This window comes from Mauremys mutica, chromosome 1 (assembly GCF_020497125.1).
Source record: "Mauremys mutica isolate MM-2020 ecotype Southern chromosome 1, ASM2049712v1, whole genome shotgun sequence".
Lineage (NCBI taxonomy): Eukaryota > Metazoa > Chordata > Testudines > Geoemydidae > Mauremys > Mauremys mutica.
In genome coordinates this window covers 206,406,731-206,524,717 of record NC_059072.1, presented here as the reverse complement: position 1 = coordinate 206,524,717, position 117,987 = coordinate 206,406,731, and the positions used below count along the sequence as shown (strand labels likewise).

At 42.3% G+C, this 117,987-nt stretch overlaps 1 protein-coding gene and 1 long non-coding RNA gene across 2 annotated transcripts; one reads left to right on the top strand and one right to left on the bottom strand.

Annotated features, from left to right (window-relative positions):
* Positions 1 to 33,786: 33,786 nt before the first annotated feature.
* On the bottom strand, positions 33,787 to 103,085 carry ABCG1 (ATP binding cassette subfamily G member 1). The gene is made up of 15 exons (XM_045002549.1): positions 102,948 to 103,085; positions 99,903 to 100,146; positions 52,718 to 52,835; positions 51,026 to 51,158; positions 49,070 to 49,120; positions 46,144 to 46,289; positions 44,884 to 45,007; positions 42,148 to 42,262; positions 41,368 to 41,516; positions 41,096 to 41,197; positions 39,458 to 39,626; positions 38,661 to 38,761; positions 37,957 to 38,115; positions 37,051 to 37,169; positions 33,787 to 35,600 (listed from the first exon to the last, which is right to left on the bottom strand). Exons 1-15 carry the CDS (start codon positions 102,987 to 102,989, stop codon positions 35,372 to 35,374), a joined length of 2,001 nt encoding a protein of 666 aa, XP_044858484.1. The 5' UTR covers positions 102,990 to 103,085; the 3' UTR covers positions 33,787 to 35,371.
* LOC123362190 lies at positions 91,477 to 107,135 on the top strand. Its single transcript, XR_006576364.1, has 3 exons — positions 91,477 to 91,647; positions 106,160 to 106,271; positions 106,894 to 107,135. It is a non-coding gene; the product is annotated as an uncharacterized LOC123362190 (long non-coding RNA).
* The last annotated feature ends 10,852 nt before the right edge of the window (positions 107,136 to 117,987 follow it).

Genomic DNA, 117,987 nt, shown 5'->3' with positions numbered 1-117,987 from the left:
CTGACACAAGGAAAAAGGGAAAGCAGTAGAACAGAGACCCTGGACTTCAGAAAAGCAGACTTCGACTCCCTCAGGGAACTGATGGGCAAGGTCCCCTGGGAGAATAACATGACGGGGAAAGGAGTCGAGGAAAGCTGGCTGTATTTCAAAGAAACCTTATTGAGGTTGCAGGAACAAACCATCCCAATGTGTAGGAAGAAAAGTAAATATGGCAGGCGACCAGCTTGGCTTAACAGTGAAATCCTTGCTTGTCTTAAACACAAAAGAACCGCTTACAAGAAGTGGAAGATTGGACAAATAACCAGGGAGGAGTATAAACGTATTGTTCAGGCATGCAGGAGTGAAATCAGGAAGGCCAAATCACACTTGGAGTTGCAGCTAGCCGGAGACGTTAGGAGTAACAAGAAGGGTTTCTTTAGGTATGTTAGCAACAGGAAGAAAGTCAAGGAAAGTGTGGGCCCCTTGCTGAATGAGGGAGGGAACCTAGTGACAGAGGATGTGGAGAAAGCTAGTGTACTCAATGCTTTTTTTGCCTCTGTCTTCACAGACAAGGTCAGCTCCCAGACAGCTGCACTCTGCAGCACGGTATGGGGAGGAGGTGACCAGCTCTCTGTGGAGAAAGAAGTAGTTCGGGGCTATTTAGGAAAGCTGGACGAGCACAAGTCCATGGGGCCGGATGCGCTGCATCCGAGGGTGCTAAAGGAGTTGGCCGATGAGATTGCAGAGCCATTGGCCATTATCTTTGAAAGGGACCTAGACAAATTAGAGGATTGGGCCAAAAGAAATATGATGAGGTTCAACAAGGACAAGTGCAGAGTCCTGCACTTAGGATGGAAGAATCCCATGCACTGCTACAGACTAGGGACCGAATGGCTGGGCAGCAGTTCTGCAGAAAAGGACCTAGGGGTTACAGTGGACGAAAAGCTGAATATGAGTCAACCCTTGTTGCCAAGAAGGCTAATGGCATTTTGGGTTGTATAAGTAGGGGCAATTCCAGCAGATCGAGGGATGTGATCATTCCCCTCTACTCAGCACTGGTGAGGCCTCATTTGGAGTACTGTGTCCAGTTTTGGGCCCCACACTACAAGAAGGATGTGGATAAATTGGAGAGAGTCCAGCGGAGGGCAACAAAAATGATTAGGGGGCTGGAGCACATGACTTATGAGGAGAGGCTGAGGGAACTGGGATTGTTTAGTCTGCAGAAGAGAAGAACGAGGGGGGATTTGATAGCTGCTTTCAACTACCTGAAAGGGGGTTCCAAAGAGGATGGATCTAGACTGTTCTCAGTGGTAGAAGATGACAGAACAAGGAGTAATGGTCTCAAGTTGCAGAGGGGGAGGTTTAGGCTGGATATTAGGAAAAACTTTTTCACTAGTAGGGTGGTGAAGAACTGGAATGGGTTACCTAGGGAGGTAGTGGAATCTCCTTCCTTAGAGGTTTTTAAGGTCAGGCTTGACAAAGCCCTGGCTGGGATGATTTAGTTGGGTTTGGTCCTGCTTTGAGCAGGGGGTTGGACTAGATGACCTCCTGAGGTCCCTTCCAACCCTGAGATTCTATGATTCTATGAATTACATTCAGAGTTACATTGACTCCACACACTGACTTGAAACACAAGGTTATCTGTTTACCCCAGCTTCCTCTGAGCTATGTATTGTTCTCTGTTAGCTAGCCCCCATAGCCCAAGCTGAGCTGTGGACTCCGGGCCTATATGAAAAGTTCTCAGGAGAAACTGTAGTTAAGATCTTACATCCATAGCGAATGGATTCTGACCCTTCAAAGCTGATGCTGCATCACTGACCACCAAGTTAAATGAAAGAACTGCATGGGACAAAAAAAGCTCGAGGGTTTAACTCTCGGATCCATGTCTGCACTCCTCTGTTCTTTCCTCTCACGTTGGCACCATTATCGTAGCCCTGACCTCTCATGTCAGCTATCACAATTCCCGTATCTTCCAGCTTTTTAAGAAGCACATTTGTCATACCAGCTCCTGTAGTATCATCAATGTCAATAAATTCTAGAAAATGCTCTATGACAGTCACCATTGCAGGGACATTTTCACTAGGTTCTGTTGTTGTTACAAAATGCACCATTAAAGTCATTTGTTCTGTATGGTTGATGTCAGATGTGCAGTCCAGAATAACAGAGTAATATCTTGCTGACTTCAGATCTCCCACAATATTCTGCTTGACTTTTGTTGCCAGTAACTGTATGATCTCTTTTTGAACTGTTTTTCCAAGGTAGTGGTGTGTGTACTGTGACAAAGTTCCTCTTCTACCTTGGTGGGTCCTGCGCTTCTTGGCGGATTTGCTCACCTCAGTGATCTTCCCCTCTGGTGGAACCCCCAGTCTGGGTCAACTCCTCCTGTGTCTGATCAGGAGTTGGGAGGTTTGGGGGGAACCTGGGCCCACCCTCTACTCCGGGGTCCAGCCCAGGGCCCTGTGGATTGCAGCTGTCTAAAGTGCCTCTTGTAACAGCTGCATGACAGCTACAACTCCCTGGGCTACTTCCCCATGGCCTCCTCCAAACACCTTTTTATCCTCACCACTGGACCTTCCTGCTGGTGTCTGATAATGCTTGATTGTATGATAATTCCTCAATCCTCCAGCAGCACACCCTCTCAGTCTCAGCTCCTTGTGCCTCTTGCTCCCAGCTCCTCACGCCTCTTGCTCCCAGCTCCTCACATGCACTTCTCTCCTCTGGCTCCTCTTCCCCTGACTGGAGTGAGCTCCCTTTTTAAATCAGGTGCCCTGATTAGCCTGCCTTGATTGGCTGCAGGTGTTCTAATCAGTATAGCTATCTCCACTGCCTTCTAGAAAGATCTTAATTGGCCCCAGGTGCCTTGATTAACCTGGAACAACTGCCATTTGATTACCACGGTGCTAGGGATCTGTTTAGCCTGGGGCTAACATACCTGTTCCTCAGTACTTTGCTGTAGCCATCTGGCCTTGCCCCATCACAGTACATTTCTTGGGTGATGACTCTTCTCAGATGCTCCTGGAGTACACCATCAAACGCAGCCATCAGCTCCACAATTTTAAGGAAGTTTCCATGGTTTTATTGTTACAGCTGATCTGAAATGCCACACAGTGCTAACTTTTGGGTAGCAAGCATTCTCACAATGGCAATGAGCCTTTTCAGAACATTTTGCCAGTAAAGAGACTCTGACACAATCTTCTCTTGATGCTGATCACCTATGGTGGCCTTTAACCTTAGTCTCATCTCAAGCTCTTTCCACATATGGAATGCTCTTTGGTGATTTGCTGTCTTTCCATGGCATAACAGATTTCTAGCCAGATTTTTCCAGTCCTTTGTTCCTGAACCCAATGTGGCTGGAACATTAGACTGGAAGAGTTTGTAACAAAAACAATATGCAGCATTCTGGGTTTTTGAGTACATAAGCCATGGCCTCTCCACTTTGTCACCATTGGGGATTTCACGCCAGTAATGTGTTGGATGGACACTTCTATTTTCATTGTCTTTGGGGAACATGAAGTTTTTCCACTTGCTGTGGCCCATGCAGTACAAGAAAGTCCCTCAGGCTACTGCTCAAGTGGGTCCACAGTCCTGGATCATCTAGACTTAAGGAACTAAACTCAGCAGCAGCTGTTTCTTGCGCCTCCACCACACTCTTCTCTGATCTACACTTCAGGAATGTGCATGGTTACATTCATTTGAGATGGAGATATGAATGGTGCAGTAGCTGCCAGGTCACCTGCACTCTGACTAACTGGAAGATCAGGCATCTCCTCACCACTCACATCCTCACTGGGGCTGGAAGGCTCACCGTGATCATTTGTGTCTATGTATCTCAGGAGAGCTCCTTCCTGCTTAGATAGAAAAGCTTCCTTTGCTTTCTTCTGTTTTCTGAATGCTGCCCCATTTTTCTTCTTTCACTCATGACTGCTGTTCTGTGCCAGTTATAGTGACTCTCAACACTCAGTTGAAGGGACAAATAAGCAGGCTGATAGCAGGGCCTGAGTGATGGAAGATATCAGTGTCTTAAGGGCCTAACTGGCTCCTACTACTTCAGTTTACTGCCTGTTTTCCTCAAGTGGGTTCAGGGAAGCAGCAGGAAACAGGAAGCTCCCTGAGAAGCTGGTGTTAATCAGTCCAGGCTCCTGGGGTGCTAGAGAGGTAAATAAGAGGCTCCTCCGCCTCTCTCTCCCTGCAGCTCCTGCTGCTTTCTGTTATTCCCTCTCACCTTTTCTCCTGCCTGCCTGTTTTGTCTCTTGTGCCCTCCTTCCTCCAGCACAGCACTCCATCATCTCTGAGAGCAGAGAGAATACATATGCACCAGCAGCAGACACAATTTTCTACACTCTGGATCCTAGGGGTGCCCCCCACTCCAGTCTAACACTTGAGGCAGCCGCCTCAGTTCTCCTCATGGTAAGGCCAGCCCTGTCTGTAGCTGTGAACTTTACCAGCCTGGCATCCTCAAGCTCAGTCACAGAACTAACTTACATTGAGCAGTGGGTTAGGCGCTGATAGCTATAAATTGTGGCAGATTAATCAGTTATTAGACACAATTCCCTCCCTACTTTATATAAGGAACATGAACGCTAAGAAGGGGCAGATTCAGACCAGTAAGGAATTGCTGTGTAGAGCTGAACTACAAGACTCAAGAGATGGTTTCAGCAAAACTGCTGCAATTCATTCATTCAGGAATTCACCAGTAGAGTGCAGCAGATTGAGAAAACATTGTAAAATAAGTACCTTTACTGGATTAAAGGAAGAGTGCTTCTGTACAGCTGGACAAATAATGGATTGTTTGCTTTTTTTTTGGTTTGCTGACAATTTTGAAAACAATCCAAAAAAGTTTAGTTTTGACTCAAACCGAAAAAGACATTTTCTGAGGGTTTTTTTTGGCAAATTGAAAAATGTTTAAGTCTAAATCTTTTTGGTAACATAAAAATGAAATGTTTCAGTTTTACCTGAAAAAAATGTATTTCAAGTTTCAAGAATTTTGACCAAAAAAAAAAATCAAAGAAAAAGGATGACTGGATTTACAAAGCAAAGGTGCTTCCCTTATAAGCTGTAGCTTAGTACAGTAGTCCCCAAGCATTTTTTATCATGCCCCACCTTCCCCGTATGGAATCTGTCCTCACCCCTGCCCCGGAAACCATAGTCAGGAGCTACGGCCAGAAATGGGCCAGGAGCCACAGTGGAAGCTGAAACCAAGAGCAGAGATCCGATCGGGGCTGGGAGCTGAGAGCTCAGGCCAGGGTGGAGCTGCAGCGGGGGCCAAGGCCAGGGCTGGGAGCCAGGGACTAGGGTCAAGGCTGGGTCCATGGCTGGGCATGGAGCCACTGCTGGTGCCAGCAGCGGGCCCAGGGCCCAAGCTATGGGCAGGGCCAGAGCAAAGCTGGAGGCAGAGTAGGGCTGGGTGACGCTCCTTCCCTGCCCCCAGTGGGTGCTGGCTTGTGCCCCACCATTCCCCCCGCCCCCTGAATGTTCCTCCATGCCCCCCAGGGGGGCATGCCCCACAGTTTGGGTACCACTGGCTTAGTAGTTCAGGGACTCACTTGGGTTGTGGAAGACCTGGGTTCAGTTCCTTTCCCTTTGTGATGTGTAAAAGGGATCTAACTTGAGCCTCCTCCACTGCAGGAGAGTGCCCCAAGCACTGGGCTATGGCATATTCTAGGATGGGGCAGTCCCAAGCTCTCTTCTTGAAGCTGTTCCACTCTTGATAAATAAGTTAATAGTCTCCACAGCAAGGATTTGAATTTAGGTCTCCTACATGAGGGCCCCAACTACCAGGCTATAGAATCATTGTCATTCACTTTTCTTGGCCAAGTGACCATCCATTGTCATCATGAGGGGCAGTAACTGAGCAGAAAGGTTGTGGATCATAGTACAGTAGTGGCTAAATCTGGGATTTAGGCACCTAAATTCCTTTGTGAATCTGAGCCCTGGAGTCTTGTCCCAGCGTGGCTCCGACAAGCGCTAATACCAGTATAACTGATTCAGTGCTATTGCTGGCATGTGGGGAGGGAGCTAGGGGATCTCTGGCACATTCCTCAGTACAGGCTGTTTGTAGCCTGACTGGTTCCTGAACTCAATAGAGCCCCAGGTACAAAGTACATTGAGAGTGTTCCAGAGGCCCATCTCTGTGTACACATCCTCATGAGAGCTAGAGGCAATGCTTCAGGGTAGCACCCAAAAGGTGCTCTCCACCTCAAGTGCCCCTGAGCTCCCAGTTACACTCCTGACCGTAACATCAGTGTGTGGTATCAGGCCATGGGGCAGCTGAGTGCATGCCCCACTTCACATCCCTTTTACACTACTAACTGCTCACAGCAGAGTCAGTTGCCATGAAAGAGATGATGTCAGAAAATAGGCCAACCACACCCTGATATACAAATCCACAATCCTAGCACCACCTAGTGGAATAGGAGAGGTACATTTATTATTCAGGATTAAAAGGCTATGAAAGCTTAGACTTTGCCAATCGCTACAAAACAGTTACGATTGGTGATTTTTTTGCATGTGCAACTAGTGCTTTTCTCCTGGCCTTGGTGACTATTGGAATTGGCCAGAACACCACACTAACCTAGGGAAGCTTCCAAGGCTCTTTTTGTGACTATACTGGTCAGGATGTTGGGTTTATATCAATATGTCTAAAGGTACTTACATGCCCTCCCCTTACCATTATATCTGAGCAGCTCACAACCTTTAATGTATTTATTTATCCACATAACACCACTGTGAGGTAGGGCAGTGCTCTTATCCCCATTTTACAGATGGTGAACTGAAGCACTGAGATGCTAAGGGTATGGCTACATTTGCAGATATACAGCACTGTGAGTTAAACCCGCCTTCATACAGCTGAGTAGGGAAAGCACTGCAGTCTATCCACACTGACAGCTACCAGCGCACTGTCATGGCCACATTTGCAGCATTTGCAGCTGCATTGGAAGCAGTGCATTATGGGCATTCAAGTGGCTGCAATGTGCTTTTCAAATGGGGGGGGTGGAGTGTGACAAGGAGCATGGCGGGAGAGAGAGTGGGTTTTTGGAGTGCTGAGAATGTGTCAGCACGCTGTCTTGTAAGTTCAGACTCCTCTCGCTCCCCCGCCTCTCTCTCACTCACTGAATGCAAACAGCAGCTGTTTCTTTTTTTTCCTCATAGACCAGATAAGCAGCCGCTTGCTGAAACAGACCCCAAACCCCCCCCCCAACCCCCCCACCACCTGTCTCTTCAAGCAAACATTAGCTGTCGGCGTGCCAAACGGAGCCCCCCTGCCTGCCTCTCACTCATTCAAAGCAAATAGTAGCTGTGTTTGTTTTTTTGATAAGCAGCCCCGAAATGGAGCTTTGAAAGGGCACTTCCTCCTCTGGAGTTCACAACAAAACAAGAGGACGCTTCAGTTAAAAGGATTATGGGGAGTTTCCGGAGGTCAATCAGTGCGTAATAACGTTACTCCCCGTTTACACTGGAGCAGCAGCGTCTCAGCCAATATGCAACAGCTGTTATTCCTCTTGGGGAGGTGGAGTACCAGCAGCGCTGTAGCCACAGAGACACAGCGCTGAACGTGCCTTGCCAGTGTGGACGGGGAGTGAGGTACAGCGCTCTGGGAGGCTTTATTGCGCTGTAATTTGCAAGCGTAGCCAAGGCTTAAATGACTTGCCCAAGATCTCATAGGATGCCTGTGGCAGAGCAGGGAATTGACTACAGAGCTCCTGATTTGTGCCCTAATCACTGGGCCAACCTTCATTCCTCATTAAAAAAAAGCCCACTATTTCCATAATCAAAAATACTAAAACTCTATCTTTGTCTTTGTAGTAACCATCTACTTAACGTATTTCAGTGATCAGACTGCAGGACCTTTGGGGTTCTATATGAAGATTAATATAATTAAACATTTAAATTAAATCTCTGTTTTGGGGCCCAGGCAAGCACAGAAAATGGTAAAGCTGGTCAAAAATTTTGACTAGAAAAATAGGTGTCCATTTTTTAACTTGCCCGATAAGAGACCACATAGTGTTTATTGTAACTATGGAAAGGAAAAGCAAGGGAGTGAGCTTAGCAGCAGATCAGCAGCTCTATGGCATGTTTAGTCATTTGGTGTGGCTGATCTTATCGTATGTGTGACTATGTCCTATCAACCCCACCCTTGTGTAAATGGATTACTCATAACAAAATACTTAGTAATAATAAAAAATATGAGATCCACTGATTCTCTTCACAGGCTTTCCCCTAAAAGGTGGGATTATATATAAATGGATATAAAAATCAAACAATCAGGGCTAGACTGTGGGTGACCCCTGCTTAACCAGGGACACATACAAAGTCTTCCTGTGCCACTTGGTTGAGTGTGTAATGGCCACTCACAATAGCAGTCTGTGTGCGCTGGGGAATGGGCAGGGTTGTGGCTCCACACCAGCATATGGAGCAGGGCCAGTGCACTGGGTGGGGGATGTTCTTCTCCACCCTAATCTATGGAGCAGATTGCTCATTGCCCGTACACAAGGAACAGCCCTGGCAGAGACTGTGCTCTCCAAGATGCAATCTCTGGTGTGGCTCTGCACCACCCTCTTTTCAGGATTGTGGCTGCATAGCTGCAATCTAGCCTAAAGTGTTATCTCAGAAATAAACACCCAGCAGCACACATTTGTCCAAGATGGGGAAAAACACCCCCACCCTGAATGTTTGCCTCTGCGCCATTTCAGCTGCACCTACACTGAGAATTGCAGGGACCACTCCCCACCATTGGTCTCGCACTGGTGCAGTTCCAACAGTGCTAGCAATAAGAGGAGTTGCTTTGCCAAGTCCTTGAGGAATTTACTGTTTCTCTTACAGACCAAGCTCTCTGAGCTGAGACTCTCAACTTTCATTTTAAAAAAACAGCTTCTAGTCCTCATGGTTTCAGAGAAAAGCCTGAAAACCTGATCCCAATGCACCCTAAAGACTCAGAAACCAAGTCATATAAAAAATCCTTCACAAATATTTTTTAAAATCTCAAGATTTTTTAAGCCAATTGTGTGATTTTAGGGGGCTTACTTGTTATTTCTGAATGTTTGGGATTAGTAATATTGCTAGTGTAGATTGCCTGTCAAGCTGTCTAGAGTGGCTCATGACCAGGAGTGCCAACCTCAGGGCAGGCTATGAAGAAGCAGGGCACAAACCCCAAACTGGCTATGAGCTCTAAGCTTAGATTTCACCAATCAAGTATCCAGTGTGAATTCCTCCAGCACTACAACAGCCTTAACATGGAATCACAGACAGTCCCCGTGGGCACTCCAATCTATCCTGCCACCTAGGCAAGCTTGCCTTTGTGATGGATGATCCCTTACACCAAAAATCGCAACAATATTCAAGTTACTTCTAGTCCCAGAGGACCAGTCACTTACCCCAGATCAGGGATCGGCAACCTTTGCACGCAGCCTGTTAGGGAAATCCGCTGGCAGGCCAGAACAATTTGTTTACCTGCAGTGTCCACAGGTTCGGCCGATCACAGCTCCCACTGGCCGCGGTTCGCTGTTCCAGGCCAATGGGGGCTGCGGGAAGTGGCGGACAGCACATTCCTTGGCCCATGCTGCTTCCCGCAGCCCCCATTAGCTTGGAACTGCGAACCGCGGCCTGTGGGAGCAGTGATTGGCCAAACCTGCTGATGCTGCAGGTAAACAAACCGTCCTGGCCTGCCAGCAGATTTCCCTAACAGGCTGCATGCCAAAGGTTGCCGATCCCTGCCCCAAATTTCAAACCAAAGACAATGCTTGTAGCCAATTCCATGGTACTAACTAAAGAAAAAGAAATAAGTGAGTTATTTACAAGGTTAAAGCAGGTAAATATACACACGCAAATGAGCTACCATCTCAGAGTCCAAAGGTGATAGCAGCTGCTATATATGCAAGCGCTCTGTGTCTCTTTAGGGCTAACCCAAACTAAGGGCTTGTCTACACTATGCAGCTTTTAGCGACAAGGCTGTGTCGACACAGCCTTGTCACTAAAAGTCAGCATGCGTGAATGCTCTCTGTCGATGTTTTGTCAGCAATTTTGCCGACAAAATACTTCCAGCCCTGCGAGCAGCGTTAGCTTTGTCGGCAAGAGAGCACTCCTGCCGACAAAGCTGCATTCACACTTGCATCGGCAAAACTTTTGTCTTTCGCGGGGGGGGGCTTTTTAAAATAGCCATAAAAGACAAAAGTTTTGTCAACAATGTCTCAGTGTAGACAAGCTCCAAAGCTGCTTGGGGATCCCTTGCTTATGCTTCAAAATATTGCCCTCTGAACTCCAAGCAGCATAGTGATACAGATACTCCTTGTCAGACATTTTTATTCCCTACCCCCCAGAGTTCAAGCTGATGGGGTGAGTTCATGCTCAGGTCTCTTCATGGGGGTGGGGGGAGCAGTCAACAAAGTCTTTGTCCTGTGATGTGTCACAATGGCTCCTTTGGTTTCAGTGGGCTTTCTTGTGTACAGGACCAGCACTTTACACTAATGAATGCGCCTTCCTGTTTGGTGAGTTGCACAATTACAGAGGTTTACAATGCAAACACTCAGCATAACTTAGACCAGGGGCTACAGATGTTGCAAGTGAGTTCAATACATGCAGCATCCTACAAGCATTTCATCAAGTCTAAACACTAAATGCATTTGTATCAACTTAACATCTATTTTAACAATACTAACACACCAGTGAGACAGACTGGTTTCCAGCTATGCATTTGTCAGTGTCCAATGAGGCCTAGGGACCTTGCCATGAGCTGGCACCTGGTCTGCCAGCATCACAGTGCTCACGGGCAGGTCTCCCAAAGTAAAGAGTGCTTGTGGATGACCAATCCACATCAGTGTCTGAACACTTTAGAGTCATCTTCTAGGCCCCTATCTGGCAAAGGGTTCCATATGGATGGACTGGTGCATTCGTATGGAGTCCCACAGACTTCAATCAGACTCTGCATCTGTGTAAGGGTCCACCACAGAGATCCTGTTACAGGGTAGGGACCTTAGCACCTTTTCTTTTGAGACACACCCAGTACAAAGGTTTAAAAAGCCAGGGTGAAATCTTGTCCCCTTGAATTAAATGGGAGCTTTGCCACTGACCTATTTGGGACCATGATCTCACCCAAGATCCTTTTCTCCAGCTGTTAGATCTACCAGCTTCTAATGCTATGCTAATTATTTTCTGTATGACTATTGTATCTGGAATAAGAGGGCTTAAACAGGTAAACAAAAATATTACCCTACTACAACCATGGTCAGCTGGTAATTTCTTGTCAGACAGGTACTGGGGCTTAAAAAAGACTCTACTAACAGGGTATTTGCAACCACATAGTAAAGACAGTAATATAGTCACTGTGTCTCAGAGGAATAAAAATAACTATTACCTATTGGGTTTCTGATTATAATAATAATAGTAAAAATATACTGTGATGTACATGATGTCTAGACTACCATGTTTTTACCAGTAAACCCATAGATATGAGTATGCAGAAAACTGGCATTCTGAATCCTGCATTAGAATGAAAAATGTCAGTTATTAGCCTCTCACATCTTTCTCTACTGTAGAATCAACAGTCTGTTTAAAACTAGTGCAAACCAGTGAATGTGTATTTATGGGCTGCAGAACTTCAGGTATGGAGATCTGGTAACACCCGTCCTGCTCTTTTGTTTGCACAAGGCCTCCTGATATCTGAGCATTGGTAACCACAGAAAGAAGATACAGGCTGCAGCATGCAGTAATGGTCCATTTGCTGGAGATGTTTTGTCTGCTAGGCAGAAACAGCTGCTGCTGTTGGCATCTCTCTCAGAGGATCAGAGGTGCAAAGTAATATATTTGATGTGTTATTTTTCACGTTCCTTCCTGCTCCGGTTCATGCTCTTGCCTCTCGAATGCACACTGTTGTTTGTGGGGGAATTCCGGTGATCACATAGCTGAGCACCTCAGTGCAAAAGAGACACATACAGAGAAAATACATTTCCGTGGAAAATCCTGAGCAAGCCACATTACACCAGTACACTAGTGAGACATAAGCCAAATCCTCAGTTGCCCTCAGTCCTTACCTAGGCAAAACTCATTTGACTTCAGTGGGACTTTTACAGAGTAAACTGTGCACAGAGTTTAGCTATATTTGACATAAGTGGATTCACTGTAGTAATCAATACAATAGCTTGTATTTATATCAGTCTACACTTTTCATCATTTGGCTGCCATCTCTGTAAATTATCAGAATAACCTTCCACTCTTTAATGTATTTATCTTCACAACATTCCTAAGAGATAATGAAGTACTATTATCCCAATTTTTCCAGGTTGGAAACTGAGGGCCTAACATTGCCCAAGATCACATGTGGAGTTCATGGGAGAGCCAGGACTTGAATCTAGGTCTCAGAAGTCCCAGCTTAGTGACCTAACCATTGGACTGTCTTTTAGCTTCATCTAAACTACTTTCCATCCCACAATGCTTTAATAAACGCTATACAGGACTTATTTTAGGCACCACCAAAATGCAACTCTCTGGAGAGGAACATGGAAACTTTTTAAGGGAATGATCATTGCATTGAAGTTCAAATCCTTGCTCTAGCATGGGCCTCCAAAGCTGGATCTAGCAGATGCCAGGCAAATGCCCTGACTATGGAGCTAAATGTTATAAGGGTCACATACCCATGGTTTTCCTGAAATGGAGCTTTCTGATTTGCTGAGAAATTCCAAACATTTTTAGAACCAAACTGAATATTTTTTCGGTTTGCTCATTGAACCAAAAGATCGATTATTCACCCATCTCTACTTGTGGCCTTAATGAAAATGTTCTGGAAACTGTTGTGTTTATAACAGCTCCTCATAATAAATCCATTTGTTTAGTTTGCAGTGTTCCAACTCCTGAAATCTATACTTAGACTAAATTCCCAACTGCTGTGAGAGTTTTGCTTGAAAGAGCAAAGAGTAACTACTTCAGGAATTTACTCTGTAATAGGTCCAGGGTGTCCTCACCATACAAACCAGACTAAGAACCAGTTCTCCTCTCCCTTATACTGTGTTTAGTAACTGATACCTGTGCAAAATCAGTTTCAAGTAGCTGTCAGATATAACCTAGTCAGAATAGATTGTGTTTTATGCCCCGTTTGCCCAGGTATAAATGACTACACAAGGTACAAGTCTGGGCCCAACTGTGTTCTTATACCAGTTTTGCACATAGCTTTTCAACAGCATTCCCTTGATGTACACTAGAGCGAGATTGGTATCCAGGTCTCTGTTTGCTGCTACCTTTCCTGAGTCATATTTATGAAGATGTAACCAAAAAAAAGTCACAGAACACAACCTGGCTCTCTTTGTCTAGGCTCTTATTCCACACAAACTACAACAAGCAAAAGGAGGGAAATTCAGTCCAAAACATAGTAAAATTGCCCAGGCAGCTGCTTGGATGAATCCTTCCTGTAGGCTCCTTGGCTCATCTCTTTCAGGTCCCAGTTTCCTCTGAGGCAAAAGTTAGTGAGTTATGTAACCTCCTGGTGGTTAATTGTCAGGGAGGGCCACTTGGCAAGAAAACCCAACTTCTTAACCCCTGATAGGGTTGGATACATCCCTTTTTGTGCTCACAGGGTTCTTTGTATATATGATCCACTTGACAGGGTCTTTGATCATCCTCACTTTCCAGCCACAGGGCAGGACTGGGTCTTGGTGCTTCATCATCCTGTTGTCTACAATGGTTCATTCAGATTTTAATGTTGCTCAAACTCCCTTCACAATAATGTTCTCTACTATTTTGCTTATCAGCATGAATCATTTATCAACATGGATCATATCTCCCTCGAGGTGAGATAATTATCTGGAAAGAGAAAAAGTCAGAGATAAAAGATAACTAGGAAGGTAAGAGACCTGCTGTTGTAAATAATACTTTGCAGTTCTACAAGGGAGGTAAGCACCATATGCCAGTTTTAGAGATGAGGTAAGAGACGCACAGAGAGATTACAGGATTGCCCATCATCTCCCGAGTCCCTAGCTGTATGCTGAGTCCATTAGAGCACAGCTACCCACACTGGGAGTAGTCATTCTGGGAGTAGTCATGAGAAGTGTCATTCTGCCCATGCCAATCTACCTACCTCTGCCCTCAAGCACAACCCCAGAGACTTATCAGATAATATACTGTATTCTACCATCTGTCCCATTCTGAAGAGAAGAAGCAAGTTGGAACAATCGTACATGACAAGAGTCTCTTGATCCCTATGCATTGAGGTACTGTCGGAAATATGACATTTATCAAACTTCTGTGGCTTGATGTCACAGCCCTGGTCCAGAAGAGTCTGAGAAGAGTACAGGCACTACCTCTGAGGCCTGGTCTACACTACGCGTTTATGCCGAATTTAGCAGCGTTAAACCGATTTAACCCTGCACCCGTCCACACAACGAAGCCCTTTCTATCGATATAAGGGCTCTTAAAACCGATTTCTGTACTCCTCCCCGACGAGGGGAGTAGCGCTCAAATCGATATTTGCCATGTCGGATTAGGGTTAGTGTGGCCGCAATTCGACAGTATTGGCCTCCGGGCGGTATCCCACAGTGCACCATTGTGACCACTCTGGAAAGCCATCTGAACTCGGATGCACTTGCCAGGTAGACAGGAAAACCCCCGCAAACTTTTGAATTGCATTTCCTGTTTGCCCAGCGTGGAGAGCTCACCAGCACAGGTGACCACGCAGAGCTCATCAGCACAGGTAACAATGCAGTCTCCTGAGAATCGAAAAAGAGCTCCAGCATGGACTGCACAGGAGGTACTGGATCTGATCGCTGTATGGGGAGAGGATTCCGTGCTAACAGAACTCTGTTCCAAAAGATGAAATGAAAAAACATTTGAAAAAATTTCCAAGGCCATGATGCAGAGAGGACACACCAGGGACTCAGTACAGTGCCGTGTGAAAGTTAAGGAGCTCAGACAAGCCTACCAGAAAACCAAAGAAGCAAACGGAAGGTCGGGGCAGGGCCGAAAACATGCTGCTTCTACGCTGAGCTGCATGCAATTCTGGGGGGGTCCACCACCACTACCCCACCCCTGTCCGTGGATTCCGAGGTGGGGATGGTAATTGCAGCCATGACTGAGGATTCTGCGGACGGGGAAGATGAGGAGAAGGAAGAGGAGGACGAGCTTGCAGAGAGCACACAGCACTCCATTCTCCCCAACAGCCAGGAACTTTTTCTCACCCTGACAGAATTACCCTCCCAGCCCACTATCCCAGACAATGAAGCCATGGAAGGGACCTCTGATGAGTGTACCTTTGTAAATATAAAACATGGTTTAAAAGCAAGTGTTTTTTAATGATTAATTTGCCCTGAAGACTTGGGATGCATTCGTGGCCAGTAAAGTTACTGGAAAAGTCTGTTAACATGTCTGGGGATGGAGCAGAAATCCTCCAGGGACATCTCCATGAAGCTCCTGGAGGTACTCCAAAAGCCTTTGCAGAAGGTTTCTGGGCAGGGCAGCCTTATTCCGTCCTCCATGGTAGGACGCTTGACCACACCATGCATGTAGCAAGTAATCTGGTATCATTGCATGACAAAGCCTAGCTGCGTATGGTCCCGGTGTTTGCTGGCATTCAAACAACATCCGTTCTTTATCTCGCTGTGTTATCCTCAGGAGAGTGATATCGTTCATGGTAACCTGGTTGAAATTCAGGAATTTAATTAAGGGGACAGAGATGGTTGGGCTGTTTGCCTGTGGCTTAAAAGAAATCCTTCCCTGTATTTAGCCAAGCAGGGGGAGGAGGGGAGGTGATTGGCGCTGAGCTTTTTCGCGTTTGGCTAGCTGAGATCTTCCCTGCTACCAGCCACGCGGTGGGGGGTAGGGTGGCTAGCAGCGATCTTCCACAATACCAGCCACGCGGTAGCAGGAGGGATAAAGCAATCATCCCAGAGAATTGGATGGGGGCGGCTCTGGTGCTGCATGTTAACAGGAAAGAAGCAGCACTCAACGGGCTTTCCTTGCTATTTGGGAAAGGAGGGTGCTGGATATATGAAGGCTGCAGAAGCCAAAAGACAATGGCTTACCATGGCCACATGCAAGCCAAATTCTGAGGCCCGGACCTGCGTCTGTGATCTCTAACATCAAAACCGCAGGCATTCAATATTAAAATGCAAAATGTGACCTTGTAGTGAGATCACATGTGCTATGTAAGGTGAATAGTGTTGTTCACCGTGAAAGAGTATAACCATTGTTCTGTAAAATGTATCTTTTTAAATACTTCTCTCCCTTTTTTCCCTCCCTCCTGCAGCTGCAAATTTTTCAAGTCTCCCTCCTCCATCCCGAAGGCTATCTCAGATAAGGCGGCGGGAAAAAAAAGACGCGAGACGAAATGTTCTCAGAAATCATGGAAGTGACCCGCAATGAAAGAGCTCATCTGAATGAGTGGAAGGACGTGGTATCAAAGTACAGGAAAGATGCCAGTGACCGTGAGGACAGGAGGGACCAACGTGAGGATAGGAGGGATGAACGTGAGGAGAGGAGAGACGCTCGAGATGAGAGGAGAGATGCTCAAGATGAGAGGTGGCGGCAGGAAGATCAGCGGTGGTGGGATGCAACTCTGGGGATGCTGCGTGATCAAATTGACATGCTCCAGCATATGGTGGAGCTTCAGGAATGGCAGCAGGATCACAGAGTGCCGCTGCAGCCCCTGTATAACCACCCTCCCCCCTCACCATGTTCCTTAGCCTCCTCACCCGCCAGACGAGTAAGAACTCGTGGGTGTAGGCTCCATGCACCCGCCCACTCCACCCCAGTGGACAGCCCAACCAAAAGGCTCTTATTATTATGAAATTATGAAATTTTTATAGTGGCCTTTTACTTCCCTACTATTCTCCTCCGAAACCTCACCCAGGCTACCTTGTCAGTTCTCTCCCTCTTTTTATAATTAAGTAATAAAGAATACATGATTTTTAAATGAGAGTGACTTTATTTCCTTAGAAAGCAAGCTGTGATCGAAGGGGGGGGGTGGCTTACAGTGAATGAGTCAATCAAGGGGTGGAGGGTTTCATCAAGGAGAAAGAAACACAACAGTCAGACTGTACCCTGGCCAGTGATGCAACTGGTTTTCAAAGCTTCTCTGATGCGCACCGCTTCCTGGTGTGCTCTTCTAATCGCCCTGGTGTCTGGCTGCGCGTAATCAGCGGCCAGGTGATTTGCCTCAGCCTCCCACCCCACCATGAAGGTCTCCCCCTTACTCTCACAGAGATTGTGGAGCACACAGCAAGCAGCAATAACAATGGGGACATTGGTTTGGCTGAAGTCTGAGTGAGTCAGTAATGTGCGCCAGCGCGCCTTTAAACGGCCAAATACACATTCTACCACCATTCTGCACTTGCTCAGCCTGTAGTTGAACAGCTCCTGACTACTGTCCAGGCTGCCTGTGTATGGCTTCATGAGCCATGGCATCAAGGGGTAGGCTGGGTCCCCCAGGATAACTACAGGCATTTCAACATCCCCAACTGTTAATTTCTGGTCTGGGAAGTAATTCCTTTGCTGCAGCCGTTTAAACACAGTAGTGTTCCTAAAGACGTGAGCGTCATGAACCCTTCCCGGCCATCTCACGTGGATGTTGGTGAAATGTCCCTTGTGATCCACCAGTGCTTGCAGCACTATGGAAAAGTACCCCTTTCGGTTTATGTACTAGTTGCCCTGGTGCTCCGGTGCCAAGATAGGGATATGGGTTCCATCTATCGCCCCACCACAGTTAGGGAATCCCATCGCAGCAAAGCCATACACTATGACCTGCACATTTCCCAGAGTCACTACCTTTCGTAGCAGCAGCTTAACGATTGCTTTGGCTACTTGCATCACAGCAGCCTCCACAGTAGATTTGCCCACTCCAAATTGATTCCCGACTGACCGGTAGCTGTCTGGCGTTGCAAGCTTCCAGAAGGCTATCGCCACTCGCTTCTCCACTGTGAGGGCTGCTTTCATCTTTGTATTCTGGCATTTCAGGGCAGGGGAAAGCAAGTCACAAAGTTCCAAGAAAGTGCCCTTACGCATGCGAAAGTTTCGCAGCCACTGGGAATCGTCCCACACCTGCAACACTGTGCAGTCTCACCAGTCTGTGCTTGTTTCCCAGGCCCAAAATCGGCGTTCAATGGCTAGAACCTGCCCCATTACCAGTAGGATCTCCAAAGCGCAGGGGCCCGCAGTTTGAGAGAATTCTGTGTCCATGTCCTCATCACTCTCATCGCCGCACTGCCGCAGCCGCTCCTCCTCGACTGGTATTGCTGGTCCTGGTTCAGCATTGACTGCACGAGAATGTGCGAGGTGTTTACAATGTCCATGATTGCTGTCTTGAGCTGAGCAGGGTCCAGGCTTGCCGTGCTATGGCGTCTGCACAGTTCACCCAAGAAAAAAGGCGCAAAATGGTTGTCTGCTACTTGCACGGAGCGAGGGGTGAGGCTGTACCCAGAACCACCCATGACAATGTTTTTTGCCCCATCAGGCACTGGGATCTCAACCCAGAATTCCAATGGGCGGGGGAGACTGTGGGAACTATGGGATAGCTATGCGATAGCTACCCACAGTGCAACGCTCCGGAAATCAACACTAGCCTCAGTACATGGATGCACAATGCCGAATTAATGTGCTTAGTGTGGCCGCGTGCACTCGACTTTATACAATCTGTTTTAAAAAACCGGTTTCTGTAAAATTGGAATAATCCCGTAGTGTAGACATACCCTGAGTATACTTTTGGGGTGCAGGTTCTCTTTCTAGCACCCCCTTCCAAGAACTGAGACCCCATAGTCCGAATGCCTGATCTCTGTGGCCTCCGCTGCTCAAGCATGTCTTTCCCCAGAGCTCCAACCTTGAGGATTCTCTAGTTTACAGTTTAGCTCTTTCGGGACACTGACTAGTTTAACCTAACAGACATAGACCTTGCAAAGATTTCTAGCACAATTATTCTTTACTTTAGATAACACAAGAGAGAAAGAGATCTAGGAAAAAACAATTAAAAAAACAACCTATATGCCATTCGCTGCCTCACTTCCTGCAGCATTCTTTGGGATTTGGGCCAGTGTCCTTTCCAGGCATTCAGGATCTCCCTCCCGCAGCTCCTGGCTTCCTTTCTGGACCATGGAGAGAGACAGACCATCTTTCCATTGTCTCTCAAATGGCCAGTGAGAGACCCTTCCTTTTACAACTTCCAGACCCTTTTGTCAGGTGACCTCCTGATCATCCTCATCAGGAGATCCAAGTCCCCCCCTTTGCCTAGTTAGCAGTTCACTTAGCAGAATCACTTTTCTTGGCATATCCATTGTATTGCCCAGGTAGACCTATTCAAATGACAATGAGTCTTGATAGTCCACTCACCCAATCCAGACACACTACTGCACTGATCACCTGTTACTCCCAGCCAGTGTTTCTGGAAAGAAGTTAACCCCCTGAGGTCAGGTAACAGGCAGCACAAGATTAAACAGGTAAACTGAGTCACACATAATATTTCATAAACACACTGCAGAAATTTCCCACATTCTCCACACCTGGCAATGATAAATCACTTATATCACATTTTCTTTCTGTTAGATTGATACTGTGATTGACAGAGAAGGTAAACTGATAGAATATTGACTAATTCAAGGGTAGGTATGAGTGACTCATGAGAAAAAATGTGCGGCCTACCCTTGCCACATAAACCTCCCACTAAGATTAATATCCAAACCATCATTCCTATTTCTTGATAATGTATCTGGACTGAACATGGGTTACCCCAAAATAAATACACAGGTGGAGTTTGGATACAAAATAACCCTCCCACGATAAACATTATCTGAAATGACTGAACAAACATATGGGTATAAAATTAGCTTTTCTACAGATTTTCACTCTGTACTAATTGTTCTAACCAACCTGAAGGTTCAGGACTGAAGACTGCAAACAACAATGGAACACAAGGGGTGCTGGTTACTGGCAATTGTCCTTATTTTAGGGCTCAGCAGTCTGGCTAATGGATACATACAGCTATGTAAGTGCATTTGCTTCATTTTTCGTGTTCATAACAAGCAAAGTCTTGTGTTGATTATTTGGTTAATCAAACCAAATAATACATTCAAGGAAAGTCTGGGAGAAATCATAATTTTATCTAAAGAGTTCTATTAAACCACAAGGCTCTTTCTTGATGATTGCATCCTTTTACTATTATTATCAGTAATAATTATTATTTCTTGAGCACCATTTGGCCCAAAAGTTTACAATCAACTTAGCTTCAATCTTTTGGGGGGATACTGCAAAATCTGTCTTCTCTATTACCAAGTACTGTACATAATACCACAATGAGTGAAATGAAATCAAAATTAGGATTCTTTTAGTATTTGTAATGTTACCATTTTATATAAAGTCTGTTTTATTGCAGTAGTGGGGTTATCACAGAATGTGATCTTAATGCTTCTAAGAGCCCTTGTAATGAAATACAAAATTTCTTATTACAAATTCAGCTTATTAGTAATAATCAAATGTTAGAACCACAAATGATGAAGACATTCTTCTTATTATTTTCATATATAGAACAGCTGACTAAAACATTTGAAAACAATTCCCCTATATGTCAATTAGCTCATGTGTTTTTCCTTTTCCCCATTTGTAGCCATATCACAGTCTTAAACTATAAAGATTATCTCAGCCCTTGTCCCATAAACACTTGCCCACATGAATGACTTTATAGTGCAGTATGGTCCCATTAATTATTCATGTATGCATGTGTTTGCAGGATTGAGGCTAGAGTTTAAAAAAAAAACACACTGTGCAGGTTTTAAATAACTTTAAAAAAAAAAACAAAAAACAATCTGTGCAGATCCCATTGGGCTTGAGGCTGATCTCACTTCCACCCATCATTTAACATTGTATAAATGATTGAAGTTCTTAATGTTTTTCAGGGGGGAAAGAAGTGTCAATTACATAAATTGTCTCAAGTCAGACAAGCCAATGCCTTGACAGCAAGTAATTCTCTACTCTAAAAAGAGCAAGACATTGTGGTGATGAAGCCATTATGTAGACAGCAATTGGTGTTTAAAATCACAACTGGCCATTAGCTCTAAATTGAACTTCTACAATTATGACGTGGTTCTGTAACAAAGCCTTCACTTACTACTATAACTGAATACACAATGCTTGGTATTACAAATTGGTCCTCATCACTCAAGACAACTTTACAGTAGCTTTAAAACAAATCTGACTAAGGGAAAGCTGTCAACGGATCATGGAATTCTGAAGCAATGGGAGAAAATTGTTTGTGGCCGAGATGCAGAAACAACAAAAGTGCAGTGGGTGGTACATTGTTAGCATGAATGGAAAGGAAAGTTGTAACACCCTAAATCATTTGGAAAGGAGAAGTAATTCAAAGTTCTGTGAAAAACTGACATTTTTAATGTACTCGCAATGCATCACGTAGGTAAATGCTTTGCAATTAAAGGCTCTGGAAAATCTCAAGTCAATGGCACTATTTGAATTAGTAAGGCCTGCTTGCATGAGTGAGATGTTTCTGTATCCGACAATTGCAATTCATTTGGGCCCTGATCGAACAAAGCACATGCTTACCTTTAAGGACACAGACCCCTTGACTTCAGTGGGACCACACATGAGCTTAAAGTTAAACATGTGCATAAGTGCTTTGATGAATCTGGTCCTCAAGAAGCTAAAAACAGCTCAAAGAGATTTTTGTCAAAAGAAGGAGACCAAGAAAAAACCCTTTAAATGTGATGTTTGCAAAGGACACAAATAATGCGGGGACTGATACTGCAGACATTACTCAATCAAAACTCCCATCAAAATGTGGCCTGCAGAGAAGTTTATCATCTAGAAGTGAATAAGGCAGAACAAGAGGGAATACAAAGACTGAATTGTTTCTTCTGTTGGGATTTCAGCATTTGCAACTCTCGTAGTTTAACAAGTGTTGGTGCTCTTTGGTGCTTTTCTTCAAGCCCCTCTTCTGGATTCATGCAAGTTAGAGGAGAATCTCAGCTTTCATTTGAAAAATAAGTCCGTTTCTAACCCTCCTGGTTGCAGAGAAAAGCTTGAAAACATGGCCCAAATGTAACAGAAAGGCTCAGAAGCCAGAAAACAAATAAAAAGAACTCAAATTATATATTTGCTGGTTTGGGATTTTTAAAAATATCATGGTTTTTAAACTAGTTTAATGAGTTTTTGGGGCCTAACTCACCATTTTTGAACACTTGAGGCTGGCAATACTGGGATTGTGAGTCATCTTCTCCAAAGAGTTTTCTCACAGGAGGAATAACAGCTGCAACAGGAAACAATAACAAAGTTTACAATGAATTAAAAGTTTTAAATAGGACTCATTTTCTTACTTACAACTGACATCACCATTGTTATTGAATGGATGGGAGATTGTAGCCAAGGTATTTTTTGTTTCAGCAGTTTAGTTATAATGAAAGTATTATATTTATAGAGGCATTTGATGTCAGTGTCTGATCTATTACCATTACAATATGAATTTGAGGCATATTGATACTAAAGAACATATTTTGCCCTTGGATGCATGTAGGCTGAAATTAACGTGAGCTTCAGTGGGTGATGTTTATATAGATAACAAACCATTCTGTGTTATGTTAGGCTGGTTAAGGGATCTAAGAACTATAAACCCTCATGCTTCATATTTCATGAACCAATATCTAACAAAGGGGTTTAGAAAGGAACTTCCTCTATGGGCAGAGAATTCCATAATTACTTGCTATAGGGTTTTTGTACCTTTTTTGAAGCATCTAATACTGGCCAATATCAGAGACAAGATGCTGGGCTAGATGGACTGCTGGTCTGTTGCGGCATGGTCATTCCTAGGTTCCTGTGTGCTCATCCAAGTGTGAAGATCACAGTGCAGAGTGGCCCCAAATCATGAAATGAAACTCACACAATCAGTTAACTTGGACTTTGTTTTAAACAGCTCAGGAGCAATGTGCGCAGCAGCCATCTGCCCGAGTGAACTGTGGCTATCCGTACATCAGTGCTGAGGAATGCAACAACAGAGGGTGCTGTTTTGATGACAGTATCGTTGATGTCATTTGGTGCTTCTTTCCTAGGACAGAGGAAGGTAATAGAGCCATGGGCCTGTTTTTCCCAGTTCCAGAATACACATAAAACATCACTGTAGTATAGATTAGTTCAGTGTGATTAACCTAAAGCAGTAGTTGGATGGGAGAAAATTGTCTGTAAACAAATAACATTTCTGGGCTGGGATTGTGTGCTGAGACAGAACACACAGGACTAGCCAGCGGCAGAGAGGGCCAAAGCCTTTAATCCACTTTGGGGAACCTTCCCAATTCTGGGCACCTTCCAATTCTGGGCTAGTCAGTGGCCAAAACTTGGCAGAATATGAGTGAGTGTAAGGATGAGGGAAAAAATCAGTGTCTGGGGAAAGCAGGGGCATGGAGGGTGAGAAAGGAGAGTATCCATCTACATATCCATTCCTTCATTTATTTGATTATTTTTACTTACATAGTAAACACCATCTGACGTACCCCAGACTACACATTTCTGGAGTTCAGTTAGGGTTTGTGACTTGTAAATTAACACTGTTGGGGAAACATGGGACTATTGGTGACTCTCTGTAAAACATTAGAACTGAACAAAATTTGGAATTTGGTCCCATGGGAAATCCTGACATTTCCACATTTGTTTTCATCCCACACTGGGGTGAAATGTGGCAATTTCTATTTATTTATTTGTTTTTTGCAGAATGGAAATTCTAAAAACATTTGATTCACCATTGTTGAAATGATTGAAATGCAATATTTTGACATTCCCAAAACTGAAATGTTTCATTTCAGTGTATTGAATGGAACCCAAACAGTCAACATTAATCTGCATTTTCCCATTGTGGCTCATTGACTCTTGGGAACTACAATTCAGGGGCTTGATGTCCCTATCCTCCCCTATAGGCCAGGCTACATCTCACATGGTACACCCAGCGTCATTTTACTCCCATGATGCATCATGCAGCTTGATCAGAGGGAAATCCACATTGTAGTATTCCAGGGAGCCTGGCCCAAAGGAGAAGATTGGGGGGGGGGGGGCAACTACAACTCCCATAAGGCAATTCACTGATAGGGAAATGCAGCTTAATGTTTTGTTGAACTGATTCAAAACAAAATGTTTTGGATCAGTTCACCAAAACAAAAGATGCTGATCTGGGTTTAACTGATCCAAAATTAAATATTTCAGTTCAGTTTTTCTGCTGAAAAATCAATTTTTTGGGCAAAATCAAAATTCTCCTGTGGAAATTTAGATTTTGCTGAAACTCATTTTCCATAGGAAAATCATTCTCAACCAACTATAGTAAACAGCTTTGAAAGTTAGCAAGCCCTGTTTTTGACGTGGAATGGACAGACTTTGGTTTGGAAGCAGATATCAATGATGTGCGTTTGTTTTGTTTTTATTCCAGAATGTGTCTTCTAGAGTGAATCTGTCTCTCTCCGCTGAAATTCCTCAAGCAGGACAAGAACAGAAAGCTTTCCTGTCTTACACTATGATCTCCATTAATTGCCAAGCCATTTTTGGCTCTTGTACTTTTGCTTTTCAATGAGATGGCTCACCTCTGCTGCCCACAAATGTTTCAATACTTTACTATTCAAAGCGCATGACTTAAAAAATAAAAGCAGCAAACGAAAAGCTTTATAGCAGTTTCCAATTCTTCTGCAATTACCTTGGGGCTAGATTCTGATTTGTGCTAGGGAGTAAGAGGGATTACAAATCCCCCAACATCCCTATAAGGGCCCTTGGATATAGGTATGTGTGAACAGGTGTGCGGGAAAATGGTGGAAATGGGCAGAAGCTTTACCTGCAATGGTAATAACAAGCAGAACATCTGTAAAATATGTATGTATTATGTAACTCTTCATGGCACAGAAAGAATGCAGAGCACCAAAAGAGGTCAAAACAAAAAGAGAGAAATTGATACAATCAGTGCTTCTGAATGATCTGGCTCTTGACAGTTTTTCTTCAGGAAATAGATCTTCCAAAATATACCTGCTAGATAGGTTCCCTTTTATGGCACTTTTAAAGACAGGCCTCACTACTGAGGCATTGTACTACCTTAAAACTACTAACCATATCTCAAACAATTTGATCCCTGCCCAGTTACTTTATCCTTCAAAATTTTTTTAAATAAGATGTAGGAAAAAGATTAACCCTTATTGTGATGACAACTTCCCCAAGACCTTGTGCTTTTATCCTGCGTTATGAATCAGGGTTTAAATGGCTAATAAGTTGAAAATACTGCACAGAAGAGAAGCACAGTGAATCCTTTTACTTAATATTCTCTTTATTTTTTTAATCTACTCAAAATGAGTTACAGAAGGTAGTTGTACATGTAATGTAAACCACTTCTTGCACAGTTGCTAATGAGAGGTTTATGTTTTGACTTAGTTTTATGGTATTCACCATAATGAATTTACATTGACACTAGTGCTAGATAACATTGTTGGGAGTCCTGTTTCTCTTTGGTTTAGGAACGGTTAGTTTAGGGGGCATGCAAAGTCCATGACCAATTTTGCAGGCCTATGTAAATATACTATAAAAGGCGATCTCAGCTTTAATTGTAAAACTGTCTGGACCGTTGCCTTAAAAAGGCAAACCTATTGCTAACGATGAAACTTTGTCCATGTAATCTTTCCAAAAGCTCACTAGTTGCTTATGTCATCCAGGATTGGCCATTTTACTGACTTGTAAAAAAAACAACAGCCAAGGGTTCCCTTATTATGAGTAGCCCCGTGGACCATTTAATAATAGGAGTCACTGTTGCATTAGTTGCCTCTAATGATCGTAGGCCCACTACACAAATCTACAGCGTAATAGGATAAGAGGAAGCCTTGCCCAATGAACTAAGCATAGGACTGATTGTAAGAGACTCATATATTCTAATCCCTGCTCTGATACTGGTATCCTCTGGGGTTTCAGTCAAGTCATTTAACTTTTCTGACTTTGTTCCGTGCCTGTAACAGGGATCATCTACTAATAGGGCCTCCATCATTGAAGTGTCTGAGCATGGAGTGTCTGAATTTAGTCTCATAATACCCTTATGAAATATTATCACCATTTTACAAATGGGGAGCTGAGGTACAAAGAAACTAAGGGGAAAATCCTGGCTCCACTGAAGTTAATGGCAAAACTCACTGACTTCAATGGAGCCAGGATTCCACCCTTGAATGGCTTGTCTGAGATCACACAATGTCTGGGAGAGATCTGGGCATCGAACCTAGAATTCCCGAGTCCCATTTCAGTGCCATAGCCACAAAATCCTCCCTTGTAACTCTGTCACAGGGAGGAGGAGATTCATTAATATTTGTAAAGCACAACTTGGAGTGCTAAAAATCACTAGAAAGAACATGCATAAAAGCATCTGAACAGCTCCCAGATGGAAAGGTGTGGAATGTGGTCAAGAAAGGGCATGTCTGTGGTGACATGGACTTCAGCATGAGCCTCAACATGAAGATGAGGTGCTTAGCAACACGCTCCTCTCTTTGGCCTTACTCCTCCTAGGCATGAGTAACTTGGCAGTGCTCTCATTTATACAGGATTGGGTTTGTCTGCACACCCTGGCCTGTTCATCGCTCCTTCCTTGCATTTATATGGACTATATCTTCTGCTTCCTCCTTGATATTTTATCTGAAGAGGTTCACCTAATGAGAAGACTGACCCTGTACCAGAACTGTACATAAGGAGGGAATTCACACAAGTAATACAGAACATGCTTCAATAGCATGTGTGCACAAGAACGAAACTGTTGTAGACCTTCAGCTTTTCAGGATGAAGAAAGGAGAAGATGAGGAGCTGAAAGAGTTGAGTAATGCTGCTTAATATGGCTTACTCTTTAGGAAGTTTCCCAGCACCCTCTAGTGCACAGTCAGTGACTATTTCATCTGAGAAAAGGCATTGGTATAAATAGGAACTAGGGTCATGGCTAATTTTTATTATTATGTATGATATTGTAGGTAGCAGCAAGAGACCAGTCAGGCTGAGGTTCCATTATGCTAGGCACTATAAATGACAGTCCCTGCATCAAAATGCTTATGAAAGACCCTAAAAATTCACTAAAGACAAATAAATTGATTTCATGTGTAATTCATAATCCTGGGACACATGAACTCGCATTTTCTCCAGACTTGTATTCACAGCGCTTTTCATTGGGTAAGAAAGCCCCTTGCATATGTTGGGCTTGATTTGCAAAGAGAGCCACCTAATTTACACATGCAGGAGAGCATGAGCAAATTGACTTTGTGTGCATGTGGCCAATGAGATACATCACTGTCCATTTGTGCATACAAATACCTGCTTTATGGACACTGCCACAGTAAATACACATACAAATTAACCATGCAATTGTAACTACTTTTTGCACATGCCGTTGCAAACCTGACCCTTTGAACACCAGGCCTTTCCTTAAAAATGAAATAGTCACATTTACAAATTATTAAGTTTAAACCAGTTATATCTCTACTATAAGTATATGCTCTGTCATGACTTCATGGGCTTGTCTACACTGCAGGGTATGGCCGTATATCTATGAGGTCCTAACCCTAGTGTTGATGCATCCTATAGCGATGGAAATAGGTTTTCCATCACTGTAAGAAAACTACCTCCCAAAGAGACGGTAGCTACATTGATGGGAGCATTCTTCCATTGGCCTGGCTGCATCTACCCTGGGGATCAGGATAGCATAAGCTACGGCAGTCAGGGTGTAGATTTTTCACCACCCTGAGCACTGTAGCTATGTCAACCTAAATAGACTAAGTCTAAGGCTCTTGGTTGATCAAAGGCATTGCCACCTGTGTCTTTCAAGGATATTAGGAAGCAATTACCTAGTAATCAAAAGTTTATTCAATGGAATGGTTAAATATTAGGCTGTATTCAAAATGCGTGTTCCTTCAAAAAGCATTTTTTTTAAATCTTGCATCCATCTAGCCCCTGCATCCCAACCAAAACCAAAGCACTTTACAAACTTAAACTGGGTTAAAAACCATAGGCTTGAGCCTGCAAAAGCCCTTACTCCTGGGAGTAGGCTTTGCTCATCCAAGTAGTCACACTGACTTCAATAGGACTAAGCATTCAGGTTGATGGGAGTTGAAAACATTTATACCAGGGCTGAATTTGGCCCAAAGAGAGGTTAAGTGATTTATTCAAGGCCAAACAGCAAGACAACAGTAATGGGGACCAAATTCTGATCTCATTGCAAATCTGGAGTAACTTCATTGGAGAGTGGGAAGTATAAATCCAGAAGGAACAGTTGTGAAAGTTATAAGCTTGCAAAACCAGGGGAGTACTGCTAATATTGTTAATTTGTTTCTAGTAGTACCCACAATGTGCAATCTACAAATACAACAAAGGGCACAATCGCTTCCCTGAAAAAGTTTGCCTTCTAAAAACACAAAATGGAGCTGGAGGGCAAGAAAAAAAAAAGAGGTTCAACGTATGAGTAAAATGGTCAGATGGGAATTGGCAACATCCTCATTAAACAACATTTTAAGAACATTTGCATGATAAGAAATACCAACCCCACAACTTAGCCACAATCAGCCAGTTTGTTTCTTGTAGGCATTAGGGTAGAATGTTGGTCTACAGGAGAGACCTGAATGGGAAGGAAGTGACTGTGGACCAGCTCAGGAAAGAAACTCCTTGCATAGGGGATAGTGTGGAAGAAAGCATAGGGATGCTGGTGGAAGATGCAGACAAATGGGATGTCCAGGTTGTCGTCACAGGAAGAACATTGGGATGGGAATAGGGGTATAATGGAAACTGTTCTGCAGCCTAACTATTTTGGGAGATGCCTATAAGTGCCATAACATATATGTGGAACTAACAAAGAGCAATACACTGCCCCGGATTCATGGCAGAACTCCCCAGACTGGGTGTATATGACTAAGAGCAGTCTGTGAAATTCCAAATCATTCACTGGCAGATATGCTTGTCAGTTCTGATTGAGAATGAACAGGGCAGCAATCTGAAAATAATAATGCTTTATTTGATTTTTGTTACATCATCATAAATGTTCTCTGTTTTCAGAAAACAAAGCCCTAATTTGGAAAATAATGCACATACAAATCTCCTACAAGTATTAAATATACAGAAATATACAAAGCTTAATATATCGTTAGAATGCCCCACATCCTAAAGTTGGTACTCAGGTCTATTGTGCCAATGAGTACGAACTACAAAGGTAACAAGCAACCTGAAAAAGACCAGGTTTATGTATATCTACAACAGTGCAAATATATCACAGCGTGCAGGCAACAATTGTCTCTAAAGAAGCATAACAAAGTTGATTCCTAGTAATGCATCTTGCATCACAGAAACAAGAGAGAACAATTACATATTAGATAGACAGTGTATGCACACCTTTGCACACTGATTTAAAATGTTACTTGCATTGAATCTTGCATTTTTTTTTTAAAAATTAAATAACAATAACAAATTCAAGGGCAATATCTCACTACAAGTTCAACTGACTGAGATCAGGTATTGCACAAACAGTCTAAAACAAGTTAGCTAGAGTCCCAACTACACTGCAGGACTGATTTGTTTTCTATTAAAACATATCTATAATAAAAATGATTGTTTTCCTTTCCCATCAGAGGAGGACACTACAAATGCAGTTTATTAACTTTTGTAGCATGCTTTATGAGCATTTTTCTGTCAGAGCATTTTTTATTTACATTGCATTGTTTTTCAAAAGATTCCCATTGGTAAAGGTTGTGTAATCAGAGTTAACTCAAGCAGCCTGATTTTCTGAAGTAATAGAAAGAAGTCATTAATAGCATTTAATTTTAATGTGCTCCTAAAATAAGAGGTAATGGTGCAAAATCATAGATGTCACCAAAGCACAAAGATCTTTCAGAAACAAGGACTTCATATTGTCTCTACAATACACTTAAAATACATTTTAGATTTTTTGGGGGGAAGGCAGGGGGAACACCATTAAATCCAGCACTTCCATTTTCAATGAATTTTGCAAAGGCAGTTAAGATATTGGAATACCTAGCATTGGCACCAAGGGCTCATTTATGCCATTCTGTTTCTACACTGTACAGTGTGACACCCAGTGAATAAGGACATGAAGTAACTTGGAGTCAAAGGGTGAAATTCACCACTGTGCAGAAGCCTAGCAGAAGGACTATGACCCAGAGTCTCAAAGATAGTTAGGTGTCTAATTCCCAAGGTCTTGATCTATGCCCCAGTTAAGTCCCACTTAAGCTGTGGATAGGCCTTGTGCTGGTTCCATGCACTGGGCTGGATTTCATCCCAGAAAGAGGATCCAATTTGATGATTTACATGAAAAAGAAAAGACTTGGAAGAAAGCAAAGACCTATTGAAGGAAGACCCTTTACATGAAAACAATATTAAGTACCATACATTACACGGAGTTGATACCATAAGTCTAAATTAGGGCTCATGCTCTTCTTTTGTTCTTAGCATATGTAGGTGCTGCATGGAATGTGTACAAATAAGTAGAAATGGGCCAGTGTCTGTACAGAGTTAAAACAAAGTTGTTATGGCTGAAGGTAATTACAACTCATGGACATGTCCGAAGCACAGTAGTATACATACTAAAATCCACCTGAATGTAACACGTTAAAATGATCCCTACTAGATAAAAATATGTTTTAAAACAGGATAGTCTGGATTCAATCCTGGAAGTTGCTGAGTATTCTGGGACCCAATCCAGCAAAGCCCTTTAGCACGTGCTTAACTCTAAGAAAACAAAATTGACCTCGATGGGACTTAACTACTAGCTCTATGTATTCACCTAACGGGGCCTATCTGGTGACATGGCAGTGACAGGGGTTATACAACATATAGATGACATGTCAGAACATCAGCCCCTGCCTACATCCTAGTTCCAGCACAGCTTTTAAAATGTCTTCAGTATTATCATACTTTATGAATGGCACGTCACAATGTGTCAACTATAAGAGCGGAACAGATGTACATACAGCTGAGCAAACAGCTGATAGGTCAAGGCTCCATAGCGCACATATAATCTTTGTTTTCCTGCTGCCGGCGGGTGTAGGGAGCATTGAGTCAGGATGTGTCAATACACAAGGTCAATGTAAAATGCATTAGGGCTTAATGTCCCCATCGCTTGTGCCAAAGGGGTTAAGACACAGACACCATAAAAGAGCAGGTCAGAGTGAAACAAAACAAGTCTTCAAAATGAGTCCATGGAAGTGCTGGGTGTGTAGTGAAGGCAAGATCAAGCCCCATGTTTGCTGTGTTATCATAATAAGATTTAACATCTCATGCAAAGCTCCAATGCAGCGCTAGGGTAAGGTTGCTGCCACTTTTAGCCCACATATAAGCAGAATCAGAGACAAACATGATGTACAAATAATTCGCTAATGGGATTTAAGTAAAGGGCTGCAAAAGAAACAGAGCTAAACAATTGGTGTCAGGAAAAGATGCTAAAATTTAAAATAAAAGATATTCACATTTAATTGGCAAAATCAGTGTAGACAGTGGCTAAAAGCAGCACGGAAATCATTTTCATTGTGGTCCTTAACTACTGGTGCAAATATTAGCGCTGGATCTTTGGGACTGGAGCTCTAGGCTCTTGCTACATGCATTAAGAACCGGCTTCTGCTCTTGCTCCAGTGAACTGCCAATTCCATTGTTCACCACCCAGCTATTTGTGTTCATGCTAACTCCAAAAGCATGGGCTGAACAAAAGGCAGGTCTCAATTCAGGAAAGCATTTCTGCTCAGGAAAGCACTTAAGTGTATCTTTAAATCCCACTGAAGTCAATAGGGCTGAAGCATGTGTTTAAATACTTCCCTGAATAGGGATGGATTTACGAACACACCAAATCAGGGCCCCAGTTGCCAGACTGGGATATCAAATTGGGCAAATGGGAGGTGTCAAGTACTGACTAGCACAGCTTAACCCTTGTGAACAAATCCAATTATCTGAAAAAGTTGGGACTCACTAAACTAATAACACTTCCTGCATAAGGGCCTGATCCAACTGCAGTTAAAGTCAATGGTAGTCACCGTTTCCATTGGTATCAATGGGCTTAAGGTCAAACCCCACACATGAAGCCCTGTCATCTTGCAAAGCCTCAAAGGACTAACTTCAACTCACTGAGTTAGCCACTTTCATAGATCCTAGTGCTGGAAGTGTCCTCTTGATTTATCCACTACGAGTCCATTGTATTTATCTGCAATTTCAGGGGGGTGAGCAAATGGCAATGTCGAGGAGAGGAGAGCTCAGTGAATTTAAAAAAGGAGGCACATGTTTGTTAGGCCACCTGGGGGTTGCATCCCCTTCACAAGGATTTTCAGCGGGAGCCGTGTTTACAAGTTTATGATGCCTGAACCCTCCTCTTGAGCCCTGTACGGTTCCCGAATACAAGGGCCTTAGGCCAGGAGATAAGAGGGAAATAGAATTAACACAGTATGTTTAAATATAACTCTATTATTCCACCATACTTATGACTGTAAATACTAACCACTCATTTTTTAGGACTGAACAGCAGTTCTGGATTTGTACTTGTTATACAGAGAGGAAAATATAACTATACAATCATTTTTTTGCTTAGCAAAATTATGCCATTAACAGTAGTATCTGTTTAACAGTGAGCACATAGAAAAAATATACCTTCTTCTGTGGGGTGGTCAGTTTCTCCCTTCCTTCCCACCCCCAGGAGAACACTTTGCATTGTAATAAAGAGCTTAAAAGGTTATTTCCTATTTAGTCAGGGTCACTGAGGAATGAACCCATTACACGAAGGCCATGTCTACACTACAGGGATGATAATGGCATAGCTACAACGCTGTAGCTATGCTGGCGTAATCCCATAATGTAGATGCAGCCTATAGCAATCAGGGGGCAGGGATAGCTCAGTGGTTTGAGCATTGGCCTGCTAAACTCAGGGTTGTGAGTTCAATCTTTGAGGGGGCCATTTAGGGAACTGGGGTAAAAATCTGTCTGGGGATTGGTCCTGCTTTGAGCAGGGGGTTAGACTAGATGGCCTCCTGAGGTCCCTCCCAACCCTGAGATTCTATGAAGGAGTTTAGGAACACCACCTCCCTGAGTGATGGTAGCTATGTCAGCAGAAGCATACTTCCATCAGCTTAGTTGCAGCTACACTTGGGGTTAGGTTGGCATAGCTCTGGTGTGGATTTTTCTCACCCCTGAGCAACACAGCTATATTGACCTAAACTATAAGTGTAGACCAGGCCTTTGATATAACAAATACACTTTGAGCCAGTAAAAAAAGGAGACATGTCAGTTTTCTGGGCAGTATGGCCCTGATCCAGCAAAGCTTTCAAACAAGTGCTCCACTTTAAAGACATGAGTAGTTCCAGAAGTCAAAGGACAACTCACACGTGTAAAGTTAAGTATGTACTTAAGTGCTTTGCTGGAACTGAGTTTATAAGAACCTCATTAGAATGGAATAGATCCATCTAACATGGAGTACATGGGGTAGCAGAGAAACTCTTCCTTTTGTGAGAACAATCAGGACAGAATGGGTCACCTTACACCATCACACCTTTTTCTAAATGAAAACATGGTGGTGATCAGTACAGGGTTCATTTCTGTAGTCACACAGACTGATGTAAAACTGTAGACCCACACGCCAGTCTCCTACATAGAGTACCATGATGGGGTGTCCTCCCTATGCAAGGCCTGAAGGGATTAAGGTGGCCAGGTGGGCCAATTTAACTGCCTAGGCTGCACTTGGAGGAGCCAGGGAGCAGGGACTAATTGGAGACCAGGCTGAGCAGGAAGGAACAGGAGGGCCTGCATAAAGCCCAGCAGCTGAGAGAGAGAGAGAGAGAGAGAGAGAGAGAGAGAGAGAGAGAGCACGCGCACGCGCGCGAGGATGCAGTCACTCTGAGGGTGAAAGCAGGCAAGGCAGGAAGTAGCCCAGGGATACCACAGTAAGTTTTAGGACTGTGCAGACCTTAACTGCTTGTTGTAGGTTCCCTGGGCTGGAACTCAGTATAGAAGGTGGGCCTGGGTTCCCCGACCGGCTACTGGGGAAGTGGCACCATTAAGGGGCAGTGAATGGGAAGACTGCCGGGGACAGTAGGTCCTGAGAGACTCTGATACCCCAGTAGGGGAAGGCTACATTGACCTGGTTGGAGGGCCAAGCCATGAAGCAGGAGCAGTTTCCATCCCAAGACACAGAAACACAGAGAGAGGATGCAGTGCAACAGCAGGAAGGGGAGTCGCTCTGGCAGAGCTAATCTCGAGATGTGGACAGACGGAGGCAGTGAGGAAAGCACCCCATGACAGTAACTCAGACACAAATGTTCACTATCTCACAGACAGCACTTAACCAGCTATCCTGGTTTGCAGGGTTTCTTTAACTATATTCTAGCTTCAGCCAAAAGGAAATATCGGAAGCATTTAATGTTTGAATTGATGCATATATGACCAAAAGTAAAATGATACATACCATATCCACACAGATCTGGGCTAGATAAACAAAGAACCCAACAGACTGCTAAAATCTAGATGTCATTACAAAAGAAAACAGCTCTTTGCTTTTGCATTCACAAGAGGTAGTTCATGTGGATAATGAACACAATTAGCATTTTAACTATCACAAATAAGGTGGGTTTAAAAGACATTGCAAAAGCAGATTTTTTTAAAAAATAAAGCAATCATCTGTGGACAGCTTAAATATTCCTGACTATCTGTGCTCCATATTTTTTTACATAGGAATCACAGGTTTACAGTTCTGACTCTGATTTTGTCTTTTTTCCTTAGTATTACAATTTCTGAATCTGAGACCATCTCATCAAGTAAAGCACCAGAATTCTGAATTTAGATAGTGTATCACTAGGATTTTTTTTTGTACATATTATCCATCCCTATTAAAAAAGGACATTTTTTCTTGAGAATCAGTAAGCTAACAGACTTTGGGTTTGGATGGATAATCCTTGTGGAAGAGAGATCCAAAGTGATACATTAAAAAATTTCAAAGATGACACTCTGAATTTAAAATGAAGTGATAATACTACTTTCTTTGCATCCCCCCACTTGGTACTTCACTGGCTGTTGATCAATAATCACCAGCCACGTAAAGATGTCATTGTACATCTCTGGCTATCAGGACAAACATCGTCTTATCACAGAGATGGTTTTCATAAAGGAAAGTTCCTGAAACCAGTTTTTGTTGCAGTTACACTGTTTCACGGTTGAAACTCTACATTCAAAATTCCCTTCTATTTTTTTCTTCCTAATTAAAGCTAGAAGTGTAATGAAAATGTGACCCAATCCAACTGGACTGATTAGCTTAACACTACACATCCACTAACCCAATACGGTTCTCTATGGGCTGGATCATAACAGCGTCTGTAACTGGGCACTGGACACCAGCCTCCCACAATGAGACAATAACAAGTGCCCTCTACTGCACGTCTAGGGTTCTTCCTATTGGATAGTTTTGTTTGTTTTTCCTTTACCTCTCTGCTTGGATTTTGTATCTGAGAACAAAATAGGCAATAAGACGCAGAGAGAAGAAGAAAATTCCAAGCACAATGAAGTCCAGGTAAAGTTTGGCATTTTCTACATCCAGTTCTCTCAGGATGGCCGCTGATTTTTGAAAGTGGCAAGTATCATCTTTGTCGCAGTGAAGATCTTCTCGATCCAACCCATAGATGGAGAGAATAACGCCCTCAAACCCGTACCTAGAAAGGAAAGGATGGATTACAAGGTAAAATTCTAACCAAGGCAAGAATTTCTCATTTTTTCAGATGTACTCAAGAGGGAAAACACTCATAATTAGAGCTCAGATGGTAAACACTGAAGAGTTCAATACTGTCCTCAGAGGCAGGAAGTTATAGGCCAGATTCTCGCAATGGTTGCATTCAAGCACATCACACTATAGTGGGTTTTGCATGGGTGCAACAGGATAGAATTTTGCCTTTAATAGAACATTAAAAAAACAATACAGTCAACTTTCCTTAAAGGAGAACGTTATTTAAAAAAAAAATAATCAGAATAATCTCTGTTTATATTTTAAAAACATGCTAGTGACTTTATTAAAATTGACATGGTTAATATATATATATTTTTAAAGAGAAAATATACTTAGTGCCTCAAGACAGTTGTATTGTGTGATGAGGAAGAAACTGGAATGTCTCATCCTAATTGTCCTCTGCACGCTTCTTGTGGCACATCCTCACCAGGAAACTTCCCCCAGTTTAACCTGGATATGGTCTCACTTAGGACCTGATCCTGCAAGCAGATGAGCTAGCATGGATCCCTCTGTGGGACTCTGATTTCAGTGGGACTTCACATGGGTTGGACAGGGGCCTTAGGAACAAAACCATTTCTCCAACATCCTGACATTGGATGCTAGCTACCATCGCAGTCTACACTGGCTTCTAGCTTCTGATAAGTCTCTGGATACGAGGAATGAACTTGGTCTGCTGTATTTGCAAACCAGGACAGAGTTGGGTTGTCTTTATAGTTCTACAACCTGGAAATAAACTATTTTTCGAAACCTCCTCAAACTGACTTTGCCATTATCTAGGACATATACAAAAGTTGTTTGAGTGGACATTTTCTGAGTCCCCTTAGCTCCCTCTGCAATGTCACCTTCCTGACCCTCTTCCTCTGGAGAAAACCCATTGGACACCTACAGTAGTATCATTATTGGTTAAACTGGACAAACAGGCTTTATCCAAGACGTCTGTCTGAACCGTCAGTGAGATATGCCATGAGATACGCAGTAAAATGCTAAATAGCCTCCGAAGTGAAGTGCTGGCAACCCCATTAAAGTCTTGCTATGGACACTTTGTCCTCACCTTTATATGTCAAAGCAACTGGTCCAAATTCTCTGTAGACTTACATGCTGTGCACCCCTTGAATTTAGTGGGATTGAACAAGGCATAAATCAGCACAGATATTGGCCCATTACAAATAATCCATGCTAAGATTTTTCTTATTTCATGTTGTTATACATACTTCATACAGTAAAATAATTTGGGATTGTTCTTTTGCATATATTTCCTACTGGAAACATGGAAATACATCACATTAAATCCTAAAAGAATGTGTTGTAAATGTGGTAACCTTAGCATTAAAAGACAAAAAATGTCCAGGTTAAGCTATCACTGGCTTCCCACACGGTACCTGACATATGAGATGTAGGACATCCATTGGAGGTATGCGGGAATGGTATCAAAGCTGACAAAGAATCCTGAGAAAAGGAGGACTGGGATGGCTGTAACCGGACCCACGAATGTTGCCACCTGGAAAAAGGAGGATACAAATGATGCCTTCTCAGATAGCCAAAGAAACATCCAGGGGTTCGGGGTACTCCCTACTTTTAATTTCTTCACTGCTGTTGGGGAAGGTGGTCTTTAATTCAGCAAACACTCCCCAAGGCACAAATCCTCTGTCCTGCATCACACTCAGCTAAGCAGTTGAAGTTCACCCAGCCATGCTACAGAATGGCATTGCAGTGTCACGCCCTGCAGCTAGCCCTTCTTCACGGCGGCAGTCATGTCAACAGCTGCTTCACTCCCTCTCTGTAGATGGTTTGGGTTATAGATCTGTTTAGTGGTGACTCTGCCTTGCCTCCTGCACATTTCTGTCTGTACTTGGATGCCACTAGTGAGAACAGCTGCAGGTCCCCAGCACCCTACCCCCCCTTTGCACTACAGAATCACATCAGTTCTGCAACTTATAGGACATGACGCGCTTGTGGGTGAGTGGGGTATAACATCCTTTTGAAAGAAATGGGTGATCTGGCAACTCATTCAGTGCTGAGGTGCTTAAAGAGCTCATTCTTTCAAATGCTGTAACAACATCACTGCTTTCTCGCTATTATTTATCAATTCTCAAGCAGCTGTAAAGACACCAAGAACCGGCTAGAGAACCCCTTCTTTGCTGTTTCTTTGCAGGTGGTTCAGAGTGAGATGAGAAGCACAAAGGAGGTCAGGGAACTTACAGCAGCAGCCGTGGCAAGAAGGCATAAGCAGCCATTGGCAGGGGAAGCAAGGTTCTGGTGAGATCGTAACACACAAATGCCAGTACCTGAAGCGATGTGGAGGCTGCACCTATCAGAAGACCCAATGACTGAGCCACCAGCGATGTCATTGTCCCCAGGGCTGCGAACAGGACAAATCGGAGAGCATCTGATGGCTGTGAAGTCATCCAATACACGATGCTGCAATAGGCCACAGGAAACATAATCTGCAGAAAGATACATCTGCAGTTACTACATTATAGAGTCAAGTCAAAAGCGATCCAGAATGTTTCAGTGTTGCTGAAAGCAATATCAACACCTAGAAAGCATTATATCCTACTTAACCCATCTCTCTGATCCCTCAGTGCTGTACTCAAAGTGATGATGCTCAGAGGGGAGTTAGCACATCCACCACATCCTATCAAATCTATCATATCCTGCATGCTACCTTAGACTAAAAACACAGCTTCCACTTGCTACCAGCCCTTTGCAGCCACTAGGCACAAAAGCAAATGAAAAGCCCCTGTCTTTGTTTAGTTTATTTATTCAGGAAAGCTCAGGTTAGACACAGGATCTTGGTTTCAATAAGGTCTTGCCATTTATTCCCAGTGGGTGTTTGGTTTAAGTCAGGAAGCTCATACACTAACACACAGGCAGTTTTCCACCACTCTGGTATTTAAATGAGATTAAAACATTGATGAAATGCTGATATCTACTTCATTTGCAAGTGGATACAAGAAAAATGCTCTGTGGTTTATTCAAAAGTATATACCTGAAAAGGGACATCAGCCATGGTTTTAGCTAGATAGTAGGCCTTCAGACTGTACCAGTAGTTCAGATGCTCTCTGAGAAATACACCCATCTCAAGAGGAACTAGATAGAATACAAATGAATAAGCTGGTTACTTACACTGTTAGAGTGTGACGTGCTTGTGCATAACAATATCCTACCTATTTGTAATTCTGAGATGCTGCAATACTACAGTGTGTCTGGAACTCCAAAACAATTGTCAGACCAGCAACACACTGAATCATGTCTCTTGAGGCACAAGAGGTCAGCCCGGACAGCAGCTCATTGTGCACATATCTGCCAGGCTGCTCAGATGACACGGCTCTCCCTTAAAGAGGCTTTGTAAACAAAAACTATGTGGTTAGAAGTTGAAAGCCTTCTTCCCTGTCATGGAGGGAATCTAAGATGACAGCCTACAACGTAAAACCTTGCAGGCTCTGCAGGTCCCTCACATGATTATGGTGACAGCCCTATAGTTAAAGAGTCACAAGTTAAAAAGCTTGGAGGTGGCATCCTAGTCCCTATCCATATACATTGTATACATACAACACAGGGTCACATCACTGGCATCTTCGGACCATGGCAAATTCCAGACCAGAGCTGGAAATTTTTCTCTATCTTGAGTCAAATGAGTGCAAGATGTGCTCACTTTTATTAAAAATTAAGCCAAAATTCATACATGGTTTCACATGAAATGGGTATACTCCAGCACTGCTTACTTCATTCCAGCTAAAATAACTTGTTTACGGAAAATATAGCAACAACATGGTCAGTACTCACACGTAAGGACAGTTGGCATGAGAGCAGCAAACATAAGGAACAACATGGAAAAAAAGAGGAAGCCAGAGTTGCTTAAGACTTTCTTAGCTTCATTTCCAATCCCTAAATACAGCAAGCCTATAAGAAGTCCAATTCCAATGTGTGATGTGATCCGCAAATGTGTCAGGACCTAGGAGCAAGGAAAAGTAGTATCTCTGATCAGCATGTTTGGATCTAACAGCTACCACACTGTATGTAAAATCAATTAACAGCCTGCAAAAATCTTACATCTATCCTAAAATGAACTATTCAGAAATGGTCATTTTGCACTAGCTAACTGGGCTCCAGACAGACAAAGCTCCATTAATGGAATTTCTAGATGTACCCCTGCCAATCAGATACAAGGACCAATGGAAAACAGAATTTTGCTCTCCAGGCAAAGGCTGTAACAGAGGATGTCCCAGAATAGTGTCTGACAATCTCAGTGTAGCCACTGGCATACTACCTAAAGAGAACAGACTTATTCTCTGCCTAAAAAGTAGCTGAAACATAATAGAAAGGGCTTTGAAAGAAACAAACAAGATATTTTGAGTTTATATTGACAAAATCAAATTAATTTGACATTGATTAGCTCTTGGTATTCTCTCAGTAATTCAGTATCACTACAATAGATATGGCACAAGGTACAGAGGCCAGAAGAAAATCTAGAATAGTCACATCTTTATGATTAGGCAAAAAGAAATTTCCTTAAGAAATAGCTATTAACTGCCCAATTTGAGCATCCCACTGGGAAGAGACGAGGAAACTATTATACGATGAGAGTGTGGTCTTTTGAAGACATCTGTGGGGTAGCCTCTATAGATAACTAGCAAAGAAAATTATGAGTTAAGTGGATAATGCCTAGACAGGTAATCTGGAAGATCTGAAGCTGGATATATCTTTTTGGATGAATAATAATTCCTTGACATTAAGATTAATTATAGTGTCTTAACTAAACATTTTAATTTACTTTAACTATTGGGAGCTTTGACCAATGGGACAATGGTCCCATGCTGGCACATGTGGAAATGCAGGCTGCAGCATTTCCAAGGGTGGTGAAGCTCCTAACCCAGCGTAGCTGTTCAGAGCCACAAAAGGAACTCTATCTGAGTGACCTGAGAATTCCTCCGAAGATTCCTGCTGCTGTGCAGCCTCCATACACCCAAACACATACACAATGCACACTGTGACTTCACCTCACTAACTGGCCAGTTATATTTGAAAAGGACAAATTTATCCCAACCCTCCCCTTATGACACTGTAATTAATAAAAGAGCCTGATTCTCCACTGCCTTGCAGTTTGCAGAATCATTTACACCGGTGCAACTTTGCATTCCCTTTGCACTGGTGTAATGACTGCACAAAGTGTAGAGTAGCAGAGAATCAGGCCCTAGATGGGATTTTTTTCAGATATTTCTCCTATCTGAATACCAATGAAAAATTTATGATTCCCCCTCTCGTACTATAATTACTGAGACTCAAAACATAACCTCCATGTTTTAAAGTTCTGTGCCAATCTGCACGCACATAAGGTGGATGCTGAAATTAAACCCAGGACACCACCTCACAAACACACAAAAAATGCCCTTGGCTACAAAAGTATGTTAAAAGCAGCCTTACCGAATCCCTCATGATGGTGAGAAAAGTTCTTTTAAAGAGGATGCAGAACTGGGTGAGGCAGCTGGCTGAGAAGCTGTGACAGCCTTCTGTGGATGAAGAGTCCTGAGGCGACAGACAACACAACAAACTAAGCTCCTTGAAGAATCTTATTTCTGTTTACTAATAAGCCCCAGCTCCATGCAGCAGAACATGCTCAGCTCTCCACTACTTACTTAATATTTCGATTATTTCTCTCAACCTCCCTCCCCTTCAAGTGCTTTGCATGGATTTACCTCTTCAGAGGGTCGATGCCATAAGAAGGGGTTCAGTTCATTCTCGCCACCAGCATCTCTCTTGTAGTCTGTGTCGCACATCCCTTCCCGTGCTGCTCTGACCAGCCGACTATTCTGGTCCCCGTATTCACCAGATGCAACCTCCATCACTACATAGAACATTTAGAGGAGATTTACTCATTCTACACCATGCATTAGTCACAGGCTTGGCTATTGGGGCCTAATCCTGCAACACTGAAGTCAATGAGAGCTTTTGCCTCTGATTTCAATGGAAGCAGAAGCAGGCCTTAAATGCACAATATTTGTATGTAAAAAGCCTACATTTTTCTGCTGCTAATACTTGTTAAATTCATTATATTTCCTTTAAAATGTTGTATGTATGGCTGCCTTAGTACTCATTATATGGATTGCAGACCTGGTTTTTCTGGTCCCTACTGCTAAGTGTGAAACACTTAGCTATGACTATAGAATGATATAGTATTGGTTTTCACAAGGGCTGTGGTGTTTCATTAGAAAACCATAGAAGTTTATAGGTGTGACACACATTCTGCCTTTCATTTCCTACTACTCCATAGTTTGCATTTTAATCAGAAAAGTCACTAATTAGTCCCACCACTAGATGGCATTAAAATGATTTACAAAAAACAGGGGACTCATTCCACACTGACAGTAAAAATATAGAAACAAAAACCAATAAAAGCCTCACTATTTCTATTTCATTCAGAAGAGCTAATCAAAAGGAAAATAAGCAAACTGGAAAAGTTATTCAATTTTCCTTACCAAAATCTGCTGGATTGTGGTAGGTTGGACAGTTTAAACCCAAATCTCTCAAATAAGGGACAAGGTTTAACACTTTCCCACGGTAAATACATTGTCCTTGACTTAAAACATAGAGCTGAAAAATAAAAGATAGAGAAAGTGAGAAAACATAAGAACCTATGAATGTGTCTGTGACGTTGCACTCTATATGATTTTATAAAAATATGCTAATGAGTTTAAATATAATGTAACTGGAATATGCTTCATGCAAAAGGTATCTTGTAAGGTATCATTACAAAACTTATAATCTACTGAGTGTGATCATCCTATTTGTATAAATGTACCACTCTTGTATCTGAAACTAGAAATATGAAATATAACTCTGAGGGCCTATTGTAATTATGCAAAGTGTGGGCCATTGATAGTGGTTTGGAATCTTGATGACTCCCATCAACCAGGACAATTGTCTGCAGATGGCTCTGTTTTACCTGTACGTCTTCCTGTATACGTGTGTGCTGGCAAGTGGGTAATGAAATCTTACAGTGACATGGGATCATGTCACCTGAACTGGAATCCATCTTTAACCTGGGGCTTTTCCATTGAGAAGGAGGGGGTGGGAACCCAGAGAGGGACAAAGGATTCCTGCCTTATGCGTGGAACAGAACAAAGGGGAGGAGCCATCATGAGGAATCCCCTAGCTACCACCTGAGCTGGAACAAGGGCTGTACCAGGGGAAAGGACTGTGCCCGGACTAGGAAGGTGTCCAGTCTGTGAAAGAGACTTATTAAAATCTCACCCTGAGAGATGTTTCATCAGTACTCAGTTGTATTACTGTATTAGGCTTAGATTTGCGTGTTTTACTTTATTTCACTTGGTAATTCACTTTGTTCTGTCTGTTACCACTTGGAACCACTTAGATCCTACTTTCCTGTATTTATTAAAAATCACTTTTTACTTATTAATTAACCCAGAGTATGTATTAATACATGGGGGAGCAAACAGCTGTGCATATCTCTCTCTCAGTGTTATAGAGGACGAACAATTTATGAGTTTACCCTGTATAAGCTTTATACAGGGTAAAACTGATTTATTTGGGGTTTAGACCCCATTGGGAGTTGGGCATCTGAGTGTTAAAGACAGGAACACTTCTGTTAGCTGCTTTCAGGTAAGTCTGCAGCTTTGGGGCACGTGGTTCAGACCTGGCTCTGTGTTGGAGCAGACTGGCATGTCTGGCCCAACAAGACAGGGTGTTGGAGTCCTAAGCTGCCAGGGCAGGAAAGCAGGGGCAGAAATAGTCTTGGCACATCAGTTGGCAGTTCCCAAGGGGGCTTCTGTGATCCAGCCCATCACAGTGTCTACCTGCTTTCTCATAGCAGCTGGACTAGTAAGTTAGTAGCTGTTTGATTTGGAAGAAAATAGCAACAGATTGAAAAGATATGTCAACACTGAACGTGGAACTACAATTAATGGAAAATCTGCAGAATATCAGAGATGTTCAAGATGTGAACGCTGCAAAACAACCCCTTCAGGGCTTGTAGTGTACTAATTTAGAAACATTGTAATTCATCCCTTAGACACAGGTTGGAAAGCAGGCTGGAAATCAGGGCCGCCCAGAGGATTTAGGGGGCCTGGGGTCTTCGGCAGCGGGGGCCCCTCACCACCAAATTGCCGCCGAAGACCCAGCACTTTGGCGGCGGGTCCCGAGGCAGAAGGACCCCCTGCCGCCGAAGACCCGGAGTGGAAGAAGTTCTGGGGGCTCGGGCCCCATGAGAGTTTTCCAGGGCCCCCAGAGCGAGTGAAGGATCCTGCTCCAGGGGCCCCAAAAACTCTCATGAGGGCCCCTGCGGGACCTGGGGCAAATTGCCCCACTTGCACCCCCCTCTGGGTGGCCCTGCTGGAAATGGCATGATTGTGCCATCTTATTTCCATAAATTATTCATGTTTTTGGTATGAAGATGGGGCTGGCGAAGTCAGGGAGCAATGGGGGAAACAGGAGGAGAAGAAGGAAGAGCAGTAAGAAATGCTTGATGAATCTTGCTTTTAGCCTCTCTATTGACTTCATTTAAACTCACTGAAAGATTGGCAATCTTCAAGAGCTTGGTCACCTACTGCAGAGTGGGTTTTCTCTAAGCTCTCACAACTCTCACTTAAATGGCACAAGAAGATTAAAGTAAATTTAAATCTAATCTAAACAGTAACAGACCTTATCCTGCCATCAGTGTGAACAAAGATTTCTGACAGCCTTCATTTTTCTGTTTTATTCTTTCACATGAATACAAAAAAGCAATCTGTTCTCAGGTATTCAGGGTCAAACCAGTAATTCCATCAAAAATGAATGGAATTTTCTGAATTTACACCAGAGTAGCCAGGATGAGAATTTGGCCCAGCAATATTATAGACCTTAAGAGTAACGCACTCATACTAATACTTATTTACTATAACACACACAAAACATTGGCAGGAAAGGACCCGAAATTCAGAAGTGTGATAATCACGACTTCTAAAATTTACCAGCCAGATTCTTTAAAATCAAATAATATAATATAATATAATATAATATAATATAATATAATATAATATAATATAAAAACAGGAATATGAAGGGAAAAAATGAAAATCATATTTTGTTCAAACCTACAACTCTAGTGATACTGATTTGGGACATGAGCCATGATTTTGCATTACCTCCAGCCTGCACCAATTATAGATACAACATATTTAAACAAATATGTAAAGAGAAGAATTTCTAAAAGGTACCTGATCAAATAACTCAAACAGTTTGGCACTTGGTTGATGAATAGTGCAGATGATGGACCTGCCACCCTGGGCTAATGCCTTCATGAGAGACACAACCTGAAAGCAAGATGCACTGTCCAAGCCACTGAAAAAAAAAGGCACAAAGGTGTTTATTAGATATGAGGTTCCATATGCAACTGTCCAAAATAATACAGGTGCTATGATGTTTCCGTCTCTCATTATTATCTTTTTACAAAATGCATCTTTATTATCTAACACTACACCACACAGTACCTCTGGGCTCGTATTTCTCTCTTCCCTGGCCTTTCCCTTTATCAGGCATGCATCATACTTAATTAAAATGGGAGTTCTTCATCGGGTTACCTTATGCAATTTTCAAATTCTAGGATTGTGGGTTCTGATTAATGCATGGGTTCTAACAAAGTAAGGGCCAAATTCTACTCTCAGATACACACCTGTGGCCCAACTAACTTCAGGGCTGTCATGAGTGTCTTCCTGAGACAGAATTTGATCCTAAATGTATTAAATTAAAAATGCAATTATCAAAAATGTTTAAGCTAATTGGCCATCTTCACTTCAAGGGAAACTACACATTATAATCTGAAGAATTTTTTCTCTCTCTCTTCTGGGGGATACCTCTAGGATTTCTCTCAATTGCCCTCTTCCATATTGTTTCCCTAACAACAACCTTTAAATAGCCCCGTGTCATGTCAGGTTACAACAGTAACCCAGTGCACTAAACTGGTGACCCTACTGAAACTATTTCTTGGGGCTTGCATTGCTCTATGGTTTTACACAGGTGTAACTCAGTTGCTTTCTATAATATTATCCCAGAGTAACCTGGAGTAACACAGTGGCAAATCAGGCCCTTTAAAATCAGTATTAAAAAATTACAGGTTTTACAGATGCTGATGCAAATATTTTAAATAAAACATACCAGAAGCATTTCCTAGCAATGAAAGGTGAGTGTAGCAAACATGAAGCTACATAACTTGATGCAGCATATAATCTAGTATCTACATTTCAAAGGAAAGTCTTGATTTTCTTCTGTTTCAGCTATTCTAAGATGCTAACAAGGGCTAGTATGTTCTGTGATAGTTCTCTAGCACATGCCGGGGGGTGGGGGGGAAGGGAGGAATCAGAAAAGTATGTAGGCATCTAAGTCCCATTTAAATCAATGGGAATTAGGTGCTTAAATACCTCTATGAATCCCACCCACAGTAGCAGTAGTCTACTTTCTAACATTTGGCCTTGATTTACCTGGTAGGTTCATCAAAAAACATAACTGGCGGGTTGTTCACCAGCTCCAAAGCAATTGCAAGACGCTTTCTTTGGCCCCCAGAAAGACTTCCAGTTCTTGTATTGGCACATGTCAGCAAACCCAGCGCTGTCAAGATCTCCTTTACCTGGGGACAGGATCAAAGCAACAACATGGGTCATTTAGACTGTTACCACACAAAAAACCCACTACATCTCTTACCATTATCACTGTTTTTTCTATAAAGGATGAAAACAAACCAGTTGAACCTATGTTACCATTTATCACTTCTCAGTATAATGGCAGAACAGTTGGATTTTCATGTCCACTAGATTAGTAGGGCTCCAGAAAACATCATTTCTCATTATGACCCAAACTTTGGTCACCTTTCTCACATGACTAGTCTCATTAAATTCTGTGGGATTTCTTCCTTGTATAAAGTGAACAGGAATTGGTCCTCTAATGGTAATATTTTTTTGATTTGCAATCAGGACTTGAGTTTGTCCTCAGAGCCAGATGTCATAAGAGCTTTATGATTTATGAACAGATAACATACAGCAAAACGAACATGACTTTTTGTAGATTTTGTAGATTTTTATTTACAAGGGAATCGTACAATTAAATAGTAGAACTCAGTAGTTTCTAGAGTGTATTAACTTATTTTCATCTAATAGCTCTGTTCCTCAAGGCCTACATTTTTAAAAGTGGCCACTGATTTTGGGTGCCTCCATTTTTCTTGGGGACCAGTTTGGAACACCTAAAGCTTGATCTTCACTGGCAGTATGAGGAGGGTCTCAAATGGGTCCGCAGGACTTTACAGAGATCACGGACTGATGTAGGACACAATCTGTCCCAGTGTCTTGGGGAGCAAGAGAAGAAAAGTACTGGCTACCATAATTTTTTTCTTTCAGCAACTGTGGCCCGATCCTGTAGCCTTGACTCGTGTGAGTATCTCATTGATTTCAATGGGACCACTATATAAACAAGGCCTATACTTCTCAAATTATACTTTATAATCCCCAAAAGGAGGACAGTTACTAGGCACTGACATTGACACCACACTGGAGTGTAGGAAGGGAAGTTTGCTGCTTTGCTCATGCTAAAATTGGGTTGGTGGAGATAATGTACTTTGAAGAAATATAACATGGTGACAAGTCATAAGGGCCTGATTCTGAAAGGTGCTGAGCCCCTGCAACTGCCACTGTGTTGATTCCCATTGACTTCAGTGAGAGCTGCAGGTGCTCATCTTTCTGGAATAGGTTCCATGAAAACAATGAAACACTTACAAAATTAATACAAAATTCTATAGAAAAATATTGTTGAAGATAAATCCTTAGATCATGGGTTCTCAACAAGTCATCAAAGGGTGGGTGGTCTCAACTTGATTCTGTTTTCACATAGTGTTACAGTGTGGAAAAGGTTGAGAACCACTGTTCTAGATCCCAGAATCAAAGAGAGGGGATAGGAGGAAAGGTTACATCTATCATTTCCCACTTCTCCCAGTCACTATTTTAAATAAGCAACAATATTCAGGCTAAATCAAATTCTTAAAAAGAAACTGATGATACAAGAATGGGGAAGTATTTCTGTCCTCATCTTAAAGCTGGGATAACTGAGTCACAGACTTGCTCAAAGTAATACAGCAAGTCAGTAACAGAGCCAGGAATAGAACCCAGTTCTCTTGACATGTAATCACTGCTTTAACTACAGGAATACATTGTTGTTATGTAAGTCCCATTAGCCCCAGCATTGCCAACAATCACACTAAAGGCTTCCTATATTAAGACACATAGAGACGCGTCTTTTGCTTGTTAGTGTCATTTTATGCTGGACAAAAACATAGCTTTAAGCATGCAAAAATAACCCCACCTAACAAAAAAATATTATTTTAACAAAAAACCCCTGACCTAATATTTTGCTTCTCATGAATCTCTCAACAACCTAAACTGTCTCTGCTTTCACCAGTGCTGTGATTTCTTTATTTTTAGCTTCAATTGTCATCCTCCTCTCCCCAATCACTTTCTGTCTTAAAACATCTGCACAGCAATGAATAGGTCTTTTATCACGTGCATGGGAATGCTTCTGTAACCCCACCCACACAGTGATGAGCACCTGAGCTGCAAGTCTGCCTAGGAACACTGGCATGCAGGCTCACATTTTCAAAGGCCCTGGCTTGCCAGACAAAAAGGGTGCATTTTCCAATTCTGTTACTTCAACTGAGTTAGCTTAACAAGAAGTCCTATTAAGATGCAGGCTAACACGTCGGAAGCCATATCGGCTGGCTGTATTTTAAGCTTAGTCTCCCCACTAGACCATGCAGTGGCAAGCTAACACAGTTGGAGATGTGTTAGCCTGCACCTTCATGGAGCTTTTTAATTGTGTTAACTCAACTGAACTAACATGATTGAAAAAACACACCCTTTCTGCCTGGCAAGATGTACCCAAAGACTCATGCCCTTGTGTGTGCAGTACCTGACTTATGCTTGCAAATTTCTGCAGCACTTGTAAGAGCTATTGACTATGTTTGTGCATTCCTAGGTGCGCACACACAGCAACGGAACTGTACTCATAGCCAGGCACTGGGGATTAGTATGGGCGTGTGCAAGAGTGTGTGTGCCCTGAGGCATGCAGGCCCAAACATTTGAGCCACAAAGTGCAACTAAAAAGGCACCACAAAAACTGCAATATATTTGAATAAATCTTTCATATTTATCTAATAAAACTTCCTGTCATTTGCAGGGTTTTACTATCCCTCCTACACAATAACAGCTGTCAACTTTGTTATGTTATAATTTACTCCATTCTTGCACATTAATTGCAATTCAATTTTAGATACAAACTCAAGCTATATAAATTTCACTCTGACATCTTCACTATGCAGCATTTATACCCAAAGGAATAACTCAGTTTGAAGAGCAATATACATACCATCTCCTTTCTGCCTTCATCCTTCTCTTGAAGTTTCAGATGAGCAGACACCTATTATATAAACACACAATATGTTGCAAGTTAAATTGGAATTGGTCAATGACATGACATCTTTGGAATATCCACTGTAAGTTTAAGGGCAGGTCTGCACTTAAAATGCTGCATCGGCGCAGATACACCAACGCAGCCGTGCTGCTGCAGCACTGACAGAAGAGTTACTCCTATTGGTGTAGTTAATCCACCTCCGTGAGAGGCAGCAGCTACATTGACAGGAGAAGCTCTCCCGCTGACATAGCGCTGTCTGCACCAGGGGTTGGGTTGTGGACAATTTGTTCTAAAATGAAGCAGAAATTAGAAAACAGAAGCTTAAGAAGAGCAGTATTAGCTATGAAGTTCTAATCATGAGTAGAGTGTAGGCATTTGCATACTTTCTTAAGGGACCACTCAAGGCACCGACAAAAATAAGTGCTTAACAGAGATGCTTTATCATATCAGAAAGGAGAGTCCAGTGGACAAGGAAGCGGAGTGGGATGCAGGAAGTTCAATTCCTAGCTCTGCCACACCCTTCCTGTGTGATGCTAGATAAGTCACAGTCTCTCTGCTTTAGCTCCCCATCTGCAAAGTGATGGTAGCAATACTTCCCTACCTCACAGAAGTGTTATAAAGATACATTCATTAGTGTTTGGTAAGTGCTCAGATACTACAGTGATGTAGAAAATAAGTAGAGAGAGAAATAATCCTGTATAAAAGACGCCATCTGCTGTCCTAAGAGGTAACTACAAAATTCTGCTTTACCTTTATAAGAAGCAATTAAATGCTAAGTAATTAATTTTTTGTCAGCACTTTGAGTGGTTAATTTAGACACAGTATATCATCTGGGCCCAACTTACCAAAAGAGGCTCTCTTTTTGCAGCTGCAATTTAGTCAGCCACTTTGAAAAACATTACCCTATTGGTCTTTGACTTCAACTAAATGAACCAGGAAAGCTTTCTGACAGAGACGATCCCTTCCAGAAATCAGTATTAGAAAAATTACAACTCTGGAAAGTTAACAGATAAGGCATAGGCCAGACTTGGTGATCATAACGGTCGCTTGTGGTCACAGAGAATTGATGAAAGCCCCTTTCTCCTTACCAAATGATAATAGCCATGAACTACTGACTTTATATATTGAAGATTCGGCAGGTACAACAAAACTATTGGGCTGATTCTCTCATCAAACTGAACAGCAGAAGGTTCCAGACTTAACACTCCAGCTGGCTCTCAGTATATGGGCACTATGTCAAGAGTGAAGAGGAAGAGATTTTTATCTACTTTAAGGCCTGGGCTTCTTCACAGGGAGTCCAGGTAAAGACAGAAAGAAAGAGGCTGTATCTGAGGGCTCCTGGACCCAAGACAGGGACAGAAGAGTAGTGACAGCCAGGAGTCCTGGCATACAGTAGCATCATGCCAGCATGGAATCACCTGGTTAGGGCATGGAAAGCTGACAGGGAGATTTAACAGGTCACCTGCCAGTGTTCCCAGGAAAGAGATTCACACAGGGCTCTCACAGACTCACTCCGTCTGGCAACACTGGCCATGACGAGCATTTCAGACTCCAGTAGTTGGCAGCTACTGGAATACAGAACAAGTGACAGGATACTGGTAGGCACTGGGAGGACTCGTGGGTGAGAAGGTGTAGTTGCCATTCTCTGGTACCAGCCTATTGTTGCTGTTATTATCCAGACACTAGCCTTTCATGGTATTTTATTTCCCTGAGGGGGAAATGAATGCAGGCTCACAAATTTTCTTCTGAATCCTGTGATCTGAAAACAGCAGCAAAGCCAGGAAGACTCAAGTGAAGTCCAGTCTAGCACCTAGAACCACAGCCAGGAATAAAAATGTGTTCTCATGCATGGAGCGTGCCTCTCTCTAGTCCCACCCGCCCAAACCAATCAGAACCAGAAAGAAAGTTCACCATCATAGCTTCTTGGACAGTGAGATGAGGGAGCAGCATGTCATCTTGCATGATGTAACAGGACACTTTGCGAAAAGAGCGCAGGTCACGAGGCTGCCCGTTAATGAAGATCGCTCCTTTCATCCCAGTCTCTCTGAAATGAAACAAACACGTGAGTTAGCATGAGAGTTACCTTTATAATCTTTACTACACATCTCAGAGAGTGGGCCCATTGGGCAATTTTAGCCACTTTTTAGGTGATTTCTTAGGGCCAAAACAGACAGTAGAGGGAATGCACATGTCAAGTGTGTGTGTTTACTGTTTCAGAAGAAATGTCACACCTTGGCAAAAAATTTAATTCAAACTTGTGCAAAAAGTGTGCTGCCCATCTGGATGCTTGCAGAAATGCAGAGTCATCTCTTAAAAGGCTGTTTGTGAGGTGTCTCTGCTCCTCCTTTTTGTGATCTGGTGGCAGCAGCTGCAGAAAGCAACAGCTTATGGGGGGAGGGGAGGGAAAACCACCCAGTTGTTTCACATATTGCAGTTTAATCAAGAATTATTGTTACATCCTGAAAATTTTGATGGAAACATATTCTTAAGTGCCGATAAAACCTAATTTAAAATACTCCACAGATAAAATCTTGGGCCAAATTCATCAGATGGCTAGTGAGCAGCCACTTCTTATTTCTGGAATTTTAATAACTATTTATTTAAATACAAAACTAATATATAACTCAGAAACGTCTGCTGTATAGAACATAGGAACATGACAATTGGGATAGTATAATTCAGTATTTGTGAAGCACCTATTTTCTACAAATATTGGGCGAGAGTCTGTAGAGAAGGGGAGTAGCCTCCATTCAAACTAGAGAGCAAAGGACCACTGCACTCCCCCACGTGGGTGGAGCTGAATCCACCCCGCCCTCAGAAGTCCAGAGGTGGGACAGGAAGTATAAAAGGAGAGCCCTGGAGCTCAGTTGTGGCTGGACCACCGGAAGAAGCAGACATCTTTTTTAGGGAGCTGAGAGCTCTACAGGATCCCAGACTTGCCCCCAAGCAGAGCTGCCCCTGCGGTCAGAGGAGACAGATGAGTAACTCGAGTAGCTGCCAGGACTGCCACCAGACGAATGCCCTGAGAAGCTGTGGGGACATCTGGCCGCCAAGGACCCTGAGAAAACAGAGGGCCTTTGGACTATGGAGCCCTACACCCAGACTGTGGTAGGAAGTAGTCCCGGGAAAGCAGACTTTAGTCCAGTTACACTGCTGGAGAATAATTCACTGTGTTTCGGTGAGATCCCCACTAACCCAGTGGCAGAAAGGGGGCCCTGTGAGGGGGCCCTGCGCTGGCATCCAGTGGAGTACGGTGGGCACAGGTCCTCCTACCCCCTGCTGCCAACCCCACCCCTGGGGTGGCAGCCTACTTCCCCTTGGCTGGAAGGCCCTGTGCCAGGCTTTGACTAGCCCCAGCCAGAAAGCTGTGAGGGCCCCAGACTGTGTTTGCTGTCTGCTCCAGCTTGAAGGCTGTAGCTAAAGATGGTTTGTGCTCTGCCCCGCCCAGACGGTCAGAATGTCCCCCAGACTATTGGTTACTGTGTGCCTGGAGTGAGGCAGAGTGGCCTCCCTTCCCACTCGAGAATGAGGGACTACTATAGAGTCCTTTTGCTTTTTCAATGGAGGTCAGACTAAATTATCAGTGTGGTCCTTTATACTGACCTGTACCCTGCCAGGATATTCATGAGTGTTGATTTCCCAGCCCCAGAAGGACCCATAATTGCAACAAGTTCTCCACTGCTGAACTTCCCTGAAATTCCTTTCAAAAGGGTCTTGTAACCTGAAGGAAGAAAGAAAATATTACTAAACGGTGATACTTCACAGTTATATACTGTACGTAAAATATACTTCACCTATGCAGAGGTGACAAGGATGGCTGTTAGTGAGTGAAATGCAGGAGGCTGGGAGGAAGGTGGCAGTTATATCAGCACACCACAGCCACTGCCACAACCTACAGACTGCACTGGAGGTTGCAGCCTTTTTCTACTACATGAGTAGTGGTGATGAGGCTACACTGATCCATTTAAAAATGGCTTTATTCTTGATTCACTCCAAGACCATAAGAACAGTCCTACTGGGTCAGACCGAAGGTCCATCTAGCCCAGCATCCTGTCTTCCGACAGTGGCCAATGCCAGGTGCCCCAGAGGGAATGAATGGAATGGGTAATCATCAAGTGATCCATCCCCTGTGGCCCATTCCCAGCTTCTGGCAAACAGAAGATAGGGAAACCCTGCGCATCCTGGCTAATAGCCATTGATGGACCTATCCTCCATGAATGTATCTAGTTCTTTTTTGAACCCTGTTATAGTCTTGACCTTCGCAACATCCTCTGGCAAAGAGTTCCACAGACTGACTGTCCGAACAAATACTTCCTTTTGTTTGTTTTAAACCTGCTGCATATAATTTCATTTGGTGCCCCATAGTTCTTGTGTTATGAGAACTAAATAACACTTCCTTCTTTACTTTCTCCACACCAGTCATGATTTTATAGACCTCTATCATATCCCACCTTAGCCATCTCTTTTCCACGCTGAAAACTCCCACTCTTATTAATCTCCTCATATGGCAGATGTTCCATATCCCTAATCATTTTTGTTGCCCTTTTCTGAACCTTTTCCAATTCCGGTACATCTTTTTTGAGATGGGGTGACTACATCTGCATTCAGGATTCAAGATGTGGGCGAACCATGGATTTATATAGAGGCAATATGATATTTTATGTCTTATTATCTATCGACTAGTTTAGACACCATCATTTTATATGTATAGGTTCGATTATGTTTTCTAATGTGCGTTACTTTGCATTTATCAACATGGAATTTCCATTTGCCATTTTGTTGCCCAGTCATTCAGTTTTGAGAGATCCTTTTGTAGCTCTTCGCAGTCTGCATGGGACTTAACTATCTTGAGTAGTTTTGTATCATCTGCAAATTTTGCCAACTCACCCTTTGCCCAGATCATTTATGAATATGTTGAATAGGACAGGTCCCAGTACAGACCCATGGGGGACACCGCTATTTACCTCTCCCTGTTCTGAAAACAGACCATATATTCCTACCCTTTGTTTCCTATCTTTTAATCTATTACTGATCCATGAGAGGACCTTTCCTCTTACCCCATGACAGCTTACTTTGTTTAAGAGCCTTTGGTGAGGGACCTTATCAAAGGCTCTCTGAAAATATAAGTATAGTATATCCACTGGATTCCCCCTTGTCCATAATTTTTTTCTAAAGTGACTTAGGAATCCAACTGCCATTTTCCAAAGGCTTTGTTCCTGTATGTTAGTTGGGTGCTAGCCTCTCCATTACAATCCTTACTACTCAGGAGTTAATACCTCAGCTTTGAAGCAAAAATCCAGACAGTTCCTTCAAGTTTTATGTCAAGTCTCTGCCCAACAAAAAAAATAAAAAGTAATATTCTTCATATTTGGATATCTTAAAAGCAAAACATATAAATATTTGTCTTTTCCCCTCAAAGACGACAACAAAAGTAACGTGGCAAAAAGAGACATACTGTGCAGAAGATCCTACTTGATTCTTTCCTCCTAAAGATAGCGTTTTGATTCAGGGCTAAGGGCTTGTCTGTACAGGGAAATTGACCAGAATAGCTATTGCAGAATGTGCCCACATGGGAATCTATTCTGAAATAGCTATAGCACATTAAATTCACATTCTACCTATCCAGCATAACTTCCTCATGTAGACATCTCCTAAATTAGAACAGCCCCCAAATTTGGATCTGCAGATTAAACTCATAGCCGCACCTATATTTGATCAGATGAATGAAGACCTTAGATCCAAATGGTATGATCTGGGTCTGTTTCTAGCCGCTTAATGACAACCTTTGAAAGTATACCCAATCTAACAATATGGCTGTTGTGCACTGAAATTCAGGACCTTCAGTATTTGATTCATTAATGATGCTGATGAAGAGAAAGACATTTTACTTGCTCACACCTGAATTCAGTGTTCTGTATGCATAAAACTGCCTAGATAGCACTCAAACAGATGACATCTAGTTAACCATCATTTATAAAGCTGAAGCCACATTAACACAGAGACTGTTGACTGCAGAACATCACTCACTAATTGGATTTTCATTCTAATCTGTATCTGTGATCCATTAATGTACCTTCTCTGATTACTTGGATTTAGAGTTTTTTCCTTCAACTGCACCCAGGAGACACACTAGTGAGTGTGACATGCATTTGTACTTCTCAGGAATGCCTCTCCTTTGTTTCTAAAGAGTTAAAAAATGACCCTTTGCTTAAACTTTGTAACCTGAAAATATTGGTCAGGTGACAGGAAACAGCCATGCTTTGTGTTGAATGTTTCTATAATGAAATGAAAACAAAAATGGAGGGGGAAAGAAAAGAACCAAGCATATGACATGTTGGGATTTGGCAATCCACTGAACCTAGGTTAGTTAATATGCAGAAAGAATTTACACACAATGTGTTCCCACTGCTGGAATTATTAGCAAAGATTCTAACTAGAAAATGCCAGAAAATGAACTTGATCACAAGCACCAAGAAAATAGGCGGTAAATTCTCTCCACATTATTTCTGTCACCTCGTTACCACTTCATGACCCATCCTTCCTTATCTTGTTTTCCTTTCAGCTCCAGATTCCCTCTTCCCTTTCTCACCTCCCCTTCTCCTTTATATCTCCTCCTCTGTGTTCTCTCTCCACCCTGTGCCTGTAACACTGAGGGGGACCCTTGCCATTGAGGGATCTTTCTGATTCACACTCTAGTCTCTGCTCGGAGTGTTCCACAGGCAAGGGGCACATCCCTGGCCAGAATAAGCTCAAATACTTCTGGAGGGAGCAACATGCCTGCTCCCAATACCACAGGCCATTGTCTAAAAGTAATTAACAAAATACACCCATATACTGGCTCTGAAACCATCCCTCCTTTTTTTTTTCCCCACAAGCCAGAGGATATTTGTTTTGAAATCCTGGCCTGATCTGACTAATGGAGGTCATCTGGGAGTTGGCAATATGCTATGTGCTTAAGCATGACCCTAATGGTGCAATATTACAATCTCCAAATGGAGCAAACCTCAAGAAGAACAGTAATAACATTAGTTTAAAGAGCCTGCCGTGCGAGGGTTAGGAGAGGGGACTCCAGAAAGGCAAGGCTGAGATACCAGTGGCTGGCTGTCTTTTCCTTGATGTCAGTATCACCACAGATTGTATCCCAGAATTCAAGGGAAAGAAAAAATCACATCTTTTTGAAGGGTATGTTTTTTAAAGTATGTTAAGATTTATTTATTTATTTAAAAATTGTAATAGGGATATGGCCCTCTACACTGGCCCGTTATGTCCTATAAGGATGAGTTTTAAGTACTCGTGGCTTTACCTCAGGTCTTTAGTAGACTGATGAAGGACCAGTATGTCAGGCCTTATCACTCAATTAAAATTACTACACATTACATGTAAATGTGATACCTTTATACTGGGTGAAAACCTGGCCCCACTGAAGTCACAGAGAATTTTATCATTAACTTCAATGAATCCAGGATTTTACTCATTATGTAGCACTTTACTCCCACAACGAGCCCAAGTACTAGCTTAGTTTAGAATACTATTAACTGAAAGAAAGGCTACTAATGAAGCTCATTTGATAACACAGAAAATACCATTGTAACTTTTTGGTACACCAATTTCTACTGTTTGACATTGTTCTGATATAGATTTTTACTCTATAGGATAGTTTATTCTCACTAAAGATTTCATAATATGTAACACATCATAAGCACCAAGAATAGCGCAGTAAGTATACGCTTCATAACTCTTTTATACTATAGCATAAAGAACTGGGCCAGTTATAAATACTTACGGAGATATAATCCAAAAAAAATACTGTCATAGCCTAAAAAATTTTCATAGCCTCATAATATTCATCCAAAATATACATTTATTGACTAAAAATTAAGGCTTTCTTTACTAGTACACCTCTACCTCGATATAACGCTGTCCTCGGGAGCCAAAAAATCTTACCGTGTTATAGGTGAAACTGTGTTATATTGAATGTGCTTTGATCCACTGGAGTGCGCAAGCCCCCCCCGGAGTGCTGCTTTACCGCGTTATATCCGAATTCGTGTTATATCAGGTCACATTATATCGAGGTAGCGGTGTAGTTACACTAGTTTAACTAAAACAGGTTAAAATATATTTCAACTACTAGTCCACCTAATGAGTAAAAAATAAACTAGGTTGTTTTAATTGCATTTTCCTTTTAAAATTGTATTTGTAAATCTGTAAGTCAAGTTTCAGTGTATTTTGTAACTTGAGTTTTTTCACTATAAAAACTCTTCTAAATGGAAATGAGCGATCTCCTGCCAAAAGGAGATGTAATGTGCAACAAGTGGTTGCTCAGGGCCTGTCCACTAAATTGAAGAAAATAGCTAAAACCGTAGAAAAATAAGGAATATCCCCATCTTCAATTAGACAGATTTAGAAATTTGGATCCAGCACTATTGTCTTTGGCAGGATACATTTTAAGCATCTTACATATTGTACTTTGACTAGAGTGAACTAAACTTCCCAAAATCATCTTCATGACACACAGTGCAAGTGTAAGAGAATGATTTAAAAAGGAGAAGGAAAATGAAACTCATAATGAATTTTAGATTAGGATGTCATTAATTGGCATTTCAGACCACTAAGTCCCAACATATACAACTCCATACCTCATTCTCAGCAGGAGTGGGTGAGAGGTCTTTCTACTTACAAAGGTTAATTCTGCCAAATCAAAGAGAGGAGATTTTACTATGCAGTGGTAGCATTGTGCCCCGCATAATCCCTTATCAGGAATTAAAAACATTCTGAGCCGTAAGTAACTAGAGACTTCTGTTACAGAATATTGAGGCTAATCTTCCACAGAATCAGTTGACCTATAAATTCTATACTGGAGTCACATGTCTTTCATGAGGAATGGATTATGTGTTTGGAAAAATTTGTGTTTCTTAAATACAGGGACTGCTTTCCAGTGATATATCTACCATGTAGAGCAAAATTTCCCTTATTTCCCAATTCACTTTGGCCAAATTGTTCCATTCCATATATTGGGGGACCAAGGAGTTGCAGTGCTTTAGAGGAAGTTCAGGGAGGGATTGTACCTCAGAGAGGCATAATCCATTCTTAGAGTTGCCCAGTGTGTGTTAAGAACTATGGTCAGTCCTGATCTAAGTAGGCAAATCTCTGCTGAAGTCAATAGAGTTACAACAAGGTTGAATTTAGCCCTAGACTGTAAGATACTTTCACCAAAATTGTTTTATTTTTCTTAACAGAAAAATGGATTCTTAAAGGCACTGAATTCCTCTGAGGTTTTCCAGGAGACTCCAAGTGCTTTAAAGAATCAGGCCTGCATTTGGAATCAATCTGAAATAGTCTTTTTTTTTTTTTTGGTTTTGCAAGTTATATCTTAAGATGGCTAATCAGTTCATACTATTGTCAAAGGCTGAACTAGTCAATTTCCTATCGAACATTCTTCCACCAGAAAATGTGGACTCATCAACATCAAAATGTGTTTCAATAAGGTTGTTTCAAAATAACTTTTTATTTTTAATTTTTTATATCCTACTTTTAAATTTTATTTGTATCTTATCTTAATACTTTTATGTTATACCAGTTACTAAACAGATTACAGATTACCAAACCAATTAGAATATCAATTACCAATTTCAATAGCTATTACCAATGACCAGTTAGAATACCAATTACCAATGGCCTGTCAGAATATCAGTAACTAACTTCCAAATGCCATTTAGACTACCAACTACAATACCAATAATTAAGGCTAAGATTTTGTCATGGATATTTTTAGTAAAAGTCATGGATAGGTCACAGGCAATAAAGAAAAATTCATGGAAGCCCGTGACCTGTCCCTGATTTTAGTAAAAATAACCATGATAAAATGGAAATCAGGGACAAAGCCACCCATGGGGGCTCAGAGCTCCAGGGTCCCCCTACCCCCTCTCCAGTGGTGGGGAGCTCTGGGGGTCCCCCTGTCCTGCCGTGGTGGCCGTGGGCTCCAGGGGTCCCCCTGCCCCCACCCATGGTGGCCGGGGAGCTGCGGGGATCCCCCTGGCCCCTACAGAAGCTGGGAGCTGCAGCGTACTCCTCCTGCCTCAGGCAGCAGGGGTACCTCAGCTCCCTGGTGCTGTGAGAGGTAGCAGGACCCTGCAGCTCCCAGCAGCAGGGGCTGACATCATGGAGGTCTTTGGAAGTCACAGATTCCGTGACTTCCATTACCTCCATGACAAAATCATAGCCTTCCCAATAACCAATTACGAAAGCAATTGTCAATTACAATAACACTTAAGAATGACCACTTATAACATAATTGGTTGTTATTCTATTGTATTCTATTTTTAAAATAACTGAAACCTATTTTTAAATATAAAATAAAAATATTATACAATTAAATAAAATAAAAAAGTACAAAAATATAACAAATCATACAAATATAAAATATCAAATGTCAAAATTGAAATATTTTGATTTTATCTAAATGAAAAGTTTTAATTCACATGAAACAAAATATTTCAGAAATTTTATTTCATGGGAAATTTTGACTTTTCAATCTAATTCAGATCAGTTATTTCCCAAAAATGTCAGCATTTCCCACGGGAAGGGAGATTCTATTTTTGACCCGCTCTAGTCAAAGAGGATGGAGGCACAGAATAGGTCCACAGTTAGGGATGCAAGATTGCCCAGCAGTGGAGTGCAATAAGCACCTAGATTTCTCTAGCCCTCTGATCCTAGGTCAAGTACTTAGCAACCTTGTCTTTCATGTATAAACAATTAACTTTTTCATCAACCAAATTAGGGAGATCTCCTTACATAATAAAGAAGATAAGAGGGGTCTAACAGAGAAGAATTCTCTCTTTGCTGGAGCAAAAGGCTTTATTGCGGGACTCAGCAGTGAAGAAGCTTGCAGGAGATTACATCTGCTTTCTCTGGTGAGGAATACGAGGGTTTCTGGGGAAACTGAGATTTTTCATTTTTTCCAAAATTAGAATAGTCCCAAGGCAGCACATGCTTAACTTTAAACTGAACAGGACTACCCCGGTGCTTAAAGTTACGCATATGTTTATGAAGAAGGCTGCGGAACTGGGGTCAAAATCATCATTAGAACTACTGCTTCTCCAATGAATTTACTGAAGTAAATAACATCTTTAAGGTGACAGATTCATTTGCATTTCATTGATGTAATGCATTCATTTGGCATTCAGAGAGAGGTCTCACAGACTTTCTAAAATTTCCGTGAGTTCTAGCATAATTCTGCATTCATTAATAGACATGCGAAGCCTGGCTGTGCTCCCATTTAAATCTATGAAAGTTTCACACTGTCTTAAAAGGCAGCAGGACTGGGCCTTGAAAATGAATCTAAGCTGTTTCAATTGCGTCACCAATCCTTTTGAAGGTTCTGAATGGCTGCTGTTGCTGTTTATACCTCTACTGTACACTGACAGCTTTTTGCTTCTCCGTGGATTTTCATTGCATACAATGACTAGAACTGCTACCATCTGACCTTGAGGATGTTATAAATGTAGACGATTAGCACCATCAGCTCCTATAAGCAATTGTCAGAAGACAGGATACTGGACTAGATGGACCTTTGGTCTGACCCACTATGGCCATTCTTAAGTTCTTAACTGTTTTTATTTATATAAATACACAACCTCTCTCATCCTTTTATTAAACTACATACAAAAAACTATGCTAAAAGAGTGTTAAGATTGTAAAGTCACGGACTCTGAAATTAGGCAATGTCAGAATTAAGGCTTCCCATGCTCAGTGCAATTAGCACATCCACAAATTATATCAGCAAGCCCCTGACAAATTCTAATGAATAAGTGCAAGTGGCGATTTCCAGATGATCATAACTGAGTCAAATCTGGGTGGATATTCACACACAAAAGACATATCTTTGACCCTGCCAAATTTCAAGTTCCTGCTCCAAAACATAGAGGAGATAGAGCTCTTCAAATAAATGTTTGGAAAAATGAACATTGGTAAAACTACCTATTTTTCTCTGTCGTCTCAGTCTAGGAAATGGTCAAACCATTTTTGCTGAAACTTTCTCAGAAACCTCAACTTCAGGCAGACACCTGGCATCAGAAATTTCAGCCTAAATTATTGAAGTTTGGCAAACTTATAAGCAACTGAAAACATGGGTTTATAACAAAAAGTGCTAGGAAACCTTAACTATAGGCATTGTAATCAGCTCCACCTTCCATATTTCTGCCTGCAGCCAGGTGTGATTTTTAAAAGCCTGAAGATTTTGTAAAGCAACCAGTGCTTCAACTGTGTTGGGCACCATTAACTATTATACAAAATTTATTTGCAAAGATTATTTTTCATTTTTGTACTACTTATTTTTCAGCAGGGATGTTATTTATTGCTCTTCAAAATCACCCAGCTGTAAATTCAACAAACCATCCTGGCATTTAGGAAAATCAATAACCTACGTGACATTAATATTTTCACAAGAAACATGGTTTTTAAAATATTGTAGTTGCAAGTGGAGAACATGGAGAGCTGGGAGATGGGTCGGAAATAGGAGGGAGCGTGGGCTAGAATGGCAGAGAGAAAGGAGGGTCAGGGCAAAACTGGGAGGCAAGATCAAATCAGCATCTTTGATGCCTATATACAAATGCGAGAAGTATGGGTAATAAGCAGGAGGAACTGGAAGTGTTAATAAATAAATACAACTATGACATTGTTGACATCACCGAAACTTGGTGGGATAATACACGATTGGAATGTTGGTATGGATGGGTACAGCTTGCTCAGGAAGGATAGATGGGGGGAAAGGGAGGAGGTGTTGCCTTATATATTAATAATGTACATACTTGGACTGAGGTGGGGATGGACATAGGAGATGGAAGTGTTGAGAGTCTCTGGGTTAGGCTAAAAGGGGTAAAAACAAGAGTGATGTTCTGCTAGGAATCTACTACAGGCCACCTAACCAGGTGGAAGAGGTGGATGAGGCTTTTTTTAAACAACTAACAAAATCATCCAAAACCCACGATTTGGTGGTGATGGGGGACTTCAACTATCCAGATATATGTTGGGAAAATAACACAGCGGGGCACAGACCATCCAATAAGTTCTTGGACTGCATTGCAGACAACTTTTTATTTCAGAAGGTTGAAAAAGCTACTGGGGGGAAGCTGTTCTAAGTTTGATTTTAACAAATAGGGAGGAACTCGTTGAGAATTTGAAAGTGGAAGGCAGCTTGGGTGAAAGTGATCTTGAAATCATAGCGTTCACAATTCTAAGGAAGGGTAGAAGGGAGTACAGCAAAATAGAGACAATGGATTTCAGGAAGGTGGATTTTGGTAAGCTCAGGGAGCTGGTAGGTAAGGTCCCATGAGAATCAAGACTGAGGGGAAAAGCAACTGAGGAGAGTTGGCAGTATTTCAAAGGGACACTATTAAGGGCCCAAAAGCAAGCTATTCCGCTGGGTAGGAAAGATAGAAAATGTGGCAAAAGACCACCTTGGCTTAACCATGAGATCTTGCATGATCTAAAAAATAAAAAGGAGTCATATAAAAAATGGAAACTAGGACAAATTACAAAGGATGAATATAGGCAAGCAACACAGGAACGCAGGGGCAAGATTAGAAAGGCAAAGGCACAAAATGAGCTCAAACTAGCTACAGGAATAAAGGGAAACAAGAAGACTTTTTATCAATACATTAGAAGCAAGGGGAAGACGAAGGACAGAAAAGGCCCACTGCTCAGTGAGGAGGGAGAAACAGTAACAGGACACTTGGAAATGGCAGAGATGCTTAATGACTTCTTTGTTTGGTCTTCACCAAGAAGTCTGAAGGAATGCCCTAACATAGTGAATGCTAATGAGAAGAGGGTAGGTTTGGAAGATAAAATAAAAAAAGAACAAGTTAAAAATCACTTAAAAGTTAGATGCCTGCAAGTCAGCAGGGCCTGATGAAATGCATCCTAGAATACTCCAGGAGCTAATAGAGGAGGTATCTGAGCCTCTAGCTATTATCTTTGGAAAATCATGGGAGACAGGAGAGATTCCAGAAGACTGGAAAAGGGCAAATATAGTGCCCATCTATAAAAAGGGAAATAAAAACAACCCAGGAAACTACAGACCAGTTAGTTTAACTTCTGTGCCAGGGAAGATAATGGAGCAAGTAATTAAGGAAATCATCTGCAAACACTTGGAAGGTTGTAAGGTGACAAGGAATAGCCAGCATGGATTTGTAAAGAACAAATCATGTCAAACCAATCTGATAGCTTTCTTTGATAGGATAATGAGTCTTGTGGATAAGGGAGAAGCGGTGGATGTGGTATACCTAGACTTTAGTAGGGCATTTGATACGGTCTTGCATGATATTCTTATCAATAAACTAGGCAAATACAACTTAGATGGGGCTACTATAAGGTGGGTGCATAACTGGCTGGAGAACAGTACTCTGAGAGTAGTTACTAATGGTTCCCAATCCTGCTGGAAAGGTATAACAAGTGGGGTCTCACAGGGGTCTGTTTTGGGACCGGCTTTGTTCAATATCTTCATCAACAACTTATATATTGGCATAGAAAGTATGCTTATTAAGTTTGCAGATGATACCAAACTGGGAGGGATTGCAATTGCTTTGGGTAGGATCATAATTCAATGGAGAAATGGTCTGAGGTAAACAGGATGAAGTTTAATGAAGACAAATGCAAAGTGCTCCACTTAGGAAGGAACAATCAGTTTCACACATACAGAATAGGAAGAGACTGTCTAGGAAGGAGTATGGCAGAAAGGGATCTAGGGGTTATAGTGGACCACAAGCTAAATACCGTATTGTTCCGAGTATAGGCCGCTCCTGATTATAAGCCGCACCCTTAAAGTTTGGTGCTATTTTAAAAAAATTAAATTTTTAACTTTTTTTAACTTAAAGAAAATATACACATTAGTAGAACAGTAAAACAGTATTTTATTTAATGAATAGGAAGACATGTACCAGTATTTTTAACACTTTTGGTAGTCCTGCTTTTGACGGCATATGTTATATACTCAGAAATATTGAAAACTATTTTGTAGTTATACTGTAAATAAAGAAGGGAAAAGGAATGGACAACAAGGAGACTGATGGGAACAGTTCTCACCCTCTCCCCTGCACAACAATCAACAACATTAGCAAATGTTATTAGGGTTAGGAATCATGCCCCCCCCCCGAACTCCTGCCCCATCCAACCCCCCACGTTCCTTGACACCTCCCCCCACCCCAGGGACCCCTGCCCCATCCAACCACCCCTTCTCTCTGTCCCCTGACAGCCCCTGGAACCCTTGCCCCTGACTGCCTCCCACCGCCCCATCCATCCCCTGATCCTTTCTAACTGCCCCACCAGGACCCTTGCCCGTATTCAATCCCCCTGTTCCCTGCCCTCTGACCCCACCAACCCCTATCCACCCCCCACCCCGACCCCCCCTGCCCTCTCTCCAACACCCCCTCCCTGCCCCCTTACTGCGCTGCCTGGATGTGGCTGGCGGCACTACAGTCTGGCCACGGCTGGATCCAGGAGCCCCGGGATGCTGGGCCGGGGCAGGAGTCACGCGGCCGGAGCCCGGAGCTGGAGGATGTGGCGGGAGCCGGACGGCCAGAGCCAGGTAGCTGGCCGGCCAGAGTAGGGCGGCCGGGAAGGGATGCGGGGCTGGGGCCGGAGTCGGGCGGCGGGGACGGGGATGGGCGATGCGGGGCCGGCGCCGGGAGACGCGTGGCCAGGCGGGGCCACCCAGAGAATTCTGGGGGCCCGGGGTCTTCGGCGGGGGGGGGGGGCCTTCCGTTCCGGGACCTGCCGCCGAAGTGTCCCGAAGACCCGCCGCGGGGCGCCCCCGCTGCCGAATTACCGCCGAAGCGGGACCCGCCGTTGAAGTGCAGCCCGGTCTTCGGGGCACTTCGGCGGCGGGTCCTGGAACGGAAGGGCCCCCCGCAGCCGAATTACTGCCGAAGACCGGGCTGCACTTCGGCAGCGGGTCCAGCTTGGGCGGTAACTCGCCAGTGGGGGGTCCTTCCGCCCCGGAGCAGAAGGACCCCCCCCCCCGCAAGCGAAGACCAAGAGCAGAAGAAGCTCCTGCGCCCGGCCCTGCAAGAGTTTTCTGGGCCCCCCGGAGCGAGTGAAGGACCCCGCTCCGGGGCCCCCGAAAAACTCTCGTCGGGGCCCCTGCTGGGCCCGGGGGCAAATTGCCCCCCTTGCGCCCCCTCTGGGCAGCCCTGAGGCCGGGGCCGGCGGAGGCGGGTACACGGGGCTGGGGCCGGGCGGCGGGGGAGGCGGGGACGCGGCCGGGGCTGGAGCCGGGCGGCGGGGGAGGCGGGGACGCGGCCGGGGGAGGCAGGTACGTGGGGCTGGGGCTGGGGCTGGGGCCGGGCGGCGGGGGGGGGCAGGGACGCGGCCGGGGCCGGAGCCGGGCGGCGGGGACGTGGCCGGGGCTGGAGCCGTGCGGCGGGGGAGGCGGGGACACGGCTGGGGCAGCCCAGAGCCCTCTGAGTCCCGGCCGCGGCTGGGATTTAAAGGGCTCTGGGCTCCCCGCCGCAGCGGGCAGCCCAGAGCCCTGTGAGTCCCGGCCGCGACTGGGATTTAAAGGGCTCTGGGCTGCCCGCCGCAGCGGGCAGCCCAGAGCCCTCTGAGTCCCGGCCGCGGCTGGGATTTAAAAGGCTCTGGGCTCCCCGACGCAGATTCAATATTATCATTCCCAGTGGCAATTCATGGTCATTTATGATTAAACAAAAAAAAAAAAAAGGAGTCAAGTGGAACGAAACATTTAACGTGACCCAACTGTGATGGGATCCCTGGGGTGCAATCTGGAAATAGGATACTGCTGTACCCCTTAACTCTCCAGCCTTACACCCCAGAGCTGTACCATCTTGCCCTTGTCAGAAGCCTGATCAGTGTAAGTTTATATCAGTTTGCCCCTCCCTCAATCTGGAGAGGACATGCACCAGCTTTTGTAAACTGAGCTGAAGTTTCATAGAATCACAGAATATCAGGGTTGGAAGAGACCTCAGAGATCATCTAGTGCAACCCCCTGCTCAAAGCAGGACCAATCCCCAACTAAATCATCCCAGCCAGGGCTTTGTCAAGCCTGACCCAAGCACTTCAACCAAACTACGCTGTTTTAAGTAAAGTATAAAAGAGATTTATTAACTACAGAAAGATAGATTTTAAGTGATTATAAGTAGTAGGTATAAAAAGGTCAGAGATAGCTACCAAAGAAAATAAAAGATAAAGGTATAATCTAAATCTTAAACCAGGGGTTCTCACACTGGGGGTCGGGACCCCTCAGGGGGTTGCAAGGTTATTCCATGGGGGATCACGAGCTGTCAGCCTCCACCACAAACCCCACTTTGCCTCCAGCTTTTATAATCATGTTAAATATAGAAAAAAGTGTTTTTAATTTATAAGGGGGTCACACTCAAAGGATTGCTATGTGAAAGGGGTCACCAGTACAAAAGTCTGAGAACCACTGTCTTAAACCTTATTACACTAGGCAGTATTTAGATCAACAATTTTTCTCATCCCACTGGATGTTACAGTTCATAATACACAGATTTTCCTCTTAAACCAGGACCGGTCTCCTCAGGTACAGTAGTTGTCCTCGTAGCATTCCTGTTGCTTCCAGCATAGGTGGGGGAGGAGAAAGGCCAAGACATGATGCCACCGTCCCTCGTTTTATATTCTCAGGCCAAGAGTCTCAAAGACACTTACCCAGACATGTCCTGGTGAGCTTTGTTTAGTCAGCATGATCGCATGCCTGGTGGGCTTTGTTGAGTCACAGTGACTGAGTAAATCCCCATTGTGTGGACTTGTGCAACTGAGCTATAGGAGTTGATTACTGGTCGGTTAACACCCACCTGGCAGTAGAGATTCTCAAACTTACAGCATATTTCAGTAACAACCATAGAGCAAAAACTCAACTTCATACACATTAACTATATTCATAACTGGGCAAAACAATGAGTTTCAGTAGATCATGAATTTTCACATGACACCTTACATGGCACGCTTTGTATGGAACCGATCATAATTATAGGACACTGGTGAATATGGGGGTTCCAGTGTGCTGTTTTGAGGTACAGAGAGCTACCCAACACAAAAAGTTTTCTGGTTTTTCAATTTGCCAAAAGAAAATTGTATATGTTTTCAGTTAAACTCTAAAGAAAACATTTTTCAATTTTTTTGGAATTGCCAACAACCTGAAAAATCCATTATTTGCCCTGCTCCAGTCATAATTAGACTTTAGAATTAACATGCCACTGAGATGAATGGGAGCAGCTGACTCTTCTCAGGGCCATTATTTCCGGCTGTCAGCAGACTCAAGAATACATCACTGTATTGATTGTATTCAGTTCAAACTTGGAAGGTTTTTTTTCACAACCATAAATACTTTTTTGTTTTTATGGAGTCTGAAAAGACTATAGAGGGGCAGATCTTGATCAAGGGCTGGGTGTGTCACACCATTGCTCTAAAACACATTTTGAACTCTCTTTGTGTAGGTGCCTATAGTGTCACTGCCACCAGCACAAGGTACTAGTGTCAAAAATACAACCTGACTTTTTCCACTGGATTGCCTATATGCTGCAAGGTAAAGTGGAGGCTAGTGACAAATTCTTAGCACTTAACATTGACAGAGACCTTGGCATGAAATCATTCACCACTATCCGCGGTTTTGTTAACAAAAGATGACAGGCTGGTGAGAAGATGGGAGCTGAGGTGAGAAACTGATCTTAAAATTGTAGTTGAGGAAGAATTTGGAACTAAACTGTAGATTATGAAGGACCTGAAAAGACCCTGTAAATTTATTGTTATCTCAGATCCATGGATTAGATGTTAAACTTGTGCAAGATATTGGATCTGACAGTCTGCATTGTTCACCCAAATAAAAAAAGCCCTAAGTAAAGTTTTCAGTCTTTTGAAACTTCCCAGTAAGGGCTGTATATACCATGCTCTTTCTCCATTATTCAGCCAGCTCATTGCATAATCTTAATATCTGAATAATACTTTTCTTCAGGGTAACTAATAAGATGTGACAGCCTGTTAGGCAGCTAGTCCTCCAACATGAGACCATTCAATTCAATTTCAAAGTTTAACAGATGGCATGACCTCACCCATCTTGCCTGGCTGAAAAGCATCTGCCAGCCACACACTGTTCATGCAGAAACTTCAGAATGAACAAATTTCACCTGCATATTTCCCATATCCTCACAAAACACAAAACCAAGTGCTTGAAAATGAATTGAACAAAAAAGTTACAGAACTTGCCATAAAACACTCTATGCCAATTCCCAACCCCTTCCTAATTATTCAAAAGCAGTACAATGTTGAGAAAATGGATATGCAGATGGATTAAATGACACTTGCGTTGTGACGGCAAGATATTTGTAACATTCATCCGCTGCTTCTTTGTATCATCAACTTTGAATGTGTGAATCTTACTTTACATAAAACTAGCATGTCAGAACTGTACAAAACCAACAGCACCCAATTATGGTGCATGGAACTTTAATCTGTCCTGCACCTTTAAACTTTCAAGCACAGATACCACATGAAGAGTTTTGTTCTCACACTTCTGTAGACTGTTAGAGAAGAGATGCACATGTGCATATATACAGAGAGTGTTCTCTATCACACAGAGATAGAGTCCCCAATTCAGGAAACATTTAAGCATGCACTTAAGCTTCATTGGGACTTAAGGGCATGCTTAAAGTTAAACACATGCTTAAGTGTTTTGCTAAGTAGGGATGCTTTCCTAAACTAGGCTTTATCTTTCTTTCTTTCTTTCTAATTAAAGTCATTTTGAAGTTATTTTAGTATAGTATTTTCTCTTTGTAGGTAACTCATGCTTACTCTGTGTGGCTCTCTGTCCCACTCTAGTGGCAGGACCACATTGAGGGTTATGAATCGGACACTGGCTTGAAGCTAACAGCCCTGGGTCTTTTTCTCAAGTAATGGAGGCTCATGCCTTTTGGTCCAGAAAATTAATCCCCACTATTGACAGCTCAGGATTACATGTTTATGGAAAACATAACACCAAGGCTGATCTGTCCTGTCCACTTGGGCATAGCTAAAATCAGACTCTAGTTAGTCTGATTTTGGGGTGTGTTTTAATTTAGCTGCATATAAACTTTTTCCCCAAAAATACAATATAACATTGTATTACAATGTGGTGCACTCAGCTGGATTCATTAAACAGTTCACTGGTAGGCAGACTATAGGTTTTCAAATCTTAATGAATAATAACATTTCCATTCTTTATTACATATAATGATAATTTTCAAATGTCATCATTTATAGAAAATTGTCACATGTAGGTAACCACATAATGTGATATTTATGAGGGGCCTGGCTTTTATAAACATAGAAGTTCTATATTTATCATTAAAGCTACCAACTTACGTACTTTTGAATATTAAAATATTTAACCAATAGGAATGTCATTTATTTATTATGGACCAAATTCTGAGACCCTTAGTATTTCTTCAACCTTTACTCAGGCAAACTCCCTACAGTTCGTTCTTACTACAGTATTATTATTTTTATAATTTAATCACCAAACACCCAGAAGTGTGCTAGGTGCCTTAGAGACAAATAAAAATGACAAACCCTTCCCCAAAGACCCTACAATGGAAGGGTCGGTTCCTGCAAACCCTACTGAACGAAAGAAAGACTCTCTCTTTAGGAAGGGTCTTTAAGCATGTGTTTAAGTTCTTTCCTGATTTAGAAGCCTAACGCTTGTAACCATGAACAGTCCCATTGCATGGCAATATGAGTTGGGATTAAGTTTAGTAATCTGTATTTGCAAGACCAGACCCCCAAGTAGAGACATGATAAAATCTGTGAAAACAAAACAGAAGGAGAAGGCAGGGAAGATGAGTGAGAAGGGATACAAATACACGTGTTAGCTTAGAAGCCCTATAATCTGGAATCTTTTTCACTGTTTTGCACCAGGCCTATCTCATTTGCATCTAAAATGTTCCCACCCAAGTTCTATAAACATTGGCTCAGTCTAGCTTGAGAATTCTTTGCCTTGCAACCACACATTCACCTGTTGCTTAAAATAATAATAAAATAAAAAATAAGATTAATTCATTTAAACAACTGTAAAGTCCAGAAAACCTTTTACTCTGACCCTTGTGTTCCATCACCATCCAATCCTTCCCTCCCAAACTCCCTACAATTAACAACCATTGCTGCAAAATAAATGGAAGCATCTCTTAGGGACCATTAAAGTGACCAAAGGAATTGTTATGGTAAACCTTGTTTTGTGCATAGGTCATGGTGAGAGGAGGTGATGAGCTCTGAAAAATGAGCAGGTGCTAAAAAGAACCTTCTGCCATGTCTGAAGCAGAGAGATGGGGACAGTATTAACCATGTAAGCCAACAGCTAAGAATTCAACTCAGGATTCTCCTTTCACTAGAAATCTTCTCTATACCATGTGCAGTGAATCACCAGCCAAGTTTGCACTCAAGCTTGTTCAAAGGAATGGTACCAGGACACATCAGGGCAGAATTCAGGCAGATCGCCAGCTTCAGTGGGGGTGTCATAAACATACAGCTAAGGGTAGCATAAAATCCCTCTTTTACCTGTAAAGGGTTAAGAAGCTCAGATAACCTGGGTGGCACCTGAGCAAAAGGACCAATAAGGAGAGAAGATACTTTCAAATCTGTGGGGGAAGGTTTTTTGTCTGTGTCTCCCAGAGTCAACAAGGAACATACATCTCCCTAAGCCATATCTAAACTAAGCATCTAATATTGCAGAAATAGTAAGTAATAGCAAAGAAATGCGTTAGGTTATCTTTTGTTTTAGCTTGTGAATTTCCCCTGTGTTAAGAGGGAGGTTTATCCCTGTTTTTGTAACTTTAAAGTTTTACCCAGAGGGAAATCCTCTGTGTTTTTTTAATCTTTTGTTATTCTGTAAAGTACTTACCATCCTGATTTTACAGAAGTGATTCTTTTACCTTTTTTTTTTTTAATTAAAATTCTTCTTCTAAGAATCTTTCATTGTTCTTAAGATCCAAGGGTTTGGGTCTGTGTTTACCTGTACCAATTGGTGAGGATATTATTCTCAAGCCTTCCCCAGGAAAGGGGGTGCAGGGCTTGGGGGGAATAGGACTCCAAGTGGTCCTTTCCCTGATTCTTTGTCTAAATCACTTGGTGGTGGCAGCATACTCTTCAAGGCACCCACATCTGTACCCCAGAGTTCAGAGTGGGGAAGGAACCTTCACAGGGGGGCAGATAAAGGGTGGCTCAGCCTGATGTACTGAAAGATTTCTGTTCACACAGATTTATCAGAAATGTGCTTACTCAGCAATGAAGGCTAAGAACTGAAGGCTAAGAAGCCACTAAGGCCACTGTCCTGTCAAGTCACTCAATGCCCAGGCCAGTTGCTGGGTTGTGAAGCTGCTCAACATTTTTCTAATTTCAAAATTCTAAATTTATGGGTGGGGAAAAAAACAAAGAGAATTTGTTTTAATACTTCATAAAATGCTTTCCCTTCCTTTCGACCAGCTATACTAGGTTTTGTTGCTAAATGCTAATGTGTTCATCCATTGTTCTCAGCCCAAAGCACTGAGCAGGAAAGCACAAAGTCTAGGTGGTGACCTCTGGCACACAGAAAGAACCGACCAAGACCTCAGAAACATACAAAACATCAGAAATGCCAAAACTGCCCAAATCACTGGCGGAAACCCTCACAACATGCTTGCTGTGAACAACTTCAAGAACAATTTTTGCAGAAAAAGCAACATATATACTGATTATGGGGCAAGGGCAGCATATTTTGTCCCCAAAATGATCAGTTTACAATAAAGGCAGAAGACCACATCAGGAGCCATTCACTGCCAGCAGCAGCAGCTTTCACACAAAAACACTGTACTCACCCGGGGCCACAGCCACCCACATGGCAAGGTGTCACCTCCACATGGGATGGGAGGGGCAAGGGCGAGTGTGCTTTCTGTGAAACGGGCAGGCACTGAGGACAGTATTTTGTTGCAGGCACTGGTAAATGGGAACAGTAGCGACCAGTATGCCACCTATAAGTCTGAATACCCCCGTCCACTAGAAATTTATTTTACACCATGCACATGGGGTCCCCAGCCAACCACCAGTTCCAGAATCTAATAAACCATCGTTACTTTTCATTGCTTAGGGGGGAGATTTTCAAAGGAACAGAAAGCAGTTAGCTGGGCATCTAACTCCCATTTGTGCCTATGAAAGTCACATCTCATATGAGTAAGCCTACTTCATTTTCAGTTTAAACCTATTTTTACCAATAAAAAAAAATCCCCGGTTTTACAAAAATTATTTCCCCCCCTCCCCCCAATTTTCACCCTACTTTTGCATCATTCAAATATATAAAAAATAACTTGTTTAATTAGGAAAATGCAATACATTGCATGAGATACTATATATTACGATAATACATTAGTGTCTGAGTCTATGCAAAGCTGCTTGTTGAAGTAAGGCTATGTATTAGTCTAAAGACACACACAAACAAACAGGCATGCACACAAGCGCTGAAGTGTGTGCACATCTGGACATACTGATGAATCTCATGCCCACCACGTACACATTTCAAGCTGTTAGCAGATAATGATTTTAAGATCTGACACACTAAAATGGGAAGAAAACAAAAATCTGCATCAGAATACATTTCAGAACACAAAGAAGTATTCAAAAGTTTAAAAAAAAACAGGACAAAAGGATGAAGTTGAGTGTATGCGCTGCAAATGGTGTGGCCCATTTAAATGTAAATATTTATAGGCTAATAGTTCTAAGTCTACAACAGTAAATTGTTTATTCAAAAGAAAAATTTTATTTGGGGATTAGAGATGCATTTTTTCTTAAACTCAGAAGTAGCATTGCGTTCTGAGTTCTGTTTTAGTTCTGCAGCAAACCACATGAATTCCGTTCATCAAAGCATTAATTGACTGAATGCTTTTCCCCCCGTCCTTCTGTCCACCAAAATAAACCCCAATATTTACCCAGAAAAAGTATTAACATTTTGCATCAATTTTAATCTGTTTTTTTGTTGTAGTAACAAACACCAATAAATTCGCAGAAAAAAAATAAAAACCGAAAATGAAGGGCCCTATACATGAGGAATCCTCTTCTCTGAATCAGCCTCTAAATCTCAAAGGAATTCTCTAAGAGCTAACTAACAATATTTCTGAAGTATATGGTACATTAACGCAAGATTTTTTTTTAAAATGACCCCAAAATCTTCATGAGGAGGGGAATCTATCAGTTCCCTGAAGCAAAACCTGCAAAACAGATATAATCCTAACAACCCACCAACAACAAACCCAAAGTGCTGGGTTTGTTTGCAACTACAGGCACAGCATTTTTGTCACACCAGGCCCAGCTCCCCTCCACTCCATAGAATATCAGGGTTGGAAGGGACCTCAGGAGGTCATCTAGTCCGACCCCCTGCTCGAAGCAGGACCAATTCCCAACTAAATAATCCCAACCAGGGCTTGTCAAGCCTGACCTTAAAAACTTCTAAGGAAGGAGATTCCACCACCTCCCTAGGTACCACCTTCCTTCTCCATTGTTGTGAGCAGGCCGAGTTTTGCAATGTGTAAGAATCCTGCTGCAAAGAACTACTTAAATAAAGTGCCTCCGTGCCTTCTCCATCTCCTTCCTGCTGAATAAATGTCTGACACTGACTGCTGCCATATTACTCTAACTGGCATGGCTGTTCAGAGCAATTACTAATCTTTACAGAGAATAATAGCCACTTGTCCACTTATCTGTACGTTGGCATGTGAGAAAGTGGATGGGAAAGAACGAACTGCTTGTTTCCAAATGGAATAAAGTATTTACTTCAATGGGAGTTTCGCCATGTGCCTGAAGGAAGAAATTCTGCAAATCCTGAGGGAGAGGTCCCTCCTCAGCAGCAGCAGATGCAGAGCTGCTATGTGGCTACCCAGCCCTAACCCCTCCCTCAGAAACAGAGACCACACTCATTCCCCACAGCCACTGTTGACAGAAGGGCTTCTGGAGAATTATGTGGGAGGAGGATGTCTCTATATGGGTTGGGGTCTCCCTAGCTGACTGACTGCTGGGGAGATACTGAAGCCAGCAAGCAGCCACACCTCAAGACACAGACATCCCTCTCTAAGGGCCACTGCAGTGATGGTAGCAAAGCCCCCAAAATCCTTCCTTAACCCACAATCAAAAGGCTGATTTGAGGGGAGCAATGCCTCCCTCTGTCTTTTCCCTATAAGTGTCTCCCAAGGAGGTAGTAGTCGCCGCTATGGTCCTCGCATCGATAATGGACCGAGAGAGGATTAGCAGCAGGCCAACGTAGAACGTGGAGGGAAATAAGGTTCTATATAGATGACTCTAAAGATCTATGGAATTTTATAAAAACAATCACCTCTGTATGAGTTTTTGAGCTGTTCTATAGCAGAGATATAATTCTCTATTCAATCTTATACGATGTCTAAAAGAAAATGTATAGAAGGGATCTCCTTTTCTGTTAACTTCTATAAGACTTTTGCATAGGGATCTGACTCTTAGATAGAGACCGTTTCCTTATCAAAATGTTGCTTCATTCGAGAGTTAAAGTCGAATTCTGCCTTTGGATGCATGCACATGCAGCCATATGCCTGCATCCAAGGACAGGGATTGCCACTTAAATAGGTCAATGAACTGTAATAGCCCCCGCTCCTGCAAACATACATAGGAGTAACTGTGTTTGTGAGTAATGCTGCTGGCTTCAGTGCATTGCTAGAGCATTTGCAGAACCGAGGGCAGAGTATGTATTGTGATCTAGAAGAAAGTAGTTTCCTTGCCTCTCTCTCCTCCCACCAAAAAGATAATCAGGGTGAAATCACAAGCACCTGATGCACAACTTTACCTTTTTAACGAATCTATTGAAGATTTATTTATTTTTGAACCAATTAACTCAGACAAATATTGGACAAGTGCTTTTTTTCTTTGGGTTTCTTTTTTTTATTTTTACATTTGTTTCTGCAGCTTAAAAGTACAAGCAGATTTATTATTGTCCCCAAAAAAGCCATCATACGGAGAGATGAAAAGCTGACACATTCAAGGGAATGACAAACAGTAGTCACGAGCACGGTACGTACATAGAGATGAGAGCTCCTTATGTATGCCAGTCACGGAGAAGGTAATTTCCTCATAATTACAGTACTTTTATACCTCAGAAAGTACAAATAGTACTATTCACAGCCTTGTAAAACAGATTTTTAAAAAACCGAGGTTTTTAAAAAAAATTCTTAATCTAGGAAACATTCTAAATTGTTCTAGTTGGCTGTTACTTGCTGAACAATCTCATCCAACCTCATTTTATAACACACAGATCTAACTGGGCTGCTCTGTTACAGGGGAGTCAGAACCTGCCTCACACTTCTGCATGGACTATCTGGACCATGGGTGTGGGTATGCAAAAATAACCAGGCACTGCTCACTTGCTCCTCCCTCCTCCATGCAGAACAGATAGGCAGGGAGGGGGAGGAGAGTGGGTGAAGGCTTGCCTCCCTCCCTCTCCCTCCCCAATGCACTGTAGGCTGGAATGGCAGCTGTTGTAATTTGCTGCTGGTAGAGGCCAGGAGCAAATTTCCACCCCAAAGCAAAAGGACAGCGTTGTTGTTCTGAGGGGTCTCTCTGGCTCACGGTGCGTCAGGGCTGCTGCTGAACTCATGCATGTTCTCTGCCACCCCTTTCTCCAGGCTGTCTCTAATGGCACTATCTAGCCCATAGTTTTTTATTTGCAGAGAAAAGCTTTTCAAACGCTATTTCTTTTCTAAGTCAAGGTTTGTCAGACTCACTAAACCAAAGGGGTAAATGCTGAAAAGCCCTGTGCAGACCATAAAGAGAATACCCATCTCCTCCCAGCATATTGCAAAGGAGAGTGGTTGTCACAAATGTGCACCCAGGATCACATCTTCCTACAAATCCCTACAGAAACTAAGGGATCCACAGTTTGTGGATTTTGAAAAAATGTTTGGGTTCCACTGGTTACATGATAAAAGTTACACATTTGACTGCAAACAAAGCATTGTTGCACTGGAGTTAAATCAAATTAAATTGAAAATACTGTTCAGGCAACAAGCCATCTATATTTTTTGGAGGAGAAAGAACAGCATTAGAACAGATCAGCAATTGTGCATTCTAAAATATTCCTACATATGTCTCTCCCTCTTCCTTCCTCCCAGTCCCCACAAATAGATTTGCTTTATGTTTATACATTTAAAAGAGTCCTCCATTATTGTCCAGTTCCCCTACTCCAGCTCCCATTTCTTCCGTTCTGCCACCTATTCCATAGACCAGGGGTCGGCAACCGGTGACTCGTGGCTCGCCAGGGTAAGCACCCTGGCGGGCCGGCCTGGTTTGTTTATCTGCCGCGTCGGCAAGTTCGGCCGATCGCGGCTCCCACTGGCCGCGGTTCGCGGTCCCAGGCCAATGCGGGAGGCAGGAAGCCGCGGCCAGAACATCCCTCGGCTCGTGCTGCTTCCTGCCTCCCGCATTGGCCTGGGACCGCGAACCGCGGCCAGTGGGAGCCGCGATCGGCCGAACTTGCCGACGCGGCAGATAAACAAACCGGGCCGGCCCGCCAGGGTGCTTACCCTGGCGAGCCGGGAGCCACCGGTTGCCGACCCCTGCCTTAGACAGACACTTGAGGGCAAGGAAGAGACTTTCACCAAACACACTCAAATATACCCAACTTGTTTAAAAATGCATTTTAAATAAGTTTTCTGCAGCTTTTCACCAGGATCTGAGCACGGGGGGAAAGCTTCAAGCCTTTCATTTTGTTTCATCCACCCAATGCTAGCTAGGGGCTCAGATTGATTGGACTCTTCCAGTTGGTATGCATACTTCCACCTTTTCATGTTCTCTTTATGTATAAATATCTCCTGTCTGTGTGTTCCATTGTATGCATCCGAAGAAGTGAGCTGTAGCCCACGAAAGCTTACGCTGAAATAAATTTGTTAGTCTCTAAGGTGCCACAAGTACTCTTGTTCTTTTTGCGGATACAGTCTAACACGGCTGCTACTCTGAAACCAGAGAAGCTGAAGCAATTGCTCTCAAAATCAGGAGGAAACTGGGAGAGAAAGAGAAATAAATCCCATAGAGAGTAGTTTCTGAGGTTGAGATAAGCTTAATTTCAGTGGGACATCCACAGAGCCACTTCCTACTTGTGCCTGCCACTTGTTAGCAGTGGGTAGGCAGCAGGCTATCCGTGGGGACTCCTGCTTTGAGAAGCATCCATACTGATCCCTCCCATTTGTTTTTCCTGCATCCACAGAAATAATTTGATAATGATATGAATGACATACAAGTATAATGGCAGCATCTGTGATCCTGAATAAATATAAAGAATAAAGATGAAGAGTGTGGCAACAAGCCTGGGATTTCTACCAGCTCTTGGATTTTGGTTAGAATAACTGTGTTTTTCTCTCTCTTTCTGAATATTTACATTAATGAAATCTTCTAAATGAAAACACCAGTGAACTATTCTAATTAACTACCCCATCTTCTGTAGCATGTCAGTGCTGAATAAATTACAAACAGAAACCTACTGTACAGTATGCTGGTGCTGTTGGAATGAAAATGAGTTAAAATAAGCGGATTTCAGAAGGCTGATTTCTGCTTTTTCTGCAGTTTGGAATGGGAGAAGTTGGCAGCCTTGTGGGGGCATCTGTTGAGCCACAGTAAACTACTAAATTTCCATCTGTTTTAAAAAGCTCCAGTTGACCTACATTCAATGTTATGGATTAGCTAAAGCTGATACGGTAACATGCAGAAAGCTTTGATTCTTGCTGCTAACCATATATCCTAAGCAATTAAAGATTTCATGAGTAATATGTAAGAAGCATGTTTCAAAAGGAAGATACTTTTGACTATTCACACACAAACCAAAAACAGTTTGTACAACGCATAATTTATGACACAGTATCAATATACCCAATCTCATTACTGACTTGTTTACCGTACTTTGTTTCACTCTAATGGACACCTTTTTTAAATGTATTGGCCAAGACATTAAAAAATGACTAATGATTCTGGGTACTCAATTTAAGATTCCTTCAATAAGCCTGATTTTCAGAAATGCTGAGCACCCACTTTCTGGAAACTGGACCTTTCAAGTTATCTCATGTTGGACATGCAAGATAACTAGTCATTTTGGAAAATCTTGGCTATTATTCTGGCGCTTGTCATCGGAAAAACTTGTGTCTTTCGGGGGTGGGGAGGAAGAGAGTTTAAGACCCCTGAAAGACAAAAGTTTTGTCATTCAATTGACAGTACAGACATAGCCTAAATATAAACTGAAACTGCAGCATGGGATGAATTATTAACATACTGCTGTCTGACAATCACATTTTCACCTGCATGCAGCCATTACTTATATTAGCAATTCATTTGCCTGGTATGTTGAGGAAACACAGATTTAAAACAAATTTTGCTATACGTACATGCAAAAGTAAAGAAAAGCAATGAAAATTGTAGCATCTGTTCATGGCACTCTTCATTTCAATGGGAGTGTTTGTAAGCACTGTGTTTAAGCAGTGAATGCACCAGCTGCATTTTTTTTTATTTATTTTTTTAGGCAAGTTAAGATTTCATTAGTCTGGCAGACAAGAAATAGGGATTGCAACAATTTGGATAATGACAAAACACAGCACATTATTCTGTCACTGGATCACAACATTTTCAAAATATTACAGGATAATTTTCTTAACTTGTGTACCTCCCATTAACATTAATATGAGTCACTAGACCTTTGGTGAAGATATGTGCAAACCCCCCAAAACTACTTTTGAATAGGCTTTCCCTCATTTGTATGATTTGCTGTAAACCAGTCTAGGAGATGTGATCTTGTCTGCAAATATTTGTTTGCATCTTATACTTATCTATTATTTGTATTACAGTAATGCCTAGATGCCTCTGTGCAATTCAGTCCCATTGTTTTAAGCATTGTACAAAACATATATGAAATAATCCCTACACCAAAGAGCTCACAGTCTAATCACCCAGTTCTTCCAGTACTCCCCACTCTCTATTAACTGTTACTGTAAATTCTCCTTATACATGAAAAAGGAATGCTACCGTATCTTACTGCTGCAATGATCCAAAGCTCTGCAGTAAAGCTCACAGAAGCAGATATGGCCTAAGAAAGCAAAGGGTCATATTAGCATTTGGTTAAGATAGACCTTAGGGTTCAAAACATAATCAGCTAGAGTATGTTTTCAACAGCCCCACAAGTTGTTCCCTTAAAATTGCCATCTGCTCGAATGGTAGAAATCTCACAAGATCTGCTCTTCTCGTGATGAGATGTTTGCTACATCTGAACCAGAAAAAAGGCCAGTAGGCCAGTCTTTGGCATAAGGTAGAGCAGCTGTCACCTGACAGCTGTCGCTCAGGGACTGCTCTGGCAGTTCGGGAGTGCCAGGCTATAGACAGACCACAACCACACCCCCTGTTGCCCACCAGACACACTCCCGGTATCTAGGGCAGGGGTAGGGTGGCATGGGAGTTGGCATGTTTGCTCCATACCACCTAAAGATCTATCTATACAGAGGAGATCCTATCTTTTAACCAGTTACTGATTCATAAGAGGACTTCCCCTGTGATCCATGACAGCCTACTTTCCTTAAAAGCCTTTAGTGTGAGACCTTGTCAACAGCTTTCTGCAAGTCCAAGTACACTATATCGACTGGATCCCCCTTGTCCACATGCTTTTGGACACCCTAAAGAATTCTAATTGATTTGTGAGGCATGATTTCCTTTTACAAAATCTGTATTGACTCTTCCCCAACATACCGTTTTCATCTATGTGTCTGATAATGGTGTTCTTTGCTATAGTTTCAACCAGTGTGCCTGGTCTCTGCTCTAACACTGACCAAGCAAAGCTCTATGGCTTGGTATCTAACTAGATGATACTATGATTCAAAGGACAGCACAATCTTGATCTCCTTCTCCTAGGGACAACTGTGAAGACCCTGCAAGTATTTATAACTATTTTTTCCTTTATGTATCTGCATAACATTGAATTGTTATAAATAAGGATATTAAGAACTGGAAAAAAAAGAGACATATTCTAGGTTTTAAGTCCATTAAAATATATTGGGCAAGTAGGATCTGATTCATAACAGCGCTGTGGTCCACTTGTGCCAGCATAATCAGTACAAAGTTGCTGTAAAGCAACTGCATGGCTCTTCATGGAAGTACACCTTGCGCTGGTAGCCTATCCTACCAGCTGCAGAGCGCAGCCAGCTCTGTACCTCTTGTGACAGCCTGAGGCACAGAGGGTATCCCAAGGCATGTTGGAGGCAGGAGGGAGGGGATGTGACTTGGGTTATTATGGCCCTAGCTATTCTCTGCCTGTCACAGAGGCTGTGGACAGCCTGTCACAGAACTGGCCCCTGGCAGCCCCAGAATCAGAGGGACACAGGTCTCCCCTGCATCCCTATGGCAATCTGTTCTAGTGTTGAGGCGAACTGGGATCAGATAGTTTTTGAGGCGTCAGGGTACAAAAATAGCTAAAATATAGCTAAAAAAGAAGAGTTGGTGTATTTGAACCAATTAGAATTCAGACTCCACTGTTGGCGATGGAAAAGGCCTGTTAAATTATCAAATCCATCTCCCTGCCAGTTCAGGATTATTTCACATTTTATTTTCTAGGGTTTTCTCCAGTGCAGTGTTAAACATCCAAAGCAATGAGGCTTCCACCACTTCCACTAAGATGCTATTCCACAGCCTAACAGATGTCACCAGAAATTCTATTTACATTTTCCCATCCTTAATTTCATCCCATTATTCCTAGTCACCCCATCAGTACTAACCTAAAAATTTCTCTTCCTCCTTGGCATTCATGCCTTTCAATTTTCTGTAGCCTGTTTGAACCACCCAACCCCCCCCCCCCCCCATGGCCACCACATAGCCAATCCATCCCTATTTCGCTCCTATACCCTTTTCTCTTCACTCAGACCATGTCTACACTACAGGCACTATAGCAGCACTGTAGAGATGCCACTGCATTACCATATTGTAGATGCTCCCCACACTGATGGAAGGGGTTTTCCCATTGATGTAGGAAATCCACCTCCCCAAGTAGCAGTAGCTTGGTTGATAGAAGAATTTTTCCATTGACCTAAGTGTGTCTACACCAGGGTTAGATTAGTTTAACTACAATGTTCAAGGGTGTGAATTTTTCATGACACTGAGCACAGGGTTGCCAACCCTCCAGGATTGGCCCAGAGACTCCAGGAATTAAAGATTAATCTTTAATTAAAGATTATGTCATGTGATTAAATCTCCAGGAATATGTCCAACCAAAACTGGCAACCCTACCTGAGCAACATAGCTGGGCCAATCTGAATTTTAAATGTAGACCAGGCCTCAAGTTTCTTCATCCCCTTGATCATTCATGTTGCTTTTCTTTGAACTTCCTCCAGTTTATCAATATCTTCCTGAAGATGAGATGCTCAGAAACAAACACAAGATCTATCTATACAGCTAGGATTTTATTCTGCACAGATTGCCATGGTATCTGAATGCCTTAATATCCCTAGTGTGATTGCACCACAGCCAGGTAAGAGGAACTACTACCCTTTACTGTAATGTTATGCTTCTTCACATGCACCCAAATTGTTTCATCATTTCCTTGCTTATATTTCTAATATCTTCCTGTCCCTTTATATTTGTTTTGTAATCCTCACTAGGGCTGCAATTCCTCCCTAGTAGTATCAACCACGAATTTCACTAACTCCTTCCTTGAAAATGATCAATATTAGGCTCGATTTCCTCTCCTTAGGACATCTTGTGGAGATTTTTCACCAGTTACTTTATTTAAAGGGCTGGGTTTACCTCTCCATCCCTTTCCCATCTCCTCCCCTTCCCCCATACCTTCACACACATTCCCCTGAGGAACCAGTCATAGAGCTTACCCACAAACTCCCCTAAGCTTTGCTAGGTGTGAGGGGTACAATATGTGTCCCCTCCAGCCATTCCCCAGTCAGCCAGCTCTCTCCCATTAGGATCCCCCATAGGCAAGGACCCCTAGGGGAAGGGGATATGCCACTTGGGAGGCAGATGAGCCCCCTTCCTGCATGCAAAGGGCAGAGTTATGTATGAAGAGTCCGTTCTGCATACAGATCTCAGGGACACAATCAGGCACTGTGATGTTATTGACATAAACTGTGACCGTATAGATCATTGTTGCAACCACTGTTACATATTTGCAACAAATATTGTACAAAGGTTGTCGAGTGAGATGTCTATAAAAAGGTTTGATTTGCTGGTTATGATTATGCTATCTGTATATGTGTATCATTTTGTATTTGAAGTTATGAATATTGGCTATGTACTTGTATCTCAATGTGTTTTGATTCTAAGTAGCCTCAGTGAAGCATTTGGTCAGCTTCTTAAGAATGGGCACTTACTGAGAATAGTCCTATCAAGAAACACTTGAACTTTGGGAGATGCCAATCCACATCTGAGCTGTCCTGGGAATGTTCAAACTAACATGTAAGCAATGGCATCGGCCTGCAAACTGAGTCATGCTTGGACATGTGACTTGCCCATGTGAGTCCAAATCCCATCTTGCTGCTGTGATTGTCCACAGTAAGAACAAAGGGGTGTCCTTCCAAAGGGCAGAGAATATAAAAGGCCCTGGAAACCCTTCCATTTTGTCTTCAATCCTGCTTCTTACTTCTGAAGGAATTTTGCTACAAACTGAAGCTCTAAACAAAGGACTGAATGACTCATCCCAGCTGTGGATGTACTCCAAAAACTTGATTTGAACCTGCAGCTTATTCCATCACAGCTACGAGCCTGAACCAAGAACTTTGCCATTACTTTATGTAATTGATTGCATTTAACCAATTCTAGTTCTCATCTATATATCTATTTTCTTATGAATAAACCTTTAGATTCTGAAGGATTGGCAACAGAATAATTTGTGGGTAAAATCTAACTTTTATATTGACCTGAGTCTGTGGCTTGGTCCTTTGGGATCAGGAGAACCATTTTTCTTTTACTAGGGTATTGGTTTTCATAACCATTTGTCTCCCTAATGAGTGGCACTGGTGGTGATACTGGGAAACTGGAGTGTCTAAGAAAATTGCTTGTATGACTTATGGTTAGCCAGTGGGGTGAGACTGAAGTCCTCTCTGTTTGGCTGCTTTGGTGTGCAAAGGACCCCAGCCTTGGGCTGTGACCTCCCTGCTCTAAGCAATTTGTCCTGAATTGATACTCTCAGTTGTGTTCCACCAAAGGCAGCATTGTTACAGGCACTATGAACCCCACTATAAGGGTGACCAGATGTCCTGATATTATCAGGACCATCCCAGTATTAGGGGCCTTGTCGTACACAGGACCCTATTACTCACTCCTCCACCCCCCGTTCTGATTTTCACACTTGCTATCTGGTCACCCTACCAATTATACACCTTCCCCCAATTACTTAGATGCAGATAACAAACATTTTTATCCCACCAGAAAATCGGCTACAGGAAGTCTCTATTGTATGGTCATTGTTTGACTGCGGTTTTTTTAGTGTCTTTTTGTAAGCTGAAGTGTACATTTTCATTACTTGTCATAAATTCTGGGCATTTTACTTCTGGCTCTACCTAAAAAACATATTCCACCAATTCTTTGCCATCAACAAATCACCAAAGAAATGGAAGTGAAACAGATTTATCTAGTAAACATGCCTGTTCCCCTTTAAACCCAGCCTGAAAGGGAGTCAGAACAAAGCCCAGAGTAACATAACAAGAATTTCAGATAACTATGTTCAAAGTTGCAAATAGAGATCTAACTTTGTACCATATCTGAACTGGAATCCCTGCTGACATATTCTGAGGGGTTCCATGACATTCTTCCATGTCATTACTGAGGGGAAACAGTGATAAAATACAATATGAACAATATGGATTGCAAGAGAAATTATTAGAAACAGCAGAAAATTGCCCAGCTCATACAACACAATAACCCCTACTGAGAAACATTACTAAAGATGCTTTCTTTTCCTAGTTCTCATCCTTTCCACTGATGGCACTCAAAAGGATGAGCGAAAGCTTCCATTTTACAGTCCACTTTTCTGCTATTTTCATTTATTATGCAGCTTATCCAATGGAAACAGGCTTGAACTATTTCTAGGAAACTGCTATTCCCTTCTTTTGGTGCAAAAATCGCAATTTTGCTTATCTGGACAGGAGTTTGAATCCAGGTCAGGTTGAAACTGGGGGAACTATCATCCTTTGGTTTATTTCCAAGCCAGTCAAAATTCTTATCTGGCCCTGTAGATTGTATTGTTTGACTCTCTAAGTAAAGCACCTTACTATTAATCATGATGGACTATAAACCTAATTGCACTGTATGATATTAATGTACCTGTACTTTTAAGTATTAGTGCATGCTAATGAATGAAGAGAGCTTTTCAGGAAGTAGGCCAAATTCTTTTCTGATCAAACTCTACTGACTTTAGTGGGTTTATATCAAGGATGAATTTTGTCCAGAATAGTCCTTCATGAAAAGACACACTTGACAAACTGTTAAGGATACGTCACGTAGGTCAAATTCATCCTTGTACCACCACAATAACTCTAAGACAGAGGTTCCCAAACTTTTCTTATTGCGTACCCCCTTCCAGATCTACCAACTCCCTGCACACCCTTACCCTTCTTATCACTGATACTGTGTGTTCTTCTTAACACTACCTGTCTTTAGCCATCTGTACATATTTCACTGTTATGTACAAATATAGTTATAGTGCAACGTATACAACTGAAAAAAAAAAGAGCTCAGTTAGACTGGATAGTTGCATCCTGAAGTAAATTAATTACGGTATTTTATATAGCAAATTCCCACAGAGTTTTAAAGCGCCATCAGAGTAGCCTATTATGAAAATGCAATAAATAAATCTATAATCAATAAAATCCACCTTTACATAATTTCTCCTGGAGACGTCTCACATATCTCCAGGGGTCTGTGTACCAGTTTGGGAACCTCTGCTCTAAGATGATAAAGCATGAATGTCTGAGTTGAATCAAAGCCTCCCAAGTTAGTCTTGTTTGTTAAAGTAAATGCATTTCTATTGCCCTGCTTCAAATAATTTATTTGGTTGCATTTATTTTGACTATTTAAAAGTTGCCTATGAAAATCAAACAAACACTATAACAAGGCTGTGATCATGCCCTATCTTCCTCAATTCCAAGTACTGTAAAGAATAAACAAGATTAATGCAATAGTGCAAAGTACTCAACTTCATGTTTCTTTTACTGGTTGCAATCACACTGTAGAAATATACAATACTATTTTATTCCAGGATTCAGTGATTTATGCCTGCTTCAGTTGAGTAATATCTTTCCCCTTGAGGTTTACATAACCATATCCTTACACGTCAGATCAAACGACAAACATTCTCTCCAAGAAGGTGAAATACTATTGCTTACTCTGACTGCTGATTCCTAATACAATAACTCACACGTGGTAATAGCTCACAGCCTTGGACATTAGAACTTGTTATACTATAGTAGAAATGGCAGAAATTCTATTTTCCAGTTTGCAGTTGTTCATAACTATCTGAAACTTTCACATTCAGGGCTGAATTTTTCCATACTTGAGATCCAATCCAACACCCACTTAATTCAATGGGAGACTTTCCATTGCCTTTATTTGCTATTGCCCTGGGCCCTTGGTCTGTGCTGGCGATTTTATTTTATTCATTTATTTTTTAATGAAAGTTTCAGCAAACCCAAGTCAGCTATTAGGGATTAAAAGAAGAGGGTTAAAAAAAAAAAAAAAAAAAAAAGAAATTCCCCTTGTTCACAATTCTTGCAACCTGTTTTTCAACAGCTCTCCTATCAGGCCCGCTGGGAATTGAAAGTTGAAATCTGGCTGATATTCAGAATGATATTTGGAATCTTTGGTCCAGTATTTGCATATTAATTATCAATTTACTGCAAATTTGCCCATCCAAATAATTATACAAGGTCCAGGGCCAAAACCCATCTCTTTCCCATCCCCAAATGAATGAAACCTTCATACAGAGCTGCACTACCCAGCTCTTTTACTTGTGTCTTGAGGACCAAAAAGTTCTCCGATAGCAGCCTATGACATTCATTTGTCTGGGAGTAAGAGGACTACAAACCACAGGTTGCAAGGAGGGCAAGTTTCAACCTCAACTGATGTTAGCAGGTTTTTAGAGAAAGCTGGGCCCCAATATTCATTTTCATGAATATTCAATAAAAAAAAATGTTAGTTCGAGCATTTTGACCCAACTGCAGTGGCAACCCCAATTTGCCAGTGCAAGTTTTCTAATTAAGTATTTGCCCTCTAACCCCTCTTTCTTTTGATTCTACGTTCATTTGCTGATTAAGCACATTACATTCACAGTACGTTATTGTTTAATGTCTCAGTCACTCAGAGAAGCGTTTGGCTCTGTGCTTGTAAAATGACGTAAAAATGCCTGAGCCGTATCTGTGCCATCTCGTTCACTTCAATGATTCCAGAACGATGGCACAGGGTTAACTCAGAGCAGTATTTGGCCCAATAGCCTTGGTTACAATATTAAAACCCTTCAGAAAACATTTTTTCTTCAAATTTTATGTTCATCTTAACTAACCATATAATTTCTGATTTTGGAGCTCCCATCTCCTCTCTCTGACACTAAGATCTATGCTTTGAAGGTCAGGAGAAGATTGAACACAGGCCTCATTTCCCAGGGTCCTGGCCATTAACTGTTCCATCTTTTCCTTTACGTTAGCAGATGTACTCAGGAATAATTACAAGTGTTGTTTATAATTAAACATGTAAAGCAGCAAGAAGTAGGATTCTTACACAAAGGATGTAAGCTGTGGAAAGTAAATGAGAGGCAGACGGTAAATTATCCCGCAAACCCTAGGCCTCTGCCATTTATTTGTATGTATTTTGAATAATGAATAACAAACAAGAGGTTAAATTACATAATGGTTGGAATGAATTAACACATTGTTTTTCTTTAAGGATTTAGACTACTTTGCCATCACCATCCTCTCTTGTGATAGATATATATTATAAATTGTCAGGTCCTTCTCCTGATAACGCTGATTTTTGCTGAAAGCCTAAAACAACTCCAAGGGAAAACGAAAGACTGGGAGCAAAAAATAACTCTTTCTAGCACGCTTAACCAAGATGCTTTCCACAATGGGACTCAACTGAACACAATAAAATTTGAGATTTTAAAACACTACAGGTCTACAACATCATTTCCAAGTAAGTATTATGATTTTATCCACACACTGCTAATATTTAGAAAGCACTAATTTAATAGTATTTGCTGGTACTGCTTTTATAGCTTTTCTCACATGATAAAGTTTTTTTTCTTTTGAGAAGAAAGAAAAAATCCACAAGTTTGAGCCCAGATTCAATCAAAACACATGCTTGAGCTAGAACAGCTAATTCACTAGGGAACCAATTTCCTATGAATATGTTATCAATTGGACACCGTGGTAGGCCTGCTGATAATTAATAAGTTCCAAGGGGAAATAAATGAATAATAAATCTCCACAGCATTCCCTTCTACTACTAAAATAACAGTCTCTGTCAAAGGTCTCCTCTCTTCTTATATCTGAGCTGCTGGTACCTCTCTCTGTGTGGCATTTCAACTGTCTTCTTGCTTGGGGTGGGGAGGGGTGAATTGTAGAGCTGGTTGAAAAACATGTTTCATGAAAGATTTTGAAAATGTCAAATAATTTTTGTTCTGCAGGTTGTAAAAAGGAATGACTTTTCATTTATTTGATACTTGTGAAAAATGTTGATACTTTTTTGGGGAGGGGGGGGTCCCTTTTCCTCGCCATTTCTCCCCTTCTCTTGTCTCTCCTTTTTCTAGTTTGGAACTGAAGGAAGAGAAAGGAAGACAAGAAAAGCCGAAAAACAAAATTCTCATTTCACTGAAAACTAATTTTTGAAAAAAAAAATTTTTATATATGTTTATTTAAGTCATTTTTGATGAAAAATTTAAACTGCTCAAGTGAGCTGTTTCTGTTTTGTTTGAAACTGTTTACTGATCTTTATAGATCTATATATACCATGGAGCTGGAGTGTGCCTTTTGCCCTGAGTAGGGGCTGATACATAAATGCTCCATGGTGTTCCCCCTGGTGGAGAGGGAGTAGACATCCTTGCAGCGCCTGCTTACTCCTACATATTCTTACAAGGTCTAGATAGCCCACGCATTAGTAAAAGAATCCTGGCACTTCTCTTGTGCCCATGCATGAACACACAGACCAATTCATAATCTAGCCCTTATTGTTAGTTTTATTGTAATTGTCATAGTTCTTTTGTTAGATGAAAAGACTAAATTCATATCAGACTCTGCATAAATGTATGTGTTGCAGCTCAGATGTGATGTCAAAAAAAAATTCTGCCTACTTTTATACCCCAGTGAGGTTACATTGATGTAACTGCAGGCAAAATAATCCCACATGCCTGTGCTAGAGCACAGAACAATTGATTGTTCCCAACATCCACAGTTCTGGGCAGGTTTCTGCCATGTGGCATGCTCACTTGAGCCCTGAAGTTATTTCCATCCAAATACTGTGTGAGATTATCTGTCACTTTATTTCTCCATATGCAACAAGAATGTACTACTACAAAAACCTCATATATGAAGCACTATGTTGTTGGGGTTGGGGGTGAGGGGGTTGGATAATAAATTCAAATTTTGCCTCAAGGACATTAGCTTCTGGATTTAGCCACTAGCTTTTTATTTGTAGTGCTCTCATTTTAAACTCAAATTAATACACTCCCTTAGGCTAAAATATTGTGTAGATTTTGCTGGGATTCTCCTTTGAAGTTCTGATTTGGATGCTGTTGAAAATGTTCATTTTCTAAGTAAGATCAAACTTTTTTTTTTTAAATGGAGGGGGGGAATGTGTGCTGCAGTTTTATAGGCACAGTTCCTAATTATAACTCAACAGGGTCATAAGGCCAGAATCTGATGTATGCACGTAATTTGATGTACGCACGTTCCATGAGTAGTCTTACTGAAATCAGTCAGCTTACCTGCCAAGTAAAATACTAGTCCATAATTCCTTAGAGAATAAGGGTGGAACCTTGCAGCCTTCCCTATTCAAGCAAACTGCCCTGAAAATGAACGTTTTGCCTCAGTAAAAACTGGGTAGATCCTACGTTCGCTAGAAGGTACATTTCAAAACGGCATGTAAATACAATGGCAGAATACACACGCTATTAAAAGCATTTGTACTCCTGGGCCAAATTCTACCCTCGGCTGCCTGCACAAAGCTCCCATTGCATCAGACAGGAGAATACCAATCTACAGCAGTGATGGCAGAGTCTTAAACCCAGACTGGCACATTTCATATGATTTCCAAAGGTACCTTCTCTACACTCTGGGCCAAATTCTGCCTTGGAAGGCATGAATTGGAATTCTGCCTTGGAATACCTGTGTGCTGATTCATGGTTTGAGATCATCTCCTCCATGGCACAGCTAATACTATCGCCTTTGAAATGAAACTGCATGAAGAGAGGAACACCCCTGGTGCAGGGGGCAGATGGGTGGAAAGAGGCTGGAAAGCAACGCACTTGGCAATCCCCATTTATCTCATGGAAATCCAGCCCTACAGTACGGAACTATGGAGCCATAACTGGGTCCGTGACTGCCCCCCACACCTCATGCTGTGCCCAATGTAAAGTTACGCCTGCACTGCAATCATACAGTGTGACTCCAGTATGAGCAGACATATCCGAGCAAGCTTTAATCTGGCTAGCTCAGGTCCCCAGGCAGTGAAGCCACAGCCACATGTGCTTTAGCATGAGCAACCTCTGCGAGTAATTACCCAGGACTGGGCGGGGGGGGGGAGGGGAGCAGGCTTGTACAGCCCATGCTGCTGCGGCTTTACTACTACAATACCTGAGCTAGCTAGACTAAAGCTACTTAGGTATGTCTACAGGAGCCGCAATCAGTCCCTGTGATTACAGTACAGACATACCCTACACTGCAAGTGAAGGTGTGACTGCAGCATGGGTAGGCATACCCATGTTACCTGTACTAACTAGAAAAAGCTAACAATAGTAATGTAGATGTGGTGGCACAGGCTTTAGTACAAGTTAACAACCAGAGTATGTACCCAGGTCCCTGGAAGGCTTGTTCTCTGGCTATTAGCCCATACTAATGCCTGTGCCACCATGTCCACACTGCTATCGCCACCCATTCTAACTAGATTAAAGCCAACACAAATATGCTTACTTGTACCACAATCACTCCTTCACTTCCATTGTAGACATACTTAAAGTAACCTTTCATTATGCAGGCCAGATTCTCTGCTGTCTCCATTTATGAATATTTCAGAATTTCTGTCAAGGACCTGATTTTTCTTGTTGTTCATCTGGGACAATTCATGCTTGGCCATGAACTGTACAAAAACTATAAAATGTGTTATTTTAAAATACTGACTAGATGTCATTTTAAGAGTGAACTGAATAGATAATTCCCTGTCTTAGTTTTAACATGCATTATTTTAAAAGAAAAAAAAGGCTTGAAAAATACAGACCAAATCCTACTAATCTTCCTCACACAAATAGACTCAATGACTAAACTCCATTAGGCCAGATTCTGCCAAACCTTACTCGCACTGGTTAATACCTTACTCTACAAGTAACCCCACTTAAAGTGAGTAGTCCCATTAATTTCAATGGGACTATTTGTGGAATTAGATAATACTCAACATGAGTAACAGTCACAGAATCTGGCCCACTAAACTGTCGGGATCTGTCCCAGAATCTGCTATTGTACAAAATGCATGCAAGAGGTTGGATAGGGAATTGTTATTTTTTTGAGGATTACCTCATGAAATGCCATAATGTATTAGAATAGTTGTGATTTCTCAGTACTTGTTACCATCTTTATACAGTTTGAATGCTAACAACAGTGTCTCCCTCTTACTGGGTTACTTACAATAAAATTAAATTCAGGAATCAAGTTAAAGAAAAATATACAATTTTGGTATGGTCAGGCATGGGTAAAGTTAAGCTGATAAAAAAAGGAAAAGGACCCTTAAAATACCTAGCTCTGGAGCTTGTTCTCTAGTATTGCAGTTAATTTCTACCAGTTAGACTTGTTTGCTCTAACATATGGATACTAAATTACTTATATTTTGCTATCTGAGATACAAATATATGATCTCAGAGCAAGCAGATTCCAAAGTGGATGAAAACAATACAATCCATCTGTTCTAGAGAAAAGGAAAAACTATCCCCAGCAAGGATTTTGGTCCTTACTGTTCTGCATCTTTTCTTCTCATCTTAGCAACAGTATATATAGCAGCCAATCAGATTGCACTTCCTCTAGCTCTAACGTCACATTCTGAGGTTACTATAGTGCACTGACCGACAGTAACCGTGAGAGAGGAAAAAGGCAGTTCATGCGGCACCTCTACCGCAGTGCACCTGCTATGATGAGGACAGGCTTTTTCTAACTCCTCTAGCAAGCATTAGCCAATAATTTAGGGCAAATCCTATTTTTGATCATTTGGATCTTACAATGTCACCGAGAGTGAAATCTTTCCAGGACGTTACACAAAAGGCACAGAAAAACGTATGTTTTGTTCAAATCAATATGTCTGAATGAATTTGTAACAGCACACCAAGAAAGAATTAGAGAAACCTAGTCCATTGAAATCTATTTTGGCATTTTGACAGTGGATTAAGTCACCTGTGTTTTCCATCTTCTTATTTAAAGAACAACATTTACATGATATATGTATCTTTTAGCCGAAATGTAGATATCTAAAATCTCTAATGAGGTTATCTCAGACTGTGATAATATTTCTTAAAAATTAAAATAGCTTAACAGCTTAACAAAAATTCTAACTTTCCCCTTCGGACACCATGGGTCAAATTTGTCTAAAAGCTTCTCCCATGCAGGGAGAGGATCTTGTTTTGCTTGATAACTTTAAGGTAAAACATGTTACAGTCTTGTAAAAGAACGCAGTTTCTCCTGAATCAATCACAGGGATTGCTGAAACATGAAAAAAAACCAGACGTTAATGATCACATATTTTACAGAGCATGGATGTCTGTGTTGATATTAACCATATCAATAAAAATACAGTTTTTAGAAAGATTACATTTTGACTGGCTAGAACCCATTTCTTCATAGGTTACTAAAGAGCAAATTCTACCAGCCCCTGCATTCTAACTTGGTGCAAATGAGTCATTACAACACTGAGGACAGTGAAGGAGAAAATAAATTTCCAACTAAAATGTTGCCTAATTAACCATGAATACTGATAAGTACTAGAAAAAGTAAACCCTGAGTTATTTAGGATTTCTGAAAAGCAAATTATCACTATCTCCTTTGAGGATATCCTGGACTTATGTTGGAACGATATTTCCTTGGGATCTTAAGTTATGTAAAAGGTGCCTTAAAGTGTAGATGGTGTCCATTTTTAGTGCATATATAAAACCAAATACCATAAATAAAGTAAAGATGCAGGTGTTAAGGGTGAGAGGGCAAAACAGCATTCGCATCCCTATGACGGGGTGTACATACCCCACACTAGCCAAGAAAGAATGGGGTTAACCCTATGGGTGGCAGAAGACCCGCCCCTCGAACTGTGCAGGGCATGCTTCAACTGCTGCCTCAGTTTAAAAGGAAGCAGTTCAGCTCATTCTAGGCTGACCACCAAGGAAAGAGGATGCTTGGTAGAGGCTCCCGCCCAGGAGCTGCTTCAGCACTTGACTGCGGGAGCTAGAGATCTCAAGGACCAGAACAGAGACCTGGTGCCTACGGCTGGCCAACCACAGTCAGAATCCCAGGGAGATCGAGCCCCTCAGTGTAGGTGAGACCCTGACAATGTATGGACCCTGGCTTCAGGAGACATGGTAGTAAGTGGCCCAGGGAGGCAATGTGAGTGGTATCTCCCACCTGAGGCAGATCAGCATGTTGCAGCAGGATCCCTGCTGATTAGGTGGTGACCTCTCTTGCCGCTGACAGGGCCCTGGGCCAGGACTCGGTGGAGCAGAGAGGGCCTGGATTCCTCTTCCCCGTCCATGACCCGCACTGCGTGGCGGCCCCTTATTCTATTAGGCCATCCAGCCCTGACTCCTAGGGCAGTCACACTGACTCCAGCCACTGGGTCATGCTGTTCTCAACCTACGGATAGGTGGGTAGACTGTAACTGTGGTAGTATCACAACCTTGACCTGCCTTAAAAGGGGACACGGTGTGCATACCCTGTGACAATCCCCTAGCCATAATCTGATCCTAGATACATGTATTTTATTAAGGTAAACTAATCTTCTCTTCATGATGCTTTAAATGAGAGGGGCATGACAGCAGAAGAGTTGACATCTCTGTTGGAAACCCTGATTTATGAGGTAGAAAAATTTAATTTCAAAAAGCACTAGACTGAAACTTAGTATAAAGTCTATTAGCCCCAATATCAATCTTCCCTCTTTAAATTGGTTAACCTGGGTTTTTTTTTCTTTTTTAAAATCTAGATTGAGGTATCAGAGCTTGGGGTGGAAATTTATTTCATACCTTATTTTTGTTCAAACTCTAGTCAAAATAAGGAGTTGCATTTTTTTTTTAAAAAAAAATCAATGTTGCTTACAGATAGTCCTCAAACGTTGTGGATTAGGCTTTTGTTATATTGAGAAAATATATTTGACATGGCAGAGGGATTTTTCCTTAAAAGGTGAGTTGGCTCATTGCTCTTAAAAGTGAGGGAAAACCAGCATGGGACTGAACAAATCATAGTGTGTGCGTGTACTGTGCATGTTTCCCTCCTCCAGTTCTGCCAACTTACCTCCATTCCAAAATATGGCAACACCTCTACACCAGTCCTGGACCTCAGCTAAGTAGACTCTGAGTCCCACTTAACTGCACAATAGTTTTGTGATGTGCCCAAGCAGCAGCCAGATTCAAACCATGAAACTCATTTTCACTGAGAAGAGTAATCAGGATTTGATCCCTGCAGCCTCCAGAGCTGAACTAACACACTCCACAATCTATATCCTTCAAAACCGAACAGCTATTTCACTGTGAAAATCAGAGACTTCTCTATAAACGTTATGGTCAAAAGTGCCAATGTGATTTAGTGACTGACTAAACCACACTGCAAGTCAGTAGGACTCAGGCTCCCAAGTCATTAAGGTACTTTTGAAAATCCTACCCTACACCCTTTTCCAAACTCCTGTGCTAATGAAAATGCCCATTGAAATGGACAGGTCAGAGGTACCATTTGCTTGATTAAGTATTTGTGTGTCAAATTCATTCCCAGCATAATTCCATTGACTTCAAGGGAGTTAGGTCAGGGATGAACCTGGCCCAAGGTCACCCCCAGACTAGCTCATGATGGATTTCTTAATGGCGCATTCCAGTCATTTTAATGAGTCTCTTGCGACAAGCAGCATTTGTCATGTAATTCTTTGTAAATGAAAGTGAGTCCCTCTACAGACATTTAGCCAAACTAAAAAAGGAAAATGAAATTAATACATATATTAAAGAGATGTTACAGCTGGGACACAGATCAATACAAGAAACATCCTGACTTAAAGGCAGCCATGGTGTATTTAACTTACCTGTTAATGTCAAGTAATGCAGAGCTGAAGTTCTCACTGGATCTTATAAAAAGTAGATGATGTTACATGCCATATGGGTTTCACTGTCTGAATAATGTGGCTGAACATAGAACACAAGGGCAGCATCATCATAAAATGCCACTGCTTATGTTAGTTTGGATCTTAACCTTACCTTTACCTTACTGTTTTGGTTGGTGGTAGTGGGTTGTTTTTTTAAGACTTTCAACTCCTATACAACCTGTTTGCATGGATTTTTCTTTGCAAGGAAACTGTTTTCTCCCACATATTTGAGCATTCACTGAATGTTAACTGTTTCTCTCATTAAAACCAGGCAGAAAGGTAAAAAACTAGGTAAACTGCAACAAATTTTCTGAGCTAGCTATTAAATGAACACCATCAATTTGAAAAATCTCATTGACATCTAAAAATCTTTTACATGTTGTTGCTACAAGTAACACCTAAGAGTGACTAGAATTCGAAGAGATTATTTTCTATTCTTTTCCATTTGTGCATCTGACAGCAGTTTAGTTTGTTTCACGGTTTGTTTGTTTTTAGTCAGTCATCTGCACTTCCTAGACCTGATTTTTTTGCTGCAGGTGAGTTACTTTGCACTATTCTCGTGTAAAAACATATCTTGCCAGCAAAAGATCTCTTCAGCATGAGGAATCCCAACCAGCATAGCTAGCTATGCATGGAGTTCATTGTTGCCTTTTTGCCGAGCTTCAGCTTATGGGGCTTTGCAGTGCATTAGTTTCTCAATGGAGGAGAAATTGGTAACACAGACTCAGGGCATTTTCTCACATAATTTATTTTTAAAATGTATATAAACTCTGTTTATTTTATTGCACAGAGGTAATTCTATTTTGCAGAAACCACAGCAAAGAAACCACAGACCTCATACAACAAAGCAGCTTTTTGGTCAGTGTCTTCATTTGAGACCAGTTAGGCTGTTCAGTTTTTGATCTTCTATTCCCTAGTGTTTTTAGCTTGTCCAACGTAATAACTGTTTTATTTAAGCCAATGCTCTGAGCCTGCCCCTGGTGGAGAGGGATGGGAATGGGAAGAAGGGGTGTGGCTTGAAGGCCTCTGTGCTCTGGTGATCCCAAGAAAGTCTAATGAACCTTGAGACCCATTGGCAGCTGGCATAATTTAGAGCAGTTCTGAGGCTGCTCTAAGATATGTCAGGAAAAAGCAAGTGAAAGCCCAACATCAGGACTGGGGACTAGCAAATGGCCCCTTGTAGCTGCCCTGCACAGAGGTGCACAGAGAAACTAATCCTCTGTTTCACACACCAGCGTGATGTCATCACTGTCATGCACTGATCTTCCCTAGGGCCAGCAACAGATGCATACCAGTAACAGCAGTTGCAGAACTGAAACTGAATTGCCAGGAAGCAAGCAAGTGCTCAGTAAGGGAAGAAGCAGAGGCAAAAGCCTGAGCATGTTTGGTAACGATGCTGTTGGTTTACCCAAAAGGTGCTCTTAAACCTCAGAAGGTGAACAGAAAATCATTTAAAAATTTTAGGCATTTTTAAAAGTAAACATCAGGGTTCAATTAGAAGAATTATTTTTTAAAAAATGGAAAAGACTTCAAGTAGACAGCATCCTTTTAATCTCCATGTAATGGCCTGCCCCGAAATAGTCACTGCTATTAAAAGCTAAATACGAGGGGTCGTTGGAACATTTTCAACCACAATAGAACCTCTGAGTTATGAACACCAGAGTTGCGAACTGACCAGTCAACCTCACCCCTCATTTGAAATCAGAAGTACGCAATCAGGCAGCAGCACAGACAAAAACTTACAGTGTTAAACGTAAACTACTAAAAAATAAAGGGAAAGCAGCATTTTTCTTCTGCACAATAAAGTTTCAGAGCTGTATTAAGTCAATGTTCAGTTGTAAACTTTTGAAAGAACAACCATAACATTTTGTTCAGAGTTACAAATGTTTCAGAGTTACGAACAACCTCCGTTCCCAAGGTGTTCGTAACTCTGAGGTTATACTGTAAATGAAATTTAATTGAAATATGCCATTTTATCAAAGCCAAAATGTTTCACAGGGAAGTATCGGAGGGTTTTTTGGGCGCTCTGTTTACTTGTGATCAGAGAGAGAAAGTGAGAAACTGAATAAAAAAGCTCAGGTTTTGGATCTGAAAAGGGACATTTCAACTCAATTCCATTTTGTGAAAATCTTTCAAAGGTCTTGTTTTCATTCCAGTGAGGAACAAAACAAAATTTGAAATCTCAAAACCTGCTGGAATTGTTGTCTCCCATGTAGCTCTACTAAATACATTAAATAGCTTTCAAAAATACCTTCTGTGGTGAGTGGGGAGGAAAGGGGAAGTAATGATTTTTTGGGGGGTGGGTGGGAGGGAGAAATGAAATACATTAGAACCCTGATCCTGCAAACACCTATGCATGTGAGTAACTGTATTCATGTGAACAGTGGGGCAGGGGCTACTTACAGGCATAGGTGTTTGCAGGATCAGAGCTTACGTGATGTTGTTTCTTCACCCCAGACATTTCTAGATTATTAAAACTTGGTACATGAGCCAGGTTGGCGTGATGGTGCCTGGGAATTCTGTTTATCTGACAATACATTTTATAAAACAATTTTAAGAAGAATGTTTAAACCAGTGGATACGCACCCAAAGACAGGTAGATTTAAATTGAGAACAAGAAGTATCATATAAAATTTCACTAACCTTTGTCTCTAGTATGGCTCAACAGCACGTTTGTTATTTCCAATGAATAGATAATACCCTACCAAAGCACACAACCATACCAATTTCCTCTACAGGAAACAATTCCTTGTGGAAATGTAATGACCTCATTTAAGTATGTGAAGCTCTCCTTAAAGAGTTCAGTATTTTCTCTTGGGTGTATTTCCTTCCAGAAGTGGCTGCTACTGGGAATATTATACATCCTACTTGCCCCTTCAAAGAGACCACTAATCTTATGAAAGAGAGAGAACTTCACTAAAAAACGCAATGCACCTCATTCTCCTCTGCCTTGCATCTTGTGTAGCCCTTAGCAAAGTGAGTGCAAAGTGGATAGAAAATGTTACTATTCTGATTGGGTAGCATTTTATGCCCGTATTTCGTAAGTGCAAGGCAAAGGAGAGTCAGACCCATTATAACAGTTTTTCTGCATCCACAAAATAGAGATGAGAATATTTACCTACGCCATGGAAGTACTGTAATGACTAATTACCAGATATGTCTACATTGCTTTGAATATGTAAAGCATTATATATATTAGAACTAAGGGTGAAATCCTGGCCCCACTGAAGTTAATGGGAGTTTTGCCATTGACTTCACTGGGACCAGGATTTTACCCCGTTTTACTTATCACCTTTGAAGTGTTCTGGACAACTACCGACAATCTGTTCATTGAGCACAATTTATTAGGCAGAAATAGAAATATACCTGTCTTTGAGCTCATGTTTTTAGACTTGGACTTAAGGTCTTGAAGTAGGGGAATAATAATGGAGGCATAGCAGATAAAATAAACAGCTGCTGTAGCTGCAGTGGATAGAAATACATTCTGGGATACTTCAGAGTAATATTTTACAACTACTTCAGTGGGAGATTGTAGTAGTAGTTCCTCATTTCAATGAGATATACCAGCTGGCCAATAGGCTTACAAACATGGGCCCATATCTAGCAGAAGTAGCCACGCAGGTAGGCCCTTATATCCACTTGGTTTCCCAATGACTTCAGTAGGATTCATTATTTGACTTCAGTGGCACTCTCCATGTGGGCAGATTCCTTTACAGGATCAGGGCCCACTAGCTGCATATGGGGTAGGACCAACGCTTTGTTCACAATTTACCTCACTGTACTTCAGCCAAACACCTGAGGTGCTCAGTACACCATTTAAGTCAATAGGAGGTGCTCAGCATCTCTCAGGATCTGGCCCTATCAAGAACGACCAGCCACATGGGTTCTCTCTCCTTATACATTGTTAGGATGTGAAAAGAATGATAAAACATCCAAGAGACATGGATGAGCTGACATTTCTACATATTATGTGCTAGATTTTCAAACACCACATTTTAAGAGACACATTCTGCCCTCAATTTTGTGTGCTACTATACTGCTGAAACACTCACTCCTCGGAAAGAGTTCAAAACCTAACCATTTGCCAGTAAACACTTTCTCTTTTGTCCTATACATAGGAGAAAAACATATGAGGTTGTAGACTAGGCAGATTTGGCAACCCTGTAATACTATATTTACTTGGACCATGAGATCTAAATTGAATTTGGAGCTCTGTCCAAGAATAAATTCTTTGTCATCTGAACAATAAGTGCCAGGGGATCATACAGGGTTAATAGTTAAGCTAGAATAAATTTTAATCATAGTCTTTATTTCTACTGTTTCAGCCAAACTCCCTCAGCGACTAGAACTGGTTTGTTAGGCTCAGATTGTGCCATTTAGGCACTGGCTGGAGATGACAGCAGTTCTCTACCACCCAATGCAGAACTCTGGGAGAGACTGTGCTTCAGAAGGTACAGTCCCACCCCCAGCTCTCCAGTACACAAAGGGTAGCATCTATGTTGCAGTCAAGGCTGGATTTACACTTTACGTACCCGTAGGTACGGCATCTTCAGCGTCCCCTCTGCCTACAGCTGACCTTCGTATTTTCTGTAAAAAAATGACACTTTTTAACCCACCTAACTTTTAGGAACCCCCAGATCACCGATGCCCCTAGGCACACGCCTAATTGGAAATCCGGCCCTGGCTGCAGTGTCTCAGTGAATGGCATAGGCCCCACTTCCCAGTGCATCTGCCTAGCACCTGAAGGTCCTCTCAGCACACTCTGAGGTGATCTTGACCCCCAAAGTTACCAGCCAGGAGCACTGCCTCGAAAGCAAGGACTCCTATTGTGCTTGTCCCTTGAGCAGGATAGAGAGGGATGGTGGTGAGGAACGCTCCTTGTGCCCATCCTACCTTCTGCTCTCCCATGTTAAGGCCAGACAAAACAGTCACCTTAGTCTTTGTTAAACACATCACTTTATATTTAAGCTATTTATTTGCATACTTACAGATTTATTTTGAATGAGAGAAAACATCAAGTATCACTGCAATAAGTGGCTGTGAGAATGCCCCAGAAAAACAAACACGGAATATACTTTGATGGCCCCACTCATTGCCTTTGCTTCTCTGTATACAACACACTACCTCCATTTACCACCACAGGCCACATGAGAATGTAAAAACCATTTCTCTTTATATTTCTTCTAAAAAGATTAGTTTTCCTCACCCTTCTTCCTCCACCATGGTCCTTCCTGGATAGAATATGACAGTTCCTTAAACTCAATGTTCACAGCTGGTCTTCGGGGTAGGTAGGAGAAACGATGGGCTTCTGTTAGAGTGTTGTCCACCTTTTTTAAGTGTCCATTCAACAACCGAGCATCTTGGTTATCTGTGCCACTTGAGACCACCTCATCCACTGAAACACACACTGACTTTGGCTCAGCCATAGCAGAAGAAGAACTGCTGACGTTCTAGAAAATAGGAATAGGAAACAAGAAAACTTTTCAGAAACTCTTATTGGCAACAAATTTAATCAAACTTCTTCATAGGTTCTAATAATTCTTAAAAATATATTAATCCAGAACACTAGTATTGAAAGGTGAAAGGGAACGATTCAGTGGTTTGAGTCCTGTGTATAGGCAGGTACATAAGGGAGGAGGGGGCAGCAGTGAAAAAGGGCCGTTTCCCAAAATTTAGCAAGCACGTATGCTGCCATCCAAAGCATGCACGAGACTGTTCCACTAGTACCAGTCACTTTTTTTTCCTTCTTGAAGACTTCACATTCAATGTAGCAAACACATGATCCATAATACTGGAGGTAAAAGCTCAGATTACCAAATTTCCTGGCGGAGAGGGGAGAAAGTGTTTTATGCATGCTCATAAGTAACTAAACTGGTCAGGAATCCAGCAATGCCTACCAAATTTATTTGACAATAATGACATGTAATATGAACAGGATAATGTGAAAGAGGATCTAACAGAACCCTAGGCACCAAAAAAATAGTCCCACTGGCAGCCTCACAGATCAGCACCTCCCTCTCCTCCCATCCCCAGCACCTTCCGCTCACCAGCGGCCTCATTGATCAGCACCTCCCCTTCGCCCAGTGTCTCCCGCCTGCCGTGATCAGCTGTTTGGCCGCATGCAGGAGGTGCTGGGGAGGGAGAGAAAGGAGTGGGAGCAGGAAGAGGTGGGGGAGGGGGTGGAACAGAGTGGAAAGAGGCAAGTCAGGGGTGGGGGCTTGGGAGAAGGGATGGAGTGGGGGCGAAGCAAGGGCAAGCAGAGGCAGGGCGGGAGTCGAGCACCCCCCGGGGAACAAAGGAAGTCGGCCCCTATGAGCAGAACTAAATTTGTTAACCTGAAGAACCTATGATGAAAGGTTTAAAAAACTGGGCATGATTGTTTAGTCTCGAGAAAAGAAGACTGAAGGGGAACCTAATAAGTTCCGTGAGGGGATTTCCACGAACAGGTTGGACAGAGATGGTCTAAGAGGTTTACTTGGTCCTGTCTCCGAGCAGGGGGCTAGATCTGATGACTTCTCAAGATCTCTTCCAGCCCTAGATTTCTATAATTCTATCTTGCAGGGACTACTTGCTGTAAGCAAGGGCCATTCTTTGAGTAAGGATTTGCAGAATTGTAACCTACAGTGAAGTAAGTGGCCAAACGCCCCAATCCCCAGCCCCACTCCAGAGCCTGAACCCCCTCCCACACCCCAACCCCCTGCCCCAGCCAGCCATGAGCTCCCCAAACCCAGAGCTCTTCCTGCACCCCAACCCTCTGCCCCAGCCCTGAGCCCCTCCCACACTCCAAACCCCTCATCCCCAACTCCATTAGGTCACAGGCATCAATAATTTTCTTCAACTGGGTCGCCAGAAAGAAGTTTGAAAACCACTGTTTTAAACTGATGTATGTTTCAATTAATGTGTTTTGGGGTAACAGACATAAAGACTCTGCCTGCACCTTCAACCAATTTTTTATGGTTTCATTTTCCAGTTTCTCTGTTGAGGTTTTTAATTGCTTCTGTTTCACAACAGGCAAAACAATAAACACATTTCCATTTAATGCAGTAAAACTGACCTACATCTCTCACACTGTGAAATGCCTCCATCTTCTACCAACCAACTACTCTCCAAATATCTCCCTTTTGTGAAATTCAACCGGAGGTACACAAAACCCATTAGATAATGAGCTAGTGAGCTTGTATGTTTCTCAGTAAATTTGTTTTGAAATCATAGGATGCAGTTGTGCAGGATAGAGCATGCTCAGAAGACTGGCTAAGCCCCCCCTTTTTATGAGCTCAAGGCAAGAGGTAACTATCGGTCAAACCCTGCTGTGTGTCCCTGACTTCAAATCCGTGATGCTATAAATGAAAAACCACTGCATCCTGCCTACTTCTAGCCAGCCTGTACCCTGTGAAATGGCAATAACTATGCCCCAAGAACAACCCCCAGAACTTGAGATAAATTCTTTACATGAATTATTTACACAATCAAAGACCACAGTTAACCAGCCACTCCAGTTGCTTAGAAAGCACAGACAATTAAATGACCAAGCCATAGCATTCGTTTATGTCTGCATAAAAATCAGAGGTCCTCCTCTAGATCCACTCTCTCACGGCACACAGACAAAACGGTTTCAGAGCTACTGACCCATCGCGGCCAGGCTCACAGACAAGGAAGGCATCACAGCAACGCTTACTACACACAGGAAGCCATCGACCTGGGTTTTTTGCTGGCCTGGGACACTTTTGGAGAAGTCCGATGGCCACCCTCACTCCCTCCCTCCCCAAGGCACGCAACGTTGACCCCAGCCCTAGGAACACCTGCTGGAATGCACCGCTGGAACTCACCGCCTGGGGATCATCCTGGCTCACCGCGCCGCTTGGGGGGGGGGGCGCTGCCCTCTCCCCCTGGGCTGCCCAGGAGCAACCGGGCGGCGTGAGTCAGTGGGGGCGGTTTCCTCTCTGTCAGCGTGTCTGTTTTGAAATACGGGCCGGCTGGAGGGGCGAGCAGCGGGGCCCCAGATGGGAAGCTCACCCCGCAGCTCCGACCCCGCCGGTGGGAGGAAGGCTCTGCAGGGCCAGGGCGCGGCTGGGGAGCTGTGCTCCCCCGGGATCTCTCAGCCTGACTCCCCGCATCCCACCGACTCCCCGCGCGGTGCCAGCCCCGGGCACACCAGCAGAGCCGCCCTGCACCGGGGAACGCCGCCCCGGGCTGCGGCCCCGCTCGGACCGGGACCGGGGCCGGGGCCACGCAGCAGGGCGCATCTCCTTACCAAAGCGGTGCCCACCGAGAGCGCTGCCATCAGCCAGGCCATGTGCCCCGGAGACGGGCGGGGGCGCGCGGGGCTCCAGCGGCAGCGGGACAAGGCAGCGCGAGCCGGAATCGCGCTGCTCGCACGGGCTGCGCCGCCTCAGCCCCACGCCGGCAGCTAGCCCCGCCCCCTCCCCCCGGATTGGCTGAGCAGGGGCAGGGGGCGGGGCTGGCCTCTTGCAGGGCAACGTGCTCTTGTTTTCCTGCCTCTGCGCCCCCGCCCCCCGCGCGCTTCACAGCTCCTCCTCCGCCCCCCCCAGCCTGGTCCCTGCCTGCTCTGGCTCCAGCGCTGCCTGCGTGCAGGGCAGGGAGTGGGGGCCAGTGCCGTGTGAGGGGTGCCCCCCAGCAGCATTGCACCCTCCAGGTGCAGCGCTAGTGGGACGCACAGAGGAAGCTTTCCACGCCCCTCTGCTCCTTCACCCTGGAGTTGATGGGCAATGTCTGGGCAGCAAAGAAAAGACAGTTCCTTGCCTCCTGGCTTCGTATTGCTGCTACGGGCAAAGTGTATTAATAAAAGAAAGCTTAGCAGGTGCAGAGCTTTGTACTGTAACAGCGCTGGAGATCATATTATTGTGTCGTGCATAGGTGTTGGAACTAGGGGTGCTGCAGCCCCTCCCCGGCTTAAAGTGGTTTCCATTATATACAGGGTTTACAGTTTGATTCAATGGCTCTCAGCAGCACCCGCACTGTACAAATTGTTCCAGCACCCTTGATGCCATAGGGTATGGATATATTATCAGTGATTACTGATGATAAATTATAAAGCTCTACCATGTCTTAGTACATCAGCACAAGATGCAGAGGAGCCAAGAATTGAAATATTGATTAATCCTGGCGTCACCCCTGTAAAGTAAGGAAGTAAGTTTGTCGTGGGGGTGGGGGCAGGAGACCACATAGTCTGAGGCAGGGTTGGAATCTGTGAGTAATTTCATGTGTGGGTGCTGTTGCTGAGCAGACTATCATGATGTGCCACAAATGCAGCTGGAAAGGTTCTGTCACCAATGCCAAGGATTCTAAGTGCTGCTGAAGTCACTGTAGGGTTCTTTTTTCCTTGTTTGTTTTTTCTCAAGACGGAGAAGAAAATGCACCCACTCAAGGTGCAGTATAGATGGCTACACTGGAGGATTGTGGGCTCAAAGCAAGTCTAGTGATAGTGTCAAGCAGTAATGTGAGAGCCTGTGCATCATTTTGTGTGTGGACGTGAGATGTGTTATATGCAAGTAGGGGTTGTGGTCGTAAATGGCAGTTAGCACTCCAAATTTCCTCTGCTGTAGTCAAGACCATAGGGAGATGTGATCTGAGAGTAGGATGGAGCGCCAAAAACTCCTGAGTTTCAGTCCCAGCTCTGTCACTTATTTGTTATGCCTTGAGTAAGTTCCTAAGATTTCTTTGGCTTTTGCAGAACTGAGGATCTGGCCCAAAGCCTGGTCCAGGTAATAACCACATACTTAGTGGGCCTTGTTCTCATTTGTCCTAAGGACCATGTACATGTCTTTGGAAATGTGAGGAGGTCTTAGAGTAGGCATAAAATACTGCCAGAATGGCATAAAGTGGCCAGTTTCAATGAGAATCAGGCCCCAAATGTCTACAAAGCATTTGATAATCAAGTTTATAAACTGTTTGAACTCTTCTATCAGGGAGTCTGTCATACTACTGTACTTACCCTGTCTATAATGTTGTACAGACATAAAAGTAATCTTCACAGTGCTCTTGGGTGGTAGGTAAGCATTATATCCCTCTTTTAACAATGGGGAAACTGAGATGGAGAGGTGAAGTTTTACCTCAGGCAGTGGCAGAACTGGGACTAGAACATCTGAGCTTCCAGCACTCAAGCTTGTATTCTGTTTTATAGACATTGCTGGGTCTGTTTGCAGCACAAATATTGAAAAAGAAAATGTTTGCCTACTGTGGAGTACCAACTAAACTGTTCACGTATCAAAAAGTGTTAACTACAAACCTGAACCATGTTGGGAAAATGATATCAAAATTGATTCTTCCCTACTGTTCAAAATCAGCTGTCAAGCACTGGTCTGGTTATGTTAAAAGGTTTTAGCTAGCTTGGTTTTGTGAACCATTGTTGACAGAACTTAATATTTGTGTAGACTAGATGTCTCACTTCTCCTTAAAATGTTTGCTTTTGAGATAGCCTTCCCTCCTTCCTTTCAAAATCTGAAAAGCATTGTGTTGTGTGTCAGTTTCTGCTGTACAGTATATGTTTAAGAGTTATGTGGTCAGATGGCCTCCTTAAGTAAGCCAGCTGTAAGGTAAAACAGATGGGGGAACAGAGTAGAGATATTACTGAAGAAGGCATGTAGCAGCTAGTAGTTTGAGATATGTGCAATACCCATCCAACCAATGCCTATTCCTTCCCCTAATTCTCACCTTTTTGGAGTCTAAATGTGGAGCAAAACCCCAAAATGAAGGACACAAGAAAATAACTAGCCTGGAAAGTTAAATTCATGGTGCTGAAATCTCTGATATAAGCAACAGTCTCAACTCAGTCTGTAAGTAATTTATCAAAGTAAGGGCTGGACTGTGCCTTTTAGGGAACTGGCTTACACTGGAAGCTGTGCAGAACTGCTTTGCCCCAGTAGGAGCTCCAGGAGCTCCCAGTGCCACTCTACCTGGCTAGGATGGGTCATAATTAACACAGATAAGATAAAACAGCAGAATCAAGCTTTAAAATGAAGGACCTCCCTTGTAAAATGGGACAGTTGGGAGGTATGCTCTTCCCATTGCCCATATTCCCTGTCATCTTGTGTGTCAGGAATGTTGTCATTTATATGATGTGTGACATAACAAGGGCAAAAATACCCAAATGTTGTGCAAGAGATATCTTTAAACAATTAATGGCTGGATTCTGACATCTTTACTCAGGCAACACTCCTGTTAACTTCCACAGGAATTTTGCCTGAGCAGGGAGTGCAGGATCTATTTTCCCACGCAGCCACTGATATATCAGTATCCCACATAGCCACTGATATATCAGTATCTAACTCAACCTCTTGTAAAGCACTTTGCTGTGAAAGATCCTGTGTGAAACCAAATTCTAGCTGATTGGTATCTCAGAGAAAAAATGACATTACATAACTTGGAAGAGTATGTTACCTAAAAATAGCAAAGTGCCCTGGGTTCTCTCACATTCCTTCATTAACTCTTCCATTAACTGCACAGGTGGTCCCCAAATCCCTGCACAGACTGAGATAAAGACCACAAGCCGAGGAAGAAGAAAAATTAAGATATGGAAGGGTTTTAAAAAACCAGGACAAAAAAACTTCAAAGGCAGGTGAGTACTAGCAGTCAGGAACAAAAATCCTGAATCCAAAAATAGAACAGAACAGGAGAAGAACTACTAACAGCTTCCAGTTGCTACTGCATAAGACCCACAGAACAGTAGACAGAAACAACACATGAAGGATAAAGATGTATCGTACTGATGAAGGAAGCAAGAATGGGAGAAAACAGACAAGGGGCAGGGCAAGGGAGAAGCTTAAGACAGGAGGGAGAGAGATGCAATGTTAAGGAAGAAGGAAGAGTGTGGCTTAGGATTTGAAGGTTGTGAGGTACAGGGGAGAAAGAGAAAATGAGGAAAGAAAAAGGCATTACATTAAAAAAGTGGGAGGAGCAATACACATGTTAAAACGGTGCAGAGAAGAGGCTGAGAGAGTACTTAGGTCATAGTACATATGAGCTGCTGAGTACCCCCAATTCTCAACAAATGGTTCTTAATAGATGGATTGAAAAAAGGGAAAAGGCATGGAAAAGCAAAGGAGAATTTAAAAACCCTCACAATCTCACTGAAAGAAGAAAGAAAAAAATGTGATCATAACTAAAGTATCACTGTGCTTCCTATACGAGCCCAGACATGAAAACACTTAAAAAATGTTTTTCCTGCACTTTTCTTTCAGGTAACAAATATGCAGCTCGCTACAAATGAAAGCCCAATGAGAAGTGGAAAGGCAGTTTTCAGCCACAGACTCACATCAGGATAATTTCCCCACCCAAAATTTATGCCTCTTATCTGGCTCCCAGAAACACATCTTACCATCATCACCTCCCCTTGAATTTCTCAGGGCATGTAATGAACCCATATAAGCAGACTAATAAAACTTCCATGAGGGAGTGGAGATTGTTGTGCTCCTCTCTTACAAGGGCCAAGAACTACAGCTGGTCAGGAGCTTGCTGACTAAACATTTTTGCATCAGAACATGCTGATTTGTCAAAAATGAAACCATTCAGGGAAAAGGTCAGTTTCGATGAATCTCGTGATTTAACATTTGCTAAAGGAAAAGTTCTAGTTTCCAGTTTGAAATTACTTTTTGTTTCAAAATTTTAGTTCATTTAGATTTTGGAAAAGATCAAAAAAAATTTAACTCAAAATTGAAACAAAAACTTTTGAAATGATTGAAATAAAATATTTCAAAATTATTTAAATGAAACCTTTTGATAGACCCAATCCAAAAACAATTTCAGATTACCTGTTTGCAACAGTTTTCATGATTTCAACTTTTCATCCCAATTTGGGACAGGGAAAAAGATTCAAAATCTTGAAAACTCTCACAGAATGGAAAACCATTTCCCACCCAGCTCATCCTTTTTCTTACCTTTGTTCAGTGTTCCTTCCTGCAACGTCCATTGTCAGGCCAGCCCTGGTAGCTAGAGCAAGAAGTTGACTTGTATGACTACATGGCCATTAGCCATTATGGCAGGCTTCAGCTACAAAACAAAGACAATATTTAAACACGTATACCTTCCCTCACACTTCCAAGTTTTGTGTAGCACATAGAGGCTTCCATGACTGGATGCCTGTTGTTCCATCTGGTGGCTGAATGAGGCTCAGAGATCTGGACCCCCTCTGGCCACCTAAACATATAAAATAAACTTCTAAAAGAGGACGTGTAACTTTATGATGAATCTGAGTTAGGGCTGGTGTTCCTTGTGCCCCTTTTCCCCCAACCCTATTCTTACCTTGCTTTCATCCAGTCCTGGAATTACTAACCTTTGGCATCTATGATAGCTGCCCAGGAGGAAGCTGATTAATATAATTACAATTCTCATCCACTACAGGCTTCAAATACAACCAACTTGTTTTAACACTCATTGAATTACACCTCTCTCAGAATAGTTAAAATAAAACATGCCATCTCTCCCCACTGGCCCTTGCTTACACCCAGAGTAGACTTTCCATACAGTTGTCAATTGTAGTAGATCTTCTTGAAGAATTTGAGTCATTGTTGAACTATGTAAACAATCTTTTTTTTTACATATAGGTACACTCTACTCTACACAGTATATGTTCCTGTTCAGGGGCGGCTTTAGGCCTATTCCACCAATTCCCCCGAATCGGGCCCCGTGCCTAAGGGGGCTCCGCGCCCAGCGAGAATCCCTTCCCTGGCTAGAGGCACCTTTTTAATTTTTACTCACCTGGCGGCACTCCAGGTCTTCAGCGGCAATTTGGCGGCAGGTCCTTCGCTCGCTCCGGGTCTTCAGCAGCGGGTTCTTCAGGCCTGCTGCAGACCCAGAGCGAGCGAAGGACCCGCCGCCGAAGTGCCGCCGAAGACTCGGAGCACCACCCAGTGAGTACAAGCCCCACGTGTTTTTTTTTACATTTTTGTTTGTTTGTTTGTTTTTGTCATCCCTGCTGGGGCCCCATTGAAACTGTTCAAATTGGACCCCACACTTAAAGCCGGCCCTGTTCCTGTTCCACCCTTTGTTCTTCAGCTAACATATTGATTTGTGGTAATACAAGAACTATCCAATTTATCTTTGATTTTTCAAGTATTTTTAGGTACCCTACTCCCTTCTTATAAGCAGGGCCGCCGGAGCGTGGGTGAAAGGGGCAGTTTGCTCTGGGCATTGAGACCTGGCACACACCTGAGTGGTGCTGCAGCCAAGCATGCCAGGTTGCACAGCCACTGGCTCATGATCCAGGAGCAGCCAAACCTGAGTGGTGCTACCACCCTGTCGTAACACCCAGAGTGGGGAGCCGGGTCCAGCCCTGTGGGATAGGAGACTGCTGCTATGGGTGGAGTGCAAGGCAGATTCATTCCCCAAATCTCCACCTCTTCTCTGGGTTTTTGCCCTGGACCCCCCTGGGCAGCCTTATAAGCAGATTCCAGGACAAAAAAGAAACAAGAAAACAGGATCTTATTCCTTATCAGTATCAGTTTGACTAAGTTGACAGCACTCTCACTTTTATCCCACTCCAGCAGTTAGGTTTGTAGCCAGTATAATGAATTGGATGAGATCTTAAACCATCTTTGATGGCTGTCAAAGTGGAAGTTAAAAATCTATCAGTCTATACTTGTATGGTCCTTGTCACTGTAATATCTGATTCCAACACACATTTGAAAATAGCAGAGGAAAAATCCTGGGAAAAAAGTGTTGGAAAGGTCATTGAATAACATAATGAATGAGACCATTGCCATGTAAGCTGCAGGATAAAGTAGGAAACATTTCTTCCTCAAAACTAAGACATCAGCATGTGATTTTTGCAACTTGCGAATGGAATAAGTCATCATATTACTTTTAAAGGACACCTGCACATTTTTTTTACTAAATTTTCTCAGCTGCAGCAATCCATGCTGCATTCTCCCATAGTCAAGATGAGAAATCCCCAACCTACATATGTCAGCCCCATGCTGCAGTCAATCCTAATGACTAATATCAGCATAGCACATCTTAGGTTATAGTGCAGTGGGGACAAGTCATTAGCGTGCGCCTGAGCAATGGGAGAACAAATAAAGACACAAATGGGGGATTAAACCACGAATGATCTAAAAATTCTTTTAGCCTAACTGCTGGGGATTTTCAGCACATATTGCTAGGTCTGAGGGAATTTTCTGCAGTTTGTAGGACACCTTTTTGGAGGAGTCATTTTGCTAATCTGTCTTCACAGAATGAAATAAAACAACAATAACCCAATTTCCCCCCCCCCCCCCCATGCAAGTAGGATACCACTGAAGTTCAGGTAAGTGAGAGGCAAAAAACAGCCAGAGGTAGCCCTGCATTGTGGTAATAATGCTCTTATCACAGAATGAAATAAATGAGAGCACATTATATTGTCCATTCCTTTAATGGTGCTGGATTGCTTTCTAAAGTCAAGATGTGGATTATAGCTGTATTATCATGCTTCCTGGTTAGCTGTAAACTCTCATCCTATTGGGCCCGTATCTAATAACATTCCTAATGCACGCAGATATCCAGCAGAACCATGCAGTTTGTGGTATGTTACTGCTTACCTGTTATGTATATAGGGACAGATTCTGATACCTTTACTCGTGTTGAGTAGCACATTATTCCATATGTGGTCCTACTGACATCAGCAAAAACTACTCATGGAGTTAGCATCCATTAGAAGGAGTAAGGGAATCAGAATCTGATCCTTAAATGCTAATCAAGATTTAAAATGTAATGAACAATATTCAAGCTCTGTCGTTTGATATTCAAGAGCAGTCCAGTTCATTGGGAGCCTTATTCTAGGCTGTTATCCATTTCCTCATAATGGGGGAATACTACTATATATAAAGTGACTTCAATGACAGTCAAGGAAACTGAAACGTAGAGCATCAGACTTTGTAATTAACAGAGAGCTAATGTTTAATTACTTTTTTGATTTACACAGGATCTTTTTGGTCAGATAATTCAGCAGTGCTCATGAAATCCTATCTTTTTAAACATGAATTCTCTTTATCTGCTGATTCAGTAATTCCAACGTAAAATTGCCATAATCAACTGCAATAATAATAGCTAATCCAAACATTTGTAGAAGACTCTAAAAACTAAAGTGAAATCAGATTAAGATTTTTAATGTACTATGTGTAAGGACCTTTGTATAAAATTAACCTTTTCATTTCAAGAATAGAATGATGCTTATTAGTGAAGTGAGTTGAATAAAATTAAGAGGGCACAGCTGTTGATTTGAAATGACAAATAGACCAATGACTCAACAAATAGCACGCTCCCCTCTGAGTCAGGATTGAACCAATGCCCTAACATTAGCAATAGGGGGCACTATGTTTTTGGAGTTAATTCCAGTACTTTGGCTATATTCCCACATCATAGTTTTTACTTTTATAACATGCGTTCTATCCCATCCCATGTTAAAAGAACATGTATCTGGGGAATATAATTTCTCAGCGACAAAAGAAAAAAAAATCACTCTTCTCCATTGGAAGAGTCCTGGAATTCCTGGAGATGACAAAGTTTTGTTGCATTTTCACAATGATATTCAGTAGGATACAAAAAAGAATCAATGAAGTCTGTGGGAACCAAGTCAATGCGAGATGCAGGTGCTCAGCATCTCTCAGAATCAGTGAATCAAGCCCTTAAAGAGCGAGTCTTGTTTGTATGCTAGCTTCATACTGCACCACCCCAGAACATTTATCTGAAAACACAAAGGAGAGCAGTGGGGAGAGTGGAGGGAACATGATATGGGGAAATATCTATCAATCTCTCTTTCTTTAAAATGTTTTTAATAGGTGGACTTAGAGCCACATTTTCAATGGTATTTCACAGCTAAAAATGCAGGTAGGTGCCTGCAGGGATTTTCAAAGGCACTTAGGGTATGTTTACACTGCAGCTAGGAGGTGTCATTCCCAGTTAAGGTAGATAGCCTCATGCAAGCTCTGCTTCAGCTAGAGCACTAAAAATAGTAGCATGGATGTTACTGGTGGCAGCTCAGGCTAGGTGTCCAAGTCCAAACCCACCCAATCCCCTGAGCTCAGGTGTCTAGCCTGAACCATTGCCACTGCAGCAACATCTACACCGCTACTTTGAGCGTGCTAGCTCAAGCTGAGCTAGCATGAGTCTCTCTACCCAGGCTGGGAATCAGACCTCCCATTGCTGTGTAGACATACCCTTGGGGTCTAACTCTCTTTGGTTTCAGTGAAAGTTAGGTACCTAGGCACTTTTATAAATCCCACAAGACACCTATCTACATCTTTCGGCACCTAAACACCTTTACAAATCAGGGCCTCAGTGTTTGCGAACTATTCTGAACAGACAGACCTAGGGTGCGGAGTCTGTTATCTTTCTCCATAGTAGAGTTACAACATGGACAACAGCAGTGCAAATGTCCCCAAGCAGCCCCTCCAGAGGGTCTCCACCTCCATATGGAGGTGCCATCTGAGAATGTGCTGCAATTGTTCGTTTTCCTTTCCCCTTGAAACCTTCTCCTCTCTGCCAAGACTGCGAACAAGGCTGTCTTCTTGTCTCCAGTTGAGGTGGAGCTTTTTGTCATATGGAGGCGTGTCTCACAGAAACTGAACTAAGGTCACCCACTCATATTAACCTCTTTTTTTCGAGTGCAGATTGTAAATGTATCTTTGGCATGGGTAACTATGTCATTCAGAGAACAGTTTTCTTCACATGGGGTAAAATCCACTGATGTGGAAAAAGTCAGTACATGACCCAGGCACTGATTAAGTCCTATTTTGAGAGCTGAAGTGGTGCTTAGGCATTGTGGTGAATTTTATCCATGTGGAGCAAGTTTCCAAATTTCGCAGTCACTGAGATTTATTTTCGACGATGCTTATTACTTTTGTAAACCACTTGGTTGTAATCTAAATACACCTCTACCCCAATATAACACTGTCCTCGGGAGCCAAAAAATCTTACTGTGTTACAGGTGAAACCACGTTGTATCGAACTTGCTTTGATCCACCGGAGCGCAGCCCCGCATCCTCCGGAGCGCTTCTTTACTGTGTTATATCCGAATTTGTGTTATATCAAGTCGCGTTATAGCGGGGTAGAGGTGTATTTCTCCTTGTGGGCTGAAATGGATAGAGACAGCAGCACCTAGTGGAAACATCAGGAATGTACTGCATTCTCCATCTACCCTGGGCCATTTATGAGCTGAATAGTTTTCCTTTCTGTATCTAATCAGGATGCTAAAAAAGATTTCCAGAACTTCAGTGTAGTGACTGATAAATTGACCCAGTCTCAGTAGATTAAAGCCTTCTTTCACAACATTGGTAGTTTGAAAAAAAAGGGAAATTTATATTAATGTGCTATAAACAGTAACTTTGAAAAGCAGATTTTTCAAAAGGACTGTCAAAAAGATTTTTACAATATTTGCTTGCTGCGTGTGCATAATATAGAATCACAGTCACACCAACTGTCACAACAATGACTCCAGCCAAGCTAGAAAATTAGCACTCCTGTACTGATCAACACAGAATCAAACTTGATGGGGAATCTGAAATATGGCCCCCCACAGTACCAAAAATGAATGTTTGTATTTCTATTGTATTTTCAGCTGCATTGTCCCTATGATACTAAGGAAGAAACGCAGCTTACAACGATCGAATGCGCTACATTGGTATGGCTGATGATAGCTAAAAGGGTAGGTATTGATTTGTTTACCCAGAAATTTGTCATGGCCTAAGATAACCCAGCTTTCAGGAATACAGCAAAAGTGGTATATATTTGCTTAGATCCACAAGGGTTTATTTTTATGGATCAATTATTTCAGTGTTATTACTTTTTTAAAAGTAGCTCTTTTTTAAAAAAGATGTTCTTTAATATAAAGAACAATAACCATTAGAGTTAAATCTTACCCCTAGTATAGCAAGGCCACATGATGGGGAAGAACAGGGATACTGGCACATACATCCTTTACAACAGGGCTGGAGGGACTGGCTGCTTGATCTTTCCAGAATTTGTTGTTCCTGTTTTCTCCAATAGTGGAGCAAATGGCTCCTTGACTCACTGGAAGCTCAATCTTGGCATTGGGAAGATGCTCAGTCCCTTCATCCAGCAGATCTTGGTGTCTTGCTGTGCCATCCTAGGGATATGCTCTATGATCTGCACACTCCATGACCTATGATCTACAGTGAGGGCACTCTCCTGGGAGGTGGGGAAGGGGGTCCACCCAGATTTCAGTCCCTGCTCCAATGAATATTTAATTATTTATACGGAGCATAACAGTTTCAATAGGAGAGACTGAGAGAGACCCACCATAGAATACCCAATGATTTGGTAGCTAAGGCACCTGGGAGGGCAGAGACGTATTCAAATCCATGTTCCAAAGTGGGGATTCAAACCTGCATCTCCCACGAGTGCCCTAATCACTGAGTTACTGGATATAAGACCACCACCAGTATTACTTCTTTTGCGACAGGTGGCAAAAACCCTGTGAGTCGCTAGCCCAAAAAAATCAAAATGTTTCATTGTGATACTGTTAAAACAGTTTGTTTTGACAGTTCCATTTTTTTTTATTTTGACTTAAACAATTCACCAAAATTGACATAAATATGCAAAATATTTCATTTGAGCTGAATCTGCATTGTTTGACGGTAAAAAGTTCTCTCTGACAAATTTTGTCCAGCTCTAATGTAGAGCCAGCTCAGCACAGAAGGGCAGTGTATTCCAAGATCTCAGGGACCAGGGGTCTGATCCAGTATGGCAAATCCTACATTCCTACCTAGTTATTACTATAGGCCTAGATCCTCAAAGATATTTAGGCACCTCACTCTGATTGATTTCAATAGGAGCAAGGCACCTAAATAGGCACCTAAATATCTGGAGCCTAAATATTTTACGAGGTAATAACAGGAATCTGCCTAATATTAACAAAGGTCAGGAAAAATATTTTGTTATGGGAAAACTTAGGGGCCAGAAAGTTAATATTGCAAAAAAGAGGAAACATCAAGACCTCTTAAGCATTACAGAATGGTATATTGGTGTGACAGAGTTGGTGAATCTTGAAAGGGTGAGTTCTCATTTGAATCCTAACTAAAGGACTTCAATACAGTCTGGTCTAATTTTTTAGAGAATTATGATTAATACATCTATTATTGGATTTGTCAGATTAGTTTATTCTTTCCTATAGCTAGAAGCATTTAATATGTATGATATATTAAAGTTATCATTTGTATTTATTAATGTTTTAATTTCCGATAAATATAAATACTTCATGTTGTGCTACATTTTATTTTGGGACATACACATTTTAAAATAAAAAGAACCTACAGTTAGGGCTAAGTTTCTCCCCTTACAGGTGTGGGTTTATGAAACAGAGCAAAGTAGCTGCAGGTGTAGAGCCTAACTTGATTCTACTTGAAATTCAAGAGATTACCCCCTACCTCTGGAAGGGAAAAGAGTGGCTAATCCTCTTCTTGCCCCCGGGGAGTTCCTGGAGCCTGGTCCCCACAGTACAGCTGCAGAGAGGCTTTCATAGGGCTGGAGGGAATAGGGCCAGATCCACCAGATCTGGGTCCACTGCTTGTAAAAATGGTGGTGCTGATCTTGCGCAGAGAAATCACATCTCTGTATCTTGCCAACCTGGCTCTGCTGCTACTTAATAATTTCAGTCAAAACTTCCCCAAAATTGTACTGCAAAATAACAATAACAAACCCCTTAGAAATGCAAAATTGTAAAAATAGTATATTTATTTCTAACATATTTCTGGAAATCATTTAAAATAACAGGTCTTCAGAGAGTTTAACATATTTTGCATATATAGTATCATAGAATTCTGTCATTTTATATTACAGTACAACCCAGCTGTACATACTCTTCCAATAAATATAATTTCCAGACACCAGAAAAACTGAAACTAAGAGTCATGTCCATTATTATTCATACCATATTTTAAAAAACAGAAAAAAATATTAACAGCAGTCAATGACCTTCATTTGTATTTGCAAAGCATAATACTCAAATGAGACTGCATTTACTGATAGAATGAATGGTAGGATGACCAGACAGCAAGTGTGAAACATTGGGACGGGAGTGGGGGATAATAGGAGCCTATATACAAAAAAGACCCCAAAATCAGGACTGTCCCTATAAAATTGGGACATCTTGTCACCCTAATGAATGGCTATGTACACATTCACAAATGATTCATGAGTATAGCACGTCATCAGGGTTATAAAGCCTGTAAAATAGTGGCCACAAATATTAATGTTAGTAAGTCTTCTTCTGTGGGGCTGGGTTGTGGCATATAGGCACAGTCTGAGTAGAAGGCAGTACTGCATATACTGCCCCAGGGATGCTCAGAAAGAGCTTGTGCCTCATGAGCAAAAGCCCTCGTCACAGATCCCTGCAAATATTACGCCTGCCAGGAGCACAAAATAGTGACACAAATTTGTGCAGAAAGGTGCAGCAAACATGCAGTCATCCCTTTGTGATCACCATGGCCCCTTCTGGAATACCACTCTGTTGCTAATCTATGGAGGGCCTAGTAAGCAACCACTTGGAAGGATGGTACAGCCTGAACTCACTCACCCTATGTTCTGGGAAGCAAAGTCCCACAGGGTCTGTCTACACAGCATTTTGGAGCGAGTGGGAATGAGCCTCCCAGTCCAGGTCGACAAACTCAGGCTTATAGGGCTCACGCTTGCACTCTAAAATAGCAGTGTGAACATCTCTTTGAAGTTGCAGCTTGGACGCTGAAGCCCATACTCCTCACTAGCCTTCAGACCCCAAGCTCTTGCCTGAGCCACAGCTTCAAAACGCTGTCTATCCAGCTAATTTTAGACCTTCAAAATGCTGTGTAGACATACCCATACAGGTGTGACCCCCTCCATTTAGTTATTTGTATCTTGGTTCCTCCACGAGACACACTATCCGGCAAAAGAGGAGAGCCAGAGAAACAGCACTGAGAGGTCAAACTGACTTGGGATTTGGCCTCGCGAAAAGAAACTGGCTGCACCCATATAAAACAGTAAGAATAGATGTGCTGTCCCTTTGGACTGGGGTGTTCAGAAAGGCATTCAGCCATCTGGGGCAGTGCAGCTCTGCTTTCCTTCTAACTCTATCTAGGCTGTGCCCAAAAGACATGATGTAGCCTGTAAAAGAACAGGACCCATGCTGTTATGAAGAAATTAATTCCATTCTTTCTTAATTGACTGCTAACTTCTGAACTGAAGTCAGACCCCATTATTCAGAAATTCCACCCACCCATTATTGCACAGTAACACACATTCAGTAACAAATCATAGAACCAGGCGTTGGCTCACAGACAAAAGGAAGTACAGATACGGACAAAATTAAGTCTATATGAAATACACAAATCATGGTGGAATAATTATTATTACTATTTATTAGTATGCTCAGTGCTGTAAAATACACAAAAAATGTAAACAAGCCCTGTTCCAAAGAGTTTACAGTCTATGTGTGATGAAGATAAGGAAAACTGTGTAAAATATTTTATGACTATAAAATATACAGGGTCTGATTTAATGCCTAGTGAAATCCCTGAGTCTTTCCATTGACTTCAATGGGTTTGGATCAGGCTTATAACGAGCAAAGTGAAATGAGATTATATGTCAGATTTTTGTCGAATCATTTCTAATAGGTAAAAATGGATGAGTTAATCTGTTCCTCCCCAGATCATCTTCCTTCCCTTTCAGTGGTATGTTAAAATTTTACATTTGGCAATTTCTTTTTAGATCACACATACATGTCTATTTAAAGTCAACATACTTTATAAGGATTTTATACGTTTATTGCAAACTGTGCTCATTGGTCAAAATGAAAGAAGATAATCATGGAGTTGTGTAGAGTATTCATATGTATAAGTTCATTAGAGATGTGCATAAGACATGTTGGTACATGCCAACCCACACTTTGTATAGTGAATTTATGTGATGGGTTGAAACTAAATGAATGTAATAAATGCACAGGCGCACAAAGAGTCCAGTTCTGCCATTAGATGCATATATACAGCTCTCCTTGAAGTCAAGTATTTCCAAGAGCAAAATATGGACCATAATAGTGGGCTTCATCATGTTTCCATTTAAGACAATAGGAATTTTGCTGGTGGTTTCTATAAAAGCATCAACTCCTTTGTGTTTATAACTCTAACACCACATATCTAATCTATAACTGACATTTATAGCCATTTCATTTCCTTAGGTCCCTAGCATGGAACTCCGAGCTCTGCCACAGACTTCTCAGGGTAGGTCACTTAGTCTCTAATAAAATGGGGATAATAGCACTTCCCAACCTTCCCAACCTTCACAAGTTGTTGTGAAGATAAATACATTAAAGA

Bases quoted from the DNA above. Each gene is read 5' to 3' on its own strand.
- ABCG1 (XM_045002549.1), bottom strand. From the start codon at position 102,989: ATGGCCTGGCTGATGGCAGCGCTCTCGGTGGGCACCGCTTTG. The intron at 100,147-102,947 runs GTAAGGAGATGC...CCTATTTTCTAG, and splicing joins TCTCGGTGGGCACCGCTTTG to AACGTCAGCAGTTCTTCTTC. The intron at 41,517-42,147 runs GTAAGGAAAATT...TGTTCTATGTAG, and splicing joins CCACAATCCAGCAGATTTTG to TGATGGAGGTTGCATCTGGT.